Source organism: Acipenser ruthenus, chromosome 15 (assembly GCF_902713425.1).
Source record: "Acipenser ruthenus chromosome 15, fAciRut3.2 maternal haplotype, whole genome shotgun sequence".
Taxonomy (NCBI): domain Eukaryota; kingdom Metazoa; phylum Chordata; class Actinopteri; order Acipenseriformes; family Acipenseridae; genus Acipenser; species Acipenser ruthenus.
The window spans coordinates 15,782,246-15,904,141 of record NC_081203.1 but is presented as its reverse complement, the minus strand read 5'-3'; the positions used below and the strand labels follow the sequence as shown (position 1 = coordinate 15,904,141).

The window sequence follows — 121,896 nt, the reverse complement described above, 5'->3', positions numbered from 1 at the left end:
CTTTGAAAATCTACCCCCACGTGTCTTTGCAATATACCTGCACAATGTATTCCTTGCTACTGTATTCCCCTATGCAATCTGAGCAAGAATATCCTTTCTGGGCTCCAGGCACTCGCCCCTGTCTTGGCCCCGCCCATATATGATACAAAAGGCATCCAGTGTCACGTCACGACGGCTTCCGCTTCTTCTCCGTGTATTTAAAACTCAAATACGGTACAGTTACAAATTAGTTAAACAACCAAAAACGCCTATAAGCTTAAAATAGTTTGTTTACAAGTGCGATTTATTTATATTTGACGACGCTGCCCCGAGCATTTCTGCTTTGTTTTAGTGGCTTCCTGATAAAAAGAAAGACCAGTACCCCTCACAGACAAAGCCGGCAGTTTGAGAAGCTTTAGCCAATAAGAGGCGAGAGTAGGCGGGTTTGAAACGCCGCAGCCAACGAGAGGCGAGAGTAGGCGGGTTTTGCGCTGCTCTGAGCTACGCACACAGAATGGGTTGCTTGTACGGTAGTGCAGTAATGTGAGCGCTATTTGTGGATACAACTTTTATAAATGTATCAAAGGATAACTACTTTTAAAACCGACGTGAAAGAAAAACGCTACCATTTGCGACCCTGTTCTTCATCGTTAATCGAGGTAAGCAATAACACAGACGCTATCTACAATAATATTCAATTTTATTCAACACATAATGTTTGTTTACTACATTCGTCCACTTTAGCCTGTGCGATATTCCCGGCTGCCAAACATGTCTTTCTGTCATATTCAGTGATATTCTCCAGAAAGATGTGAGTATTAAGTGCATTCTTCCAGTTTAATCTTCAGCGCTCCTCTCCGTTTCACTAAAGCATACGTTGTTTGTTTAACAGTTTGTTGAAACTGGAATGTTAGTAACTTCGAATCTAATTTTATTATCACTTTTGTTACAGTACCCTAACCTTTTCATGGTGTGCCATCATTCCGCAAATACTGTATGCAATGTGTTTATGTATGTGTAGTCTGTGCTTCTTTCACTGCAACATGTTCAGGAGCTGCGGTGTGTCTGTGGCTGGCAATTTGATCTGAAGAGTGCTGGATCCAGATTTATCAATGCAGCAATAACAGGACCTGAGTTATTGCAATCAGAGTGATTTACTGGATCCAGATTTATCAATGCAGCAATAACAGGACCTGAGTTATTGCAATCAGAGTGATTTACTGGATCCAGATTTATCAATGCAGCAATAACAGGACCTGAGTGAGATCATAAAAAGGTATAGACATTGGCCTCCGTGTTACACATCAGTCAGAGTACAGTGTGGGCCAGTACTTCATATTCAATATTTCTTCAATTAAATTAGTGCTGGGACAAATATTTTATATTTTTAGACATGTATTCGGATACAGAAATCAGATGTTCGTATTCGCTACAAGTGACAAAAATACCTTGTTTATACAAATTCCATATTTTGTTTCTAATGACGTGCATATACATTGACATATCAATCACCAAAACTACTACAACCATTTTTAAGAACATAAGAAAGTTTACAAACGAGAAGAGGCCATTCGGCCCATCTTGCTTGTTTGGTTGTTAGTAGCTTATTGATCTCAGAATCTCATCAAGCAGCTTCTTGAAGGATCCCAGGGTGTCAGCTTCAACAACATTACTGGGGAGTTGGTTCCAGACCCTCACAATTCTCTGTGTAAAAAAGTGCCTCCTATTTTCTGTTCTGAATGCCCCTTTATCTAATCTCCATTTGTGACTCCTGGTCTTTGTTTCTTTTTTCAAGTCAAAAAAGTCCCCTGGGTCGACATTGTCAAACCTTTTAGAATTTTGAATGCTTGAATCAGATCACCGCGTAGTCTACTTTGTTCAAGACTGAACAGATTCAATTCTTTGAGCCTGTCTGCATACGACATGCCTTTTAAACCTGGGATAATTCTGGTTGCTCTTCTTTGCACTCTTTCTAGAGCAGCAATATCCTTTTTGTAACGAGGTGACCAGAACTGAATACAATATTCTAGGTGAGGTCTTACTAATGCATTGTAAAGTGTTAACATTACTTCCCTTGATTTAAATTCAACACTTTTCACAATATATCCGAGCATCTTGTTGGCCTTTTTTATAGCTTCCCCACATTGTCTAGATGAAGACATTTCTGAGTCAACATGAACTCCTAGGTCTTTTTCATAGATTCCATCTTCAATTTCAGTATCTCCCATATGATATTTATAATGCACATTTTTATTTATTATTATTATTATTTATTATTATATTTCTTAGCAGACGCCCTTTTCCGGGACGACTTACAGTCGTAAAGAAAAATACATTGCCTGCGTGCAGTATCTTACACTTTTCTCTATTAACACTAGAACCGCCGGGTTTATGCTACTACCTAGAACCGCCAGCGGTGGTCATTTTGACGGGTACATTTTAAACAGCTTCGATATGAAAATGAAACACAATCTATCAGATACAACTCAAAGGTTTTATTTATGAACATCATAGCTAACATTTGCATAGCAGAAACATCGTATTTAAATGAAAAAAATAAACATAAAAGGCTTTCTTTTCAAAATTAGTGCATGTACAGTGGCTCTCAAAAGTATTCACCCCCCTTGGACTTTTCCACATTTTATTGTTACAACATGGAATCAAAATGGATTGAATTAGGAGATTTTGCCACTGATCAACACAAAAAAAGTCCATAATGTCAAAGTGAAAAATAAAATCTACAGATTGTTCTAAATTAATTACAAATATAAAACAGAAAATAATTGATTGCATAAGTATTTACCCCGTTTGCTATGACACACCTAAATAAGCTCTAGTGCAACCAATTATCTTTAGAAGTCACATAATTAGTTGAATGGAATCCACCTGTGTGCAATTAAGGTGTTTCACATGATAAGATTCCAGGTTAAGTACACCTGTCTCTGGGAGGTCCCACAGTCGGTTAGTACATTTCCTAACAAAAACTACATCATGAAGACGAAGGAACATTCAAAGCAAATTCAGAATAAGGTTCTTCAAAAGCACCAATCAGGGGTAGGATATAAGAACATTTCCAAGGCATTGAATATCCCCCGGAGCACAGTAAAGTCCATTATTAAGAAATGGAGAGAATATGGCACAATCTGTCTAGAACAAGCTGTCCTCAAAAACCGGACGAGAAGGGCACTAGTCAGGGAGGCCACCAAGCGGCCTATGGCAACTCTAAAGGAGTTACAGTCTTCCACGGCTGAGCTGGGAAACACTGTGCATACGGCAACAATAGCCCGGGTGCTTCACAAAACTGGCCTTTATGGGAGAGTGGCAAAAAGAAAGCCATTGTTGAAAAAAACTCGGCTAGAGTTTGCCAGAAGGCATGTGGGAGACTCTGAGACCAAGTGGAAGAAGATTCTATGGTCTGATGAGACCAAAATAGAGCTTTTTGGTCTCAACACTAAGCGCTATGTTTGGCGCAAGCCTAACACCGCACATCATCCTGAGAACACCATCCCTACCGTGAAGCATGGTGGTGGCAGCATCATGCTATGGGGATGCTTCTCTGCGTCAGGGCCTGGAAAGCTTGTGAAGATAGAGGGCAAAATAGATGCAGCAAAGTACAGAGAAATCCTGGAGGAAAACCTGCTGAAGTCTGCAAGAGACCTGGGACTTGGGAGAAGATTCATCTTCCAGCAGGACAATGACCCCAAATATACAGCCAAAGCCAACTGGAGTGGCTTAAAAACAAAAAGGACCTCCATCCAATTGAGAATATGTAGAAAGAGTTGAAAATTGCTGTTCACCAAAGAATGGGCAAAAATTGCAGTGTCCAGATGTGCAAAGCTGGTAGAGAGTTATCCAAATAGACTCATGGCTGTAATTGCTGCCAAAGGTGCCTCTACCAAATATTGACTCAAGGGGGTGAATACTAGTCGCCCTGGATAAGGGTGTCTGCTAAGAAATAAATAATAATAATAATAATAAAAATAATAATAATAATAAAATAAACATTTCAAAAGAAAATATTGTCTAACCAGCTGTAAACTGCTTAAATGTAGGCATACATACACAATTGTAAAATCGAAATAATTATTTATAAAAAATAACATAAAGAAAATAACTCAGTTCCCATTGTGTAACAGAATGTGCATTATTATTATTTATTATTTATTTCTTAGCAGACGCCCTTATCCAGGGCCACTTACAATTGTTACAAGAGATCACATTATTTTTTACATACAATTACCCATTTATACAGTTGGGTTTTTACTGGAGCAATCTAGGTGAAGTACCTTGCTCAAGGGTACAGCAGCAGTGTCTACTACTCCACACTGCTGTGCATTCAGGGAATCATACTTCAAAGTAGCCCCCATATTAGCACAATCCACACAGATGTAACGCTTATTAACTTGTGTGCATTTACCACATACTGCTCTTTCACACTGGGCACAGATATCAGAAGTTTTATTTTTACTGCATTTAGTTACCTGGCATTGTTTTCTGTTGCGTGTGTCACTTATGGCTGAGCACTGTATCCAGGTTGAGCTACGTTTCCCTGCCGCTTTTTCTGATCGAAATGTTTCTGCCAAAGTTCCGTGGCTAGCGTCATAAGAGATATCTCCTACTGATATTTTCCCAGGTGCATTCATTGTACAAAACTAAGGAATTGATGGCTGCCATGTCCAGTACATTGTAAAATACAGCACCTGGACACCGGTGATTGCTGTCACAGAGTATTAAGTTTTGCGCAGATGGTGGAAACGCTCTTCTTTTTTGTTTACTGTTGCAACCAGGCTGTTTTTTTTTTTCTTCAATTGTTTTTCTAATTACGATAAAATAAAAAAAAAATATATTGGTAACATTCATCTCTTTTCCTAAGCACGGTTACATCAGCCTAACACATGGTCACCCAGTCTCTGACCAGCGGGACGAGTTTCATCTTTGCACAGGTAGGGGTAGGGTCCGCTGCCAGCCAAAACTTCATCCCAAATTTGACAGGTCTGCTTGTCCAGTGACACCGTGCTTTTGTCGGAAACAGCTGCTTGTTTATGTAATGTTTTATGTTTAGCTTGAAACAGGCAATGCTGTTTTCAATGAAGTCATTCCAAATTTCTGATGCCAAGGCAAATATATCTGTAGTTGCTCTCAAATCAAAATGCAAAAATAAAATGATTTCTCGAAAAATTCTTGTAATATTATAAGACGGCAGACTACATATGCTCACGTAGACAGCCAGATGGCAGTTCTCCAAGGAATTGATAGGATTACAATAGAGATTTGAATAACACACCTCTAGACGTCAAGAGCAATATTCTATTCAAATACATACTGCTGAAACTCAGTGGAGGTAGAGAAAACAAACTGGCTTGCATTCATATAAAAAATAGCGTATTGTCGGTTATACTAACAATAACACTATTGTTGTATTACTCTTATTGTATTACTTGTATTGTAACACTTAATGTATTTGCTTACGATTGTAAGTCGCCCTGGATAAGGGCGTCTGCTAAGAAATAAATAATAATAATAATAATAATAATAATAATAATAATAAAAAGCATGTATTGTAACAAGCTGTCAGAATGACTACTTTTGGCAGTTCTAGGTAGAAGTGCTCATAACTTTTATTTTTGCGATTCTGACTTTCAAACGTCGTAATACATGTATTTAGGAAAAGTCAAGAACAGACAACCACGGATCTTTAACACACACAGAGTAATTTAAATTTTAAAAGTGAAAACTGTCAAAATGACTACCGTGGCAGTTCTAGTGTTACATTTGCCATATGTCTGCCTAGTTCTGAATGCTGTCTAGATCATTTTGAATGACCTTTGCTGCTGCAAGAGTGTTTGCCACTCCTCCTATTTTTGTGTCATCTGCAAATTTAACAAGTTTGCTTACTATACCAGAATCTAAATCATTAATGTAGATTCGGAATAGCAGAGGACCTAATACTGATCCCTGTGGTACATCACAAGTGACAGTATTAACAAAGTCACATCACCTATTACAAAAAAAAACAACCTGCGACTCAATAAAAACAAGCCCAATTCCGCTTATTATAAGCAGACTTGGCAACTTTGATAGTGCGTGGCTAAGTATGTGAACTTACCTTTCGCACTGAATGCATGCCTGCCACAGGGCTCCCCTGGGTCCTAAACCCTTCCGTACAGACGGGGATTGCAGTAACCACACACCGGACATGAATTTTGCAGCCTAAAGGTATGCTGACATGAGGGGGTTTAACAGTAGTTAAAATTTTGAGCAAAATACGGGAGAAAAACTGTCCCGGGAGATGTCCAGAAGGGTCCAAAATACGAGAGACTCCCGGTGAACACGGGAGTTGACAGGTCTGCAATACCCAACTTCTTGAAAATGTTGTGTAGTGATTTTCATATAGACTGTATATGAAGCCTTGAAGTTAATGTATATTTGGTAGCATTTTGCTGCCCAAAACTCAATGAAAGCAGTATATGACCGACCCTGAGTGAACACATACATATTTACTGGTATTATTTTTTTTTAACATGTACATTATTAGTATCTTTCATAAAGCGGGGAAACCATTGCTAATAGAGCGTCACGATAGATGACTGAGGTTTGTACCGCCCCATAATGCAAATCGTATTGGACAGTGGCGTACAAATACCTACAGTACTACTGAACAACATGGATACAATTTAAAGGTAATTTAGTTTATTTTATAGACCAAAAGTAAAATTAGGTAACTCTTAAAAACATTACGATTTTATAAGATGACAATCAATGACCTAACAGGATATTAAGTTTATTCAGTGGCTATAAAATGCTAATTTAATCTGTTGTGGAGATTCTTTTGTTATGATGTTAACCCTGGTTTCACCCACGCTAAAAATGAACACATAATAGGTAGATAATAATTATTACTTTATCAATTCTGACTACAAAAAAACAAGAGCAAATAGCTAGCTATAACGTTACCATGGTCCAAGTAAAATCTTTCTTTATCAGTACAATTAAGAGAAATAGTCTTGAGGTGCATTAATTTATCTGTTTTCTATTTATAATAGATTATCACTACCTTGTTATATATAAACACACATGGCTAACTAATGCCACTGTTTAATAAAACAAACACAGCGTATTTCTTTTCCTTTTCAATTCGAAGACGACCACAAACCAATACTTTTGGGATATGCCTGCCACAGGTCAGGTATTCACTGAGCATTTTATATTAAAGCTGCCGATACCCCTCCGTGGAGTGACGTCCTCGGTCCCGTCCATCAAGGTATTAAATAGTTACTACGCAGAGAACTCATTCTCTTTTGCCTCTCACAACCATGTAAGTAAGGTGGGTATACACTAACTTCTTTCCAGTTATTCATTGTCTCTTTTTAAGAGCCCTTCACTCTGAGTTTTCTGTGAGTTCCTTGGCAATTTTATTGCTGGAAATCGGCTTGCCACTTCCCTGGACTCAGAACTCGGCAGCTGAAGCCTGATCTAAACGCTGCACAACAGCGCTCCGTTTTAAAAGAAGTATTTAACAGCCTACATTGCATAGCGACTGAAGTCTGCCTTTACTAACCTTGCAGCTTGCTGCCTTGCAGAGAGTTTTCCTTCAGCGAGTCCCAGCTCTGCTGCACTCACTGTTGAGCGGAGTACTCTGGGCCGCCTTGGCACGCACACTCGCTGTGCACGGCCTAGTCTGCCCCTAGAGGTTGTTCGATTGCTATTTATTACTGCTCACAGAAAAACCTTTACACTCCAGCTTGCTGTTGAGTGTCTGTGTGTGTTACTGCCTTGCAGTTAAAAAAATAAATAAGAAACAACAACAAACGTGTGCTCCCTCCATTAGGCCTGGTATTACCTGGTCCTACTGTTGAGTAACCCCACGCACATTCAAACCACTCACCCAAAAAAGCAGTATGTAGGTCCTTTCTTTCTCTCTGTCTCTCTTTTTCCCACGTCTGTAGGCTGTGCCTCCCTGCTGCAAGTTACGTCCTGCACGCGATCCAGACGGCACCATCTGAGGTCTGCTCTACTCTGCTGTAAGCTTCGCGCTGCACTGGCTGTGTGACTGCACGCAGACCAGACTGCAACTGTCTATAGGCTACGCTCCACACCGTTGCAAGCTACGCGCTGTTCCTGGTTGTGTGACTGCAAGCAGCCCAGACTAGACACACAGCTCAGTACCCTTGATGCTTGAAGCCCTCAGTACTTGGTGCTTCGTCGCCCCAGTGTCTCAGCCTCGACACCCTCAGTGCCTCAGAGCCTCTACACCTACTGCACCACACGGTGCCTCAGTGCTCTAGAGCCTCACAGGCGTTTGTATCTCTGCCTCGACCACCGTCACGCCTATAATGTCGGGCTTTCACCCTTGTCCCACAAGACAAACGCACTTTGTGTGTCTGGTATTTGGGCAGGCAGCACACCTGTTCTGCCTTAGCAGATAGTACATTCTGTCCCATTTGCTGGCACAGTTCACAGGTGAGACCTCCACGGTCAGCCCAGACAAACAGGCTCCAGCCCCTCGAGCTTCAGGCAAAGGACATTTCAGACCTGAAGAGCCAGATGGCTCAGGTACTGGAGTATCTGGTCAGGCAGCAAGCTATTGATCCTACACCTTTCCTCTGGCACTTGTCTTGGAACCGACCCTGCCTTCACTGGCGGTCGCCCTGGTCGTCTCAGAGAGAAACGGGGCGAAGATCGTGGAGGAACACCATGCCATATCCATCGAGGCATCCTGGGATGGAGACTTAATAGGGTGTCCAGAACCAGAGGTCCAAGAGATGACACAGGAGGTGGGCCCCACCTCTGAAGTTGCTTCAGAGACTGACATGGCCCCTCCCTCAAGCTCAGTTTAGGCGCTCATGGAGCAAGCCTCCAGCTTCCTTCAGGTTCCCTGGAAGGCAGTGCATGAACGACGCCGGTGTTCAGACCAGAGCAAGCTTCGAACCCCCAGCCTTTTCTGGTGTTCCCTGATTTTCTGGAGGAGGTCTAGGCCTCCTGGCACCACCTGACCTCGGAGCCCAGTGTATCTAAGAGCGCGGCCTCACTGGCCTCCTTGGATGGTGCAGAGGAGATGGGGCTAGCACGGTTTCTGCCGGTGGATTCCACCATAGCGGCCTTGGTGCGAGACACCCCAGTGGGAGGCCTGTCTAAAGATCCTGTATGCCCTAACGGCCAATGCAAGATCACAGAAGCCGTACGCAGCTGAAGCACAAGTAACGTGCCTGGCCAACACAGGAGGTCTCTTGACGGCCTACCTGGATGGCACGGTGCAATCTGTCCCTTCCTGAACCACTAGCTTTGGAGCTACGCCTGGTTTTGTGTATGCTATTGCAGATCTCTGACTTTCTGGGGCAAGTCCTGTGCAGAAGCCTGGCAGGCTTGGTGGTAGCATGCAGCAGCTGTGGCTGTCTCAGGCGAGGGTCCCAGATGCCTGTTACAGGGGGTCTGTGTCTACATTCAGCTCTGCAGGCCCGGGGATGCCAGCCTCGCACCGCCCAAGGATGCCAGCCTCGCACCACCCAAGGATGCCAGCCTCGCACCGCCCAGGGATGCCACGCCTGGATTGCCTGGGGCTGCCTGGTGCTCCGCATCGCCTGGGGCTGCCTGGTGCTCCGCATCGCCTGGGCCTGCCTGTTGCTCCGCATCGCCTGGAGCTGCCTGTTGCTCCGCATCGCCTGGGGCTGCCTTTTGTTCCCCACAGGATACAGGTTACGAGGGAGAAGTGGAGCTCCCGCTGCCGCCTCCATGGCCAGGGGCTCGCCTCCCGAGGGTCCGCTTCTGCTGCCGTCGCCTCCCGAGGGTCCGCTTCTGCTGCCGTCGCCTCCCGAGGGTCCGCTGCTGCTGCCGTCGCCTCCCGAGGGTCCGTTGCTGCTGCCGTCGCCTCCCGAGGGTCCGCTGCTGCTGCCGTCGCCTGGGGTCGCCAGGGATCCTGCTTCGCCTGAGGTCGCCGAGGGTCCTGCTTCGCCTGGGGTCGCCGAGGATCCTGCTTTGCCTGGGGTCGTCGAGGGTCCTGCTTCGCCTGGGGTCACCAGGGATCCTGCTTCGCCTGGGGTCACTACACTATGGCCGGAGCCCCACGGAAGGGAACTGACGGCCATGAAGAAAGGGGGAGAGGTCAGGAGACCAGCTCCCCCAGCCGCACTTATGCGGCAGGAGATTGTGTGGTCGGAGCCCCACGGAGGGGAACTGCCGGCCATGAAGAAGGGGCGGAAGGTCAGGAGACCAGCTACCCCAGCCGCACTTTCACGGCCGGAGATCATGTGGTCGGAGCCCCACGGAGGGGAACTGCCGGCCATGAAGAAGGGGGGGGAGATCAGGAAACCAGCTCCCCCTGCCGCACTTTCGTGGCAGGATAGAGTGTGGCAGGAGCCCCGGAAGAGGGAGCTGCCGGCAACGAAGAATTGGGGGGTGCCAGAGATTCCACCATGGCCACCCCCCAGGAGCAACTTGCTTCCCCCTCTTCCGGGACTTTCAGACTGAGGGGGGAGGTGGCCGTTGGGGCCAAGTGTGCATTGCACAAGGGGGGGGGGGGGGGGATATGTAACAGGGCGAGGTGCCCTGTACATTAATTTGTTTATTTTAGTTTAGAACGGAGTCCCCTCTGCCCCTGTGCAGATTATTGTTTTTGTTTATTGTGATTTAGTTGTATTTATATGACGGCGAGCGCCGTATGTTTTGTTATTGTTTGTATTTTGACGGCGTAGCTGATTTGTTCTGTAGCGTGGCTGGGTAGTCCCATCCACAGTAGTAATTAAACTCGTGCAGAAGGTGGCCATCTCCCGAATTAATTAAGTGATTTAATTTGTTGCTAATCGGGAGATGGTCACCTGAATATAAAAAGCCTGCAGCTCTCCATGTTCCGGTTGGGTGTTAGTGAGGAGCGAGAGTGGAGAGAAACGAAACTAAACGAAACGTGATTTAAAAAGATTCCAGGAACAGTGACAGCAACTGCCCAGCCTGACCTGGGATCAGTTTATTTTGTGTTCGTGATTTGTTTTTGTTAAACGTTTTGTTTTTGCTCTGCGAGCAAGTGTTTATTTTTGTTTAAATATTTTATTTATTTTTGAATTAAAACGGCGCAAGCCTTTTTGAACTGCAGTACTTCCCCGGTGTCAGTTTTATTTTCCCTTCCTGCTTCTGCCTGACGTCACCGCTCGTCATTCCTGTCACAAGACCCTATAGGTAATTCCCAAGCTCCATGTGAGTGCAGGGCTCTACATTTAGATTTTTAACTACTGGCCCCTTGGGCCACTGAGCTAGTGTTTTTACTGGCCCGGATGCAATTTTATCTGGCCCAATATATTTATATATTTTTTCATGATGGTTTTTATTTTGAGTATGTTTATGGTAACCAAAGAATGCCCACGTCTCAAAAGAAAGTGGCTAAACGAAGCCTTTCTGTATATGTCACTTCAGCCATTTAATATGCACACGTGTGTGCTTGTCAGAAAATGTAAATACTGTATTCAGGATTTGAAAATGTATGTGTGCAAGTGATACTCATTTTTTCACAAGCAAACCTGCCACCGAGCTGTTACCATGGTGACAGCAACGCTAAAACTGAATTATAATAATCCTAATTAGGGATGGGTCAGTGTAGTCGAATACACAATTACACAAAAATAAAAAAAAAATATTGAAATAGCATATTACATATTCGAGTACACAAAAAAAATCGTATACATTAGCTACTAGTAGAAGCAAACGCATCTTATTTTTTTTTAATACTGACGCTTTAAGTGTTTGTCAGTCTAAAACCCGTTGTTATTTAAGAAAAGGCAAGATGGAAAGGATATTTTTTTAAATAATAACAATCATTCTCAGAGTGTTGTCGCTTGTGTAGCCTCCCCCTAGTCGGCGCCAATCTTGCTGAGTGACACCAACGAGTCCTGTAAAGATTATTAATGGAATTTTTGACCTGAACACATCGGATCCCAAATTTAGACAGTTCGCTCACGTATCTGGTATCCATCGGGACATCTTACTGTGAGACTGGATATGATGTCAATGAAATGTTGAATTCACAACAAATAAAGCTGCTGTTTTATCTGCAAGTCTGGGAAACGGACGCCAAACAAGGCAGAACATTACACTGTCATACTGAAACCATATGAAGCCTCCACTCTAAATGTTCAGCGTCATTTTTTTCTTTTTCATAATTACTTTATTTATGATTTATTGATTCCAGCAATTTCCTTTTGGTTTATTGGTTGCTTCGTTGTAGAAAACCCGGTTTTGTAAAAGATTTGCCATGTCGTGAGAATGAGTACCACTAACACAGCACTTAGATACGTAGTCTCAGATTCTGACTGTACAACAAATATGATGTGCAGTATGTTAAGGATTAAGAAAAGTTAGGATTAGTTCGTAGTTATGTTTTAAAAAAATGGTTTGTAAATTAGTTTTCAGCTTTATGGCACACTGGCCCTGGATTCATGAAACGGAAGCTATGATTACTATATATATTATACTAGTTAAATGTAACCGGCCCAGTTGGGCCAGTGGTCAGGACCAACTGCGATCTCTACCGGCCCCGGGCCGCCGTGCCATGGTTAATGTCGAACCCTGGAGTGTTTGTCTTAACCCTTCTCTTCCCACCCTCCCATCCCTTAGGTGTTCCCTCCTCCACCCCTGTTTTCTGTGTAGGTGAGAGCATTTAGGATTTCACCAACTCCTCAGGCTCTATGAGAGCAAGTCCTTCACTCTAATGTCCCTACCCTACTCCACCCCCCCTCCCCTTCCTCTCCCCACACTGTACCCCCCATACTACGCATCCTCACTTTACCATTATACTCCTCGTCCATCTTCTCCTTACCCCTGGCACCTTGAGCCACTCTGATCACCATTCCTCCCTGGTCCCTACTCTAAACTCCTCCATGCCTCCCAGCACCTGCCTTACATTTCACATCCCCCTCCTTCCAATCTCTCCCTACTGCAAAGTAATGAACCTCTGTCGCTCCATTCCTTCCAACCTGATTTACCTCCCCTTTCAGTAAAAACCTCCCCTCCCTCGTCAGCACCTGACCTCCCCAATCTCTGAACTCATTTGCCAATCAAATTAGGCCTCTGGAACGCATGTTCTATTTGCAACAAGTCCGCAGCCACCTTAGATGCTTTCCTCTCCCTCCACCTTGACGTCCTTGCGCTCACCGAAACATGGATCATAATACAGCCACACCCGCTGCCCTCGCCTCTTCAGTCACTACTTTCTCCCATACCCCCTGCCCAGTTGGTAAAGGCAGTGGTACTGCCCTACTTACACCCTTCTCCTGGACCCCTGCCTCTCCTCCCGCAATAACTACCACCTTCCCTTCTTTTGAGTACCATCTTACCTCCTTTACCTCCCCTCATCGCACTACCTTCCTTGTCATCTATCATCCCCCCCGCCCTGCCCCCTACTCATTCTTTGACCATCTTGACTGCCTCCTCTCCTCCCTCCTCACTCTCCCCCACCCTTTCATTCTCCTAGGTGATTTCAGCCTCCACCTACATTGTTCCTCCATTGCTTCTGCCCTTCTCCACCTCACCAACTTGTTTAACCTCCTGCTTCTACCCTCCCTCCCCCTACTCGCACATCTGGTAATACCCTTGACCTCATCTTCCTCTCCAGTTGTAAGGCATCATTTTCCATTATAACTGCCCCTCAACCTCCCTCTGACCATTTTTCCTCTCCCTACCCCTCCCTCTTCCCTCCACCCCCTCACCCTCTCTCCCTATCCTCTGCCGTAATCTCTGTACCCTAGACACTGGTTCCCTGATCTCTCTCTTCTTCATTGCTTCCCCCATCCTCCTTTCACCCAGACAGCCTCTGCCACCCTATCTACTGTGCTATCCTCTTCTCTCAACTCCCTAGCACCCCCACGTCCGCATTCTCCTTCATATAGGCCTCCTCAACCATGGCTTACCCCTTCCCTTAAAACGGACCGACGTTCTTTGCGTCGGGCTGAGCGACTCTGGAAGTCCTCCCCCTCACCTTTTGAAACTCCAAGCCTACCACTTCCTTCTCTTCAGTTTCCGCTCAGCTCTGGAACTAGCCACATGCAATTACTTCCTATTATTATTATTATTATTATTATTATTATTATTATTATTATTATTATTATTATTATTATTATTTATTTCTTAGCAGACTCCCTTATCCAGGGCGACTTACAATTGTTACAAGATATCACATTATACATGATTTCACATTATACAGATATCACATTATTTTTACATACAATTACCCATTTATACAATTGGGTTTTTACTGGAGCAATCTAGGTAAAGTACCTTGCTCAAGGGTACAACAGCAGTGTCCCCTACTGGGGATTGAACCCACAACCCTCCGGTCAAGAGTCCAGAGCCCTAACCACTACTCCACACTGCTGCCCTTTTTTCCACACTGCTGCCCTTTTTTTTCCTAACCTGCTCTGGGCCCCCATCCCCGACAGCTCTTCTCAACCCTCAATAAGCTACTCTGTCCTCCTCCCTCATCCCAATCTCCATCCCTTCCAACCCTCACTGCTAGTGATCTCTCATCACCCCTCTGTTTAAAAAAAAAACCCTCTCTCGACCCTGCCTGCCCTGCTAATTACCGCCGAATCTCTTCTCCCATATTTTTCTAAGCTCCTTGAGCGTCTAGTCCACTTGCATCTATCACACTACATATCCGCCAATTCCCTCTACCATCGATTTAAATCTGCGTTCCGTCCTTCCCATTCCACTGAAACTGCCCTCCTCCTCACTGTCCAGAATCATCTGGCTAACTCCTCCCATGCTGGCCTCTCCTCAATTCTCATTCTCCTTGGTCTTTCCTCTGCCTTTGACACAGTCGATCACCCCATCCTTCTCTCCACTCTTTCTAAACCTCAGCATCTCTGGGACACCCCTTGGCTGGCTATTGTCATACCTATCTGCACGCACATCTGCTGTTGCTTTCAACAGTCTTCTGACCCTTGCTATTCTCCCTGTACATCTCACCCCTTGAAGCTCTTATTTCCTCATTTAACGTCCTCCATCATTTCTTTGCTGATAACACCCAGCTTTTCTTTTCATTCCCCTCATTTACCCCCGACCTTGCCGCTCGTATATCAGCTCGCTTGGTTGCTATCCAATCTTGGATGGCACGCCGATACCTCATCAACCCATCAAAAACTGAAATCCTTTTCTTCCCCTCCCCCTCTTTTCCCCCACCCACTCCTCTCATTTTCACCCGCCTTGACTACTGTAACCCCGTCCTCCCTGGCCTCCCCTCCTATACCTTTACACCATTACAACAAATTCAAAACGCCTCTGCCCGTATCATATTCAACCTCTCCCACGCCTTCCTTCCCTCCCCGCTCCTCCTCCAGCTACACTGGCTCCTTGTCTATTATCGTTGCCTGTTCGAATGCCTTACCCTTGTGTACAATCTCTCCATGGTCTTGCCCCACCTTATCTGGCTGCACTGATCACCTACTATGTTCCCCCTGTGATTCCAATCCCTATTGTCCCTCTCGGTCCCACCCTCGCCCTGTGCCCAATCCCGTTTCCATTCCTTTTCCCTTCTTTCTCCCCTTCATTGGAATAGACTCCCGCTTATAATAAAACAGTCACCCACAGTATGTAGTTTCCGCTCCTCCCTCAAAAAGCATCTCTTCTCCCTAGCCCAGACTACTGATACTCCTGGCCCCTGACCTCCTGTTATGAACCTGCTTGCCCGACCCTGACCTAGCCTCTGGCCCTCTGCTCTCATATAAGCAACTAATTTGTATCTCCCCACCCTAGCCCAATAAACTTAACCCCCTGCAGTCCATTTATTAAGTGCGTGTCAGGCACGTCAGGTCCAATTTTCACACTCGCAGTTAATTTTAGACGCGCTGTTTAAAAGTATTTTTTTCCACAGTCAAACGGGTTTAAAAGGCCCTGCATATCAACAAAGCACTCACTAGGCATCTCCAGCCCCGCCCCGCCCTTTCGTTCGCTATAGCTTTCACATACGCTAAGAAATAAATAATAATAATAGTCGTACATACCGATCAATCATCTCCTGATCACTCGTTTTATCACCAAACGCCTCAATAATGCGATCCAAGTCATTATTTTATTACTATAACATCTGAAAAAAGCTCTGCAAATGTCTGTGATATTCTCTGAGCGCTGATGCAGTCACAGGCAGCTTGTTTCCTTATGGCCGCCCCTATCTGATCCCAGGGGCAAGTATGACTATTCATGATTCACCCTTTTTTTTCGGCTTGTCTCGGCTCCTGTCGCTCCCACTCGGCCATTGAATGGTTTTCTCTGCTTTTTCACAAGAAAAAACGACTAAAAACCCGTTTTTTGCGTTTCTTTGATGATGTCGGACCGGATAGGAATAATTGCAGTATCTGACCAGGTCCGACATAGGACCGCAAAGGGTTAAACCATTTTGGCCATTTTGTTTTGGATTTAGATTTGTCTACTTTTGGGATGTAATTGTTTTGCGCCTCTAGTACTACATTTTTAAAAAACAGCCATCCTTTTTCTGTGGATGTTTTCTCTATTTTACTCCAATCTACTTCTTTTAGTCTCTGTTTCATACCTTCATAGTTTGCTTTTCTAAAATTGTAAACCTTAGCTTTAGTCATTACTTTTGGGGTTTTAAAAAATACTTCAAATGAGACCATGTTGTGGTCTGAGTTTGCTAATGACTCTCTGACCTCTGTTTTAGTTATTCTGTCTTCGTTATTTGAAAAGACTAAATAAAGGCATGCCTCCCCTCTAGTCGGTGCCTTGACAAATTGCGTTAGGAAGCAGTCATTTGTCATTTCCACCATTTCAATTTCGTCCGTCATGCTCCCCACCGGGTTCTCCCATTTTATACAGGGGAAGTTGAAATCCCCCATTAGTATGGCTTCTCCTTTTCTACACACATTTCTGATGTCATTGTATAACAGATTATTTTGCTCAGCTTCTGAATTTGGTGGTCTATAGCATGCTCCTATTATTATGCCCTCTGAATTTTTGTCCATTATTCTGACCCATATTGATTCGGTGTTGTTTTCTTCATCCAGATGTAACATCTGGGCTTCAAGACTATTTCTTACGTATAGTGCTACCCCTCCGCCTCTTCTGTCCTGCCTGTCTTTCCTATACAGTGTGTACCCACTAATATTATATTCGTCTCCATCACTCTCAGACAACCAAGTTTCTGTAACTTGTTAGTGCAGTAGCTTCAAGTTCTAACATTTTGTTTCTGAGACTTCTAGCATTAAGATAAAGACATTTATGGGGATGTTATGGGGATGTTTCTCATTGGCAGAGACTGGGGCACTTGTCAGGATAGAAGGGAAAATGAATGGAGCAAAGTAGAGAGAAGTCCTTGAGGAAAACCTGCTGCCCTCTGCAAGAAAGCTGAAACTGGGACAGAAGTTCACCTTTCAGCATGACAACGACCCAAAGCACACAGCCAAAGCTACACTGGAGTGGCTAAGGAACAAAAAGGCAAATGTCCTTGAGTGGCACTGTATAAGTTCATAATTTTCTATTAAATGTAATGTTATAATTATATTTAAAAGTATGATTAAACTGACCTGTTTAATTATTGTACAGTGGTTAGGCTCTCATTGATTACTTAAGTAAATATATATATATATATATATATATATATATATATATATATATATATATATATATATATTGTATATATTATATTGTATATATTGCAGAATGTTATGTAATGTTTGTGTATTGTATTTAATGGGATATTTGTTAATAAAGTATATTTAAAAAAATATTTGTTTATCTGTCTATCGTTCCATTTGCTTTTAGATGTGTATCCCAAGAAATATCTGTGGAAAGACATTTTTGTTAATCTAGTACTGTGGCAAAGTGGTTGATAGTGTGCAGGTGATCAATGAACAGACAGACAATTTATAATCCAGGTGCAAAGTTTGTTTAATGATATTTTTATGTCGAGATTCTGACGGCAAAACAAACCAAACAATAAACCAAAAATGAAGGAATAGATTACGTTGCTTCGACCCCTATTTATATCGTCACTCATGACCCCTTGGTAAACAATTGCAGCCTCTCTTCCAATCCGCGACTGCCACATAATTTCCTTTCCGGGTCGATGAGTTAGTGTACCGAAGCTCCATCTCTTTTCTACATGACGACTTCCTTTTAACACTTAGATCGAAGTGTCAAGCCAAGTAGTCCAGGGTACTCTGTTCCCGTTAGCGCCCTCACAGGTCAGGAGGGAGATTTACCACCAAGAATCATTGTCTTTCTGTCACATATCCCCTCAGAGTGAAGCCAAAGGAACACTCAGCAGAATCTATCTTTCCCATTACTCCCCCCTCCTGGCTAAAATTAATCTGCATTTTGGTGGTCTTTCCCTGCACGATGTACCATGTGATACATGAAGGGCTGCAATGCCAGATACCATCAAGTTATCTGGGCATCGCTGTCCTTCATTGTGCTTAACCACTTGAGTGGGCCGTGGTCTGTGACAAGATCAAATGAGTCTCCCAGCAGGTAGTATCGTGAAGAGTGAGTAGCCCATTTAATGGCCAAACACTCCTTTTTGACTACGGAGAAGTTGCGCTCCCGAGGGATCATCTTGTTACTAATATAAAATATTGGGTGTTAACTCCATTAACCTTTTGGAGTAAGACCACACCCAAACACACATCTGAAGCATCGGTGTGGAGGATGAATCTCTTGGTGAAATCTGGTGTGATGATAGTGGGGGCCTGGCAGAGTCTTCGCTTAACAGTATCAAACACCCCCTAACACTTTACTGACCATTTAATTAAATTTGGCGCACTCTTTTTGGTGTGGTCAACTAAAGGGTTAACCACTGTGGGCTAATCCCAGTAGCGACCTCACCTGATTCTTTGGAGATCACCGCGTCTACCAAAGCCTGGATTTTGGTGACAACGGGTTTCACCCTTCCATTTTCCATTAAAAATCCCAAATATTGAGTCTCTGTTTTGGCAAATGCACATTTTCCCGAGTTAGCTGTTCCGAGGAGGGAAGCAGCAACATTACCTTGTCTCTTGGTTGAAAGGTTCGAATTAGTGCATTTTTGTTGTAATGCTGCTGTTGTTGGTGCTGAGCCGATTTGAGGTTGTCCTGGGCCAAACGACTGACCAAATCCAGACGATCTCTTAGTAGGAACACATGCTACACTACGTTTTTGGACGAGCCTTTGTGCTCCTCCCACCCCTCTCTCAACAGATCGAAAATGTCATTTTCAGTGCCCTTGACTTTAGGGCCATCATCACAGGTGCCGTTGGTACTGTGGTCTAGATCGCCAGACAGACCTTCTCAACCAATGCCGTGTACCACTCCTCTCTCCGTCTCTCCGCAGCCTCTTATCTGCTGTCCAGCGCCTCCAGCAGCGCTGAAAGTGCTGCGTGACCCATAATCCCATGTTCTGACACCACATGTGGCAAACTGGTTGATAGTGTGCGGGTGCAGGTGATCAATGAACAGACAGACAATTCTAATCCAGGTGCAAAGTTTGTTTAATGATATTTCTATGTCCAGCGCCTCACGGCAAAACAAACAGTAAACAATAAATTATGGTAAGTAATACAGCAGCGTGTATTACTTAATTTGTAATCCCCGGGTTTGTCCCGAAATAATAGTCCAGTTTTTATTATACACCCACACAAAACACGTACACAAGTTTGTTAGTGCGTGAATTAGTGCCAGCAGTGCAAATACAATTATTTGTGATAGAAGTGCAGTGCTGTTCCAGGTTTGTGCTGGCCTTTGGCGACAGCTCCGGAACGTGTTAGCTGTCTAGTGATAACAAGCAACAAATAGACAGAACAAACAAACACTCACGATACGGATACACAAATCACTGGTCCTTCCAGGTCACTTTTCATTAACCAAAACGAAGGAAAAGATTACGTCGCTTCGTCCCCTAATTATACCGTCACTCATGACCCCACATGATTTCCCTTCCGGGTTGATGAGTTAGTGTACTGAAGCTCCGCCCCTTTTCTAAGTGACTGACTTCCTTTTAACCCTTGGAACGAAGTGTCAGGCCAAGCAGTCCAGGGAAGCACTCTCCAAGCACTCTGTTCCCGTTACTTCGCGCCCTCACAGGTCGGGAGGGAGATTTACCACCAAGAATCATTGCCTTTCTATCACAAGTACTTAGAAAAAAAAACGCTGTAGATAGCAAACACAAAACTACAATGGAGCTGGTATTACTTTGTATGTTTCTACCTCTGCTGATGAAGTCTTCATTTCTCTCAAGCTGTGCTTTTGGTGCTGCTTGTTAACAATTAAACGTAGATTCACACCGTGATTATATTTATAATGTTAATGGTATGATCTACACTGCAGTAACATACTCAAATAAAAAAAATAAATCACCTGCAACAAAGCTGGAATTGCATTGCTTCGGTTACTTGATGGAGATAGATCGCTAAGTGAAATATTTGTTAGGGTTTCAATTGACCGTCTATTAAAATGGTATCCGCTTCTCAAATCAGTCTCGTTAAAAACTTACAACGGGGTTCCTCTGTCTACAAAAACACGCCTAGGGCAATTCTCATCTGGATGATCATCAAATAAATCATATACTATCATATACTGTCACAGCAGAGACAACCCATTGCCCCCTGTGGTTCTCCCTCCTTCAATGCCCGGGTCCACTAGGCATCAACGCCCTAGCCCAGTGGCCCAGTGCACTCTTGTACGCATTCCCGCAGATACCGCTGCTCCCCGCCTTCCTCGAGAAGGTCAGGAGAGACGAGGCAACAGTTCTCCTGGTGGCCCCCAGATGGCCCAGGAGAATCTGGTTTTCAAACTTTTGCCTGCAAGCCCAGCCCCAGGTGATTCCGCTACGTATGGATCTTCTCATTCAGGTGAGAGGCACCCTCTGGCACCAGACTCCAACTGTGGGTCTGGCCTCTGAACGGAACGGTCTGTCCACCTTAGGGCTCTCAGACGCAGTTGTCAGTACACTGCAGAACACTAGGGCCTCCTCCACAAAAACTTCATATTTGAGATTTTTCTAAAGAGCAGCTCATCGGTCTCTCTTCTGTGTGAATGCAAACCATGTGAAGTGAACCTGTGTCAGTGCTTCAGTGTGAAACAGACAGCCCCGGATTGCACTCTGACTGTTATTCACGTAACTGTATCTGCAGGATGTAAAGTCTGGGGTTTTCTGGAGGTACGTTTTTTACATGCTTGAATTGGGCCAGATTTTTGTTGAAAAAAATAAATCGATAAATACAAACTTTGAGAAATGCAGGAAATTTTTATGTTTTTTTTATTTTTTATTAATTCAGTAAACATGTATAATAAAAGATATGTTTAATCCTAAAGTTTGAAATGTTTTAAAACAGAAACTAATGTGGGTTTTTTTGTTTGTTTTTTTCTAGACACACTACTAAACAAAGATGGAATTGGTGCAGATTAAAGAAGAGCAGCTCCCCCCAGTGGCACAAAGCAGCATTGCCGAGGATGTGTCAGAGCTGGGGTCCATCTGTGTGAAGGAGGAGGCTCCTGAACTACTGATCAAAGCAGAGAACAAATCTGATTCAGAAATCTGTGCAGAATGTGGGAAAAACTATCAGACTCACCCGAGGACTGGTAATTCCCGGTGTTCGGTTTGCGATCAGAATTCCAGGGGGTCTGAAATCCCCAGACGCCCCTCAGAGCCCACCCACACCTGCCCCGAGTGTGGCGCCAAATTCAGCCACTCAAACTCTCTGAAGAGACACCAGCGAGTTCACACAGGAGAGAAACCGTATCACTGCCCGGACTGCGGGGAGAGCTACGGCAGACTGGAGCACCTGAGAAACCATCAGCGAGTTCATACTGGGCAGGCTCTGTACCAGTGCTCCCAATGCAAAAAGAGCTTCAGCCAACTGGGCAACCTGAAGCTCCATCTGAGGATCCATACTGGGGAGAAAGCCTACCACTGTGCTGAGTGCGGGCAACTGTTTGTACAGCTGGGGGACCTGAAGCAGCACAAGCTGATTCACGCTGGGGGCGACACTGCGTACCAGTGTTCCCAGTGTGCGGCAGGCTTCTCCCAGTTCCAGGAGCTGAAAGAGCACCAGAGGGTCCACGCTAAAGGGGGTGCGGGTTTCGTTGAGCCCCCCGAGAGCTTGTTTATCTGCGAGCAGTGTGGGGACAGCTTCACCCAGTCGGGGCATTATAAAACTCACCAACGCATTCACACAGGAGAGAAACCCTATCACTGTCAGCAATGTGGGCAGAGCTTCACTTATTCCAATCAGGTTAATACTCATCAGTGTGCTTAGTGGAAACTACCATCACTACTCTCTCCAACTAAAGAACTACAGCTCTCATCATCCCTCCTTGTTACTGGCAGTGCAAAGGCATGATTGGAGCTGTACTTTCTGTTCTGATTCTGCTTGCTGGATGTTGTCCTTATCATTTTAGTGTGAGTTCTTCAGCTGTCTGTATATAGAACTATTGCAGAGCAGTTGGAGCCAGTCCAGGTTTTACAATCCTAGTGATTAATTGCTGGGACAAACATGGGTTTTTCATGCTAAGATATTCTGCGATAATGTAAAACTTGCTGTAATAGGGGGTGTTTTCCACTCACGGTAGACAGGAGAGACACAACGTTGTCTTTGCCATGCCACTCAGACGTGCAGATTTATTTACAAGATTTCATGCAACTCTGGTTGCAGTTGCTGGTGGCAAGTGGACTGAAAAAAATAATAATTTTTGACCATTTTATTTTTTCATAATTTCAATGCCCCGAACTTTGAGAAAGCTTACAGGTTCAGACATGTCAAGAAAACACAATTTTTGATCTTCAAAACTACCCAAATTTAGACACCCCCTTTTCTGTAAATGTGGACTGGAACGGACCTGTCAAAAATATTATTTAGGCATTTTTATTTTTTCATAATTTCGATCTACTATATTTTTGAAAAAGCTTATACGTTCGGATATATCAAAAAACACATTTTTTTGATTTTCAAAACAACCCAGTCCACATTTACAGAAAAGGGGGTGTCTAAATTTGGGTAGTTTTGAAGATCAAAAAATTGTGTTTTCTTGACATGTCCGAACTGATAAGCTTTTTCAAAAATATAGTAGATCGAAATTATGAAAAAATAAAATGGTCAAGAATTATTATTTTTTTCAACAGGTCCGGACCAGTCCACTTTTACAGAAAAGGGGGTGTCTAAATTTGGGTTGTTTTGAAGATCAAAAAATGGTGTTTTCTTGACATGTCTGAACCTGTAAGCTTTCTCAAAATTTCGGGGCATTGAAATTATGAAAAAATAAAATGGTCCAAAATTATTATTTTTTTCAACAGGTCTGGAACTCCACTTTTACAGAAAAGGGGGTGTCTAAATTTGGGTAGTTTTGAAGATCAAAAAATTGTGTTTTCTTGACATGTCCGAACCTATAAGCTTTTTAAAAAATATAGTAGATTGAAATTATGAAAAAATAAAATGGCCAAAATAATATTTTTGACACGTCCGTTCCAGTCCACTTTTTCAGAAAATGGGGTGTCTAAATTTGGGTAGTTTTGAAGATCAATAAATTGTGTTTTCTTCACAGGTCCGAACCTCTAAGCTTACTCAAAAGTTCAGGGCATTGAAATTATGAAAAAATAAAATGGTCCAAAATTATTATTTTTTTCAACAGGTCCGGACCACTCCACTTTTACAGAAAAGGGGGTGTCTAAATTTGGGTAGTTTTGAAGATCAAAAAATTGTGTTTTCTTGACATGTCCGAACCTATAAGCTTTTTAAAAAATATAGTAGATTGAAATTATGAAAAAATAAAATGGCCAAAATAATATTTTTGACACGTCCGTTCCAGTCCACTTTTACAGAAAAGGGGGTGTCTAAATTTGGGTTGTTTTGAAGATCAAAAAATGGTGTTTTCTTGACATGTCTGAACCTGTAAGCTTTCTCAAAATTTCGGGGCATTGAAATTATGAAAAAATAAAATGGTCCAAAATTATTATTTTTTTCAACAGGTCTGGAACTCCACTTTTACAGAAAAGGGGGTGTCTAAATTTGGGTAGTTTTGAAGATCAAAAAATTGTGTTTTCTTGACATGTCCGAACCTATAAGCTTTTTAAAAAATATAGTAGATTGAAATTATGAAAAAATAAAATGGCCAAAATAATATTTTTGACACGTCCGTTCCAGTCCACTTTTTCAGAAAATGGGGTGTCTAAATTTGGGTAGTTTTGAAGATCAATAAATTGTGTTTTCTTCACAGGTCCGAACCTCTAAGCTTACTCAAAAGTTCAGGGCATTGAAATTATGAAAAAATAAAATGGTCCAAAATTATTATTTTTTTCAACAGGTCCGGACCACTCCACTTTTACAGAAAAGGGGGTGTCTAAATTTGGGTAGTTTTGAAGATCAAAAAATTGTGTTTTCTTGACATGTCCGAACCTATAAGCTTTTTAAAAAATATAGTAGATTGAAATTATGAAAAAATAAAATGGCCAAAATAATATTTTTGACACGTCCGTTCCAGTCCACTTTTTCAGAAAATGGGGTGTCTAAATTTGGGTAGTTTTGAAGATCAAAAAATTGTGTTTTCTTCACAGGTCCGAACCTCTAAGCTTACTCAAAAGTTCAGGGCATTGAAATTATGAAAAAATAAAATGGTCAAAAATTATTATTTTTTTCAACAGGTCCGGACCACTCCACTTTTACAGAAAAGGGGGTGTCTAAATTTGGGTAGTTTTGAAGATCAAAAAATTGTGTTTTCTTGACATGTCCGAACTGATAAGCTTTTTCAAAAATATAGTAGATCGAAATTATGAAAAAATAAAATGGTCAAGAATTATTATTTTTTTCAACAGGTCCGGACCAGTCCACTTTTCAGAAAAGGGGGTGTCTAAATTTGGGTAGTTTTGAAGATCAAAAAATTGTGTTTTCTTCACAGGTCCGAACCTCTAAGCTTACTCAAAAGTTCAGGGCATTGAAATTATGAAAAAATAAAATGGCCAAAATAATATATTTGACAGGTCCGTTCCAGTCCACTTTTTCAGAAAAGGGGGTGTCTATATTTTGGTAGTTTTGAAGATAAAAAAATTGTGTTTTCTTGACAGGTCCGAACCTATAAGCTTTCTCAAAAGAACAGTACATTAAAATTGGCCAAAATTTAATTTTTTCGACAGGTCCGGACCAGTCCACTTTTACAGAAAAGGGGGTGTCTAAATTTGGGTAGTTCTGAAGATCAAAAAATTGTGTTTTCTTCACAGGTCCGAACCTATAAGCTTTTTCAAAAATATAGTAGATCGAAATTATGAAAAAATAAAATGGTCCAAAATTATTATTTTTTTCAACAGGTCCGGACCAGTCCACTTTTCAGAAAAGGGGGTGTCTAAATTTTGGTAGTTTTGAAGATCAAAAAATTGTGTTTTCTTCACAGGTCCGAACCTGTAAGCTTTCTCAAAAGTTCGGGGCATTGAAATTATGAAAAAATAAAATGGTCAAAAATTATTATTTTTTCAACAGGTCCGGACCACCACTTTTACAGAAAAGGGGGTTTCTAAATTTGGGTAGTTTTGAAGATCATAAAATTGTGTTTTCTTGACATGTCCGAACCTATAAGCTTTTTCAAAAATATAGTAGATCAAAATTATGAAAAAATAAAATGGCCAAAATAATATTTTTGACAGGTCCGTTCCAGTCCACTTTTCAGAAAAGGGGGTGTCTAAATTTGGGTAGTTTTGAAGATCAAAAAATTGTGTTTTCTTCACAGGTACCTGTAAGCTCTCTCAAAAGTTCGGGGCATTGAAATTATGAAGAAATAAAATGGCCAAAATAATATATTTGACAGGTCCGTTCCAGTCCACTTTTACAGAAAAGGGGGTGTTTAAATTTGGGTAGTTTTAAAGATCAAAAAATTGTGTTTTCTTGACAGGTCCGAACCTATAAGTTTTCTCAAAAGAACAGTACATTAAAATTGGCCAAAATTTAATTTTTTCCACAGGTCGACCAGTCGACTTTTTTAGAAAAGGGGGTTTCTAAATTTGGGTTCTTTTAAAGATCAAAAAATTGTGTTTTTTTGACATATCCGAACCTATAAGCTTTTTCAAAAATATAGTACATCGAAATTATGAAAAAATAAAAATGCCTAAATAATATTTTTGACAGGTCAGTTCCAGTCCACTTTTACAGAAAAGGGGGTGTCTAATTTGGGTAGTTTTGAAGATCAAAAAATTGTGTTTTCTTGACATGTCTGAACCTGTAAGCTTTCTCAAAGTTTCGTGGCATTGAAGTTATGAAAAAATAAAATGGTCCAAAATTATTATTTTTTTCAACAGGTCTGGAACTCCACTTTTACAGAAAAGGGGGTGTCTAAATTTGGGTAGTTTTGAAGATCAAAAAATTGTGTTTTCTTGACCGGTCCGAACCTATAAGCTTTTTCAAAAATATAGTAGATCGAAATTATGAAAAAGTAAAATGGCCAAAATAATATTTTTGACACGTCCGTTCCAGTCCACTTTTTCAGAAAATGGGGTGTCTAAATTTGGGTAGTTTTGAAGATCAAAAAATTGTGTTTTCTTGACATGTCCGAACCTGTAAGCTTTCTCAACGTTTCGGGGCATTGAAATAATGAAAAAATAAAATGGTCAAGAATTATTATTTTTTTCAACAGGTCCGGACCAGGTCACTTTTTCAGAAAAGAGGATGTCTAAATTTGGTTTGTTATGAAGATCAAAAAATTGTGTTTTCTTGACAGGTCCGAACCTATAAGCTTTCTCAAAAGAACAGTACATTAAAATTGGCCAAAATTTAATTTTTTCGACAGGTCCGGACCAGTCGACTTTTTTTAGAAAAGGGGGTGTCTTAATTTTGGTAGTTCTGAAGATAAAAAAAATTGTGTTTTCTTCACAGGTCTGAACCTGTAAGCTTACTCAAAAGTTCGGGGCATTGAAATTATGAAAAAATAAAATGGTCCAAAATTATTATTTTTTTCAACAGGTCCGGACCAGTCCACTTTTACAGAAAAGGGGGTGTCTAACTGGGTAGTTTTGAAGATCAAAAAATTGTGTTTTCTTGACATGTCTGAACTTGTAAGCTTTCTCAATGTTTCGGGGCATTGAAATTATGAGAAAATAAAATGGTCAAAATTATTATTTTTTTCAACAGGTCCGGACCAGTCCACTTTTTCAGAAAAGAGGATGTCTAAATTTGGTTTGTTATGAAGATCAAAAAATTGTGTTTTCTTGACAGGTCCGAACCTATAAGCTTTCTCAAAAGAACAGTACATTAAAATTGGCCAAAATTAAATTTTTTCGACAGCTCCGGACCAGTCGACTTTTTTTAGAAAAGGGGGTGTCTAAATTTGGGTAGTTCTGAAGATCAAAAAATGGTGTTTTCTTCACAGGTCCGAACCTGTAAGCTTTCTCAAAATTTCGGGGCATTGAAGTTATGAAAAAATAAAATGGTCCAAAATTATTATTTTTTTCAACAGGTCTGGAACTCCACTTTTACAGAAAAGGGGGTGTCTAAATTTGGGTAGTTTTGAAGATCAAAAAATTGTGTTTTCTTGACCGGTCCGAACCTATAAGCTTTTTTAAAAATATAGTAGAGCAAAATTATGAAAAAATAAAATGGCCAAAATAATATTTTTGACACGTCCGTTCCAGTCCACTTTTTCAGAAAATGGGGTGTCTAAATTTGGGTAGTTTTGAAGATCAAAAAATTGTGTTTTCTTGACATGTCTGAACCTATAAGCTTTTTCAAAAATATAGTAGATCGAAATTATGAAAAAATAAAATGGCCAAAATAATATTTTTGACACGTCCGTTCCAGTCCACTTTTTCAGAAAATGGGGTGTCTAAATTTGGGTAGTTTTGAATATCAAAAAATTGTGTTTTCTTCACAGGTCCGAACCTCTAAGCTTACTCAAAAGTTCAGGGCATTGAAATTATGAAAAAATAAAATGGTCCAAAATTATTATTTTTTTCAACAGGTCCGGACCACTCCACTTTTACAGAAAAGGGGGTGTCTAAATTTGGGTAGTTTTGAAGATCAAAAAATTGTGTTTTCTTTACAGGTACCTGTAAGCTCTCTCAAAAGTTCAGGGCATTGAAATTATGAAGAAATAAAATGGCCAAAATAATATATTTGACAGGTCCGTTCCAGTCCACTTTTTCAGAAAAGGGGGTGTCTATATTTTGGTAGTTTTGAAGATCAAAAAATTGTGTTTTCTTGACAGGTCCGAACATATAAGCTTTCTCAAAAGAACAGTACATTAAAATTGGCCAAAATTAAATTTTTTCGACAGGTCCGGACCAGTCCACTTTTACAGAAAAGGGGGTGTCTAAATTTGGGTAGTTCTGAAGATCAAAAAATTGTGTTTTCTTCACAGGTCCGAACCTATAAGCTTTTTCAAAAATATAGTAGATCGAAATTATGAAAAAATAAAATGGTCCAAAATTATTATTTTTTTCAACAGCGCCGGTCCACTCCACTTTTACAGAAAAGGGGGTGTCTAAATTTGGGTAGTTTTGAATATCAAAAAATTGTGTTTTCTTGACATGTCCGAACCTATAAGCTTTTTCAAAAATATAGTACATCGAAATTATGAAAAAATAAAATGGTCCAAAATTATTATTTTTTTCAACAGCTCCGGACCACTCCACTTTTACAGAAAAGGGAGTGTCTAAATTTGGGTAGTTTTTAAGATCAAAAAATTGTGTTTTCTTGACAGGTCCGAACCTATAAGCTTTCTCAAAAGAACAGTACATTGAAATTGGCCAAAATTTAAATTTTTCGACAGGTCCGGACCAGTCCACTTTTACAGAAAAGGGTGTGTCTAAATTTTGGTAGTTTTGAAGATCAAAAAATTGTGTTTTCTTCACAGGTCCGAACCTGTAAGCTTTCTCAAAAGTTCGAGGCATTGAAATTATGAAAAAATAAAATGGTCAAAAATTATTATTTTTTCAACAGGTCCGGACCAGCACTTTTACAGAAAAGGGGGTTTCTAAATTTGGGTAGTTTTGAAGATCATAAAATTGTGTTTTCTTGACATGTCCGAACCTATAAGCTTTTTCAAAAATATAGTAGATCAAAATTATGAAAAAATAAAATGGCCAAAATAATATTTTTGACAGGTCCGTTCCAGTCCACTTTTCAGAAAAGGGGGTGTCTAAATTTGGGTAGTTTTGAAGATCAAAAAATTGTTTTTTCTTCACAGGTACCTGTAAGCTCTCTCAAAAGTTCGGGGCATTGAAATTATGAAGAAATAAAATGGCCAAAATAATATATTTGACAGGTCCGTTCCAGTCCACTTTTACAGAAAAGGGGGTGTTTAAATTTGGGTAGTTTTAAAGATCAAAAAATTGTGTTTTCTTGACAGGTCCGAACCTATAAGCTTTCTCAAAAGAACAGTACATTAAAATTGGCCAAACTTTAATTTTTTCGACAGGTCCGGACCAGTCGACTTTTTTTAGAAAAGGGGGTTTCTAAATTTGGGTTGTTTTAAAGATCAAAAAATTGTGTTTTTTTGACATATCCGAACCTATAAGCTTTTTCAAAAATATATTACATCGAAATTATGAAAAAATAAAAATGCCTAAATAATATTTTTGACAGGTCAGTTCCAGTCCACTTTTACAGAAAAGGGGGTGTCTAATTTGGGTAGTTTTGAAGATCAAAAAATTGTGTTTTCTTGACATGTCTGAACCTGTAAGCTTTCTCAAAGTTTCGGGGCATTGAAGTTATGAAAAAATAAAATGGTCCAAAATTATTATTTTTTTCAACAGGTCTGGAACTCCACTTTTTCAGAAAATGGGGTGTCTAAATTTGGGTAGTTTTGAAGATCAAAAAATTGTGTTTTCTTGACATGTCCGAACCTGTAAGCTTTCTCAACGTTTCGGGGCATTGAAATTATGAAAAAATAAAATGGTCAAGAATTATTATTTTTTTCAACAGGTCCGGACCAGGTCACTTTTTCAGAAAAGAGGATGTCTAAATTTGGTTTTTTATGAAGATCAAAAAATTGTGTTTTCTTGACAGGTCCGAACCTATAAGCTTTCTCAAAAGAACAGTACATTAAAATTGGCCAAAATTTAATTTTTTCGACAGGTCCGGACCAGTCGACTTTTTTTAGAAAAGGGGGTGTCTTAATTTTGGTAGTTCTGAAGATAAAAAAATTGTGTTTTCTTCACAGGTCTGAACCTGTAAGCTTACTCAAAAGTTCGGGGCATTGAAATTATGAAAAAATAAAATGGTCCAAAATTATTATTTTTTTCAACAGGTCCTGACCTGTCCACTTTTACAGAAAAGGGGGTGTCTAAATTTGGGTAGTTTTGAAGATCAAAAAATTGTGTTTTCTTCACAGGTACCTATAAGCTTTCTCAAAAGAACAGTACATTAAAATTGGCCAAACTTTAATTTTTTCGACAGGTCCGGACCAGTCGACTTTTTTTAGAAAAGGGGGTTTCTAAATTTGGGTTGTTTTAAAGATCAAAAAATTGTGTTTTTTTGACATATCCGAACCTATAAGCTTTTTCAAAAATATATTACATCGAAATTATGAAAAAATAAAAATGCCTAAATAATATTTTTGACAGGTCAGTTCCAGTCCACTTTTACAGAAAAGGGGGTGTCTAATTTGGGTAGTTTTGAAGATCAAAAAATTGTGTTTTCTTGACATGTCTGAACCTGTAAGCTTTCTCAAAGTTTCGGGGCATTGAAGTTATGAAAAAATAAAATGGTCCAAAATTATTATTTTTTTCAACAGGTCTGGAACTCCACTTTTACAGAAAAGGGGGTGTCTAAATTTGGGTAGTTTTGAAGATCAAAAAATTGTGTTTTCTTGACATGTCCGAACCTATAAGCTTTTTCAAAAATATAGTAGATCGAAATTATGAAAAAGTAAAATGGCCAAAATAATATTTTTGACACGTCCGTTCCAGTCCACTTTTTCAGAAAATGGGGTGTCTAAATTTGGGTAGTTTTGAAGATCAAAAAATTGTGTTTTCTTGACATGTCCGAACCTGTAAGCTTTCTCAACGTTTCGGGGCATTGAAATTATGAAAAAATAAAATGGTCAAGAATTATTATTTTTTTCAACAGGTCCGGACCAGGTCACTTTTTCAGAAAAGAGGATGTCTAAATTTGGTTTTTTATGAAGATCAAAAAATTGTGTTTTCTTGACAGGTCCGAACCTATAAGCTTTCTCAAAAGAACAGTACATTAAAATTGGCCAAAATTTAATTTTTTCGACAGGTCCGGACCAGTCGACTTTTTTTAGAAAAGGGGGTGTCTTAATTTTGGTAGTTCTGAAGATAAAAAAATTGTGTTTTCTTCACAGGTCTGAACCTGTAAGCTTACTCAAAAGTTCGGGGCATTGAAATTATGAAAAAATAAAATGGTCCAAAATTATTATTTTTTTCAACAGGTCCTGACCTGTCCACTTTTACAGAAAAGGGGGTGTCTAAATTTGGGTAGTTTTGAAGATCAAAAAATTGTGTTTTCTTCACAGGTACCTATAAGCTTTCTCAAAAGAACAGTACATTAAAATTGGCCAAACTTTAATTTTTTCGACAGGTCCGGACCAGTCGACTTTTTTTAGAAAAGGGGGTTTCTAAATTTGGGTTGTTTTAAAGATCAAAAAATTGTGTTTTTTTGACATATCCGAACCTATAAGCTTTTTCAAAAATATATTACATCGAAATTATGAAAAAATAAAAATGCCTAAATAATATTTTTGACAGGTCAGTTCCAGTCCACTTTTACAGAAAAGGGGGTGTCTAATTTGGGTAGTTTTGAAGATCAAAAAATTGTGTTTTCTTGACATGTCTGAACCTGTAAGCTTTCTCAAAGTTTCGGGGCATTGAAGTTATGAAAAAATAAAATGGTCCAAAATTATTATTTTTTTCAACAGGTCTGGAACTCCACTTTTACAGAAAAGGGGGTGTCTAAATTTGGGTAGTTTTGAAGATCAAAAAATTGTGTTTTCTTGACATGTCCGAACCTATAAGCTTTTTCAAAAATATAGTAGATCGAAATTATGAAAAAGTAAAATGGCCAAAATAATATTTTTGACACGTCCGTTCCAGTCCACTTTTTCAGAAAATGGGGTGTCTAAATTTGGGTAGTTTTGAAGATCAAAAAATTGTGTTTTCTTGACATGTCCGAACCTGTAAGCTTTCTCAACGTTTCGGGGCATTGAAATTATGAAAAAATAAAATGGTCAAGAATTATTATTTTTTTCAACAGGTCCGGACCAGGTCACTTTTTCAGAAAAGAGGATGTCTAAATTTGGTTTTTTATGAAGATCAAAAAATTGTGTTTTCTTGACAGGTCCGAACCTATAAGCTTTCTCAAAAGAACAGTACATTAAAATTGGCCAAAATTAAATTTTTTCGACAGGTCCGGACCAGTCGACTTTTTTTAGAAAAGGGGGTGTCTTAATTTTGGTAGTTCTGAAGATAAAAAAAGTGTGTTTTCTTCACAGGTCTGAACCTGTAAGCTTACTCAAAAGTTTGGGGCATTGAAATTATGAAAAAATAAAATGGTCCAAAATTATTATTTTTTTCAACAGGTCCGGACCAGTCCACTTTTTCAGAAAAGGGGGTGTCTAACTGGGTAGTTTTGAAGATCAAAAAATTGTGTTTTCTTGACAGGTCCGAACCTATAAGCTTTCTCAAAAGAACAGTACATTAAAATTATGAAAAGATAAAATTGGCCAAAATTTAATTTTTTCGACAGGTCCGGACCAGTCGACTTTTTTAGAAAAGGGGGTGTCTAAATTTGGGTAGTTCTGAAGATCAAAAAATTGTGTTTTCTTCACAGGTCCGAACCTGTAAGCTTTCTCAAAAATATAGTAGATCGAAATTATGAAAAAATAAAATGGCCAAAATAATATTTTTGACTCGTCCGTTCCAGTCCACTTTTTCAGAAAATGGGGTGTCTAAATTTGGGTAGTTTTGAAGATCAAAAAATTGTGTTTTCTTCACAGGTCCGAACCTGTAAGCTTTCTCAACGTTTCGGGGCTTTGAAATTATGAAAAAATAAAATGGTCAAGAAATATTATTTTTTTCAACAGGTCCGGACCACTCCACTTTTACAGAAAAGGGCGTGTCTAAATTTTGGTAGTTTTGAAGATCAAAAAATTGTGTTTTCTTGACAGGTCCGAACCTATAAGCTTTCTCAAAAGAACAGTACATTAAAATTGGCCAAAATTTAATTTTTTCGACAGGTCCGGACAAGTCCACTTTTACAGAAAAGGGGGTGTCTAAATTTGGGTTGTTTAAAGATCAAAAAATTGTGTTTTTTTGACATATCCGAACCTATAAGCTTTTTCAAAAATATCGTACATCGAAATTATGAAAAAATAAAAATGCCTAAATAATATTTTTGACAGGTCAGTTCCAGTCCACTTTTACAGAAAAGGGGGTGTCTAAATTTGGGTACTTTTGAAGATCAAAAAATTGTGTTTTCTTGACATGTCTGAACCTGTAAGCTTTCTCAAAATTTCGGGGCTTTGAAATTATGAAAAAATAAAATGGTCCAAAATAATTATTTTTTTCAACAGGTCTGGAACTCCACTTTTACAGAAAAGGGGGTGTCTAAATTTGGGTAGTATTGAATATCAAAAAATTGTGTTTTCTTGACATGTCCGACCTATAAGCTTTTTCAAAAATATAGTAGATCGAAATTATGAAAAAATAAAATGGCCAAAATAATATTTTTGACAGGTCCGTTCCAGTCCACTTTTTCAGAAAAGGGGGTGTCTAAATTTGGGTACTTTTGAAGATCAAAAAATTGTGTTTTCTTGACATGTCTGAACCTGTAAGCTTACTCAAAAGTTCGGGGCATTGAAATTATGAAAAAATAAAATGGTCAAGAATTATTATTTTTTTCAACAGGTCCGGACCAGTCCACTTTTACAGAAAAGGGGGTGTCTAAATTTGGGTAGTTTTGAAGATCAAAAAATTGTGTTTTCTTGACAGGTCCGAACCTATAGCTTTCTCAAAAGAATAGTACATTAAAATTATGAAAAAATAAAATTGGCCAAAATTTAATTTTTTCAACAGGTCCGGACCAGTCGACTTTTTTAGAAAAGGGGGTGTCTAAATTTGGGTAGTTCTGAAGATAAAAAAAATTGTGTTTTCTTCAAAGGTCTGAACCTGTAAGCTTACTCAAAAGTTCGGGGCATTGAAATTATGAAAAAATAAAATGGTCCAAAATTATTATTTTTTTCAACAGGTCCGGACCAGTCCACTTTTACAGAAAAGGGGGTGTCTAACTGGGTAGTTTTGAAGATCAAAAAATTGTGTTTTCTTGACATGTCTGAACTTGTAAGCTTTCTCAATGTTTCGGGGCATTGAAATTATGAGAAAATAAAATGGTCAAAATTTTTTTTTTTTTCAACAGGTCCGGACCAGTCCACTTTTTCAGAAAAGAGGATGTCTAAATTTGGGTTGATAAAGATCAAAAAATTGTGTTTTCTTGACGTGTCCGAACCTATAAGCTTTCTCAAAAGAATAGTACATTAAAATTATGAAAAAATAAAATTGGCCAAAATTTAATTTTTTCAACAGGTCCGGACCAGTCCACTTTTACAGAAAAGGTTATCTCTAAATTTGGGTAGTTTTGAAGATCAAAAAATTCTGTTTTCTTGACAGGTCCGAACCTATAAGCTTTCTCAAAAGAATAGTACATTAAAATTATGAAAAAATAAAATTGGCCAAAATGTAATTTTTTCAACAGGTCGACCAGTCGACTTTTTTAGAAAAGGGAGTGTCTAAATTTGGGTAGTTTTGAAGATCAAAAAATTGTGTTTTCTTCACAGGTTCGAACCTGTAAGCTTACTCAAAAGTTCAGGGCATTGAAATTATGAAAAAATAAAATGGTCAAAAATTATTATTTGTTTCAACAGGTCCGGACAAGTCCACTTTTACAGAAAAGGGGGTGTCTATATTTGGGTAGTTTTAAAGATCAAAAAAATTTGTTTTTTCGACATATCCGAACCTATAAGCTTTTTCAAAAATATAGTAGATCGAAATTATGAAAAAATAAAAATGCCTAAATAATATTTTTGACAGGTCAGTTCCAGTCCACTTTTACAGAAAAGGGGGTGTCTAAATTTGGGTAGTATTGAATATCAAAAAATTGTGTTTTCTTGACATGTCCGAACCTATAAGCTTTTTCAAAAATATAGTAGATCGAAATTATGAAAAAATAAAATGGCCAAAATAATATTTTTGACAGGTCCGTTCCAGTCCACTTTTTTAGAAAAGGGGGTGTCTAAATTTGTGTACTTTTGAAGATCAAAAAATTGTGTTTTCTTGACATGTCTGAACCTGTAAGCTTACTCAAAAGTTTGGGGCATTGAAATTATGAAAAAATAAAATGGTCAAGAATTATTATTTTTTTCAACAGGTCTGGAACTCCACTTTTACAGAAAAGGGGGTGTCTAAATTTGGGTAGTATTGAATATCAAAAAATTGTGTTTTCTTGACATGTCCGAACCTATAAGCTTTTTCAAAAATATAGTAGATCGAAATTATGAAAAAATAAAAATGCCTAAATAATATTTTTGACAGGTCAGTTCCAGTCCACTTTTACAGAAAAGGGGGTGTCTAAATTTGGGTAGTTTTGAAGATCAAAAAATTCTGTTTTCTTGACAGGTCCGAACCTATAAGCTTTCTCAAAAGAACAGTACATTAAAATTATGAAAAGATAAAATTGGCCAAAATTTAATTTTTTCGACAGCTCCGGACCAGTCGACTTTTTTTAGAAAAGGGGGAGTCTTAATTTTGGTAGTTCTGAAGATTAAAAAATTGTGTTTTCTTCACAGGTCTGAACCTGTAAGCTTACTCAAAAGTTCGGGGCATTGAAATTATGAAAAAATAAAATGGTCAAGAATTATTATTTTTTTCAACACGTCCGGACCAGTCCACTTTTTCAGAAAAGGGGGTGTCTAAATTTGGGTAGTTTTGAAGATCAAAAAATTGTGTTTTCTTGACATATCTGAACCTGTAAGCTTTCTCAAAATTTCGGGGCTTTGAAATTATGAAAAAATAAAATGGTCCAAAATAATTATTTTTTTCAACAGGTCTGGAACTCCACTTTTACAGAAAAGGGGGTGTCTAAATTTGGGTAGTATTGAATATCAAAAAATTGTGTTTTCTTGACATGTCCGAACCTATAAGCTTTTTCAAAAATATAGTAGATCGAAATTATGAAAAAATAAAATGGCCAAAATAATATTTTTGACAGGTCCGTTCCAGTCCACTTTTTCAGAAAAGGGGGTGTCTAAATTTGGGTACTTTTGAAGATCAAAAAATTGTGTTTTCTTGACATGTCTGAACCTGTAAGCTTACTCAAAAGTTTGGGGCATTGAAATTATGAAAAAATAAAATGGTCAAGAATTATTATTTTTTTCAACAGGTCTGGAACTCCACTTTTACAGAAAAGGGGGTGTCTAAATTTGGGTAGTATTGAATATCAAAAAATTGTGTTTTCTTGACATGTCCGAACCTATAAGCTTTTTCAAAAATATAGTAGATCGAAATTATGAAAAAATAAAAATGCCTAAATAATATTTTTGACAGGTCAGTTCCAGTCCACTTTTACAGAAAAGGGGGTGTCTAAATTTGGGTAGTTTTGAAGATCAAAAAATTCTGTTTTCTTGACAGGTCCGAACCTATAAGCTTTCTCAAAAGAACAGTACATTAAAATTATGAAAAGATAAAATTGGCCAAAATTTAATTTTTTCGACCAGTCGACTTTTTTTAGAAAAGGGGGAGTCTTAATTTTGGTAGTTCTGAAGATTAAAAAATTGTGTTTTCTTCACAGGTCTGAACCTGTAAGCTTACTCAAAAGTTCGGGGCATTGAAATTATGAAAAAATAAAATGGTCAAGAATTATTATTTTTTTCAACACGTCCGGACCAGTCCACTTTTTCAGAAAAGGGGGTGTCTAAATTTGGGTAGTTTTGAAGATCAAAAAATTGTGTTTTCTTGACATATCTGAACCTGTAAGCTTTCTCAAAATTTCGGGGCTTTGAAATTATGAAAAAATAAAATGGTCCAAAATAATTATTTTTTTCAACAGGTCTGGAACTCCACTTTTACAGAAAAGGGGGTGTCTAAATTTGGGTAGTTTTGAAGATCAAAAAATTGTGTTTTCTTGACATGTCCGAACCTATAAGCTTTTTCAAAAATATAGTAGATCGAAATTATGAAAAAATAAAAATGCCTAAATAATATTTTTGACAGGTCAGTTCCAGTCCACTTTTACAGAAAAGGGGGTGTCTAAATTTGGGTAGTTTTGAAGATCAAAAAATTCTGTTTTCTTGACAGGTCCGAACCTATAAGCTTTCTCAAAAGAACAGTACATTAAAATTATGAAAAGATAAAATTGGCCAAAATTTAATTTTTTCGACAGCTCCGGACCAGTCGACTTTTTTTAGAAAAGGGGGAGTCTTAATTTTGGTAGTTCTGAAGATTAAAAAATTGTGTTTTCTTCACAGGTCTGAACCTGTAAGCTTACTCAAAAGTTCGGGGCATTGAAATTATGAAAAAATAAAATGGTCAAGAATTATTATTTTTTTCAACACGTCCGGACCAGTCCACTTTTTCAGAAAAGGGGGTGTCTAAATTTGGGTAGTTTTGAAGATCAAAAAATTGTGTTTTCTTGACATATCTGAACCTGTAAGCTTTCTCAAAATTTCGGGGCTTTGAAATTATGAAAAAATAAAATGGTCCAAAATAATTATTTTTTTCAACAGGTCTGGAACTCCACTTTTACAGAAAAGGGGGTGTCTAAATTTGGGTAGTATTGAATATCAAAAAATTGTGTTTTCTTGACATATCCGAACCTATAAGCTTTTTCAAAAATATAGTAGATCGAAATTATGAAAAAATAAAATGGCCAAAATAATATTTTTGACAGGTCCGTTCCAGTCCACTTTTTCAGAAAAGGGGGTGTCTAAATTTGGGTACTTTTGAAGATCAAAAAATTGTGTTTTCTTGACATGTCTGAACCTGTAAGCTTACTCAAAAGTTTGGGGCATTGAAATTATGAAAAAATAAAATGGTCAAGAATTATTATTTTTTTCAACAGGTCTGGAACTCCACTTTTACAGAAAAGGGGGTGTCTAAATTTGGGTAGTATTGAATATCAAAAAATTGTGTTTTCTTGACATATCTGAACCTGTAAGCTTTCTCAAAATTTCGGGGCTTTGAAATTATGAAAAAATAAAATGGTCCAAAATAATTATTTTTTTCAACAGATCTGGAACTCCACTTTTACAGAAAAGGGGGTGTCTAAATTTGGGTAGTATTGAATATCAAAAAATTGTGTTTTCTTGACATGTCCGAACCTATAAGCTTTTTCAAAAATATAGTAGATCGAAATTATGAAAAAATATAATGGCCAAAATAATAAGCTTTTTCAAAAATATAGTAGATCGAAATTATGAAAAAATAAAAATGCCTAAATAATATTTTTGACAGGTCAGTTCCAGTCCACTTTTACAGAAAAGGGGGTGTCTAAATTTGGGTAGTTTTGAAGATCAAAAAATTCTGTTTTCTTGACAGGTCCGAACCTATAAGCTTTCTCAAAAGAACAGTACATTAAAATTATGAAAAGATAAAATTGGCCAAAATTTAATTTTTTCGACCAGTCGACTTTTTTTAGAAAAGGGGGAGTCTTAATTTTGGTAGTTCTGAAGATTAAAAAATTGTGTTTTCTTCACAGGTCTGAACCTGTAAGCTTACTCAAAAGTTCGGGGCATTGAAATTATGAAAAAATAAAATGGTCAAGAATTATTATTTTTTTCAACACGTCCGGACCAGTCCACTTTTTCAGAAAAGGGGGTGTCTAAATTTGGGTAGTTTTGAAGATCAAAAAATTGTGTTTTCTTGACATATCTGAACCTGTAAGCTTTCTCAAAATTTCGGGGCTTTGAAATTATGAAAAAATAAAATGGTCCAAAATAATTATTTTTTTCAACAGGTCTGGAACTCCACTTTTACAGAAAAGGGGGTGTCTAAATTTGGGTAGTATTGAATATCAAAAAATTGTGTTTTCTTGACATGTCCGAACATATAAGCTTTTTCAAAAATATAGTAGATCGAAATTATGAAAAAATAAAATGGCCAAAATAATATTTTTGACTGGTCCGTTCCAGTCCACTTTTTCAGAAAAGGGGGAGTCTTAATTTTGGTAGTTCTGAAGATTAAAAAATTGTGTTTTCTTCACAGGTCTGAACCTGTAAGCTTACTCAAAAGTTCGGGGCATTGAAATTATGAAAAAATAAAATGGTCAAGAATTATTATTTTTTTCAACACGTCCGGACCAGTCCACTTTTTCAGAAAAGGGGGTGTCTAAATTTGGGTAGTTTTGAAGATCAAAAAATTCTGTTTTCTTGACAGGTCCGAACCTATAAGCTTTCTCAAAAGAACAGTACATTAAAATTATGAAAAGATAAAATTGGCCAAAATTTAATTTTTTCGACCAGTCGACTTTTTTTAGAAAAGGGGGAGTCTTAATTTTGGTAGTTCTGAAGATTAAAAAATTGTGTTTTCTTCACAGGTCTGAACCTGTAAGCTTACTCAAAAGTTCGGGGCATTGAAATTATGAAAAAATAAAATGGTCAAGAATTATTATTTTTTTCAACACGTCCGGACCAGTCCACTTTTTCAGAAAAGGGGGTGTCTAAATTTGGGTAGTTTTGAAGATCAAAAAATTGTGTTTTCTTGACATATCTGAACCTGTAAGCTTTCTCAAAATTTCGGGGCTTTGAAATTATGAAAAAATAAAATGGTCCAAAATAATTATTTTTTTCAACAGGTCTGGAACTCCACTTTTACAGAAAAGGGGGTGTCTAAATTTGGGTAGTATTGAATATCAAAAAATTGTGTTTTCTTGACATGTCCGAACATATAAGCTTTTTCAAAAATATAGTAGATCGAAATTATGAAAAAATAAAATGGCCAAAATAATATTTTTGACTGGTCCGTTCCAGTCCACTTTTTCAGAAAAGGGGGAGTCTTAATTTTGGTAGTTCTGAAGATTAAAAAATTGTGTTTTCTTCACAGGTCTGAACCTGTAAGCTTACTCAAAAGTTCGGGGCATTGAAATTATGAAAAAATAAAATGGTCAAGAATTATTATTTTTTTCAACAGGTCTGGAACTCCACTTTTACAGAAAAGGGGGTGTCTAAATTTGGGTAGTATTGAATATCAAAAAATTGTGTTTTCTTGACATATCTGAACCTGTAAGCTTTCTCAAAATTTCGGGGCTTTGAAATTATGAAAAAATAAAATGGTCCAAAATAATTATTTTTTTCAACAGGTCTGGAACTCCACTTTTACAGAAAAGGGGGTGTCTAAATTTGGGTAGTATTGAATATCAAAAAATTGTGTTTTCTTGACATGTCCGAACATATAAGCTTTTTCAAAAATATAGTAGATCGAAATTATGAAAAAATAAAAATGCCTAAATAATATTTTTGACAGGTCAGTTCCAGTCCACTTTTACAGAAAAGGGGGTGTCTAAATTTGGGTAGTTTTGAAGATCAAAAAATTCTGTTTTCTTGACAGGTCCGAACCTATAAGCTTTCTCAAAAGAACAGTACATTAAAATTATGAAAAGATAAAATTGGCCAAAATTTAATTTTTTCGACCAGTCGACTTTTTTTAGAAAAGGGGGAGTCTTAATTTTGGTAGTTCTGAAGATTAAAAAATTGTGTTTTCTTCACAGGTCTGAACCTGTAAGCTTACTCAAAAGTTCGGGGCATTGAAATTATGAAAAAATAAAATGGTCAAGAATTATTATTTTTTTCAACACGTCCGGACCAGTCCACTTTTTCAGAAAAGGGGGTGTCTAAATTTGGGTAGTTTTGAAGATCAAAAAATTGTGTTTTCTTGACATATCTGAACCTGTAAGCTTTCTCAAAATTTCGGGGCTTTGAAATTATGAAAAAATAAAATGGTCCAAAATAATTATTTTTTTCAACAGGTCTGGAACTCCACTTTTACAGAAAAGGGGGTGTCTAAATTTGGGTAGTATTGAATATCAAAAAATTGTGTTTTCTTGACATATCCGAACCTATAAGCTTTTTCAAAAATATAGTAGATCGAAATTATGAAAAAATAAAAATGCCTAAATAATATTTTTGACAGGTCAGTTCCAGTCCACTTTTACAGAAAAGGGGGTGTCTAAATTTGGGTAGTTTTGAAGATCAAAAAATTCTGTTTTCTTGACAGGTCCGAACCTATAAGCTTTCTCAAAAGAACAGTACATTAAAATTATGAAAAGATAAAATTGGCCAAAATTTAATTTTTTCGACCAGTCGACTTTTTTTAGAAAAGGGGGAGTCTTAATTTTGGTAGTTCTGAAGATTAAAAAATTGTGTTTTCTTCACAGGTCTGAACCTGTAAGCTTACTCAAAAGTTCGGGGCATTGAAATTATGAAAAAATAAAATGGTCAAGAATTATTATTTTTTTCAACACGTCCGGACCAGTCCACTTTTTCAGAAAAGGGGGTGTCTAAATTTGGGTAGTTTTGAAGATCAAAAAATTGTGTTTTCTTGACATATCTGAACCTGTAAGCTTTCTCAAAATTTCGGGGCTTTGAAATTATGAAAAAATAAAATGGTCCAAAATAATTATTTTTTTCAACAGGTCTGGAACTCCACTTTTACAGAAAAGGGGGTGTCTAAATTTGGGTAGTTTTGAAGATCAAAAAATTGTGTTTTCTTGACATGTCCGAACCTATAAGCTTTTTCAAAAATATAGTAGATCGAAATTATGAAAAAATAAAAATGCCTAAATAATATTTTTGACAGGTCAGTTCCAGTCCACTTTTACAGAAAAGGGGGTGTCTAAATTTGGGTAGTTTTGAAGATCAAAAAATTCTGTTTTCTTGACAGGTCCGAACCTATAAGCTTTCTCAAAAGAACAGTACATTAAAATTATGAAAAGATAAAATTGGCCAAAATTTAATTTTTTCGACAGCTCCGGACCAGTCGACTTTTTTTAGAAAAGGGGGAGTCTTAATTTTGGTAGTTCTGAAGATTAAAAAATTGTGTTTTCTTCACAGGTCTGAACCTGTAAGCTTACTCAAAAGTTCGGGGCATTGAAATTATGAAAAAATAAAATGGTCAAGAATTATTATTTTTTTCAACACGTCCGGACCAGTCCACTTTTTCAGAAAAGGGGGTGTCTAAATTTGGGTAGTTTTGAAGATCAAAAAATTGTGTTTTCTTGACATATCTGAACCTGTAAGCTTTCTCAAAATTTCGGGGCTTTGAAATTATGAAAAAATAAAATGGTCCAAAATAATTATTTTTTTCAACAGGTCTGGAACTCCACTTTTACAGAAAAGGGGGTGTCTAAATTTGGGTAGTTTTGAAGATCAAAAAATTGTGTTTTCTTGACATGTCCGAACCTATAAGCTTTTTCAAAAATATAGTAGATCGAAATTATGAAAAAATAAAAATGCCTAAATAATATTTTTGACAGGTCAGTTCCAGTCCACTTTTACAGAAAAGGGGGTGTCTAAATTTGGGTAGTTTTGAAGATCAAAAAATTCTGTTTTCTTGACAGGTCCGAACCTATAAGCTTTCTCAAAAGAACAGTACATTAAAATTATGAAAAGATAAAATTGGCCAAAATTTAATTTTTTCGACAGCTCCGGACCAGTCGACTTTTTTTAGAAAAGGGGGAGTCTTAATTTTGGTAGTTCTGAAGATTAAAAAATTGTGTTTTCTTCACAGGTCTGAACCTGTAAGCTTACTCAAAAGTTCGGGGCATTGAAATTATGAAAAAATAAAATGGTCAAGAATTATTATTTTTTTCAACACGTCCGGACCAGTCCACTTTTTCAGAAAAGGGGGTGTCTAAATTTGGGTAGTTTTGAAGATCAAAAAATTGTGTTTTCTTGACATATCTGAACCTGTAAGCTTTCTCAAAATTTCGGGGCTTTGAAATTATGAAAAAATAAAATGGTCCAAAATAATTATTTTTTTCAACAGGTCTGGAACTCCACTTTTACAGAAAAGGGGGTGTCTAAATTTGGGTAGTATTGAATATCAAAAAATTGTGTTTTCTTGACATATCCGAACCTATAAGCTTTTTCAAAAATATAGTAGATCGAAATTATGAAAAAATAAAATGGCCAAAATAATATTTTTGACAGGTCCGTTCCAGTCCACTTTTTCAGAAAAGGGGGTGTCTAAATTTGGGTACTTTTGAAGATCAAAAAATTGTGTTTTCTTGACATGTCTGAACCTGTAAGCTTACTCAAAAGTTTGGGGCATTGAAATTATGAAAAAATAAAATGGTCAAGAATTATTATTTTTTTCAACAGGTCTGGAACTCCACTTTTACAGAAAAGGGGGTGTCTAAATTTGGGTAGTATTGAATATCAAAAAATTGTGTTTTCTTGACATATCTGAACCTGTAAGCTTTCTCAAAATTTCGGGGCTTTGAAATTATGAAAAAATAAAATGGTCCAAAATAATTATTTTTTTCAACAGGTCTGGAACTCCACTTTTACAGAAAAGGGGGTGTCTAAATTTGGGTAGTATTGAATATCAAAAAATTGTGTTTTCTTGACATGTCCGAACATATAAGCTTTTTCAAAAATATAGTAGATCGAAATTATGAAAAAATAAAAATGCCTAAATAATATTTTTGACAGGTCAGTTCCAGTCCACTTTTACAGAAAAGGGGGTGTCTAAATTTGGGTAGTTTTGAAGATCAAAAAATTCTGTTTTCTTGACAGGTCCGAACCTATAAGCTTTCTCAAAAGAACAGTACATTAAAATTATGAAAAGATAAAATTGGCCAAAATTTAATTTTTTCGACAGCTCCGGACCAGTCGACTTTTTTTAGAAAAGGGGGAGTCTTAATTTTGGTAGTTCTGAAGATTAAAAAATTGTGTTTTCTTCACAGGTCTGAACCTGTAAGCTTACTCAAAAGTTCGGGGCATTGAAATTATGAAAAAATAAAATGGTCAAGAATTATTATTTTTTTCAACACGTCCGGACCAGTCCACTTTTTCAGAAAAGGGGGTGTCTAAATTTGGGTAGTTTTGAAGATCAAAAAATTGTGTTTTCTTGACATATCTGAACCTGTAAGCTTTCTCAAAATTTCGGGGCTTTGAAATTATGAAAAAATAAAATGGTCCAAAATAATTATTTTTTTCAACAGGTCTGGAACTCCACTTTTACAGAAAAGGGGGTGTCTAAATTTGGGTAGTATTGAATATCAAAAAATTGTGTTTTCTTGACATATCCGAACCTATAAGCTTTTTCAAAAATATAGTAGATCGAAATTATGAAAAAATAAAATGGCCAAAATAATATTTTTGACAGGTCCGTTCCAGTCCACTTTTTCAGAAAAGGGGGTGTCTAAATTTGGGTACTTTTGAAGATCAAAAAATTGTGTTTTCTTGACATGTCTGAACCTGTAAGCTTACTCAAAAGTTTGGGGCATTGAAATTATGAAAAAATAAAATGGTCAAGAATTATTATTTTTTTCAACAGGTCTGGAACTCCACTTTTACAGAAAAGGGGGTGTCTAAATTTGGGTAGTATTGAATATCAAAAAATTGTGTTTTCTTGACATATCTGAACCTGTAAGCTTTCTCAAAATTTCGGGGCTTTGAAATTATGAAAAAATAAAATGGTCCAAAATAATTATTTTTTTCAACAGGTCTGGAACTCCACTTTTACAGAAAAGGGGGTGTCTAAATTTGGGTAGTATTGAATATCAAAAAATTGTGTTTTCTTGACATGTCCGAACATATAAGCTTTTTCAAAAATATAGTAGATCGAAATTATGAAAAAATATAATGGCCAAAATAATAAGCTTTTTCAAAAATATAGTAGATCGAAATTATGAAAAAATAAAAATGCCTAAATAATATTTTTGACAGGTCAGTTCCAGTCCACTTTTACAGAAAAGGGGGTGTCTAAATTTGGGTAGTTTTGAAGATCAAAAAATTCTGTTTTCTTGACAGGTCCGAACCTATAAGCTTTCTCAAAAGAACAGTACATTAAAATTATGAAAAGATAAAATTGGCCAAAATTTAATTTTTTCGACCAGTCGACTTTTTTTAGAAAAGGGGGAGTCTTAATTTTGGTAGTTCTGAAGATTAAAAAATTGTGTTTTCTTCACAGGTCTGAACCTGTAAGCTTACTCAAAAGTTCGGGGCATTGAAATTATGAAAAAATAAAATGGTCAAGAATTATTATTTTTTTCAACACGTCCGGACCAGTCCACTTTTTCAGAAAAGGGGGTGTCTAAATTTGGGTAGTTTTGAAGATCAAAAAATTGTGTTTTCTTGACATATCTGAACCTGTAAGCTTTCTCAAAATTTCGGGGCTTTGAAATTATGAAAAAATAAAATGGTCCAAAATAATTATTTTTTTCAACAGGTCTGGAACTCCACTTTTACAGAAAAGGGGGTGTCTAAATTTGGGTAGTATTGAATATCAAAAAATTGTGTTTTCTTGACATGTCCGAACATATAAGCTTTTTCAAAAATATAGTAGATCGAAATTATGAAAAAATAAAATGGCCAAAATAATATTTTTGACTGGTCCGTTCCAGTCCACTTTTTCAGAAAAGGGGGTGTCTAAATTTGGGTACTTTTGAAGATCAAAAAATTGTGTTTTCTTGACATGTCTGAACCTGTAAGCTTACTCAAAAGTTCAGGGCATTGAAATTATGAAAAAATAAAATGGTCAAAAATTATTATTTGTTTCAACAGGTCCGGACAAGTCCACTTTTACAGAAAAGGGGGTGTCTATATTTGGGTTGTTTTAAAGATCAAAAAATTGTTTTTTTGACATATCCGAACCTATAAGCTTTTTCAAAAATATAGTAGATCGAAATTATGAAAAAATAAAAATGCCTAAATAATATTTTTGACTGGTCCGTTCCAGTCCACTTTTACAGAAAAGGGGGTGTCTAAATTTGGGTAGTTTTGAAGATCAAAAAATTCTGTTTTCTTGACAGGTCCGAACCTATAAGCTTTCTCAAAAGAACAGTACATTAAAATTATGAAAAGATAAAATTGGCCAAAATTTAATTTTTTCGACAGCTCCGGACCAGTCGACTTTTTTTAGAAAAGGGGGTGTCTTAATTTTGGTAGTTCTGAAGATTAAAAAATTGTGTTTTCTTCACAGGTCTGAACCTGTAAGCTTACTCAAAAGTTCGGGGCATTGAAATTATGAAAAAATAAAATGGTCAAGAATTATTATTTTTTTCAACACGTCCGGACCAGTCCACTTTTTCAGAAAAGGGGGTGTCTAAATTTGGGTAGTTTTGAAGATCAAAAAATTGTGTTTTCTTGACATATCTGAACCTGTAAGCTTTCTCAAAATTTCGGGGCTTTGAAATTATGAAAAAATAAAATGGTCCAAAATAATTATTTTTTTCAACAGGTCTGGAACTCCACTTTTACAGAAAAGGGGGTGTCTAAATTTGGGTAGTATTGAATATCAAAAAATTGTGTTTTCTTGACATGTCCGAACATATAAGCTTTTTCAAAAATATAGTAGATCGAAATTATGAAAAAATAAAATGGCCAAAATAATATTTTTGACTGGTCCGTTCCAGTCCACTTTTTCAGAAAAGGGGGTGTCTAAATTTGGGTACTTTTGAAGATCAAAAAATTGTGTTTTCTTGACATGTCTGAACCTGTAAGCTTACTCAAAAGTTCAGGGCATTGAAATTATGAAAAAATAAAATGGTCAAAAATTATTATTTGTTTCAACAGGTCCGGACAAGTCCACTTTTACAGAAAAGGGGGTGTCTATATTTGGGTTGTTTTAAAGATCAAAAAATTGTTTTTTTGACATATCCGAACCTATAAGCTTTTTCAAAAATATAGTAGATCGAAATTATGAAAAAATAAAAATGCCTAAATAATATTTTTGACTGGTCCGTTCCAGTCCACTTTTACAGAAAAGGGGGTGTCTAAATTTGGGTAGTTTTGAAGATCAAAAAATTCTGTTTTCTTGACAGGTCCGAACCTATAAGCTTTCTCAAAAGAACAGTACATTAAAATTATGAAAAGATAAAATTGGCCAAAATTTAATTTTTTCGACAGCTCCGGACCAGTCGACTTTTTTTAGAAAAGGGGGTGTCTTAATTTTGGTAGTTCTGAAGATAAAAAAATTGTGTTTTCTTCACAGGTCTGAACCTGTAAGCTTACTCAAAAGTTCGGGGCATTGAAATTATGAAAAAATAAAATGGTCAAAAATTATTATTTTTTTCAACAGGTCCGGACCAGTCCACTTTTACAGAAAAGGGGGTGTCTAAATTTGGGTAGTTTTGAAGATCAAAAAATTGTGTTTTCTTGACATGTCCGAAACTATAAGCTTTCTCAAAAGAATAGTACATTAAAATTATGAAAAGATAAAATTGGCCAAAATTAAATTTTTTCCACAGGTCGACCAGTCGACTTTTTTAGAAAAGGGGGTGTCTAAATTTGGGTAGTTTTGAAGATCAACAAATTGTGTTTTCTTCACAGGTCCGAACCTGTAAGCTTTCTCAAAGTTTCGGGGCATTGAAATTATGAAAAAATAAAATGGTAAAGAATTATTATTTTTTTCAACACGTCCGGACCAGTCCACCTTTTCAGAAAAGGGGGTGTCTAAATTTGGGTAGTTTTGAAGATCAAAAAATTGTGTTTTCTTGACATATCTGAACCTGTAAGCTTTCTCAAAATTTCGGGGCTTTGAAATTATGAAAAAATAAAATGGTCCAAAATAATTATTTTTTTCAACAGGTCTGGAACTCCACTTTTACAGTAAAGGGGGTGTCTAAATTTGGGTAGTATTGAATATCAAAAAATTGTGTTTTCTTGACATGTCCGAACCTATAAGCTTTTTAAAAAATATAGTAGATCGAAATTATGAAAAAATAAAATGGCCAAAATAATATTTTTGACAGGTCCGTTCCAGTCCACTTTTTCAGAAAAGGGGGTGTCTAAATTTGGGTACTTTTGAAGATCAAAAAATTGTGTTTTCTTGACATGTCTGAACCTGTAAGCTTACTCAAAAGTTCAGGGCATTGAAATTATGAAAAAATAAAATGGTCAAGAATTATTATTTTTTTCAACACGTCCGGACCAGTCCACTTTTTCAGAAAAGGGGGTGTCTAAATTTGGGTAGTTTTGAAGATCAAAAAATTGTGTTTTCTTGACATGTCTGAACCTGTAAGCTTTCTCAAAGTTTCGGGGCATTGAAATTATGAAAAAATAAAATGGTCAAGAATTATTATTTTTTTCAACACGTCCGGACCAGTCCACTTTTACAGAAAAGGGGGTGTCTAAATTTGGGTAGTTTTGAAGATCAAAAAATTGTGTTTTCTTGACATGTCTGAACCTGTAAGCTTTCTCAAAGTTTCGGGGCATTGAAATTATGAAAAAATAAAATGGTCCAAAATTATAATTTTTTTTTAACAGGTCCGGACCATTCCACTTTTACAGAAAAGGGGGTGTCTAAATTTTGGTAGTTTTGAAGATCAAAAAATTGTGTTTTCTTCACAGGTCAGAACCTATAAGCTTTCTCAAAAGAAAAGTACATTAAAATTATGAAAAGATAAAATTGGCCAAAATTTAATTTTTTCGACAGCTCCGGACCAGTCTACTTTTTTTAGAAAAGGGGGTGTCTTAATTTTGGTAGTTCTGAAGATAAAAAAATTGTGTTTTCTTCACAGGTCTGAACCTGTAAGCTTACTCAAAAGTTCGGGGCATTGAAATTATGAAAAAATAAAATGGTCAAAAATTATTATTTTTTTCAACAGGTCCGGACCAGTCCACTTTTACAGAAAAGGTTATCTCTAAATTTTGGTAGTTTTGAAGATCAAAAAATTCTGTTTTCTTGACAGGTCCGAACCTATAAGCTTTCTCAAAAGAACAGTACATTAAAATTATGAAAAGATAAAATTGGCCAAAATTTAATTTTTTCCACAGGTCCGGACCAGTCGACTTTTTTAGAAAAGGGGGTGTCTAAATTTGGGTAGTTTTGAAGATCAACAAATTGTGTTTTCTTCACAGGTCCGAACCTGTAAGCTTTCTCAAAGTTTCGGGGCATTGAAATTATGAAAAAATAAAATGGTCAAGAATTATTATTTTTTTCAACACGTCCGGACCAGTCCACTTTTTCAGAAAATGGGGTGTCTAAATTTGGGTAGTTTTGAAGATCAAAAAATTGTGTTTTCTTGACATATCTGAACCTGTAAGCTTTCTCAAAATTTCGGGGCTTTGAAATTATGAAAAAATAGAATGGTCCAAAATAATTATTTTTTTCAACAGGTCTGGAACTCCACTTTTACAGAAAAGGGGGTGTCTAAATTTGGGTAGTATTGAATATCAAAAAATTGTGTTTTCTTGACATGTCCGAACCTATAAACTTTTTCAAAAATATAGTAGATCGAAATTATGAAAAAATAAAATGGCCAAAATAATATTTTTGACAGGTTCGTTCCAGTCCACTTTTTCAGAAAAGGGGGTGTCTAAATTTGGGTACTTTTGAAGATCAAAAAATTGTGTTTTCTTGACATGTCTGAACCTGTAAGCTTACTCAAAAGTTCGGGGCATTGAAATTATGAAAAAATAAAATGGTCAAGAATTATTATTTTTTTCAACAGGTCCGGACCAGTCCACTTTTACAGAAAAGGGGGTGTCTAAATTTGGGTAGTTTTGAAGATCAAAAAATTGTGTTTTCTTCACAGGTCCGAACCTGTGAGCTTACTCAAAAGTTCAGGGCATTGAAATTATGAAAAAATAAAATGGTCCAAAATTATTATTTTTTTCAACAGGTCTGGAACTCCACTTTTACAGAAAAGGGGGTGTCTATATTTGGGTAGTATTGAAGATCAAAAAATTGTGTTTTCTTGACATGTCCGAACCTATAAGATTTTTCAAAAATATAGTAGATCGAAATTATGAAAAAATAAAATGGCCAAAATAATATTTTTGACACGTCCGTTCAAGTCCACTTTTTCAGAAAATGGGGTGTCTAAATTTGGGTAGTTTTGAAGATCAAAAAATTGTGTTTTCTTGACATGTCCGAACCTGTAAGCTTACTCAAAAGTTCGGGGCATTGAAATTATGAAAAAATAAAATGGTCAAGAAATATTATTTTTTTCGACAGGTCCGGACCAGTCCACTTTTACAGAAAAGGGGGTGTCTAAATTTGGGTAGTTTTGAAGATCAAAAAATTGTGTTTTCTTCACAGGTCCGAACCTATAAGCTTTCTCAAAAGAAAAGTACATTAAAATTATGAAAAAATAAAATGGCCAAAATAATATTTGACAGGTCTGTACCAGTCCACTTTTCAGAAAAGGGGGTGTCTAAATTCTGGTTGTTTTGAAGATCAAAAAATTGTGTTTTCTTGACATGTCTGAACCTATAAGCTTTCTCAAAAGAACAGTACATTAAAATTGGCCAAAATTTAATTTTTTCGACTGGTCCGGACCAGTCCACTTTTACAGAAAAGGGGGTGTCTAAATTTGGGTTGTTTTGAAGATCAATAAATTGTATTTTTTGACATGTCCGAACCTATAGCTTTTTCAAAAATATAGTAGATCGAAATTATGAAAAAATAAAAATGCCTAAATAATATTTTTGACTGGTCCGTTCCAGTCCACATTTACAGAAAAGGTGGTGTCTAAATTTGGGTAGTTTTGAAGATCAAAAAATTGTGTTTTCTTGACATGTCCGAACCTGTAAGCTTACTCAAAAGTTCAGGGCATTGAAATTATGAAAAAATAAAATGGTCAAGAATTATTATTTTTTTCAACAGGTCCGGACCAGTCCACTTTTTCAGAAAAGTGGATGTCTAAATTTGGGTAGTTTTGAAGATCAAAAAATTGTGTTTTCTTGACAGGTCCGAACCTATAAGCTTTCTCAAAAGAATAGTACATTAAAATTAAGAAAAGATAAAATTGGCCAAAATTTAATTTTTTCAACAAGTCCGGACCAGTCCACTTTTACAGAAAAGGTTTTCTCTAAATTTGGGTAGTATTGAAGATCAAAAAATTGTGTTTTCTTGACAGGTCCGAACCTATAAGCTTTCTCAAAAGAATAGTACATTAAAATTATGAAGAAATAAAATTAGCCAACCTCCCTGGGCGCGACCACAAGAGGAAAATCGACCCCAGATTGAACAGAAGGATAGTGCGAATGGTAGAATAAGAACCAAGGATAACTGCCAAAGAGATACAAGCTGAACTCCAAGGTGAAGGTACGTCAGTTTCTGATCGCACCATCTGTCACTTTTTGAGCGAAAGTGGGCTCCATGGGAGGAGACTCTACTTTTGAAAGAAAAACATAAAGCCAGACTGGAATTTGCTAAAATGCATATTGACAAGCCACAATCCTTCTGGGAGAATGTCCTTTGGACAGATGAGTCAAAACTGGAGCTTTTTGGCAAGTCACATCAGCTCTATGTTCACAGATGAAAAAATAAAGCTTTCAAAGAACACCATACCTACAGTGAAACATGGAGGAGGCTCGGTTATGTTTTGGGGCTGCTTTGCTGCGCCTGGCACAGGGTGCCTTGAATCTATCTAGGCATTCTGGAGCAAAACGTACTGCCCAGTGTCAGAAAGCTCTGTCTCAGTCGCAGGTCATGGGTCCTCCAACAGGATAATGACCCAAAACACACAGCTAAAAGCACCCAAGAATGGATAAGAACAAAACATTGGACTATTCTGAAGTGGCCTTCTATGAGTCCTGATCTGAATCCTATCGAACATCTATGGAAAGAGCTGAAACTTGCAGTCTGGAGAAGGCACCCATCAAACCTGAGACAGCTGGAGCAGTTTGCTCAGGAAGAGTGGGCCAAACTACCTGTTAACAGGTGCAGAAGTCTCATTGAGAGCTACAGAAAACGTTTGATTGCAGTGATTGCCTCTAAAGGTTGTGCAACAAAATATTAGGCTAGCGGTCCCATCATTTTTGTCCATACCATTTTCATTTGTTTTATTATTTACAATATTATGTTGAATAAAAAATCAAAAGCAAAGTCTGATTTATATTAAATATGGAATAAACAATGGTGGATGCCAATTACTTTTGTCAGTTTCAAGTTATTTCAGAGAAAATTGTGCATTCTTTGTTTTTTGTGGAGGGGTACCAACAAATTTGAGCACGTCTGTATATATATATATATACTGTTTACTGTAAGCAAGGAATAGAGTGTCCATCCCATACCTTCAGTTTCCTCTGCTGTATTTAATCTTTTTAGTTGATTGACAAATTGATATAGAGCATTACACTTTGTCTTACCTATTGCCGGTACATAAGATGGACAGGTTAACCATTTTGGATTTTTCTTTTGAAGGTCCCCTTTTCCACTAGGTTTAAGTCCACCATCAGGCCATCTTACCTCATAAACATTTTTGGTTTCAATTACATTATTTTTGTAACTACGTTCATCAAATTCTACAATCCACTCTTTCTTGCCAATTTCTATCTCATTCTCTTAAAAAAAAATCAAACAATGCAAATGACATTTTCTCCATCTCTTTACTGCTCCATGAAGTCAAACATAAACGGTCACTTTGCTGGTCTCGTGCAGGTACATTTGAAAAGTAGGGCGCACACCATGCAGGCAGGCAGCAGCACTTCTCTTTTTTGCTGACAGTTTTCTCTCCGATAAGGTGACATTTATTGAAATGTATAAACGTTTCTTACATCATGAAGCAGAAGAAGATATGCCTCGTATGACAAAAGTAAGGAGAGGGATAGAAATAAATTAATGTACTTATAGCCAGCCTGGCTGCTCAACGGAAAATGAGGAGGAACCAACTGAGACTTCCCTTAACACTGTCCTAACACCTGATCAAGTTTTCTTCCTCGGTGATGAAACAGGACTTCTTGTAAACCACGAGGAGAACTGTCCTGCCGAAAAATATAGGTTTTGGATATAATGTTACCGAGGGATAATTCTACTCTTATATTCGTTATTTGAAAGGAAGTGTAAAGGCAATTGGATATCCCATACATTGAGTTAAATTATAGGACACTTAAAAAAATGTGCTTCAGATGTTTACTTTATTTATGTATGGGTGAATCGGCTTTACAGAAGAGTGTAATTCAGTTTCCCTGGATCTCGCTCAGCTATTTCATAGCTCCAATACAAATTTACAAGAGAATGCCATTTAACCCCATGAGAGTATTAATTCTAAGGAGTAAATTAAAGCATGTCTTAATGATCCAGTTTTATAGATAAAAACTGTACATTTCAAATGGTTTTCGTGGTAGAAATATGTTTTAATATAACTCCCCCTGCGGCCTCAAACACCATTTGCATGAGGATTCCCCTGAGATCAATGTGGCTATAAGCAATTATACTACTTTGAACTTGAAGTAGGCTGCTACATTGTAGACCTCTAACCAAAATAAACAATGTTACAACTGTGTTGATATGAGGGAAGGGTATACGTTTGACTGTAGTTTGAACCACCCAAAAAATAAAGATTGCAAAAATGAGAATTCTGAATTTAAATAAATGTAAAATCTACTTTATTATACACTAAATTATTACTGTTTTACAGCTGTCCGATGAAGAGGTTTCCAATACAGGTGAAGATGAAACAGAGTTTAATAGGGCTTCCTGCCACTCCACCCAGTGTGAATTTGAAGTGGACTGTCAAAATGTAAGTAAAATTATATTAAGAAAAATACCAATATAATCTTTTAAATGTTATATAATCTTACCGTATATACTGTATGCTTAACATCCAATCCCATAACATGTAATGGCAATTATATGCACAACTGCATTACATTTACTTAATTTACATTTATTTAGAACTAACGACTGTATATAGTTTGCTTTGACCAATTTCACAACCAATTTGCTAACAGCCTAGGCTTACAGCTCTGTCTATCCCTTGACACATTACATTGTTAAATTATTTTGCATAAATGAATGCGAGTACTTTATGTAAGCAATTTAAAATAGTTCATGAGCACAATAACACACTGTCACAAGGCTGGCTGAGTGGTGACACGTCAGACCCGGAAGAAACAGACAGACACAGTGAGGTTGGTGAAGCTGAGCACTTGGTTGTGCTCAGCATTTAATAAACAAAATAAGCGAACACAAAAAACAGGACACGGCACTTCACGCCAAAATAAAAGGACAAACAAAACGTACTAACACACAAAACAAGTGGACAAACGTTTAAACAAGTACCGTGCTGGCACTTCCAGCACGCTGTAGCAATTGTTATTTCTAACCTCTTAATTCTTTCTCCTTTCTCTCTCCCGTTCTCCACTCACGAACACCCAAAACCGAGTGAATGAAACGTGCATCTATTTATACTGTTGTGCTGGGATTCAATTACTAATTAATTATTCACTTGAATCCCAGCACGTGAATTAATTCTGTGCAACCATGTGCTCACATACTATACTTTAAATGCACGTGCAGTGATGTGCAATCCCGTGCCTAAATACAAATATACAATTTAAATACCACGTGAAACACAGACCCGTTTATATCCCGTGTACCAATCTCTATACACCAACATTAACACACGCAACATACAACACAGAAATGCACACAAGGGCGGAGCACATTGCCACACACACATACAGAGACCACCGATGCCTTGGGTACATTATTTTAAAATGAACATGCAAGACTTAAGATGGCATTGCTTGTAGTATTCAAGTATAATATTGTAGCGTTGAGCATGCTATGGGCAATGTTCTGCGGCAGTGACAGTGGAAAATAAAAGATCAGACCAGACGGTGAGGTTAAAATGGAATAGCTCTTAACTTGAACCACACTAAATAGGGATACGTCTCCAATTCCCCATAACAGTCGTACTTGGAGTTTGAAGATTATTAATTATTTACAGTTTACTGCAGCGGCATACGATCGATTTGTGTTCGATCAATCCCAAAACCCCACGTGAAGCTGCAACTTATCTAGCGGTCTTGAAGTGCATCATATGGTGGTTTCTTAAGAGCGTAGGCAGTTTTGAAACACATGAATTATTTAGCAAAATCAAGTGTGCAGATATATTTTTTGTTTGGTGAACTATTATGTTTTTGGTTTCTATGGTGTCACAATGCATTACCCAAACATTTCACGATTCCCTCAGACCACTCGTGAACTCAAGTAGAAGTTCAGGAGCTAGTAGTTTCAATGATAGTCGGGAAACACTGACCTAAACGATGGTCTTACTACGTTGGTTTGGTAAAGTAGCTATTGAGAAAAGCGAACCCGACTCAGAACACAGAACAGAACAGAACACAAACAGCGCACTCACGTCAACACTTGCAGACTGCACAGAAACACCAGGCAAGATAACAGCGGGGAGAGAGAGACACACACAAAATACAATACAACCCTGGTGCCCACAACACTTAACACAGTACACACTGGACAAAAATTGTTTTCAAATTCCCCTGTCTAAATACACCCCCACAGTCCATCCATTCGCACCACCGCTACAGTATCTTACACTTTTGCAAATTCAGAATTAAACCATTTTTACGAATTGTATGAATTGTGATATATCCTGTTGTGTTTGTTTAAAGTTATGGATTCCAGATAATGTTTTTGATCAATGATAATACCATTTAAGACTTCCTGTAGGTTCTACTCTTCCTAACTGTATTTCCTCTCTTCTGTAGGATGAGTTTGACAATCACCCACTATATCCAGGAGCACCGCTCAGTAAAAATGAAAGTGACCTTTGCATTGAAACATCGACTGACAGATTCTGCTTTGGATAATCTTCTTGAACTTATGTCATGTCATGTTAAAGACTTTCCTAAAACAACCAAATACCATCTGTACAAAAAGTTCAATTGTGCAGACTTGTCATCTATGGTGCTGCATTTTTTTTGTAAAATATGCCAATCACATATCTGCCCTGAGAATGATAATGTAGATTCCTGTCCAGAATGTGGTGAGGGGTTTAATAAAGAATTAAACAAAAAGGCTGGTCACTTTTTCATCCAGCTCCCATTGAAAAAGCAGGGACTGCTTGAAAAAGAAGCCATTTTAGATTACATCCAGAAAAATGTCCACACTAGAAGCAGAGAGATAGGTGATGTCACATCTGGAAAACTGTACCAAAAAGTAAGGAATTCCACACAGTTTCGTCAGAATGGCATTTCTCTTCAGTAGAACAGTGATGGTGTTTCAGTATTTAAATCATCCAGAAGCAGTTTCTGGCTTATTCAGGTAATGGTGAATGAACTCCCATACAAGTTAAGAATCAACAATGTTCTGTTGTCATGTCTGTGGTTTGGCCCAGGAAAGCCCAGGATGGACAGCAACTTGAGTGTTTTTGTTAAAGAGTTAAATGATTTGCATGAAACAGGTGTACAGTAACAATTCCAGGAGAAGGTCAGAAGGTTGTTAAAATACATACTTTAATTTGTTCAGCAGATTCAGTGGCTAGACCAGCCCTTCGTAACACAACCCTGTTTAATGGCAAGTATGGTTGTGACTTTTGTCTCCATCCTGGTCAGCATGTTCACAAGGGAAGAGGATTCACTAGAGTACACCCCATTAAAGAAAAAGATCCACCTATAAGAACTTTGTTTGGTGAACTATTATGTTTTTGGTTTCTATGGTGTCACAATGCATTACCCAAACATTTCACGATTCCCTCAGACCACTCGTGAACTCAAGTAGAAGTTCAGGAGCTAGTAGTTTCAATGATAGTCCCCAAAAAGGGCGACAAAACCGAACCAGGTAACTACAGACCAATAAGCCTGACTTCTATTATATGTAAACTTATGGAAACTATAATAAGATCCAAAATGGAAAATTACCTATATGGTAACAATATCCTGGGAGACAGCCAGCATGGTTTTAGGAAAGGGAGATCATGTCTAACTAACCTACTTGACTTTTTTGAGGATGCAACATTGAAAATGGATAACTGCAAAGCATACGACATGGTTTATTTAGATTTCCAGAAAGCTTTTGACAAAGTCCCGCATAAAAGATTAATTCTGAAACTGAACGCAGTAGGGATTCAAGGAAATGCATGCACATGGATTAGGGAGTGGTTAACAGGTAGAAAACAGAAAGTACTGATTAGGAGGAGAAACCTCGAAATGGAGTGAGGTAACCAGTGGTGTACCACAGGGATCAGTATTAGGTCCTCTGCTATTCCTAATCTACATTAATGATTTAGACTCTGATATAGTAAGCAAACTCGTTAAATTTGCAGACGACACAAAAATAGGAGGAGTAGCAGACACTGTTGAAGCAGCAAAGATCATTCAAAATGATCTAGACAGCATTCAAAATTGGGCAGACACATGGCAAATGAAATTTAATAGAGAAAAGTGTAAAGTATTGCATGCGGGCAATAAAAATGTGCATTATAAATATCATATGGGAGATAGTGAAATTGAAGAAGGGAACTATGAAAAAGACCTAGGAGTTTATGTTGACTCAGAAATGTCTTCATTTAGACAATGTGGGGAAGCTATAAAAAAGGCTAACAAGATGCTTGGATATATTGTGAGAAGTGTTGAATTTAAATCAAGGGAAGTAATGTTAAAACTCTACAATGAATTAGTAAGACCTCACCTAGAATATTGTGTTCAGTTCTGGTCACCTCGTTACAAAAAGGATATTGCTGCTCTAGAAAGAGTGCAAAGAAGAGCGACCAGAATTATCCCGGGTTTAAAAGGCATGTCGTATGCAGACAGGCTAAAAGAATTGAATCTATTCAGTCTTGAAAAAAGAAGACTATGCGACGATCTGATTCAAACATTCAAAATCCTAAAAGGTATAGACAATGTCAACCCAGGGGACTTCTTTGACTTGAAAAAAGAAAAAAGGACCAGGGGTCATAAATGGAGATTAGATAAAGGGGCATTCAGAACAGAAAATAGGAGGCACTTTTTTACACAGAGAATTGTGAGGGTCTGGAACCAACTCCCCAGTAATGTTGTTGAAGCTGACACCCTGGGATCCTTCAAGAAGCTGCTTGATGAGATTCTGGGATCAATAAGCTACTAACAACCAAACGAGCAAGATGGGCTGAATGGCCTCCTCTCGTTTGTAAACTTTCTTATGTTCTTATGTTCTTAACTCATGAACAGCACAAAGCAGATGCAATTGCTGCTTCTGAAAGTGGAAACCCAGTGAATGGTATTAAAGGCTCTTCCCCGTTGTTGTTTTTACCTGTTTTGAATATGTCACGGTCTTTTGTATCTGAATACATGCACTGTGTTCTTCTTGGTGTACTAAGGGTGTTTGTGTCTTTGTGGCTAGATAGTACATATGCTTGTTCTCCTTGGTATGCAGGTAGAAAAATAAATGATAGACAGAAAGCTTTTGCAAATTGCTCCCCCAAAAGAAATAACTAGAATACCACAATCTTTAAATGACAGGAAGTATTTGAAAGTCAGTGAGTGACGCTCATTAATCTTATTTTATTCACTGCCATGCTTAACTGGGATTTTACCTTTGACATACATTCAACATTGGTTTTACTTGGTCTATTCAGTGAATAATCTTTTGACAGACTCAATGTGGCAAAGTGCCCCGCCCCTGTGTGCATTTGTGTGTTCTGTGTATGTATGTTGCGTGCGTGTGTAAATGTTGGTGTATAGATTGGTACACGGGATATAAACGGGTCTGTGTTTCACGTGTGTTTAAAGTGTATAATTATATTTAGGCACGAGGATGGCACATCACTTCACGTGCAGATAAAATGTGTATAATGTGTGGCACGGGGTTGCACGTAATGAATTCACGTGCTGGGATTCAAGTGAGTAATTAATTAGTAATTGAATCCCAGCACAACAGTATATATAGATGCACGTTTTAGTCACTGGTGGTTGGTGTTCGGTGAGTGGAGAACGGGAGAGAGAGGAGAAACTAAAAAGTGAAAGAAAGAAAGAACGTAAATATTGCTTTACTCACCGTGTTTGTTCGTCCCTGTTTGTTAGTGTGTGTTCATTTTTGTTTGTCTCTTTATTTTGGCGCAAGTGCCGTGTCCAGTGTTTTTTGTCTGTTCCAACCTTTTATTTTCTGTTCTGTTTATTAAATGCTGAACGCGATCACGCGTTCAGCCTCACCAAAACCCCATCTCTCTGTCGTTTGTGTTCCTGTTTCTGGTCTGACGCCACCCACTCCGGCCGTCTTTGTGACACGTGGTGTCAGAAGTGGGATAACAGCGCCTCCAAGTGTCAGACCAGGAGAGGGGGTTTTGTGTTAAAAAAAAAAAAAAAAAAAAAAAAAAAAAAACACCACAGGACTAGTTTCAAAAAAAAAAAAAAGTGAAAATGGAAGGCTGGAGAGACGGCTGCCGGGACCTGGAGGACCTCCTCGGGGGCCTCGAGGACCAAGGCTGGTGCATGGCCTGTGGAGTCTACGGACACACGGTGGCGATCTGCCCCTTCCAAGGTGAGGAGGAGGAGGAACCGGCCCAGGAGAGGAAGGTGGGGAGGAGGAGTGAGAAGAGAAGGGGGAAAGGAAAGCTGCAACAGCAACCACAACACCAGCCGGAGGAACAGCAGCCCGGGTGTTACTGCTGTGCTGAGCCTGGGCATTCCAGCGCCAACTGCCCCTGGTACCCCCTCGGACAGCTACCCCAACGATGCCCCATCTGCAGAGGTGAGCACTTCGTGGCCCACTGCCCTGTCCATCAGGAGAGGGAGGAGCAGGGGTCGCCTCAGTCTCCATGACCAGCAGGGGGGGGGTAGACTGCTGCTCCCACCGCCCCAACCACAACTGCAACAGCGGCCAGAGGAGCCAGAGAACCTGTTCCCCTGGTGCACCTGGTGCGGAGAGGTGGATCACCGCTGGAGGGACTGCTCCGAGGTGCCACCGAGCTGGTGCGGGCGATGTGAGGAAGGGGGACATGACTGGTCAGGATGCCCCTATGCCAGCTCGCCAGTGCCCAAGCGGAAGGAGCCTGAACGTCCTACGCCTGAGTGGGAGGAGCCCGAACGTCCTACGCCTGAGTGGGAGGAGCCCGAACGTCCTACGCCTGAGTGGGAGGAGCCCGAACGTCCTACGCCTGAGTGGGAGGAGCCCGAACGTCCTACGCCTGAGTGGGGGGAGCCCGAACGTCCACAGCCCAAGAGGGGGGAGTCGGTGCGTCCACAGCCCAAAAGGGAGGAGTCGGTGCGTCCACAGCCCAAAAGGGAGGAGTCAGTGCGTCCACAGCCCAAAAGGGAGGAGTCGGTGCGTCCACAGCCCAAAGGGAGGCAAGTCGGGGCTTCCACAGCTCTGGGACCCAAGCCACCAGCAGAGGGAAAATGCCTGCTGGTTCAGCCCCAAGAGCCGGAAGGGGAGGAGTTACAGGCCCAACCCCCTGGAAATTTTTGGGGGGGAGAGGGGCAGGAGGCTGGTGTCCCCCAGCAGCCTCTATTCATGCTGCTGAAGGCAGCACGGCACGCACCAGCCCAGCCGCCACAGCGGAGGGAGCCAGCGCCGCCAGGAGCAGAGGAGCTGCCTCTGCCTCCGCCACCTCCACCGCTTCCTCCACTAGGAGCAGAGGAGCAGGAGCTGCCTCTGCCTCCACCACCACCAGGAGCAGAGGAGCAGGAGCTGCCTCTGCCTCCGCCACCTCCACCGCTTCCTCCACTAGGAGCAGAGGAGCAGGAGCTGCCTCTGCCTCCACCACCACCAGGAGCAGAGGAGCAGGAGCTGCCTCCGCCACCTCCACCGCTTCCTCCACTAGGAGCAGAGGACCAGGAGCTGCCTCTGCCTCCACCACCACCAGGAGCAGAGGAGCAGGAGCTGCCTCTGCCTCCGCCACCTCCACCGCTTCCTCCACTAGGAGCAGAGGAGCAGGAGCTGCCTCTGCCTCCACCACTTCCAGGAGCAGAGGAGCAGGAGCTGCCTCTGCCTCCACCACTTCCAGGAGCAGAGGAGCAGGAGCTGCCTCTGCCTCCACCACCTCCAGGAGCAGAGGAGAAGGAGCTGCCTCTGCCTCCACCACCTCCAGGAGCAGAGGAGCAGGAGCTGCCTCTGCCTCCACCACCGCCAGGAGCAGAGGAGCTGGAGCTGCCTCTGCCTCCACCACCGCCAGGAGCAGAGGAGCTGGAGCTGCCTCTGCCTCCGCCACCGCCCGGAGCAGAGGAGCAGGAGCTGCCTCTGCTGCCCGTACCTCCGCAGGGAGTACGGTGGCCGGAGCCCCAGAAAGGGGAGCTGCCGGCCACGAAGAAGGGGGACGAGGTCTGGAGACCACTTTCCCCAGCAGTAGTTTCGCTGCAGGAGTTCTTGTGGCCGGAGCCCCACAGGAGGGAGCTGCCGGCTACGAAGAAGGGGGAGGTCGGGGGACCACCTGCCCCCTCAGCTTTTTCGCTGCAGGACGGGACCAGCATGCTGTCAGCCGTGCCACTACCGGCAGGGGAGCGGATAGCATTTCCAGACATGGGCCCACTGAAGCCTCCCTTCCCAGCCCGAGACTTTGGCCTGGACTGCTGGGTATTTAAGGGGGGAGGTGGCCGTTGAGGCCATGTGTGCTGCGCACAAGGGGGGGTATATGTGGCAAAGTGCCCCGCCCCTGTGTGCATTTGTGTGTTCTGTGTATGTATGTTGCGTGCGTGTGTAAATGTTGGTGTATAGATTGGTACACGGGATATAAACGGGTCTGTGTTTCACGTGTGTTTAAAGTGTATAATTATATTTAGGCACGAGGATGGCACATCACTTCACGTGCAGATAAAATGTGTATAATGTGTGGCACGGGGTTGCACGTAATGAATTCACGTGCTGGGATTCAAGTGAGTAATTAATTAGTAATTGAATCCCAGCACAACAGTATATATAGATGCACGTTTTAGTCACTGGTGGTTGGTGTTCGGTGAGTGGAGAACGGGAGAGAGAGGAGAAACTAAAAAGTGAAAGAAAGAAAGAACGTAAATATTGCTTTACTCACCGTGTTTGTTCGTCCCTGTTTGTTAGTGTGTGTTCGTTTTTGTTTGTCTCTTTATTTTGGCGCAAGTGCCGTGTCCAGTGTTTTTTGTCTGTTCCAACCTTTTATTTTCTGTTCTGTTTATTAAATGCTGAACGCGATCACGCGTTCAGCCTCACCAAAACCCCATCTCTCTGTCGTTTGTGTTCCTGTTTCTGGTCTGACGCCACCCACTCCGGCCGTCTTTGTGACACTCAATTACTAGAGAAACTCTTAGAAAAGTAAGTGTGGTTCTTAAGGAGTTTGTAAACCAAACTGAGACTCTGTACGGTAAAAGTCACTTGACCTTTAATGTCCATCTACTTCTGCATTTACCTAGAGGTGTTAGTGACTGGGGAGCTCTTTGGGCAACCGCTGCTTTCCCTTATGAAGGGTACAACAGGGTATTAAAAAGCCTTTTCTAGGGTACACAGAGCGTATCAAAACAAGTGTGTGAAATGTATACTGTGATAAAAAAAGGCAAAAAAGGTAAAAAAAAATGCTACAAGCATACAAAGTGCCAGTGAACCTGTACATATTTTCTTAAAAAAACTTATTGGATCAACAAGAATTTCTCAGGGAAGTAAATACAGTGATTGCGTCACTACTCTTGGCCTTCCACTTTGTAGAGTGCTTCAAGTTATTGAAAAAATTGCAGTGGAAAGGCTACTTGGTCATCAAGTTAAAAAATAAGTACTTGTGTATGACAGGTTTATTTACAATCATGTATTGTATCGCACTAAAAACTATAACCATGTAATGAAAATGTCTAACTTTACAGCTGAATTGCAAAATAGTCATTGTTGAACTAACCTCTTTTCTGCTAGTAAAGTGCAGAGATGGGCCATGCTCTGTTCATGGGAGAGAGATAGCTATATTGACTGTGAAGAAACTGGAAAAAATTGCAGATTTTATATACAGTAGAGAGTTTAGCATATCCTCAAACTTTCTCATTGAAATTCACAAGAATGATAAAACAGAGGCTGTGTTTTTGGACCATTTGGAAAGGAAATGTGTTAGGATGTCAATTGATAAGAGTTATATGAATTTCATGCCAAATGAAGTTGAATGGGATCAGGTGTTTCATACTTTAAAATGAGAGTTTCAACAATTCTTCACAAATTAATCAATGTTAACCATGTTTTCATCAGAATGTACAAAACAATTTTCATACTAAATTATTATTACTAAATTATTAAAGAGTAAATAGATTCAAATGCCATTTTAATGTTGTTTTTTGTTTTACTTTTTCCTAATCTTGTTATGAGGTTGGCAATCATTCATTCTTTGCTGCAATATTAAGTTTTATCATTTTTCTCCTATAGTTTTCTCCAAGTAGCTTAAAACCCTTTTAGTCATATAGAGAGTCCTATAGTACTACTATAGGGCAGCAGTGTGGAGTAGTGGTTAGGGCTCTGGACTCTTGACCGGAGGGTTGTGGGTTCAATCCCCAGTGGGGGACACTGCTGTTGTACTCTTGAGCAAGGTACTTTACCTAGATTGCTCCAGTAAAAACCCAACTGTATAAATGGGTAATTGTATGTAAAAATAATGTGATATCTGTATAATATGAAATCTTGTAACAATTGTAAGTCGCCCTGGATAAAGGCGTATGCTAAGAAATAAATAATAATAATAATAATAGGATCTAGATGGGAAGCATGCCTTGATTTAGTCTTTTCAAATAACGAAGACAGAATAACTAAAACAGAGGTCAGAGAGCCATTGGCAAACTCAGACCACAACATGGTTTCATTTGAAGTGATTTTCAAAACCCAAAAAGTAATGACAAAAGCTAAGGTTTACAATTTTTGAAAAGCAAACTATGAAGGTATGAAACAGAGACTAACAGAAGTAGATTGGAGTAAAATAGAGAAAACATCCACAGAAAAAGGGTGGCTGTGTGGCAGGATGACAGAGGTTTGAGGCTCAGAGACAGTGGAAGGGGCAAAATAATGATCTTTATTAAACAAAAAATAATCAAATAAATAGGCACAAGGGCCAACAAAAAGGTTAAAACAAAATACAGAAATGTAGGCTGGGCATTCGCCTTCACTACAGTTTCTTTTTTCAGCACAGCACAGCACAGCACAGCACAGCACAGCACAGCACAGCACAGCACAGCACAGCACAGCACAGCACAGCACAGCACAGCACAGCACAGCACAGCACAAACTCACCCCAAAAATCTTCTCCCTAACAAAGGGTTTCAGCTGTCTTTTATAGTCTGTGGCTGGAGCCCAATTAACTAATAATTAACAATAAAACACTTAAGGCTCCAGCCACATTCTCACATGCATTTTACAGGGAGGAATTTAACCCCCTCCCTGCCAATCCAAAACAAACCAAGAATCACAAAAACATAATGAAAACAGTAAAAATAACAACAATAACAAAACACAAATTTATAGGGGCGAGCTGGCACCCCATCACAGGCTGTTATTTTAAAAATGCAGTACTAGAGGCGCAAAACAATTACATCCCAAAAGTAGACAAATCTAAATCTAAAACAAAATGGCCAAAATGGTTTAATAGATCAATTTAAAAAAAAATATTCAGCTGAAAAAAGGCACTTTACAGAGTGGAGTTTAAAAGGGACCAAAAACAAAGTACACATAAAGAGTACTTGGAACTGCAAATGCAAGTCAAAAAGGAAGTTCGAAAGGCCAAGAGAGAGAGAGAGAGAGAAATGAACATTGCTAAGGGGGCTAAAACCAATTCCAAAATGTTTTTCCAATATATTAAAAGCAAGAGAACATTGAAAAGAGGAGGTTAAATGTCTAAGAGACACAAATGGCAAAATCATAGACAAAAAAATATCAAATATATTAAATGATTACTTTTCACAAGTTTTTACAAAGGAGGATACGGACAACATGCCCCACATGTTGACCTGTTCCGATCCAGTTTTAAATAACTATAGCATAACAGAGGCAGAAGTGTTAAAGGGACTAGGAGCTCTTAAAATAAACAAATCCCCTGGGCCGGATGAGATCCTCCCAATAGTACTCAAAGAAATGAAAGAAGTTATTTACAAACCGCTAACCAAGATCATGCAACAGTCTCTTGACACAGGGGTTGTACCGACAGACTGGAAAATTGCAAACGTAACACCGTTCCACAAAAAGGGAGACAAAACTGAACCAGGTAACTACAGGCCAATAAGCCTGACTTTATTATATGTAAACTTATGGAAACTATAATAAGATCCAAAACGGAAAATGACCTATATGGTAACAATATCCTGGGAGACAGTCAGCATGGTTTTAGGAAAGGGAGATTGTGTCTAACTAACCTGCTTGATTTTTTGAGGATGCAACATCGACAATGGATAATTGCAAAGCATACGACATGGTTTATTTAGATTTCCAGAAAGCTTTATAAATAAAGCAAGCATTGCTATTATAAAAAGATACCCTTTCTACTTCAACAGACGCATACTGCAGCAAAAACAAAAACGGAAGTACTTTGGAAACACACTGATGACGTCTCCCTACACGTCTCTTCTTACAGAAAGAGGTGGCAGGGCAGCTTTGTGATTAAAGGAAGAAAAAGAAAGCATTACCTCACACAAAAATACCGGAGTAAGGAGCCACTTTGCTGTAATTACACCACCATACTTTAGAAAGGGACTCAGCTGTGTAGGGTTTCATTCTGTAGTTTAGTTTTGGACTTTGTTGTGATCTGTATTTCATTTACTTGCACTTATCTGCTCCCTATTGCACTTAACCTAATCTGAAGTATTTTGTATTTCACATGCGCTCGTAGCTAACCCGGATGTAACTATCAACACTGTTCTCCGCTCTGGAGCTGCCCCGATATCAAAACTTACTGGGTTTTGTAATCGCTCTTATTAGGACTGAAATCATTGTATTTTGTATCTTTGCTCTTAATTGTACTGTAATTCTGGATATGCATTTTTTTGTATACAACTGTAAGGTCGTCCTGGGTAAGGGCGTGTGATAATAAATAAATAAATACATACATACATAAATAAATAAATAAATAAATAATAATTTAACCTTTGTTTTTATATGCGTGCGTCTCATGTGCTTCACAAAATTATAACTATATAAAATAAAATGTATTATTATTATTGTTAGTAAAAAAAAATTAAATGTTAACTCCCCTTTTTTTTGGTTAATAACTTCTGTACATTGCTCGGTGCTCTGTATTTTGAAACGGCTTGCAGAAGCAGACAGTAGCATATACAGGTGTTTAGGTGTGTTATGGTTCCTGGGCTTTTCAGTTACTGTGCCCCGCATCCAAGGAATTCTCTTGCTCGGAATATTCGGGAAGCAGATGCAATAACTTCTAGTTTAAGACTATATTTAAAACCTGACTTTCAGTCAATAGCTTTGATTAGATTATCCAATCTTTGTGTTGTTAAGCACTCAGGCGCTATGGACGTGTAAAATTGTACTGCATAGAAACACTGGCAGCTATAGCTCTGGTTACAGTAATACTTACAGGGAACTCCTACCTGTACCGACGTATCACTATCAGTATCACTTCAACTTACAGAGCCACAGAAAACACTGACGTTACACTGTACACCCAAGAACGTGTGACGCGTTTAATATCTGAACGGCACGTGTGTATACATGTATAATAGAAACGTTCTATTCCTAACAGCAGAGTTTATACGTCATCAGGTGTTGACGTTTAGTCATTTGGAACTCTGAATAACGCTCAACGTTATGTGTTTTTAATCTGTGCTTTTTTTTGGATAAGTTTAATGTTTAGATTTTAAACACCAGCCCTGTTATAAACCTGTACGAACGTTTAAAAAATGTTTTACAAATCATAAACGCGTCCATGAGTTTAAAAAACAAACTAAATCCTAAACACATTTAGAATTATAAACACAGTGATGTGTTTGAAAAGCGTGACAAATACGTGTTTTAAAGTTAAACACTCGGTCTTACTGCGTACGATATTCGACTGCAACATTATTTTTGTTTGTTTAGGCTCGATAGATATTTAAAAAATTAGGTTAACATGTATATTTACAAAATTAATAATGAATGTAAAATGGGGCTCCCGAGTGGCGCATCCAGTAAAGGCGCTCCACATAGAGTGCAGGATGCGCTCTATAGTTTGGACGTCGCGAGTTCAAGTCCAGGTTATTCCTTTGCCGACGGAGGACAGGAGCTTCCAGGGGGCAGCGCTCAATTGGCCGCGCGCCGCCCGAGGGGAGGGAGGGCTAGGTCGGCCAGGGTGTCCTCGGCTCACCGCGCACCAGCGACCCCTGTAGTCTGGCCGGGCACCTGCGGGCTTGCCTGTAAGCTGCTCGAGAGCTGCATTGTCCACCAACGTTGTAGCTCTTGGGTGGCTACGTGGTGAGTCCGCAGTGTGAAAAAAAGCGGTCGGCTGACGACACACGCTTCGGAGGACAGTGTGTGTTCGTCTTCGCCCTCCCGAGTCAGCGCAGGGGTGGTAGCGGTGAGCTGAGCCTAAAAATAATTGGCCATTTCCAAACACAGCACTGGGTACAGGCAATGCGGCAGCCAGATCCATCACAATACCTGTGCAAAGTAGCTGTGTACAAGCATTTGTGACTATCCCTCCAACACAAGGGAAGCAGAGACCGTAAAAAGGTACAGGGTCTGCTATGAAAATTAAAACAAAAGAGAAGTGTGCAGTGGTTGCGAAGGCAATCCCGGGTTCTGTTGTATTGAACATTTCAATAAATGGCACAGAGCAAGTCAATACTGGCACATGTTTTGATGTTGTTTTTATTTGATAATTACTGTTTACTGATTATTATTGTTATTAGCAGCTTTTTTGTTTTCATTGTTAAAAAAATAAATAAACGTTTTCATCTCTATATTGAATATGGGTATGTAGTACACAGCAGCATAAAGGGTTAATGAAAAACACAGTTTAAGTCATTTAGTTGTGTTTTATTCATCATATGTTAACATTTTATAGCAACTACAGGTTTGAAAACATTATTATTATTATTATTATTATTATTATTATTATTATTATTATTATTATTATTATTATTTTCAAAATCTGGTACCTGGGAAGGGGTTTAATTTTTACATCTGGAGTTGAAGTGGTTAATAATAAATGAAAATACTTACTGTTAAAAGGCTAGCAAGTTGGTTAAACTCTCCTGGTAGCATTAAGCTTGCTGTGCAGTATTGCTTGAATAGTGTACGAGTGTTTGCCTTCAATTGTTTGTATAAAATTATTGGCCTAAGTTTTATTGACAAAACCCAGAAGTGTGTGTGGGGAGGCACAGTTGTTGACATTCGTGTGAGCTGTTTTTAATAAAACTGTCAGATTGTAATCTGTCTGCATCCATCCGTTGTTGATATTAAGAGTTATTTCTTCACCACTTCCAAACCCAAATATTACACTACGAATTGTGTTTTGTTTGCTGTCACTGAAAGCAGATCAGCAGTCAGCCTTTGCTGGGAACACGTGACGTGGGTGTAAAAAAAGTCACGTGATAGAGGGATACTACAGTATAGTTTTATGTCGTAGAGATTGGCTATCCAATGTGTCACTCATTCTGGAGCTGTGTAAAGCAATTGCAAAATGATGTGGCAGGGGCGGGGCTTTATTTCAAACAGATATCGCGTGGTTTGACTGTGGTGCTGAACTGGAAGATCGCAATGTACATATTTCTATTTTTTAGTTTGTATTTTTTTTTTTAATTGTTACTCACACCTACCGTCCACTCCAATGTCTATCCCACCAAGCCCAGGCAGAGGGCGCACATCCCAGGTGGACAGTATCCGTTCTCTTATTTGTTTTTATTTATTTATTTGTTGTTTTTTTGTTGTTGTTTTTATTTATTTATGTATTTATCTTTCTCTGAAATAGATCAATATAGCAGCTATTTACATTATACAACAAAAGCAGAAATAACATCTACCGCAACTGGACACAGGACACAGAAAACAAATAAAACATCTTAACAGCCTAAAACAAAATACAGCCAAACCTGCTGTTTGAATCCGTAATATTTACAATGCGGAGTGCATCAGCATCATAACAAACGTCATCTTGCGACAAACTGTAGTGGTGTTGATTTCTCTCGCACTTGATTCATTGTCGAATCCTTGAGATGTTTCGTTTCATCTGCAATTCGTGATCGACTTGGCTCCCTGTTTTAATTTGATTAGGCTGTCTTGTAGGCGGTCCTACAGGGAGCATCTAGTTAAATTTATGCACGAAACAGGTGGAAAATCCAACAGAAAAGATGTTCCGAATGTCGGTGTTTCGAAATGACAGTTTGATGAATCACTCGCTATTTAAGAAAAAAAATGTATACACGAAATTCTCTGTAAACATTTCTAAAAAAAAATCTAAACACTGACACTGATGAACAGCGGCCTCTGCTTCCAGTTATTTTTAGTTTTTATATGCCCAGCGAAAAAAGGAAAACAACTGACTTTCTCATAAATGTGTTGTTTTTTTCAGTAAAATCAAACTGCGAACATTAAAACCAGGAAATTACATATATGTTATTTATTGATACAGCATGTTTAAAACGGAGACTATAACGTATCAAAATGTAATTTTAAATGTATTGAAAATTGTCTTTGAGAAATATATAGATTATTTTTATAATTAATGTAGGCTTTTTTTTTTGGTATGTGTGTAAATCTGTAACTTTATTATTATGTGTTTATTTAGCAGACGCCTTTATCCAAGGCGACTTACAGAGACTAGGGTGTGTGAACTCTACATCAGCTGCAGTCACTTACAGCAACGAGACTGAGCACAAGGAGGTCAAGCGACTGGGGGGGGATATGAATCGGGAACCTCCTAGTTACAGCTCTTTAACCACTGGGCCACACAGCCTCCTTTTAGAGCAGGGGTGTCAAACTCGTTTCGTTTGATCTGATACCCTGGCACTTGGCGCGGGCCGAGTGACAGTTATAAAAATACAAAGATGAACCCAAAACCTCAAAGTTATTGTGTTTAACAAAAATGATCACACATAGCATATTTACATTCCCCTAAATAGCACTGTGACAGAAATACAATGAGTTCTGGTGATAAATCTTCCTCCCGACCTGTGAGGGCGCTAAAGAACGGGAGGAGAAGTATCTGGAAGGGCTGGCCTGACAGTTCGTTTCCGGGACCGGAAAGTGGGTCAGCCTGGAAGGAAGCGAGACTCTGTTGTAAGACCGTATTGATTTGACAGGTAAACAAGGGGCAGCTGCAAGTAATAAGGCAGCTGCAACCGTTTACCTAGATATCATGCGGGATTACATATAGGGGCCAGGGTAACGCTGTTCTTTTCCTTCGTTTGGGTTAAGCCAAGGACCGAGAAGGACGGTATTGTGAAGTGCTGTATTACTCTGTAAAGAGTTGAGTGTGTGTGTGTTTTTGTTTGTTTATTGCTGTACAATAACTGTCTGTGTTTTGAAACCACCAGACAGCTAAAGCACATCCGGAGCTGTCGCCGTGGGCCAGCACAAACCGGATCACCACCTCACAACTGTCACCGAATAAAAAGTGTATTCATTCACCACCAGCACGACTGCACGCACCCGGGACGGGTGAACATGTTTTTGTTTTGTTATTCAGGACTGTAACCTGTCGTTTCATCCCCGCGCTCTACACATCGTTGTGTATTGCCGGGGCTTATTATTTACGGTCGCTAGACCAGGATTTAAAATAAATAAAAACATTTGTCACTGGATTACCGTTGTCTGCCTGTCACTCCTGCACCGCATCACCGCTACACCTGTTCCCCTTACTAACCACTTTGCCACAAGCACATATTGATTATTTTACTCACCATCACCTCTTAGAACACGTGTGCAAACATGCCTTCACATGAGCAACACAGATTTTCATGTTGCTGCGATTGCTGTCAATCGGCGATCACGTGGGTGAGACAGCTGTGCGTCAGCTGGTTTGAGTAGACGACACCAGTGATACCAGAACAAGGTTCTGTAGTGACAAGTGTCATCGTGTCTTTATCTGTGAAGAGAAAGGTGGAACAAGCGTGCCGTGTGTTTCAAGAGAAATGGGGAATTTCATATTTCTTTGAGGGCATGAATGGAAAGCCAATGTGATCAATTTGTAAGCAACATGTGTCTGTTGTGAAATAATACAACATTAAAAGACACTGTGAAGCAAACCATGGCAAGAGACATGATAAATATACAGGAATGGTACGTGAAGATAAATACTCTGAATTAGTCATTAAAAAGTAGCAATTGATGTCTACTAATGCGTGTAGCATAAGTGATGCTGCTGTTAAGGCAAGCCATGTTCACAAAATAGCTGTTTCTTCAAAACCATTTTCTGATGGAGTTTTGAAGAAATGCTGCTAAAAGCTGCTGAAATAGTGTGTCCTGAGAAGCTGCAATCTTTCTCCGTCATGAACATCAACAAATCAAAATGTTATTCTCAACTTAACTCAATACTCAAGATATCCTCAGTCCAGTCATTTGCTCCAGATGTTGATGGGATGGTTCAAGCAAAGGTTCCCGGTATCAGGAGCAGCAGCAGCAGTCACTAATGTTCTTTGCCTTTATCTTTGTGAGTGCTAAATAAAAAAAAAACTGATGAGTACTCTGCAATTTTTTTTTGTGCTGGTACGAACATAGAATGTTGATGTTTTGAATATTCATTCAAGGATGTAGATATTTGTTCAGATATTCGTTTAAAAAAAAAAAAGTTATCAAAGCCGTTATGTAACACTGTATTAAAATATCCCAGAAGTAATAAGGGCCTTACTTTACCCTTGTGGCTACAAAACAAAGAAAGCAATACAGTAGTTAAATCTTGTAAATATTTCAAGTAAAAACAAAGTAGACAACACTTAAAAAAAAAAAAATAATAATCACTGCCCTTGTTGTGTGTTCACAGTAAACAACGTGGTCATAAACAGGTTTTCATAAAGTAAAGTAATAACATTGGTTTTTAACCTGAACAAACACTTCAAATAAAATAAACGTTAAAAAGAGGGCATTGTACAATTAAAAAAAAATACTCACTGTGTTATTATTATTATTATTATTTGTTTGTTTTTTTTGCATTCCACTTAACAAAATGTAGGATTGTATCATGAAAGAAAATTAAAACGTTGATTAATATACGAGTTTTGCAAGTATGACCTGTATCATAATATTGCAGACAGAAACTGACCCCGATTGTAGCGGCAGTAAGAATCCAAGAGTACAACTTTTATCTTCCAAAATAGAAAGCTATTTTATTTATCAAATCGAGTGAACAGCAACACTTTTGCTGCTCTTAGCTGACAGTCAGTGCGCCCCAGGAGAACGCCCCCCACTGCCCCGTGCCTGACAACGGGGTACCAGCAGGACACCCCCGTCCCTCCCCCGCGTCTCCAGCAGAGGAAATCTCGCTGCCGGGGCCTCCGCGACAATGGAGATCAAATCTCACACAGAGAGCAAATCATTTGCTAGAAGGGAACACGCGGATATCACGTGACTAATACGCTGTCACCGCCCATCTTTCATTCGAGGTGTCACGCGAAATGCTTTAAGACACGTGATCAGCCCTCTCTCATTGGTTAATGCCCGTCGCTGTCACTATTTCCACAGCGTGATTTGTACCATAGTTGAGAAAACCGTTTTTTTCCCAATATTTTTTTGTTAAATATGTTATTGCAAAGTAAAATTTGAAAAACACCAAACCCGGTAGCCGATTCCAGAAAAAAAGACCACGTTTTTCATAACACTAAAAGGTAAGTGCTGAGTTATTTATTACACAAAGTGAAATGTATGTATTTGTTAATCTCCATCGATATGCATGAACATTCGTGTGTGTGTGTGTGTGTCAACAAACCCGTGAACGGGGTAGCATCTGGTGAAATACTTTTTGAGATACAGCGTGGCGATGAAAACAGCTTTTTTTGTGACGTCAGTGCCTGGTAGCGTTGCTTTCGACCGTTCATTTCACTGAATAAATAGGGAGGCATTGAATAGCTTATAGTTCAGCACACACTGGTCAGATCTGTGTTTCTGTCCGGATAAAACTGGTAATCAGTGATAATAATTAGTGTTTGTGCCTTCAGTACTGGAGAAACTAATAATAATTTGTTCATTTAGGAAATACGTTTGCTTCCCCTAACAATCGTTTTTTTGGCAGCCTAATAGAAGAATAAGTCAGCTGACTGGCCAAGCTTTATTTCTGATGAGCTCTCATTTTGGCATGCGTCACAAATCTCCCCCCATTTACGTAGTTTTAGTGCCTCATTTGTTGAGCAATGAAAGAAGGCTTTGTGCAATATGAAAACAGCGGTAGTAATATTATTTTCTTCAGTGCGGTGAAACTATCTGAATATTCTTACAAACATTGCTGCACATTAATTCGAAGCCAAAAATCGACGTCTGTGTCAAATGGCAAGTGATGTGTGAGATTAACATAAAAACCACCAACAACAAAGCGTTTATTTAAGTTACATTTGACAGTTTTCACTTGCATGCACAGCTTAAAAAAGAAAAAGTAAACCCCAGTAATGCTGTTACTTCATGAAAATGTGTCATTTGCCACTTTGTTTATTGCAAAGAAACTACAATGGCAGGGATAAAAAAGAAAGAAAAAAGCGATATCTACTTATGTACTGTTTCTGCCTGAAATACACACGTGGAAAGTGTATAATTTTATAGTTAATCCAGTGGAGCAAAGTAAAGCCTTCACAACCTATTCTGGAATAGTACAGTTTTACAGTATTTTAGGGTAAATAGTATTGTGCTGCAAGCTTTCAAGTTATCTAACGAGCTTTCGTTAGTTAACTTGAATGCTTGCAGCACAGTAATTGTCAGAACATTTTCTAGTTTTAATAAAATTAAAATGAACAACATGCTGTTTTAATAGCATTACAGTGAGATTTGTATAATTGTTTGTTTGCAAGGTGTCATTTGAATACTGGTCAGGAAATGGTATTTGCTTAATATTTTTATTATTAATGGTGCTCAAACATTTTTAACTTGTTAAGTAGTTATTTCTGATTTGTATTAGTTGATTGGTGCAAGTGCAGTGCTGCTATGTTTTGTTACTGTATGTAAAGTCTGATTGGATAGTCAGATTTTCATGACCATTTAAACAGCCCCCCACCACTACGCACATCTTGAGTGCCCTGTGGCCCCCCAAGGTTTGGAAATGTCCTTATCTGGCCCACCAGAGAATGTAATTGAGTACCACTGCTGTACATGGTTATGATCTTGTATAGCGTAGGTTCTAAAAAAAAGGGAGAAGATAATGTTTTGCCAAATAGAATAAAATACAAATGCATACTATTATATGTATGTGTGTTATATATTCCATATTTAAGCACATACATTAAACACTTTCTGCTATTTGTTTACTGTATATCGCTGCCAAAGGAAGTTTGAGATTTTTTAAATTAACAGCACGTGCTGGTCCACAAAGTTGTTCCTCAACTGCTACAGAATGTTTATCTTGAAGAGACCTTCTTCACAACACGAAGTAATTTACTGACACTATCGAGAATCTCTTATATAAAATCATTAATCATGGTAGCTATCGTCACTTGCAGAGACTTACGCAGGTAGGCCTATATATTAATTTAGCTGTAAGACATTTTCCATCGCTGAAAAAAATAGACTTCATGATTAATCTAACTTCAGGTAATTCAGTGAAATATTTTACTTACCGATATATATTTGGGGACGGCCCACCCCTCCAGACTAGGACACATTTTAATGCCTTCTATGTAATGAATAAAAAATGTGCACAATATTCTAGTTCACAATTTAAAATGGAGAAAATGTAATCCCACTATTTTGCTATCTTTTGCTAGTCAATTATGTTGATGATTTAAACTATTGACAACATGTTTAAGAACATATGAAGTGGGAAGCGTTTAAAATCTTTAAAAAAAAATGTATGTACAGTACTGTGCTTAATACGAGTTAGAACTAATGTATGTACTCTACTGTACTTAATACGTTGTTAAAAAAAATCTTTCTGATTTTACATTTCTGGATTGCAATGAGATATAAAATACATCTTACAGTATGTCTTTAAAAAATGTAGAGTTTTGACATAGGCTAGATTTAGGTTTATGTTAAGTTGTGTGCTAAACTGTTTGTGTTTATTTTAAGTTTTTTGACTGTAGTAGTAAACAAAAAAAAATCACGTTTCAAAGGCATGTGGAAATGCGGGTGCATGAAAGTTTTACCATTTTTATACAAATGGTAATTTGGAGCTTCAAGGAATTTTCCTGTGCTAAGTTTAAACCTAGAAAAATGACTTCGTTCAGATAATTTTGTACAGTGTACATATATATGTATGGCATATAATATCATACGTTTGCTTCTGGCCAGTGCCAGTTTGGCGGGTAAATACTTTTGTCTCTGTTCCATTTGGTGGGGGTGGGGGGGAACCCTCGGATTCACGTGCAGTTACAGATTTTTTTTTCTCTCTCCAAATGTTAAGCCACACAAAACAAGCAAAGTTGGGTTGCAAATGCATCGTTTTGATTGGGTTGTCAGCCAAGCAGGAAAAACATTTAATTGGATTATTACAATTTGTACTGTGCTTGCTGTTGCCTGATGCTAGAGCTTCTTATTTATGATGGTAACTTCAGGTATTTCAGTAGAAATGTTCTACTTTAGTTCAGTAGGATTTCTGATGTCATAACAGAAGTAACACTTTTTTTATTCCGTTTGATACTAGACATATTCAAAGCCACTCTGCAGTCGTTATCAGTAGAGTATGTACATAACACTGACTGCATATATTAAACTTTTGCTATACAATATTTAAGAACTGGTAGACCATAGATTGATGCATGAAAAATACACAGCCAAATTTGATGTAGAGTCAACTCCACTTATTTGCATATTGAATAATTGCATAATAATTGCTTAACTGCATAGCATGCAGCTGGTCCCGTTTTTAAGCGCATAATTTTCTATGATTGTATGGTACCAAATGCACATTTCGCGGTCCCGAAGTCCATTGTACATTGCATTTTAATTTAGATAATTGCATAATGCGAGCAATGTTCAAAAAATATATATGTTTGCATTTGAGTTTCATAAATAGCAGTGACGTAAGCGCATAGCAACTGTATGACAGCGGGAAAAGCAGGCACGAAAGACAGTTTTTTACAGTTGTTTATCAGCTCAATCGGCCGACTACTATGCATACTTCCATAAAGTATTTTTTTGCTACGTTGTAGTCAGAAGATCTATAGTAAGGTACTGTGCACCCCTGTTTAACTTTTATTTTTTACTGTACTGTATTACAATATATGAGTTTAGGCCGGCTGTAATATACGGTACATTAGTTTACATGATTTTACTTTTCATATCATAAGTTGCCAGAGAATAGTGTTTTGTATTGAGCGTATAACATTTCAAGTTGGTTTATTTTTGTGAACTTGTTCAATATTTTAAGTTACTCGTAATGAAATATAAAAAATAAATAAAGTTATGAATCTGATCAAAACAAATCATATACATGTACGCCCATTGTATTCCCTCACTCGGCGGTCCGAGCCCATGCAATTATGCTGTCTCCTGTAACTTATATCCTCTTTTACTTGTTTCACTATCTATCATGAATCATGGAAATACTGTACAGGTGAAAATGCCATATTGATGAGCTTGATAATCGTATATAATCATTATTTTGGATTTGGCCATGACACTGGGATTAACATACCTGCTCTTACGAAGAGTGCCATGGGATCTTTAACATCCACACAATGTGGACAGGACCTCGGTTTAAAGATTGAAGTACTACTGAGCCAATTATATTTAAGTCAAAGAATTACAAACAAAAACCCCCAAAACTACAATAAAAATCTAGAAAAACACAATGTAGAATTGTCCCCTGCTAAATGAATAACAAACTCTGTATTGTGAATTATTCAATCAGGAGTGGTCGGAGATTTGGTGGATAAATATAACGCCACTCTGGCAAATACTATTGCACCTTATACAATAAAGAAACTATCTACAAAAATATTTTCTCCTTGGTTTAATGATACAACACATATGCATAAACGTATGTGTCGCAAATTAGAATGCAGATGGAGATCGACTGGACTTCAGATATATTATCAAAGGTGAATAAGTTGACTGATATAAACAATTATACAAATATTCTTGGTCCGTCTGAACCCAAACAAATCTTACAGCACTTTTGCTTGACATGTGAACAAGAGCTGGATGCCATAATTAAAAAGACTAAACCCACAACATGTGCATTAGATCCCATTCTACTACACTTTTGAGAAAAGTATAAAAAAATAAATAACACAGTTTTAAATATTATTAACAGCTCACTCTCATCAAGTACTGTTCCAAATTCTTTGAAGACTGCGTAGTAAAACCCCTGCTCAAGAAGCCTACCCTTGATCCCAATGTGCTTAATAATTACAGGCCTATTTCTAATCTCCCTTTTTTTGTCCAAAGTGTTAGAAAGAGTAGTGGCTGAACAATTAAATAGATTTCTTGCTGCACAGAATATTTCTGAGAAATTTCAGTCAGGTTTCAGGCCTTATCATAGCACCGAGACGGCACTGATTCGAGTGGTAAATGATATGTTGATGACTTCTGACATGGGCTCGCCTTCAGTACTTGTTCTACTGGATCTAAGTGCTGCTTTCAACACCATTGATCATTCTGTCTTAATTAATCGCCTTGAACATTTAGTGGGATTGTCAGGTACTGTCTTGTCCTGGTTCAGATCCTATCTCTCTAATAGGTTTCAGTTTGTTAAAGTTGAGGAAGAGACCTATTTTATGTCAAATGTTACATGTGGGGTTCCTCAGGGTTCAATTCTTGGCCCAATTCTGTTCTCTCTATATATGTTACCTTTGGGAAATATCATTCATAGACACAGAGTTCATTTTCATTGCTATGCTGATGACACTCAGCTTTACCCGTCTCTCAAACAGGGTGATGTATCTGCTGCTAATATTTTGAATACCTGCCTTGCTGACATTAAACATTGGATGTTTAAAAGCTTTTTAATGTTAAACTCAGACAAAACAGAATTGATGATAATGAGATCTCAGAAGCAATACAAGAACATAGATTCATCTGATTTTCTACTCGACGGTCTCTGTACAGATTCTAGAGCAGAGATAAAAAAACCTAGGTGTCATTTTTGATTCAGACCTCTCCTTTGAATCACACATTAAACATTTTACAAAAATTTCCTTTTTTCATTTAAGAAACATAGCTAGACTGAGAGGTATGCTTTCCAAGCAGAATGCAGAGAGATTGGTGCATGCTTTTATATCTTCAAGGATTGATTATTGTAACAGCCTTTTTGCTGGTATTAGTAACAATGTTATATCTCGGCTGCAACTTGTACAAAATGCTGCTGCAAGAGTTTTAACTGGGAGTAAGAAACAAGATCATATCACCCCTGTGCTAGCGTCCTTGCATTGGCTCCCTGTTCGATTTAGGATCGATTTTAAGGTGCTATTATTAACCCACAAGGCTCTAAATTGCTTAGCTCCACCCTATTTAAAGGATCTTTTAAAACCATACGTTCCTAATCGTCCACTTCGATCACAGGATGCCAGGCTACTTTCCATACCAAGTATTCAGAAACAAAACTCAGGTGGTAGATGCTTCAGTTACATTGCACCGAAATTATGGAACGACTTCCCAGTACTATAAAAGAAGCTCCTTCTGCCAATGCTTTTAAATCTCATTTAAAAACACACTTGTATATGCTTAGCTTATGCAAGTTTTTAAAGTGATATTCTCTCGCTTCTGTATATGTACATAACATATAATTATGTGTGTTTTATTTTATGTGTTTTATTTGCTGATTATATATTTCTATGTGTGTCCTATTTTCTGATTATATATATATATATATATATATATATATATAATTTGTATGTGTTTTTTATCATGTAAAGCGCTATACAAAAATAAAGATTGATTGATTGATTGATTGATTGATTGATATGGAGGCAGTTTGCAGTCGTCTGCTATCACACACAGCATACAGTTATGTGCTGCTTCCCATTTCCAGTCGTCATAATTACTCACACCTGTTTTTCTCCCAATTTGTGAACTGTGGTATTGCTTGGCATGTCGAAAAATATGGGAGTCTGATCAGAAACATTTGTTAGAAACACTGAAGTAGTAAAAACTTATCTTTTTAAATTCCTCAGGAAGCTAATGATGCTTCTTTGAAAATGGCTGCCTGTATGTCATGGATGATTCGAGATCGGGCAGGGACGTCTGTGTTCGCCTTTTCTCATCAGTCAGTCACTTTGCTGTTTATGTACTCGGGTAGTCGCGTCTTTTGTTGGTGATTTTTAATACACACATCACTACTGTACTCTAATTTAAGACGCAGGATATTTTTGAGAAGCAAAATAATGGTTAAAGTGCATCTTAAAATGAAGGAATATGGTAGATAACTGTCAAAACTGTAACTTTTGTTTACATGCATATGTCCATATAAAAATGTAAATGTTATCCGCAAACCACAAATCCATGTTAGTGCACAGGCAGTGTAGTGGTCAATTATTATTATTATTATTATTATTATTATTATTATTATTATTATTATTATTATCATCATTATTATTTATTTTTTTCTTAAGATACATGCCACATTACTCATGGTTGAAGGACTCAAGATGGCAGAGAACCAAGAGATGGCTGAGAAAATTGATGGGCAGAAACCCTTGGATCCTTCCCCACTCTTGGAATATGGTAATTAAATCAGGAAGTACTTCACTATACTGCTGAATATCACATTATGGGGACTCTCTCTACCTTTGGGAGACATATAACATGTCCCTACAAAGTGATTTCATGTGTTTCATGTCTACTGTTACCGTGCATGTGATTCTCCTCTTTCAGAAACTTCGAAACAAGAGTCTTATTCAGACAGGGGTCAGCTAGGTGGGAGACTTCAAGGGGTGGCTGAGATAGAGAATCCCCTCAATGGGATCGGGACTAAAGTAACAAGAGATATGTTCACAACTGAAGGAGGACAGGAAGGGCTTCACATTGAGGGACAACCAGAAGACATTCAGAACAAGGGACAGCTGGATTGGCTTGAAAGTTCCTGCCTAAACAACCCAGGTAGATACAGTTTGAGGCATTTACTTGTGTGTTCATCCCCCAATGCAGACAAAAGCCACCAAATGTACATTGCTGTACAAAAGTCTTAGACACATTCTCGAGTTACAATATCTCAAAATAAACTATACTTGAGCAGCTAATATGAAGTGTTGTAGTAGCTAACCCATCACATTTATCCAGTGGTTCTCAACGGGGGGGATGTATTTTTATTTGATATAAAATGTATACATGACATGGTAGTATTAAATCAGGTTGATTCTATGGTAGTATAACCCCCCTCCAAAAAAAATAAATAAAATTGTGCAAAATGTCTAAGACTTTTTCACACCAGTGTATATCTCCACAAGTCACTCCATTAATTATCAGTCTCGGAGCCTGTCGCTACTGGAGAGAAATATTGATTTTGATAAGTCTCTACCTCTAAGTTTGATAAGTCTCTATTTCATGTTAAATCAGAAAGGGCGCTACAATATACTGTTGAATGTCACATTATGGGGACTGTCTCACAAAGGTATATGTCCACATGTCAGCCACTTAATATTTTCAGTGTTGGGTGGCATCTTGATAAGACATTTAAATGGCTTTTCTTTAAGCATCCACGTGAGGGAAGCTTGTATGTTTTTTGTAAATCTGCAGACATTACCGGCCTCATCACACCTATAACTGCTTTGATCTTCTGAACTGATCGCAATGTTGAATTTATATTCTTTGTATTGTGGAAACTCCTCTAGAAAAATCTAACTACTGTTCACGTTGATCTGTGACCTAAGATGGCTGCCAAATTGCGGTCATGCGACGTTCGTTTCTGGAAAATAAAGACCAAACGCTTTGAGATATTGGCTTCATATATGCTACGCAACTTCTATTTTTTATGTGTGCTTTATTTTGTTTCTTAATAAATAATTCAGTACTTTGCCAAGACATGAGTTGCATCACAGGCTCATAAGTTATAAAAGTAGTGATATTTGAATTTAGCCCTTTTAGGACAAAGCATTTTTTAGTGGGATGGTCCCCCAAGACTAAGGTTTTTTTTGGCTGTTCTTTATTCTCTTCCTATAAAAAAAATCACTTTTTTTACAGTGAGAATTCATTTCTTTTGATTTGCATTTTAGATCCTTGTGATCTAAAATGCAATGTCAAGCACAGCATCCCATGTCAAGCACAGAATCCTTCATTTTTCCAATGCTTAATGATAAGGTAAGGTTTCTTATTTGTTCATTAGAAATTAAGAACCATTACCAATGATAGTTGACACATGCTTTGCGATATCTTCAAATTTGGTACACTACTGTATTACAACATTCTGTTGGACAAGGGTCATTATCTGTGTCATTATTATTATTTCTTAGCAGACGCCCTTATCCAGGGCGACTTACAGTCGTAAACAAAAATACATTTCTAGAATCACAGTACAAGTATTAATACAATTAAGAGCAAGATAAAATACAATTACTTTGGAACCTTTACTAACATCTCAGAATCCAAAGAAGCGGCAACTATCTACAGTCAGTTTTCTTCAATGTGCACAATTTATTTACAAGCTGTTTGCCAGGAATACAAGCCTGTTGTCCTGCTCTGGATTCAAGGCAGCGCGCTTTTTTTTTGTTTTTGTTTGTTTATACAATGAATACACAGAGGGGCGTACTTACAAAGCATTTTCAAAACTGAAAACTGGTTAACACGAGCAGGAAAAGAAGAGCATGTCCACTGCTTGTCTGTGGCAGAAATACTGTAAATAGCAAGGCAGGGCGTTCGGTGCAGTTTCATGATAAACTTAAATAATGTTATTAACTGTGCGTGTTACAAAAAAACGTAATTATTGAATCGATTTTCTAGTATTTATATCGATGTATACAATGAGGAATGGAATCGATTGAAAAAAAATCAATTTTCAATTTAATTCTAGCAGCCCTACAATTGATACCTGTTAATTCATTTGTGTATCTCAATCACAACTGAGAAACGCGTTCATAGTAAAATTAATTTAATTTACAGGTTTCTTTCTATTAAACAACTAAATGGGCTTTTAAATGGCAAGTCTTACTTTTTCATTTAAATGCAGTTACTCGTCATGAGGATTGTAATAGTGTGTCCAGCAAAACGCTTTATTTTTCATTATAGCTTTAATAAAGATTAGTCACTGTGGCAATGTGCCCCGCCCCTGTGTGCATTTGTGTGTTATGTGTTGTATGTTGCGTGAGTTAATGTTGGTGTATAGAGATTGGTCTACCAGTCTACAGGGAACCAGGGAGAGAGGCAGATAGATAAGTTCCTGCTTTTTGTAATTGTAACTACTACATTTGGTGACATTGTAAGGTGGTGTTTGAATTGGCTGAGTTTGTGTGTGATTAGTACCAGGTGAGTGGCTAAATTGATTAGCAGTTGATTTTGCTATTTGATTGGTTTCCACACAGTTTAGTTGGTTCTTTTGCCAAGCAGGGGTAACAACATTTATTCAAGCAGCTTATTTTAGCGCCAGCACGAAGCGCCAGCCAACAGAAGAGCCTCAACAAAAGAGCCAGGAGTCTAGCTGTGGGAGTCTACAGGTAACCAGGTAACCAGGTAACCAGCATCTGAAGCAAGATAGGTATTTGATCCTGCTCCTAGTAATTTTTCCATTAACTATATAGTATCATTATCTGGTGTTTCTAATTGGGGAGGAGTGTGTGATTTTATCCCAGGCAGTGTGCTTATTTTGAGTACTTAATTTGTAATTTGTAAATTTGAATCAGGGTGGGTTAACTTGATTAGAGCAGTTTGCATTTGAATTGGTCTCCACACAGCTCCTGCAGTTGTGTGATCCCATCAAAGTGTGTGAAACTATTGTCTCCAGAGCAGTTAGCAGCTAGTTCCCTTGCTAAGTGAAGGGAGTTATTTAAGAGTGGGCATCTGGTAATTAGTTCAGTCTACAGGGAACCAGGGAGAGAGGCAGATAGATAAGTTCCTGCTTTTTGTAATTGTAACTACTACATTTGGTGACATTGTAAGGTGGTGTTTGAATTGGCTGAGTTTGTGTGTGATTAGTACCAGGTGAGTGGCTAAATTGATTAGCAGTTGATTTTGCTATTTGATTGGTTTCCACACAGTTTAGTTGGTTCTTTTGCCAAGCAGGGGTAACAACATTTATTCAAGCAGCTTATTTTAGCGCCAGCACGAAGCGCCAGCCAACAGAAGAGCCTCAACAAAAGAGCCAGGAGTCTAGCTGTGGGAGTCTACAGGTAACCAGGTAACCAGGTAACCAGCATCTGAAGCAAGATAGGTATTTGATCCTGCTCCTAGTAATTTTTCCATTAACTATATAGTATCATTACCTGGTGTTTCTAATTGGGGAGGAGTGTGTGATTTTATCCCAGGCAGTGTGCTTATTTTGAGTACTTAATTTGTAAATTTGAATCAGGGTGGGTTAACTTGATTAGAGCAGTTTGCATTTGAATTGGTCTCCACACAGCTCCTGCAGTTGTGTGATCCCATCAAAGTGTGTGAAACTATTGTCTCCAGAGCAGTTAGCAGCTAGTTCCCTTGCTAAGTGAAGGGAGTTATTTAAGAGTGGGCATCTGGTAATTAGTTCAGTCTACAGGGAACCAGGGAGAGAGGCAGATAGATAAGTTCCTGCTTTTTGTAATTGTAACTACTACATTTGGTGACATTGTAAGGTGGTGTTTGAATTGGCTGAGTTTGTGTGTGATTAGTACCAGGTGAGTGGCTAAATTGATTAGCAGTTGATTTTGCTATTTGATTGGTTTCCACACAGTTTAGTTGGTTCTTTTGCCAAGCAGGGGTAACAACATTTATTCAAGCAGCTTATTTTAGCGCCAGCACGAAGCACCAGCCAACAGAAGAGCCTCAACAAAAGAGCCAGGAGTCTAGCTGTGGGAGTCCAGCGAGGGGAGGCCTGCGCTGAGACGCTGTTCGACTAGATCCGAACCTAACAGCGCTCTGGAAGAAGCCATCTACTAGTCAGGTCTGTATCCTCCACCCCACTGCTCCTACTGTGCCTTTTGTCTTGCTTGTCCTGCTATGACTGTCTGTCACATCCCTGTTCTGTCCTCCCGTCCTCGTCCTCTGCCCTCCCTCCGCTGTTGCTCCTCCAACCCCTCTAACCTCATTTCTCTGCCTCTCCCCCCCTCCCGCACACTCTCTGGTGCACTCTGGAACTGTCACTCTTCTGCTCGATTTCCTTGCTCTCACTGAAACCTGGCTGTCCCCTGATAACACTGTTACTCCTGCTGCCCTGTCCTCTCTCTACGTCCTGTCCCATACCCCGCGTCTCACCGGACGGGGAGGTGGGACGGGTCTTCTCCTCTCTCCCTTACTCTTTTCTGTCCCCTCTGATCTCACCTCCCTCTCTGTCACTACCTTTGAATTTCATGCAGTCCAACTAACCTCTCCCTGTCAACTCCTGCTCATTGTTTTGTACCGCCCCCCTGGGCCTCTCACTCACTTTCTGGATGAACTCGACTATCTACTCTCCTCCCTCCCCTCTCTGTCTACCCCGACTGTCCTGTTGGGTGACTTCAACATCCATCTCTCCAACCCCAGCCACTCTGCTGGATTCCTCCCTCTCCTTCACTCCTTCGACTTCTGTCTCTCTCCGTCCCCTCCTACCCACAAAGCTGGCCGTCAACTGGACCTCACCTTCTCCAGGGCCTGCTGCCCCTCCAACCTCTCTGTCACCCCCCTGGACCTCTCTGATCACTATTTCATCTCTTTTTCTCTGTCTCTCCCCCCTCTCCCTGCTCCTCCTACCCCCACTGTCACCTCTCGCCGTAACCTCCGCTCTCTCTCCCCCTCTGTCCTTGCCTCCACTGCTCTCTCTCACCTCCCTCCTATCGACTCCTTTTCACAACTCTCCGTAGACTCTGCTACCTCCACCCTCTTCTCCTCACTCACCTCCTCCCTCGACTCCCTCTGTCCCCTCACCTCCCGACCTGCTCGCCCCTCCCCTCCCCATCCCTGGCTCTCCTCTGTGCTCCGCTCGGCAAGAATCACACTGCGATCTGCTGAAAAGAAATGGAAGAGAACCAAACTCCCTGCTGCCCTAGACCTTTACCGCACTCTTCTCTCCTCTACTCTCTCCTCTGCTAAATGTGCTTATTTCCAATCTGTAATCCAAGCCTCCACTAACAACCCACGTAAACTATTCTCTACCTTCTCCTCCCTCCTAAACCCTCCCCCCCCTCCTCCTCCCTCCTCTATCTCCCCTGACGACTTTGCCTCCTTCTTCTCTTCTAAAATCTCAGATATCCGCAAACTCTTTAACACCTCTCCCTCCCCCGCACCCCCTCCTGCTCCAACCCCTACACCCACTACATCCCCTACTAACTCGCCCTCCCTCTCCACCTTCTTGCCCCTCTCAGACTCTGACCTCTCCTCCCTGCTCCAGGGTCACAAACCCACCACGTGTGCCTTGGACCCCCTCCCCACTCACCTCTTTCAAGCTGCTGCTCCTGCTCTACTCCCCTTCATCTCCTCCCTCCAACACCTCTCTACTTTCTGGCATCTTCCCCTCTGCCTTCAAAAAAGCCTCTATCACTCCCCTCCTCAAAAAACCTACCCTCGACCCCACCTCCCTCCAGAGCTACCGTCCTGTCTCCCTCCTACCCTTCCTCTCCAAAACCCTCGAGCGGACTGTACACCGCCAGCTCTCTGCTTTCCTGTCCAACCACTCTCTGCTTGACCCTCTCCAATCTGGCTTCCGCTCTGCTCACTCCACTGAAACCGCCCTTCTGTCTGTCACCAACTCACTTAAGTGTGCCCGAGCTGCCTCTCTCTCCTCTGCCCTAATTCTCCTCGACCTCTCTGCTGCCTTTGACACTGTTGATCACTCTATTCTACTATCATCTCTTGCTGACCTGGGGATCTCTGGCACTGCTCTGGCCTGGTTCTCCTCCTACCTCTCCAACCGCACTTACCAGGTAACCTGGCGTGGAGCAACCTCCACACCTCACCCTCTTTTAACTGGAGTCCCCCAAGGGTCAGTCTTGGGTCCTCTCCTGTTCTCTCTCTACACCCGCTCCCTGGGCCCCCTCATCGCATCCTATGGTTTCTCATACCATTTCTATGCTGATGATGCTCAGATTTTCCTCTCCTTCCCCACCTCTGACTCCACCATCTCCTCCCGTATCTCTACCTGTCTGTCTGCTATTTCCTCCTGGATGCACTCGCATCACCTCAAACTCAACCTCTCTAAATCTGACCTCCTTTTCTTTCCCTCCTCCTCCCCCTCCTCTGATCTCTCTATCTCTGTTCCTCTGGAATCTACCACACTCTCTCCCTCTTCCTCAGCTAAGAACCTTGGAGTCACCCTGGACCCCTGCCTCTCTTATTCCCAGCACATCTCCACTCTGGCACGCACTTGCAGATTCTTCCTGAGCAACATCCGAAGAATCCGACCCTTCCTCACCAACTATGCTACCCAGCTCCTAGTCCAGGCCCTGGTACTCTCCCGCCTAGACTACTGCAACTCCCTCCTGGCTGGCCTCCCTGCGTCCGCCACCCGTCCGCTCCAGCTCATCCAGAACTCTGCTGCTCGCCTGGTGTTCTCTCTACCTCGCTTCGCCCACGCTACTCCACTACTCCGCTCGCTCCACTGGCTCCCGATCACCGCTCGCATCCAGTTCAAGACTCTTGTACTAGCCTACAGATGCCTTGATCAGACTGCACCCAGCTACCTCCAGACCCTCATCTCTCCCTACACCCCCACTCGACCTCTCCGCTCCGCCTGCACTAGAAGACTGGCTCTACCTCCGCTACGCTCCCCTGCCTCCCGAGCCCGCTCCTTCTCCACCCTTGCTCCGCAGTGGTGGAACGACCTTCCTACAGATGTCAGGACTGCCCAGTCCCTGACCACATTCCGGCGCCTCCTTAAGACTCACCTCTTCAAACAGCACCTGTAGAACTCCTCTGTTGTATCCTGGGACACTATCACCCTTCATTTAAATATGCTTTATTTTGCTCTTATCTGCCCCCTATTTTACTGCATTTAATCCTGTACCTCAGAATATTGTAATCTGCCAAGTGTTTAATCTGTAGTATTTTGTACTTTATCATATCCTGATGTAACTATCACTACTTAATCATATCCTGATGTAACTTTCACTATTATCTGCTGTATTATTGAATTGTGGTTTGTCACACTTGAGAATTATTGTATTCTTGTTCTTATTGTATGACTTATATTGTAACACTTGAATGTATTTGTATGTGCTTGCGATTGTAAGTCGCCCTGGATAAGGGCGTCTGCTAAGAAATAAATAATAATAATAATAATAATAATAATAATTGGTACACGGGATATAAACGGGTCTGTGTTTCATGTGTGATTTAAATTGTATATTTGTATTTAGGCACGGGATTGCACATCACTGCACGTGCATTTAAAGTATAGTATGTGAGCACATGGTTGCACAGAATTAATTCACGTGCTGGGATTCAAGTGAATAATTAATTAGTAATTGAATCCCAGCACAACAGTATATATAGATGCACGTTTGACTCACTCGGGGTTGGGTGTTCGTGAGTGGAGAACGGGTGAGAGAGAGGAGAAATAAAGTGAAAGATAAAGGAATAACAATTGCTACAGCGTGCTGGAAGTGCCAGCACGGTACTTGTTTAAACGTTCGTCCACTTGTTTTGTGTGTTAGTACGTTTTGTTTGTCTTTTTATTTTGGCGTGAAGTGCCGTGTCCTGTTTTTGTGTGCTCTTCTTATTTTGTTTATTAAATGCTGAGCACAACCAAGTCCTCAGCTTCACCAACCTCACTGTCTCTGTCTGTTCTGTGTTACTTCCTGTTTCTGGTCTGACGCCACCCACTCCGGCCGTCTTTGTGACAGTCACTTATTAACATGTTGCGATCTTGTATGTGTGAAAAATGAAGGCTTGGCTTATTTAAAAACCCATTACGTTTTTTGACAGAAAAAAATAACAATTAAATCAAATAAATTACTAAATTAAGCCCTATATATAAATAAATGTATAAAAACAGTGAAGCAATATGAAAAAATAATAGCATCGGTGGTATGATAATGGTCTGTTATGATTAGAGGGCGAGCATTAATTGCATTGTTACAGAAATGTTATGCAGTCTAATTATTCAAACGGTACTAAAATCCAAATCGCTAATTTATTCTACTTACTGTGTTATATAAGAGACAGATTTACACCCCTAATCATTACAGTGGGCTATTTAGTCTAAAGAGCAAGCTTGTCTTAATTCTGCTGATGAAAACAGATACTCCGCATAGTTCACCAGACAAGGTTTATTTCAGTGATAAAGATCTAATCAATCAATCCAGATATAGAATCACCATTATCCAAAATTCAAGAAATGTTTTGCTAATAACATAGAGCTAAATAGTTATTTTATTCCTTTATCATGATGCTGCAGTCCTCTTTTGCAATAAGATACATTGTGTAAGAAAGTGTTATTAGACATCTCTAGACATCATAAAAGTATGCTGAGACACAAATGGACCATGACCTCCGTGATGAGATTCTTGCAAAGTTTCAGGACGATGATATTGGACACCTATGTCGCACAGACCCAGTCACTTTAACAGTAGGGAAAAGACAAGCCGAAGAGGAAGGCAGAAAAGAAATCTGCAGTCCGTATGTCCGTCATGACAGACATGAGGCGTTTGTCATCGCTGTATTTTGTATTTAGAAAACAAGGTCTGTCTGAAAACTCAAGTAGCATACATGTGGAGGGAACGGCTGCAAACATGCTAAAAAGAAAATACTTCTCTATTCTTGAATCAGCTATTCAAGCTTACACAGCAAGAGATAAAGATGTAATCAAACCTGGACTTAAGCTTTCTCTAGATTATCTACTGAAAACAGCATGCAAAATCATGAAGGCCACTTACCTAATGGATGAAAAGGTAGCAGAGTTTGATAGGTTTCTGACAGTTCTTGAAATTAACCACAATTATTTGTTTGGAGATGCCACATATGCCATAAACAAAGGAAGACAGACAAAGCTTTGAAAACCAGAATAGGTACCTTTGGATGATGATGTGAAGAAAGTGAGGGACTACACAGTGGACAACATGGTGACTATGTTGGAGGCTTACGATGCACACACATTTAAAACACTGCGGGACACTGCAGTCTGTAGACTAACACTGTTTAATGCAAGAAGAGGAGGTGCGCCGAGCCGAATGCTACTAACAGAATGGGAAGATGCAGAAAAAGACTGATAAGAATCAAGTGAAATGCTTGGATGACCCATTTGAAAAAGCTCTTATAAACAGACTTAAAGGGACATACCAAACAGGCAAGGGGAACAACCACCTTGTTCCAGTCCGGATACCATTAGATACTATAGATGCAATGAAGAGGCTAGCTGACAAAGAAATTAGGGAGCTTGCTGGAGTTGCAAAGGACAAACCATATTTTTTTTTGCCAACACCAGCAAATCTGATAACCATGTTAGTGGCTGGCACGTATTGCATGGTGTGGCTTTAAAGGCTGATGTTCAGCATGTTGAGAGACTCACTGCAACAAAAATGAGACACAAAATCAGCACATTGTATGCTGCACTAGAAGTGCCAGAATCTGAAAGTAACATTTTTACAAACATATGGGTCACTCAGAGGACATCAATAAAAATATCTACCAGAGTCCACTGGCACTACTTGAGGTGACAAACGTTGGTAGACACCTACAGAACTTTGATTCAGGTAAAATCTAATTAAAAACATTTTTCATTTACAGTAATAATGTGATGAACAACACATTCAAATGGTGATAGGCAATATGAAAGCAACAACTTGATTCCTAGTTTATAAATGAGCTTGAGTAGAGGAAACACTTTCATTATAAGTATAAACTGCATTTAAGTTTTGTCCTTTTAATTGATGTGGTAAATCACATTATAAATTATTATTCCTGTGTAAGTGCTGCTTGTTTTCTGTCACGTGGAGTTATGTCTTTGCCTTGAAGTTCGTACTAATTTCAACAGGTGTTGGCATCGCATCGGTTGCCCATCGCGGTGCAGATCAGACTTCTCGTCATGCTGGACCACATGTCCCTGTTCAAGTGGAACAAGATCTCTGTACGACATTTTCATCTTTAGCAACTAGTGGGAAATATATTCATATTATTTAACTCACAAGTTGTAGTCTAAGCTTTGATAGTAGTAATAGTACTATAGCTTATGTCAAAAGTCTAATTTATGACCCTTTTGACCTTTTTTTGACCTTATAGGTATGAATTTATGAATATATAATGAGGGGCGGGGATTTTATATAAACATTTGGAATATGGGTAATGATATATATATATATATATATATATATATATATATATATATGTATATATATATATATATATATATATATATATATAAATCAGCCCTTTGTATTTAATAAGTGCTTATAAACATTAAATATTTATAAATTTTTTTTTTTTTTTTTTTTTTTTTAAAGGGGCATGTCTGGGCATGTTTTTCAGACCTTATAAAAAGGAGGAAAATATTTTGCCAACTTATTAGAGTGTTACACAAGATGTCTCATACCGTTGTTAGTTGCTGCTCAGAGAAAGTGGATCTTGAGGATTGGGAAATGTCTGAACTTATAAAAGCTTTTAAAAAAATGCACATTAGCCCCTCCACAGATACAAAAGAAACTACGGCTTGTAAAAAAGTTTCAAGAGAGAGTCCAAGCATGGGGCCTTCAAGCATTCTTCCCAAGGATCGTCTGTGTACTGTACAATCTCCTCTGTGGACTGAACTGAAAACAAACATCAATGAGAGAGAGGGGCGGATGTAATAGGGTAACTCTGAAAACGCCCACAGGGGCGGCGCCTCAAGGACCACCCATTCAAGGATCTCTGATAGGTCATCTCAAAGGATCCCCCGCGGTGCCTGAGGCGTCAACACCCTCATAGGCCGAAAACTAATCTTGGGGAGCATACTAAAGGGGCTCCCCACATGTCCTTTTGATTGAAGGAGTCTGACACCATGGCTTCTGCAAACTTTAGATACTTCTCTGAAAATGCCGTTCTTGAACCTTGCGATCTTGAGATGGATTGGACCAGTGAAGAAATGACACAGCTTATAAAAGACTTTGAAAATGTCCCGCTCCTCAATCCTGCAGAGTCTGACGACGTTGACGGGGGCCTAGGCATCTCTTTTGAAAAAGTATTAAAGATCTCTATGGGTCTCGTGGCTTCTCTATTGGAAGTGATCATTGACCGTGATATGGTGAAAAATTGCCGGGGTTGTGAAATTGACCACCCGAGCCAACTGAGACACAGCTGCCTTTTTGAAGCGGCCCCCAATTATTTTGATCAACATTTTGAAGAAATACTAGAAAAAATACACATCCCGTGGCTGAAGCTTCTGATAGCTAAAGCTCTAGCGTGTTTCAATTTTCATCCGTCTTTAACAAAACTTCAGAAACTGGTGGAAGATATTTTAACAGAGCTAAGACCAGAACACAGCATTAGACGTAAACTGATTCATCTACAAGAAACCCTGGATGACAAGACCCGAGACATTGTTAACAAAATTACCAAAGCTTTCTACCATCGCAGTTTTACTAACCCGCGCGCTCCATTACCATATTACGGGGCCTGTGACTTTGAAAATGGGGAACGTCCAGACTCCAGCAAAACTGAGGAAAACCATGGAGGGGCTGTTGTTTGAGTTATTAGCTGAGAAAGTGGCTTGCAAGAGACTCTTTCAAAACCTGATCCCCGTAAATGTAAAAATGTTTAGCAATTTAAAAAGTGTAACTGATTTAATCCGTAAAGATATTGATACTAAAGAATGGTCAGAGTTGGTAATTACCCATGTAAAACACTGTAAACCCTTAAATGCATTTTTAATGAATATATTACCTATAATGTTTGATGAAATAGAAGATTGCAAATGTACACATATCCTTGTTTTGTATGCTTATGTGACTGATGTATGTTTTTATAACATGGCCAGGTTTTTAAGAGATGAAGATATATCAATAGTTGTGCAAAATATCGTGGATTATTTAGTGACTAATCATGAATGTTTGTGTAAAAACTTTATAGCTCTTCTAAAATGTCCTAATCTTCTTGATAAACTGTGAATACAACTTTTGAACGTCCCACATGTCTCTGAAGTGTTATGATAACCTTTGAATAAAAACTTTTTGAAAGTCATATTGTTCTCAGTTGTGTTATTTTGGTTAAAGATGACACACCAGCGTATGAAAAAAATATACTACGATCCCTCAAATCCTGGAGGTTTAGGGGGTTTACAGACTCTTCAAAGAGCTCTGAGGTCTGATGGACCTAAAGTCTCTGAGAGGGTCGTAACTGACTTTTTATCAGAGCAAGACTCATATACGTTGCATAAGCCCTCTAAAATAACCTTTAAAAGAAACACTGTATTTGTATCTAATATCGACACACAGTGGCAAGCTGATTTAGTGGATATGTCTAGCTTGTCAAAAGAAAATGGAGGTTATAAGTACATGTTAACATGTATAGATATCTTATCCAAATATGCATGGGTCTTACCATTGAAAAATAAGTCATCTAAGATGGTGACAGAGGCGTTCAAGAGGATCATAGGCGCTGGTAGGAAACCTAAAAAACTACAAACTGATAAAGGGGCCGAATTTCTAAACAAAGCATTTCAGAACATGCTAAAAAAACATAATATTCTACACTTTACCACGGGGAATGAACTAAAAGCATCTATTGTTGAGAGATACAACAGGACTCTTAAAACAAGAATGTGGAAATATTTCACCGCTTTTAACACGCATAAGTATATGGATAAACTACAAGAAATGGTACATGCATATAACAACTCCTTCCACCGTAGTATTCAAATGAAACCTTCAGAAGTTAATGAAGATAATTCATTTAAAGTGTTTAAAACTTTATACTCTAAGAAGAAAAGCCCTAAACATATAAAGTTTAAGTTTGCCGTCGGTGACAGCGTAAGAATTTCAAAGTTAAGAGCTCCCTTTATAAAAGGCTATGAACAGACGTTTACATCAGAGATTTTTACTATAACAGAATGTATACCAAGATTTCCACCGGTGTATAAACTATGTGATTATGATGGAGAGCCTATAATGGGCACATTTTATGAACCAGAATTACAGAAAATAAATGTTAAGACTGATAGGCTGTTTAGGATAGAGAAGATAGTTGCCGAGAAAAAGGAAAATGGTAAAAAGTCTTATCTCATAAAATGGGCCGGTTGGCCTGAAAAATTTAACAGTTGGGTCGCAGAGCAGCAGGTGGTGGATCTAAAGAGTTAACAAGTACAGAGTGTATTTAATTACACTTAAAACATTATTCAAGATGTCTCAAGACTCTTTTTATGTAACTCTGCCTAGTAATGCTTCACAGGAGGTTTTCCCTAAAAATGCAATATCAAATTTTACTATCAAATTGGTTAAAACATTGAATCTACCGGGAAAATGGGAAGTTTGCTTAGCAGAGATTCAATATCCCCATACCTGGGATAATATTAGCCTTAAAGACAGCACTTTTATTACCAATGATATAGAAAATGCGATAAAACGTGAATATACTATACCAGAAGGATATTATGAGACCCTTCAGGATGTAATAACGACCATGAACGATGTCCTGCTCGGAAAAGGACTAGATCAGAAAGGTGACAAGACTCCCGATGAACAAAATAATAATGATTTGAAATTATTCTAATAAACCTATAGAAAGACGAATTTATATAAAAAGTACTAAACCGTATATGCTTTTTACCAAAGAACACCTCGGACAAATGTTGGGATTTCGTGAGACTATAAAGGGTGAAACTATTAGCCTATTAGGTCCTATTGAGGCTAAAGTGTATTCTGCTTATTTGAGGACCAACTACCCAGCTGACATCAGAGCGGGATTTTATACCCTGTATGTCTATACTGATATCATTACACATCAAGCCGTTGGAGATAGTTACGTGCCTCTTCTAAGATGTGTTCCTATTAAAGGCAAAAACAACGATATAATCACGGTAACTTACGACAGACCTCATTATGTGCCACTCAGCAAGACCACCTTTGACACATTAACTATACAAATTAAGACGGACCAAAACAAGTTAGTGCCATTCCGTTTTGGGAAGGTTGTAGTGAAGTTGCATTTCCGACCTGTAAAGCCTCTTTTTTACACATAATTGAAAATGGGCCCTAATGGATATGTCAATCCTTATATTAATTATTACAAAAATCAGGCTGGTAATGGATTGCCAGGATTTTCTGGAGCTCCAGTAATGTATGGGGCGGGTATAGGGGGTATTTTTAGAAGTCTTTTCAGAAAAGCTTTACCGTTACTTAGAAGGGGTTTTGAAATAGTTAAACCTCATTTTAAATCAGCAGCTAAAAATATTGTTAGTGACGTGGTGTCAAATGTCCTAACAAGTCATAACCCTCATAGCCATAACAAGAGCCAGTCAGGTGAGGGCTTGATGGTGATGTCCCGAGGATACAAGAGAAAACGTAGCAAACCCCCAGGATCTCGCTATCATCCACACAAAAAGGCTAAACCAGCTACATTGAGGTCATTTAGTAACGGTAACCGGAGAAGGAGTAAGAAACCAAAGACTCCCAGAACAGCGAAAAAGAGAAACATCTTTTAAATCATGACGCTGGTACATCATATGTCTCAAGAATGTGTGAAATCAGAATTGGATCTGTTTACTATACCTTATACCCAGACAAGTATTGAAAAAAACCTTTATGTGGAAATTCCCCCCCTGTCGGCCTTGTCTGACACGGGCCCCATCGAATTTTACATAGCGGGAAATGGGGAAGATTATCTTGATTTGAATAATACTCTTTTAAGACTTTCATGCAAAATTACTAGGGCTGATGGCTCCGATTTAGTTGGAGGTAGTATAGTCGGTATTATCAATTACCCTGTAGCTACCATGTTTTCACAAGTGGATGTAACTTTAGGAAATCGCTTAATCAGTCAAAGCAGTAATACTTATCCTTACAGAAGCATTATAGAAGCAATGCTAAACTTTAGTAAGGACACTCTAGAATCACAGTTCACTGCCGGCTTGTTTTACAAAGATACCCCAGGACATATGGATGAGACTGATCCTGCAGGGGCTAATGAAGGTTTAGTTAAACGGCATGCGTTTACCAGAATGAGTCATACTGTTGAACTTTTAGGACCTCTGCATGCGGATATATTTTTTCAAGAGAAACTCATGCTGAATGGGATTGACCTGAAAATTAAAATGGTGAGGGCCAATGACACTTTCTGTTTAATGTCTGATGCTGCAGAAGAGTTCAAACTTAAAATTTTAGAAGCATCTCTATATTAAAAAAGTAAAAGTGTCCCCTGAGGTCAGAATTGCCCAAGCTCAGGCCTTGATGACCTCTAATGCCCGATATCCTATTGATAGAGTGTCTATGAAAGTTTTTAGTATTCCTAGAGGGAGTAGGGTCTGTAATCAGGAGAATTTGTTTCTGGGGCAGTTACCAAAGTTTGTGGTTATTGGTTTAACAGATAATGATGCATTTAGTGGTTCCTACGCTAAAAACCCATTTAACTTTAAACACTTTGCTGGGAACTTTATAGCTATGTACGTCGATGGTGAACAAGTCCCCTCAAAACCTTTACAACCCCACTATACAGCAAGACACAACCCAGTCAGGGAATATTACAGTCTAATACAGGCCACAGGTAGACATCTCAAAGACAAACCGCTGATAATTGATAGGTCAGACTTTATTAGAGGCTATACGCTCTATGCATTTGATTTGACCCCTGATCAAGAATGTGGAGATCATTTTTCCTTAGTGAAAAATGGTAATATGCGCCTTGAAATGCGTTTTGCCAATGCTCTGCCAGAGACGGTGAATATGATTGTATATGCTGTTTTTGAGAACGTGATTGAGGTTTCCCACCAAAGAGCTGTTCTCTTTGATTACTGAAAAGTTTGATACAACATTGATCCTTTTAAAATGAATACCACTCAGCTTACAGCGCTGCTAACCAGCAACCCATTGACTGCAAAGTATTTTTATGGGGTTCTAGCTAGTGATCAACTACCTAAAGGAAAAATAAAAAAATTGCCTGCAATACTCATTGTCAACACGGACCCCCAGAATTATCCGGGAGAACACTGGCTAGGGATTTATCTAAAAGAAGAGGGAAAGGGAGAGTTTTTTGATTCTTACGGTAACCCCCCAGATTTTATTTATTTTCCTAAGACTAACTCAAACTTTTTAGACAACAACGTCAAACAAACAGTGTACAATAATCAGCCTCTACAAGGTCTTATGACCACGACATGCGGCCATCACTGTGTTTTCTTTGTACATCATCGATCCAAAGGACTTACTTACCCTGAGGTTATGGGTCTCTACAGCTCTGATTTAAACAAAAATGATCTGATGGTGTCCCAATTTATACATTGTATGTCTAACCCTAAAAAACAGAATTGTATAAATATATTTTCATGTGTGCAGTGTGTCAAGACTCATCATGATTTTAAAAAATGTTATGAATGTTAATCTTCAAAAAAAAAAAAAAAAAAAAACTTATGACATTGTAAATGGTGAATAAATATTTTTATTGCTGTAAATATATCAGACATTGTTTATATAACATATGCATGAATATACAACAAAATGTATCAGACAATATTTACACAACATATGCATGAATATACAACAAAATGTACAAATATGTAAACTCAATAAAAACAGTAACATCTTAATAACTTTCCCATAACTGCTGTCTTTTTTTCTGCTTCTTTTGCATGGGAGTCTCTAAGGGTCGTTTTTTATAAGCTTCTATGAGTTGTCGTGTTTGAGAATTAGGTACTGTAGAATAGGGGACATTTATTACAGACAAACCTTTGATGAATTCGGACCATCCTACAGGCAACCTATGTTCAGGGATATGGGTATGCCCCGTTGCAGCCCTGATTAAATCAACCATATGCGATCCTCTAATGTTCTTGCCCCTAAGAAGGAATTCCCCTTGATCATTCCATGAGGTAACCAAAGCATTCTGAGACATAGCGTTTAAAATAAAATTAGCATTTTTCTTAGATCTGGAGGGCACACTACTCATAACAGCAGTCACTATCTTAGATTCAGATTCTGCTGCCGGTTGGTCCGTTTCCTCAGAGGGGGGTGTAATTAATGTAAGGGTATTAAACTCTTTTTCACTCTGTTTAAGCAGGGTTAGATATCTCTGTAAGGAGTTAGTGTATAGCTTAACTTTCTCATGGTCACTGATGTCGCTTCTAAGTAGAATGCTTTTCATTTCAGAGTCAAGTCGGCTTTCAACGGCTTTTTTAATAGGCTCGGGGTTTTGGGGCTCAGGCTGCCGAAGTCTATCAAGTTGATGCTGGGGTATCAGAAACATTTTCTGGGAGTGAGTCATTATTACAAATTAACTTTGATGCGATAAGAGTCCTGATAAAAAAGGCAATGCAATCCTTATTAAAGCTCCGATAAAACCACCACTCTGATTCACAGTTTTTTTCTTCTTTTTAATTGAATGCTTCTTATTGCATAGGCTCTTTATAACACGTCGCTGCTTTTTGAGAGTGTTTAACTGACTCGAAGTTAAGGGGATGTGACCCTTTAAGGCATTTAAGGCTATTTCCCCAATCGATTTGATAAAATCGTCTGAGGCGTTTCGTAAAATTGCTCTTCTCTGATGAGCAGAGCTATGAACTATGCTCTTTAAGAGATGGAGGTTACGTTTTATTCTAGCCGACATGCTGCGCTGTTGCATAGCCTAGATAAATAAAAGTTTTAGAGCAATAACCGGCCGTTTATAGGTGTTTTGATTTGGTATTTCTCAGGATGTACGCAACAGGCCAATCAGGAGTAAATAAACCAGTTCTTAGACGAAAGGCTTCAGGGGTTTGGGCCTTTAAGTCTATTAAAAGATAACCATAGGGTTTTTTTGTCGCATCTTCAAACGCTTCTAAGAAAAACTTGGAGTTCCCGGGGTACATCTGACGGGCTAGTGTGTTGATTTGAAGTTTATCTCGAGGGTTTTTAAACAGAATAAGGTAATTGGCATTCAAGTTTATTGTGCGGCTCATTTTTCCTTGAAAAAAAAAATTTTGAACCAAATACAGTACGCATAAATTCCTATGATGAACGTATTTTGTAAAAGCTTTCTGTATTTCATCATTTTCGCTAGCTGCTTCCATCAAGTCATCTATAATGAGTAAATTGATTTTGTTAGGAGGCATTAAATTATCATCGGTTAATGAATCTGGTATGCCTTCAATAAATTTGATATTTTTAAATTTAAGTGACAATTCATTGTATATTCCCTGCCAGCAACTATAACTCCAAATGATATTCTCAGGGGGTTTGGAAAAGATCTGTTGAGAGTTTTCTAAAAGCTGCTTCACAAAGTAACTTTTGCCTGAATTGGAGGGTCCCGATATTATAGCTGCAAAAGGCACGGCTAGTCTAATATCAAAACCTTCTTCAGAATCCATAAGGAAGCGATGTGAAATCAGAACGCAAGACTCGCTTATTGTATACTATTTGAAAGGTTTTCTGGAGTGGTTTGTTTTCCAATTGAAATTCTTTTTTATTACGGTGAATCTGGGAGCCGCGAATCATGATATGCTCAGTGGGGGTGTTTCTATCATGATTCACAAAGTTTTGTACAAGGTCTTTTAACGAAGCGAGGTTAATTAATTTGGAATTCTCATAGTTTAGGGTAATCCCCTTTACTTTGAGACATGTTTTTCCGCTGTTTGTAACGTAACCATATGTTTTAGGGCCCCCTGACACAAACTCGGTAATGTATTCCCCCGGCTTTAACTCGCTAGTTAAGTCACCAAGATAATCGCCTAGTTCGGGACGCCAAGCCTGGGGCCTGCTGACAAAGATTACAGAGTCCGTATCATGATACAGACATCGATCCTGCAGCCGATCCAAGAGGTTATAAAGCTCTAGCCTGGCGTACGCCGTTGTAAATGCCGCTATAAATACGTTTACATTACCTGTGGGAGTATAGGTATCAGAAGCGTAACGCCATTGAACCTGAGCCACAGTATCACTTACAAAACAAAAATGCGAAACCTGATATCTTTTTGAAAAGAGATAATGGAAAAACTGGTCAGGATCCTTAACCAAACTTGTAGAGAGTTGGTTAGTTCTCTGGGCAAACTTCCCCCATAAACTGTTGAGGGATAGTTTGGAGATTTGTCTTTTAGCAGGATTAACATTGATGTTTTGAGGATCTAATTGAACCCCCTCTTTCTGAAAATATTCAGCAATATAACGCTCTTTACGCTCCTCATCGGTACAATGAGCCGGGTAACCTGAACTTTCCTGTTTCCCCTTGAGATGACTGTTAATGTAACCTGTAAAGAGAGTGTCAGATTTCTGAGGAAAGTGCCAAACTTCGTGTATTTTAGACACTTTGTAACCTTTCTCAAGAGCTTTGACTACCTCTACACTGCACCATGTCCCTGTCAAGGCTCTTTCTCCAGAGGTATGATTACATACCCCAGTCTGGTTTAGTGTTTCCGCGCATGAACGGCATAGGGTAAACATTAATTTACCACTGATGCGGGCAGGCAGTACAGGGAAATAAAGACCCCTAGGAGGCAATACAGTTAATTTGAACAATCCAAAGTATTGGCTCAAGTCTTGAAAATTATAGTAAATTATGGTAGGATGGTCTACTGGGTACAATTTTGTCTTGTTAACAAAAGGATACAAGCTAGTGAAATCAAAGTATTCCACCCTTTCATTTTCCTGGGCCACATAATGTAATGTAATGGCATTTGTACGGCCCCCAAACAGAGCCTCGCGAGGACTGATGCGTTCTGGAAAATCAGAACGAACCAGAAAATCGTGCACTTTAGGCTGTTTTTTCAGTGTGTTCCATTCATGTTCCCAAATAACTCTGACTTCCAACCCGTAAACCTTTTGCAATGTTTCAATCTTTTCATCAAAGTGATGCCGCATCGTACCACACGATACTTTGCTTAAGGGGTTTACATCGGCCGAATCATAGCACAAGGGACATCCATGAAAAAAACACCCTGCAAATTCAAAAGCCGTACGCTTACCATTAATCACAGCATAACCGTCCAAGAAAAAGGGGCCTATTTTAAGCTCTCCGTAGTTTAAAGCATGTTGAATGAAAACATTTTCAGTTTCTGCGACATACATTAACCATTGTATCGAGGCATTTGAAAAGCTTTTTTGCTGGGCACTGTAATTGTCGGGAGGAATGACAGCTATTGTGTCTTTAGGCAGGAATTTACTTCTATACATAGCCATGCACAGTGAAGCAATGGTTGTACATTGGAAGGGGTCTATCTGCCCTATTGCATAAACCTCGGTACGAAATTTGATACATGCCTCTCTCAAAATTTCAACATCATTTTTGCAGTAGAACGCCATTTCGTCTCTGAAATTAAAAACACCATTCTTAATCGAATCATACCATTTGTAAAAGTCCTCACGATCTTTAGACATCATTTGCTGAACACCATAGTAGCGTGGTTCTGGATATATCCCCACATAATTCTGGTTTTCAGCAGTATTGAAAAAATGAGGAAAATATCCTTTTCTGGCTTCAAACCCCATAGCTGCAGGCAGGGCACTTAACTTCATAGGCAAAAAGTTAAAGGAATCAATGTAACGCATCTTAAAAGCCTCGTCTGTAAAACACATCAACTTGCTACCCTGAGCTATGATATTTGGGTTAATTCCATTGGTTACTAAATAACTCATCAGTAAATAACTGTCATAAGACTTTGCATTGTGTGCCAAGAAAGTATAGCCTGCATAACAAGGTCTACGATACCGCTCAAAATTTTTTTTCACACATTCCTCGCCCTCCCAAAACCATGATTCACCACCCATATGCATGCAGTACAAATAATTAGGAATGTGCACACCAGCTTCCTGCCGACATTCAAAATCATAAAACACATATTTGTCTGTGGGTTCCTTAGGTTTAAGCGTTTGAATGAAACATTTATGATCACTGTGAGGTAACAACACGGCTTTACATAGCTTACAGTATGGAGTAAGACATTTATGAGTCTGGGGCTTTGTCGGGTCACATTTATAGAGAGAATAGCACCTTGTACAAAGTTTTAAAATGTCACACATAGAAACCTGTTTTTCACTGTTGGCTTTATCTCGGAGAATCTTATGCTCATCATAACAGAGCTGCGATCGACAATAACGATTGCAATCGTTACATTTTACCTTTACAGAGGACTCGCTGTTACAGGCTGGTGAAAAACACACATTACAGTGTCCTTCACAGCGATGTCCAGATCGGTTACTGTAGGCTGTGTAACAGTAATTACATAGATAGGCAACACCCAGAAAACCTTTCAAGTTAACAATACCATAGAAATGATTCTCATGAAGAAACAGAAATACAGTTTTGTTTTTTGCTCGAGTATCTGTTTGATGTTTCAGGAACACATCCTTTTGAGGACATCTGTACCACACCACAGTTTTAACATCTAGGACCTGTTCAAATTTATCTATGTCTACAAACGAAACCATTTGATGTTCACTTAATCCCACACTCTGTTGAAGTTTTAAAGCCTCAGCCATACACGTATCATTGGCCTCCCTAAATTCTGGAAATAACAAGCTCAGAACGCTGTAGGCAAAACATAATTGATTGTCTCTGTTGTAACATATAATCAGATGCTTGGCTTTTTTTCTAATAAGCTCACTTTTCATTAAGGTCTGCAAACCTCTCCTAACACCACCTCCTTCTGGACACCTAACAACCTGGACAATCAACATCAAAGAGTCATCAGCTAAAATTTCACTATGACTTTGAAGGAGAGCTTCAATCTGACTGAGAAAATCGTCTAGACTTAAATTGTCTCCAGTCATTTTTACATACACTGGTATATCTAAGGATCCTGCTCGTAATTCAAGCGGAACTACGTCTGCAGGTCTTAGCGTTCTAGAAACCTCACTCAACATATTCTCTAACGTTTCATGCAGCACAGTAAAAACTTCAGCGTAGGAATCCAGATCATACAGATGTGTAAAGTTAAGAGATTGCTTCAATTCGAAATTGTTAAACATATGTCTATGTCTACGCTGTACACCTGCCCCCCCAATTCTACCACCGTCACTATCACTAGGGTCCTGTAAACCAGAAGGACCCGCCACTTGATCATCATGTATTACTCCACCCCCCGGGACTTTTATGCTAAAAGAATCATCAAGGCAACCCCCTTCGTTTAAGCCTCCCCCTATTTGTTTTTCCATAGCACCTACACTCTCTAGAGTATCATGATTCTCTCTATACATTTCATGCAAAAGCATATCCAAAGAGTCAAAATTGATCTGAGTCAATTTAGCATCATTAACAAACCCTGGGCCCTGGGAATTATTGGTGTCGGTATTAGTGGAGTTGTCATTTATAGGGGGAGAAACTGTAGAAATTTCATCAATCAGAGCCCTGATTGACGGTAAAATATCTGCATTATAATTTAAATCATTTAGTAGTTTGTCTAGATAGTCAAAATTCTCAAAACCGTTTAAATTTTGGGGGTGAACAGTGTGTGGTATGCAACAGGGGTCTGGAGACATACTATGTGTATGGGAACCTATTGAGGGAACAGAATTTAAGGTATTTCGGGGGACGCTTCTAGAATTAAACACAGAATTTGACACAGTTTGACTCGGATCAATTGAACCCTTTTTATTTTTTCGAACACCATTCACAGCCTCATCATTGTCAGAATCATCAACAGTAATTTCAATGTGTTTCCTTTTACATGTTTTTTTGCGATGTGGTTCCATTGTAGCTCTACAAATACACTGTTACTGTTTTAAGAAACCCAGCGTTTTCAATAGGGTAATTAATGTAAGTATATTCTGAGACACTTCAGGGTCAGAAACGAGGGCCCTTATAGCGGGGTGTCTGTAAATGATCTGCTCTATAGTCAGATGTACATGTTTCAATAGCTCAGAGCTGTGATACCTAACAGTAGTTGAAGTTGAGGGGCGCGTCGGTTTTAGCCTTTGTGATACTTTGGAGACGGTGGGGGTGCCTCTTGATTGTAGCGAAGTATGAAACCTTTCGGAAAATTTACGCGGCCTTTTAGACTTTGGGTCTCTGCTGAAGGAGGTGTCGTCCTCAGAAGATTCGCTTTCCACAAGAAGTGTACGTCTAGTGGGCCGTTCTAAATGAAAATATGCCAAAATATACAATCAGCCCAAAATGCCTTAACAGATGTTTGAAATATTTAACACACTTTAAAAAAAAAAAAAAAAAAAAAAAAAAAAACTTCATTTTAAATACACTTACTTTTGAGAGGTCTTTTTGCAGATTTTTGAGGTTTATTGTGAGGCTCCAAGGGGGTATACGCCTGTATAACCTGTCCCTCCTCCGAAGTACAGGCCACGTCGTTCCTTTCGGCTTTTTCAAGATCTAAAATAATAAACGGTTGAATATGAATGTTTTAACCTACAAATAATTAATATTATGAAAAACGCTCAAACATATTTTATTAATCTATAAAAACAATACGGTTCATACTTTTAGACAATTCAGAGTCTGACGCTAGGTCGCTGAATGATGTCTTGAAGTACTGTTCCAAAAGCTCAGAATCTTCAATATATTCAGCTTCTAAAAACAGAATGAATCAGTTATGTTTTTAAAAGGAAATCATAATAAGATAAAAAATAATGTCTAACATGTAATATCATTCATGCACTATATATATATATATATATCATAAGTACATTTATGTATTTGTTATTAATAAAACAAACAGACAAATATGTCTACTATTTTACTCACTTTCACGCGTTTCTGGTATCACTGAGAAATTATTTAAAAAGTCCTCAGGCACGATTAGATCGCATGGTAGCTCAAGGGAAATGCTATGACCCGGGATTGTATCTGCAATTTAAATGGAGGTATTTATAGTTTGACCAGAAAAAAAAAAAATAAATAAATAAATAAATAAATAAATAAATAAATAAATAAATTAAAAAAACATCGCAATATTTTGGTTTAGCAAATGAAAAAACTCACCATTCTGACTCTCCAAAAAACATGTTGGGGACAATGGAATGATTATAGGTGAGAGGGGAATGAGCATAGGAGGCTGCTCAATTACTTCCTCCTGATGTGAAATTAAATGTTCTTCAATAAATTCCTGGATATCTGTAAAAATGAAAATATATAATTTTAAATATTAATGACCACATAAAATAAAATACATGCCTAAAATTCACCGTGTTAAAATGTGTATTTATAGTGATCATATATCTGAGTTACATGCCTCATCTTAACTCTTAAAATAAAACCAGCATCACATCCATACCGCACATAGGGCCTCATTCCTAAACAGTAATAACAGAAACAAACAGCGTTTCAAACATTTTACAGTACATAGACCCTTAACCGCCATTTTTAAAAACAGACCGTACAACAAAAAAAGACCACCGATTACCTTACATCACAGACACGCCGCACAGTGTTCGCTCAAACAGAAATAAACAGCGTTTCAAACATTTTACAGTACATAGACCCTTAACCGCCATTTTTAAAAACAGACCGTACAACAAAAAAAGAACACCGATTACCTTACATCACAGACACACCGCACAGTGTTCGCTCAAACAGAAATAAACCGCGTTTCTAACATTTTACAGTACATAGACCCTTAACCGCCATTTTTAAAAACAGACCGTACAACAAAAAAAGACCACCGATTACCTTACATCACAGACACGCCGCACAGTGTTCGCTCAAACAGAAATAAACAGCGTTTCAAACATTTTACAGTACATAGACCCTTAACCGCCATTTTTAAAAACAGACCGTACAACAAAAAAAGACCACCGATTACCTTACATCACAGACACGCCGCACAGTGTTCGCTCAAACAGAAATAAACAGCGTTTCAAACATTTTACAGTACATAGACCCTTAACCGCCATTTTTAAAAACAGACCGTTCAACAACAAAAAAAAAAAAAGACCACCGATTACCTTACATCACAGACACGCCGCACAGTGTTCGCTCAAACAGAAATAAACAGCGTTTCAAACATTAAACATAGGCCTTACCGTTTAGATCCTCATTGTTGTGGCTTGATTCTCCGTCCATTTAGCTGAAGTGGTTCTTACGGGATAAGGTTTCTTGAGAGGAAGCGTGCTTTCCAGAAGTGTAATACATAGCTCTGTATGTGAACGATTTATACTCTCAAAGATCGCGGTAAATGCTTTTGTAACGACAGGGGGCCGGATCAGGAAAAACTATCCTATGGGAGATAAACACGACACCTGAGCGCTACCTATACAACGCGGCGCCTCAACCCCCCCCCCCCCCCCCCCCCTCCCTCCCCTCTCAAGTCACGGCATCCATGTCCTCATATGTAATGCCGTTTTCCAAAACTAACCGTCATATTCTGAATATTATGCCTAAATTATGTTTTATTGTGCTTAAATTACGTTTTTATTGGTATGCCGTTAATAAACATGAATTGGTGAAGCATTTACATATACATGTATGTTTTGTTTTATAGTTAAAACGTTGGCTTAGTTAATTTTCTTTACTCATTATTACATGCAGAAAATATTCTCGTTCGTTTTGTAAACGACTTTATACAATGTGTTTTATAACACGATTCATTTTAGATACACGTAAAGGAGCATTACAACAGGTTCGGGTTAACAATCGCCGTTTTTTAAAAAGATAACATAACGTTGTACTATGCACACATATAGTTTTAAATCTAAAACAGTAAATTCGTGTTAATGATTGGAACGATCGTCAGAATAGTTTGCCCGTGTATGAGAAGTTATTGGAGATTATCCTGAAGGTATGCTATTCAAAAATGGGCATTGATAAAGCACTTAAATAGGTTCTCTTATTTTATTTGCAATATAACACAGAATTTTCTCTTATTTTATTTTCTAATCGTCATGCCCCAAAATATATCCAGTTTGAAATACCAGGAGTCTTATTGCCCCTAGCAGACTACATGACGCCGCTGTGATCAGCGACCCATGTTTCTCAGCGGGGTGTCTTCCTCTAACATGTGCTATCTGTACTTTTAATACACCAGGGGCTCCAATCTGCTCCTAACGTGTAAAATTGAATAAAAAATATTTATCCCCTATATATATATATATATATATATATATATGTTCACATTGAGATAACATCGTGCTTTCCAACATCAGCAGCCATACAGCCAACCTAAGTCTGATATGTTAAAGAATTAGACTAAATGGGGCCACGATTCTCACCTCACAAATGATTTTCGGTTTTTTTCAGACACGCAAAATACCCTACAAAAACCGTAACCCTTGTTCCTTAAGACATGTTTAACTCTGTTTTATTCATTTACATAAGTGTTTAATTTTCACTCATTTGTTTCCTATAGATTCATTATTTTTTGTTTTATTCAGTTATATGCAATTCCTGAAGTTTTATTGGTATGGAGCGAATAATCAAGCATATACTCATACCTGTTTGTTTGTTTATAGGTGAACGTATGCTTAGTTAAATATACTTTCTTTACGCGGTATTACAGGCGTAAAATGTTCATGCAATATATTGTAGCGTTTTCGCGCAGTGCGCAGGATAGACAAACACCACACGCCGTTTTCAAGTTCAATGCTTTATTTATGAACTTGTTTAAGCGCCCACTGCTCCAGCCACTTGCTCAGCACCGACCACAATGAGCGTGCAACGACCCGTTTTATAGCTAAGCCCCGCCCCTTTATGTTAATCGGGTGCCAGAGCGAACAGCTATCCCATTGGTCCCCAGCCGCACACCAGGACCAATGGGCACACACAACAAACAGCCTATGACAGGGGCAGCTCGCACAGCCAGAGACAGAGCGAACCCGCAGCTACAGGTAATACAGACGGGGGGGGAGAGGAACACAATACAGCGGCATTAACAGACAATAGAAACAAGAGGGAATACAGTACACAAACACAATACACGGATCGTTACAATATTTTTAATACGTCTTTCATTTGAGCATTTTTAATTTTACTAGCGTCAGGATAAAAAGGCTCTCATTTATCTTTTTTAAAAAAAGCATACAAACAACCAAACACGCATAAACAGTTTTTATTTATAGAATTGATTCCAGGTTTTAATCTTAACAGAAGTATGCACTTTTAATCTTAACAGAAGTATAAAGACGGTATATTCATTTGAAATAGTCCTAGATGTGTCTACCATGCTGAGACCAAACCTTAAGGCATTACAAATCACACGTTTCACAAGCCGCCTCTGCAGGGGACCTTCCTCTAACAAATAGGTATCGGTGCTTTTTATTACATCGAGACGCTTGTCTGTTCATAGCGGGTGGTTAAGGGTCTGTGAGTGTCTGTGTCTGTGGGGGCTGGGGGAGGACCCCTTGCCTGTGGTCATGTGCGCGTGCATGTAAGTGTACCTATAGGACGGTGTGCGCATGTTCTAAGCCAAAGGATCCGCCCCCTATTTAAGTCACAGAGCGAGTTTGCAGTCATTCTTCTGCTAAAGTTTGATGAGTGCGGTTGGTTGCGGTTGTCTGCGAGGGAGAGAATTCACACTGTACTTAAGCGTTTGTCCTGGGGAGTTTTTATTGAAAACGGTAAGAGACAGAGAGAGAGAGAGAAAGAGCTTTTTTTCAGAACTTGTCCTCGGGTAGATTTTGTTTTGTTTTTTGTTCTTTTTTATAAATATTTAATTTAATATCTAATTTATTTTGTTTTAGCGATACACTTTCAAAACGACTAATGCTCAGTTATTCCGTGATTTATATGTGTAATGTTTAAACGCATTTTAAATATAAATTGTTTTTCTTTATGCTTTTAATACCCTCTTTTTAAACGTTCTCTTTTCATAAACTGTCTATATATAAATATATTGTATTTCTGTGACCCCTTTTTTAAAACGCCAAAACACTCCAAGTTTTACTGTGTTTAATGTTTGATTACATGCTTTTAAAGGGGGAATAATGTGTCAACTTTAACGTTGTCTGCACAAAGCATAAGTTAACATAAGCATTTATAAAAACATGGGTATCCCACTATTCCGATTACATAAATAAACATATTAAACATGAATTTTTTTGTCCATATCTTATAAAAAGATGTGCCATAAGTTTATAGGTATATATATATATATATATATATATATATATATAAACCTATATTCAATAAGCATATCTGTCTTGTAACAACCATAAAATCCCCGCCCCTCATTATATATTCATAAATTCATAAATCCATGCCCCTCATTATATATTCATAAATTCATACCTATAAGGTCAAAAAAAAAAAAAGTCAAAAGGGTCATAAATTAGACTTTTGACATAAGCTATAGTACTATTACTACTTTTGATCTCTTGTGATACCAGGCATTTTGCTGCAGGGTCTGGGAAACATTAATACCTCAGTAATGTTGCGTTTTACTTTTATTGCAGATTGTTTTGGAGAAATACTTTCATTAGTATGTGCAACGGGGCAGTAAATTTAAATACACAAGTAAGTCATTTGTACTGTAAAAATCTAAATATACATTCTATATATTTTCTAGGAGGTTGAGACATTTTGTTCTGGTGTGCTAAGTCAGGTTTATGTGATAGAATGCTTTTGATTAACTTGTGAATCTTCAGTGTTTTATGTAGGATTATACTAGGGTCTGACTGGATGGGGTCCTTTTTAAAGCACACTTCCAAAAAAGAAATGAAACATGCAACAGCAACAACGAGACAGTAAATGTTAGAGATCAAGGTAGTGTTACATTAGCACCAATGAAACTGACCTATCTTAAGAATTACTCAAATAAATCTGCAGTAAAAATGGCATCGAAGTTTTAATTTAAAGTTTCCGGCAAACTAAGGGAAATGGCTCCTGGCAACTAGCAGGCTTGGGCTGGAAATTTCAAAATAGCACAAAGCTCCTTACTCAGGTGATATGAAAATATGAGTGATTGCAAGTAGTAATATTACTATAGCTTATGTCAAAAGTCTGATTTATGATTCTTTTGACCTTTTTTTGACCTTATATGTATGAATTTATGAATATATAATGAGGGGGCGTGTATTTATGAATTTATGAATATATAATGAGGGGGCAGGGATTTTATGGTTGTTACAAGACAGATATGCTTATTGAATATAGGCTTATATATGCCTATAAACTTATTGCACGTCTTTTATAAGATATGTACAAAAATCCGTGTTTAATATGTTATGTATGTAATCAGGGGATAGTGGGTACCCAAGTTTTATAAATGCTTATGTTAACTTATGCTTGGTGCAGACAACATTAATGCTTATGTTAACTTATGCTTGGTGTAGACAACATTAAAGTCTTACTATTGCTTGGTGCAGACAACATTAAAGTCTTAGTACTTTTTACATAAGACACTTAATGAAAAAAGGAGAAAACAAGCAAATGTCCACCTGAAAGGGGTACGATGTACTGAGTTGGTCCCTTAAAGTAATTTTTATATAATATTTCACTATTCATCAAATGTATGTGACTTTAACTGATGAGCAACAAATAGGGTTACACTGTAAACATCTAGGATTAGGGAGTTGAACTATAATTTGGCTTCTTCTTAGTGACTTATGCAGTAGTCAATCAAAGCAAGGACAGCGTCTCATTTTCTGATGTTACACAGGTCAAGTTGCTGTACACATACCATATTCTGATTATATACCACTTACTGGTCCTATGCCAGAGCCACAAAAATAAAGAGGGAAACAAGGAGAAGAGTTATGTGTATATTTGAATAATAATAGTATATTGTAGTCTACTGTCTGTTTAAACTTCCCAAAGTGTTACAAATGGTACTTTGTGATGTATTATTATGAAAGAAAAGGTTTCTTTGACACCAGTCGGTACCAAAGAATCTTATGTAACGTTGGGGACGTGGTTATTTTTATTTGATGCATATCAAACATGTACAGTATAGAACTACAGGAGGTTTCTCTTTTACTATTTGCTTATGTTTTACTGTTAAAAATAAGGTATAGATTTATCTTGTTCAGATATCTGCTGTCTTTATACATTATGCATATTGTTTCATATTGTTTATTTCTGTTCATATTCAAATAAAAGCCTAAACCTTAATGTATCAATCCAACATTACAAATACTATAGTCTACCTATTTAAATATCTTAAGAGTTATCTGAGACACATAATAATATAAGACACATAATAAACACATAATAAGCAATAATGAATAAATAGATTGGGTGTTTTGGGGTGTTGAACTGGGAGATACAATTGTATTTGCTTTTATTTAGTATGAAAACAGCTCCTTGGATAAAGGCAGCCGGTAAATAATAATAATAATAATAATAATAATAATAATAATAATAATAATAATAATAATAATCATAATATTAATCATAGGTCATCAAGTTATCGATTGTAGTATGCAATGAGAGTAATAATATGCAACTAAATTAAGGAATACTAACTTATTGTTGAATAGCTTCAGTATAAAAAGATAATAAATTAATTACAAAGGATAATTTCTGAAAGACAATATTTAAACTGTTGATTATATGGAGTTGTTAACTACAAGTAGCCTACTAGGCTAGTACATGTCTAGCACATGAACATGTCTCGTCTTAAAAAATGTTATCGTGGTAAGGTCATCAGGCAAGTTAGTACCACAGCGTCTTCATTAACACATCCCTTTTTTAAACTGCTTTAATAATACATAGACAGGTATATAACGTCTAAATGGCAATAGATTGTCTATTTTTCTAACCTGCCTTTTATACATTTAACATGTTTTTGGTCACATGACAATAGAAAGACATACAACAATAAAGTGTTATGATCGATAGTAAAAACATCTCACATGCTGTCCCTAAATGAAAATGTTTAATTGCTTTATTCACCATATGCTTTTACTAATAATTATTGTAAGACAAACCATATTAGAACTATTACTTGTAGGGAAAAAGACAGGGGGGCCAGCTGAGAGGAGATATTTTCCCTTGACCTATTTAGAGGTCTGGTTGAATGTGTTAAATTGTTTATATTTCAGGTTAATAGAATGATTGTATTGGGAAGTGAAACTGTTGATGGAATATGTTTTCAGTGCAAAATCTAAATGCAGAGATTACAGTTTTCTCAATTGCTAAAGTTAAATAAGCAGGCATGTGGCAGAAGCAGTAAAACTAAACCCACAGGTAGCTGTGTGGTTAGGGTTCAGGCTCCCATCATCCTCCTGAAACATCTCATTGGGTTTTACATTTCACCACAACCCACTGGTCCATAGCAACACTCTTTCTATTCAATTTATTATTATTATTATTATTATTATTATTTTTTTTTTTTTTTTTTAACACAAGGGTACATTTTGATCAAAACCTAAAGTTAATGAGACAATATGGTGTGTGGCAAGGCTGCAAATCTAAACACCATCATGCAGATAATTCTTTCTATTTTATTTATTTATTTATTTGGGTTGTATTATTTGTCATCCTTAAAAATCCTTTGGTATATTGATAATTTACCCCTAATCCATGCACTGTGTCTAAAAATAGTTTTTGCTGCTGTGCTTAAGACCAAACATTCAACTTTCAAGTGGTTCTAAGAATTCCAACTGCTTGCTAAATTCGGTGCAAATGGATCTCAATAAAGAGGGTGAATAAAGGAGACTCAATAACAGGCTGTTCCGAACACGGTCACACCTCCCTCCCCGGAAGTTAAAAGAATCATTCTGTAAGCATTCATTCTTTGAATTGTTTACCTCCATGTTAAGAAAGCTATGCATCTTAACAGATGATATATGGTAAGACAACCACTTTTAAACCCCAAAGTTATCCCTATTGTATATGTTACTCTATTAACATGTTATTCTTAAGTAAAGAGGCATACACTCTGACTGCTGGAACCATGTTTTTACTTCAGAACATAGCGCGCCACAAACACACTCCTACATTTAGTATCATTACACTATCGAACCTCTGACCGGAACTATGGTAAACTTACACCAGAAAAGTAGTGCTCTTAATCAATTGCACAGATCACATACATAACAATTCCTCCCCACTTAGTTCTAAAATTGCCTTAAATGAATTGCTTATAGTGCAATACAGCTACAGCATATGGGATATTTTTATAACTATAAACAAACACTAATTGTTTCACAAAATGTGAACTACAAATCAAGCCTTTGTGGTGGATTCCTGGTTCTCTCTGGGTAACGTCTGGGTGCAACGGAACTGGCAGTCTCAGGAATTTCAGTTGGGATAGTTACATTTCCACCAGGTGGTTCAGCACTGTCCACAGCCCACTGAGACTCATCCATGGCGGTTATTCCTGGCCCGGGAACACAGCCGACTAATTTTTACTGTATAGCTGAGTGGTCCCAATCTTGTAGCAATTTCTCCTGGCACCCATTTTTGATTACGATAATCCCTTGTTAGCACCTCCTGTCCCACTGCAAAGGTTTGTAAGGGCCCCTTGCTCGTGCGCTGGTCGCACTGTTTCTTCTGTACCTCTCTGCGAAGATCAGGCTTTAACAAGTCTAGTCGCGGTCTTAGATTTCGGCCCATAAACAACATAGCTGGTGTCTGACTTGTTGTGGCATGTACCGAGTTTCGATAAGCCAAAAGAAAGTTGGCTAGCTTTTGCTGTACTTACAGTGGTTCTCTCCCCATTGCTCGCATTGACTGCTTGAACGTCTGGATAAATCTTTCTGCCAGACCATTGGTGGCTGGGTGATAAGGGGCAGATGTTATGTGTTTGATGCCATTTCTCGTCACAAATGTTTGAAATTCTTCTGAAGTGAATTGGGTTCCATTATCACTCACAATCTGCTCAGGCAGCCCAGTCCGTGCAAAGAGTGTTCGCAGACTCTCAACTGTTTTAGCGGACGTAGCAGATTTTACACAGAAAACTTCCGGCCACTTTGAATGTGCGTCCACTGCTACAAGAAACATTCTGTCCAGGAAGGGTCCGGCATAATCAATGTGTACTCGCTGCCATGGGGTGGAGGGCCACTCCCATGTGTGCAGTGGTGCTAGCTTAGGCATGTGTTGTATTTGTTGGCATCCTGGACACCCTTTTGCTAAGTCTTCAATCTGTTGGTCTATGCCAGGCCACCAGACGTAGCTGCGGGCCAGTGCCTTCATCTTAACCACTCCCAAGTGGCCATCATGCAAAGCCTCAAGCACTCTTGATCGCAGTTTAGAGGGTATGACAACTCTGGTGCCACACATAACACATCCATGATACACTGACAGCTGCTATCGCCGTGCACAGAAAGCAGACAGCTGGGGGTCTCCATGTGTTGGCCAACCTTTTACGGTTATATCATATACTTTAGCCAGGACAGGGTCATTCTTAGTCTCCTTTTGTATCAGAGCATTCGTTACTGGTAACACGTCCATCTGTGCTACGTACAACATGTCAACAGGATCTGGCTCAGTCTCTTGGTTAAGTGTCTCCAGCGGCAGTCGTGAGAGGCCATCTGCATTACAGTGGTGCTTTGTGCCCTTGAATTCAATGTCATAGGAGTGTGCACCTAAGAACAAAGCCCAATGCTGTAGCCGTGCAACTGCCATGATTCTTTTTACTTGAAAGTTGAATGTTTGGTCTTAAGCACAGCAGCAAAAACTATTTTTAGACACAGTGCATGGATTAGGGGTAAATTATCAATATACCAAAGGATTTTTAAGGATGACAAATAATACAACCCAAATAAATAAATAAATAAAATAGAAAGAATTATCTGCATGATGGTGTTTAGATTTGCAGCCTTGCCACACACCATATTGTCTCATTAACTTTAGGTTTTGATCAAAATGTACCCTTGTGTTAAAAAAAATAAAAAATAATAATAATAATAATAATAATAATAATAATAAATTGAATAGAAAGAGTGTTGCTATGGACCAGTGGGTTGTGGTGAAATGTAAAACCCAATGAGATGTTTCAGGAGGATGATGGGAGCCTGAACCCTAACCACACAGCTACCTGTGGGTTTAGTTTTACTGCTTCTGCCACATGCCTGCTTATTTAACTTTAGCAATTGAGAAAACTGTAATCTCTGCATTTAGATTTTGCACTGAAAACATATTCCATCAACAGTTTCACTTCCCAATACAATCATTCTATTAACCTGAAATATAAACAATTTAACACATTCAACCAGACCTCTAAATAGGTCAAGGGAAAATATCTCCTCTCAGCTGGCCCCCCTGTCTTTTTCCCTACAAGTAATAGTTCTAATATGGTTTGTCTTACAATAATTATTAGTAAAAGCATATGGTGAATAAAGCAATTAAACATTTTCATTTAGGGACAGCATGTGAGATGTTTTTACTACCGATCATAACACTTTATTGTTGTATGTCTTTCTATTGTCATGTGACCAAAAACATGTTAAATGTATAAAAGGCAGGTTAGAAAAATAGACAATCTATTGCCATTTAGACGTTATATACCTGTCTATGTATTATTAAAGCAGTTTAAAAAAGGGATGTGTTAATGAAGACGCTGTGGTACTAACTTGCCTGATGACCTTACCACGATAACATTTTTTAAGACGAGACATGTTCATGTGCTAGACATGTACTAGCCTAGTAGGCTACTTGTAGTTAACAACTCCATATAATCAACAGTTTAAATATTGTCTTTCAGAAATTATCCTTTGTAATTAATTTATTATCTTTTTATACTGAAGCTATTCAACAATAAGTTAGTATTCCTTAATTTAGTTGCATATTATTACTCTCATTGCATACTACAATCGATAACTTGATGACCTATGATTAATATTATGATTATTATTATTATTATTATTATTATTATTATTATTATTATTTACCGGCTGCCTTTATCCAAGGAGCTGTTTTCATACTAAATAAAAGCAAATACAATTGTATCTCCCAGTTCAACACCCCAAAACACCCAATCTATTTATTCATTATTGCTTATTATGTGTTTATTATGTGTCTTATATTATTATGTGTCTCAGATAACTCTTAAGATATTTAAATAGGTAGACTATAGTATTTGTAATGTTGGATTGATACATTAAGGTTTAGGCTTTTATTTGAATATGAACAGAAATAAACAATATGAAACAATATGCATAATGTATAAAGACAGCAGATATCTGAACAAGATAAATCTATACCTTATTTTTAACAGTAAAACATAAGCAAATAGTAAAAGAGAAACCTCCTGTAGTTCTATACTGTACATGTTTGATATGCATCAAATAAAAATAACCACGTCCCCAACGTTACATAAGATTCTTTGGTACCGACTGGTGTCAAAGAAACCTTTTCTTTCATAATAATACATCACAAAGTACCATTTGTAACACTTTGGGATGTTTAAACAGACAGTAGACTACAATATACTATTATTATTCAAATATACACATAACTCTTCTCCTTGTTTCCCTCTTTATTTTTGTGGCTCTGGCATAGGACCAGTAAGTGGTATATAATCAGAATATGGTATGTGTACCACAACTTGACCTGTGTAACATCAGAAAATGGGACGCTGTCCTTGCTTTGATTGACTACTGCATAAGTCACTAAGAACAAGCCAAATTATAGTTCAACTCCCAAATCCTAGATGTTTACAATATAACCCTATTTGTTGCTCATCAGTTAAAGTCTCTACATTTGATGAATAGTGAAATATTATATAAAAATTACTTTAAGGGACCAACTCAGTACATCATACCCCTTTCAGGTGGACATTTGCTTGTTTTCTGAGCTAAAATCATTTACACATACCCAGGTCATGCGCAGTACAAGGTGGACCATTTTTAAACACCTACCCCCAAAATAACACCAACCCGGTGTTACAAACCTACCAACATAACAATTTGGGGGGAATATGAAGTTAAACAAATCCACGCATCAATCCATTATTAAAAAATTAAAGTATGTATAACTTAAAGTATGGATATTTTTAACACAAACTTTGGGAGCGACCTGTCATATTCTGACATTCACAATACCGGGGAGCATTTAATTATTTTGTATATAAATAAATTCAATTTAATGAGAGCTCAACAATAAAGAGTGTTTACAATAATTTAAAGAAATAAGGCATTCTGGGCGTATAGATATCTGCGTTTATCATGTAAATAAGGATGTATTTATTTATGTAATTATTGACACCTAAGGTTCAAACCTGTATATCCAGAATATGAACAGAAAGAAACAATATGAAACAATATGCATAATGTATAAAGACAGCAGATATCTGAACCTGCTTCTGAACAAGATAAATCTATACCTGATTTTTAACAGTAAAACATAAGCAAATAGTAAAAGAGAAACCTCCTGTAGTTCTATACTGTACATGTTTGATATTATTTTTTTTTATTATTATTTATTTCTTAGCAGACGCCCTTATCCAGGGCGACTTACAATTGTTACATTATAGGGAACTCCCTAATCCTAGATGTTTACAGTGTAACCCTATTTGTTGCTCATCAGTTAAAGTCACATACATTTGATGAATAGTGAAATATTATATAAAAATTACTTTAAGGGACCAACTCAGTACATCGTACCCCTTTCAGGTGGACATTTGCTTGTTTTCTCCTTTTTTCATTAAGTGTCTTATGTAAAAAGTACTAAGACTTTAATGTTGTCTGCACCAAGCAATAGTAAGACTTTAATGTTGTCTACACCAAGCATAAGTTAACATAAGCATTAATGTTGTCTGCACCAAGCATAAGTTAACATAAGCATTTATAAAACTTGGGTACCCACTATCCCCTGATTACATACATAACATATTAAACATGGATTTTTGTACATATCTTATAAAAGACGTGCAATAAGTTTATAGGCATATATAAGCCTATATTCAATAAGCATATCTGTCTTGTAACAACCATAAAATCCCTGCCCCCTCATTATATATTCATAAATTCATAAATCCACGCCCCCTCATTATATATTCATAAATTCATACATATAAGGTCAAAATGATCATAAATCAGACTTTTGACATAAGCTATAGTAATATTAATACTATTGCATACATCATAAACAATTAAGGGGACAGTGGAAAAGAAAATCCAAAAGGTGTTGTTGGCGGACGATTGTTACAGTACAGGGATGGTGGTGGTGAAAAACTGAAATTTACAGTCAGTATGAAAGAGATACTGTTGTGCATATGCATTCATAAGGCATTTCGGGCACTTAAGATGCAATGCGACAAGCGAAACTGCAGTGATGAGTCAAAATGAATAGAACCTATACTTTTGATAAGTATCTTTCACACGACAAGCGTCGCAGGAGCGGCACCAGGGCAGCACAGGACTGACGCGAAATAAATAGGATTGAATCCGATTTTTTGCGATTTGACGCACGTCAACTAGGGCATTGAGCAATCGGAGAACAGCTTCAATGCACGTGGTCCAGCAGGGTGAAGCAGTTTCCAAAATGACAGGAAAAATACTTGTCGTTGAAAAACTACCCAGAGCTTTATGACAAAGGCCATCACAATTATAAAGATACAGATTTGAAAGGTAATATATGGGAGTCCCATTTCGAAAGAACTGGATAAGCCTGGTATGTGTGATTTATTGCCATATATGTTGAAATACCGTCAGAGAAGACACTCATAATTTCCACATCATGTTGATAAGTAGTACCAGTCTTGATCATAGTTCTGTCAATAGCAATTTTGAACAGTTGTATAGATCTGGCAATTTTCAAACCTATCGCTGCTGGTTTGTGTGGTCATGTCGCTGCGAAAGGTCTCGTCGGGAGTTGTTGCCAATTAAAAAATCACTTTGTGTCTGGTGTGTGGAGACCTTTACTCATCCACTTTTTAATATGTCTTATGTAGACATTTATTTAATTTATATGTCAATTATAAAACCATGGCAGCCACTAAGCCAAGTCAGTTTTCCCCATTTACTATTTTTTTATTTTTTTATTAAACAATAAAACAAACTGGTGATTTTATTGTTTTAAATGAATCCCAACTTTGGTGTTTGTGAAATAGACACAGATTCCAGGTGCAGGGAAAATGGTAGAAATAATATAATATCCCCTGTCAGATGTTGTTTTAAAACAACCCCCAATACATGTACTTGAACCCAATTTATTTTTCATACATTTATACATAAAAAATATTAACTTCATAAATTAATTTAATGTATAGTTATATGATGAAAATGCAGATTAAAGTATTGCTTTTTCTATATGGTCTCATTGTTCCGGGGATTGCTAAATAAAGTTATATAGCCCACTATTGTGTGCAAGTGGATCTTTCAAACTGGAGGACACAGAGATTGCTACATCTTGCTACAGTCCGCCACTGATGAAGTAACTTCATAATTGTATTTGTTATCTTGTGCAGGATGAAAGTATACAAGATGGGTCAAAGTAGATGAAGACCAAGTGCTTATCTATTTCAAGCCTTATATACAAGGTGAAAGCAGAAAACAAATGCCAGGTAAGATAGCCAACCTCTTGATTTTACAGGGATGATTGTAATGGTGCCATACATATATTAAATATTTAGTTTTCTTATACATTCTGTCTGAGTCCGTTCAAAGTAAACACTCCCCGCCCCCAATAGCATAATCCTTTGGCATTTTACTATATTTTTAGTTTCTTTATTGGGTGTGGGGTGTTTTGGTATCCATATGAATTTTCCTGACAATTGGATAAGTTTGACGTAGGTGTGACATAGGGTCAGATGTAAAGGTGGGATGCTAAGAAATTCTCATGGTATGATAACTATCAGAAAAAATACCACGATTATCATATAATTATATTGCAGTGTAATTTTTAATATAAAATATTCAACTGGTTTTCAAATATGCAGATTAACACAAATCTACACACCTGTACTTTATTGGGTACCAGTATATTTGCCTTCAGTCAGATTTATCAAGGTATTTGCATCAAAATGGGATTTACATCCTTTTTTTGTGAAGAAAACAATGTGTTACTATTGCTAGTAACAAACAATAATTTAGGCATACAGTACTTTTAAAAGCCCTTTCACAAATGGTCGTTTGGTGCATGCTGAAGTAAGGTTCAGTTCATTTGCAGGCATAAATGAAACATCTAAAACAAATTGATTCACCCCACAATTTGCACCAAACCAATTGGCCTGAGACTACTTGTAAATACACAGATATACTGTATATGGTGCAAACTGCATTTGTGTAAAGACCATCATAAATATGCCCCATTTTTTACATGCAGCTATTTTTTTTATGTAAAGCAAACACCTTTATAATTTTGTTTATTTAGCAGACGCCTTTATCCAAGGCGACTTACAGAGACTAGGGTGTGTAAACTATGCGTCAGCTGCAGAGTCACTTACAATTACGTCCCACCCGAAAGACGGAGCACAAGGAGGTTAAGTGACTTGCTCAGGGTCACACAATGAGTCAATGGCTGAGGTGGGATTTGAACCAGGGATCTCCTAGTTACAAGCCCGTTTCTTTAACCACTGGACCACACAGCCTCCAGTGGAACAGTCCAGGGATTATGGCTAGTCTGTAAATGTTATTGTGTTTTGTTTTTTTTGTTTGTTTGTTTTTTTTAATATAAAATGTTAATTATTGTATCATTTAACAAATAGAATAATGGCTGGTTCAGTGTGTATTATCAGGGAATAATACCATAGAGAGGTTTTGGGGAGAGAGTTTTGGGGACAGGAACCATTCAGATGGTATTACCCCTGGTAATACACACTAAACCAGCTATTATTTATTGTAATATATGGATTTGAGTCTGAACAATATGTGTCTTCCCTTTCAGGTCTGCGTGGCGGGTAGACTGAAATGCCAGCTCTGCACAAGCCAAACTTTGAGCTCAAGCTCTGATGTGTTGAAGTGATAATACCATCGTTCAGAGCCCAATGAAAATATTACCATTTGGGTATTACAAGATTTTTTTTCTATGACGCACAGTAGTATTCTTTAGGTCTATCCATATATTTCAATAGATTAACCTATATTAATATAAGAACATAAGAAAGTTTACAAACGAGAGGAGGCCATTCAGCCCATCTTGCTCGTTTGGTTGTTAGTAGCTTATTGATCCCAGAATCTCATCAAGCAGCTTCTTGAAGGATCCCAGGGTGTCAGCTTCAACAACATTACTGGGGAGTTGGTTCCATACCCTCACAATTCTCTGTGTAAAAAAAGTGCCTCCTATTTTCTGTTCTGAATGCCCCTTTATCTAATCTCCACTTGTGACCTCTGGTCCTTGTTTCTTTTTTCAGGTCAAAAAAGTCCCCTGGGTCGACATTGTCTATACCTTTTAGGATTTTGAATGTTTGAATCAGATTGCCGCGTAGGCTTCTTTGTTCAAGACTGAATAGATTCAATTCTTTTAGCCTGTCTGCATACGACATGCCTTTTAAACCCAGGATAATTCTGGTTGCTATTCTTTGTACTCTTTCTAGAGCAGCAATATCCTTTTTGTAACGAGGTGACCAGAACTGAACACAATATTCTAGGTGAGGTCTTACTAATGCATTGTAAAGTTTTAACATTACTTCCCTTGATTTAAATTCAACACTTTTCACAATATATCCGAGCATCTTGTTGGACTTTTTTATAGCTTCCCCACAATGTCTAAATGAAGACATTTCTGAGTCAACATAAACTCCTAGGTCTTTTTCATAGTTCACTTCTTCAATTTCAGTATCTCCCATATGATATTTATAATGCACATTTTTATTGCCTGCATGCAAAACTTTACACTTTTCTCTATTAAATGTCATTTGCCATGTGTCTGCCCAGTTCTGACAAAATGTCTATATCATTTTGAATGACCTTTGCCACTCCTCCTATTTTTGTGTCGTCTGCAAATTTAACATGTTTGCTTACTATACCAGAATCTAAATCATTAATGTAGATTAGGAATAGCAGAGGACCTAATACTGATCCCTGTGGTACACCACTGGTTACCTCGCTCCATTTTGTATTATAGGTAAAAAAGAGATAGAGGAGTTTTTGTTCCAGCACTCAAATATAAGGCATGATTGGACAACTGTCAACGAGAAGAGCAAGATACAAAAGCTTTCACAGAGATGTCTGGCCAACCTCCAGGAGTGACACTGGGAATATTATTATTATTATTATTATTTATTTCTTAGCAGACGCCCTTATCCAGGGCGACTTACAATCGTGAGCAAAAACATTTCAAGCGTTACAATACAAGTAATACAATAAGAGCAAGAAATACAATAACTTTTGTTCAAGTAAAGTACAAGTTTGACAAACCACAATTCAATAATACAGCAGGTAATAGTGATAGTTACATCAGGATATGATTAAATAGTGATAGTTACATCCGGATGTGATTAAATACAAAGTACTACAGGTTAAAAACTTGGCAGATTACAGTATTCTGAAGTACAGGATTAAATGCAGTAAAATAGGGGCTGATAAGAGCAAAATAAAGCACATTTACATGAAGGGTGATAGTGTCCCAGGATACAAACAGAGGAGTTCTACAGGTGCTCTTTGAAGAGGTGAGTCTTAAGGAGGCGCCGGAATGTGGTCAGGGACTGGGCAGTCCTGACATCTGTAGGAAGGTCATTCCACCACTGCGGAGCAAGGGTGGAGAAGGAGCGGGCTTTGGAGGCAGGGGAGCGTAGCGGTGGTAGAGCTAGTCTTCTAGTGCAGGCGGAGCGGAGAGGTCGAGTGGGGGTGTAGGGAGAGATGAGGGTCTGGAGGTAGCTGGGTGCAGACTGGTCAAGGCATCTGTAGGCTAGTACAAGAGTCTTGAACTGGATGCGAGCGGTGATCGGGAGCCAGTGGAGCGAGCGGAGTAGTGGAGTAGCGTGGGCGAAGCGAGGCAGAGAGAACACTAGGCGGGCAGTACTGTATACTGTTTGGTCAGTGGGTACACATCACAAATCGTAAATTGACAAGTATTTTACAACATATATTGACCTCTTGTGAGATTGTCTGTCTGTTGTTTTTTGTGCTAGCGCTGTGGTCAGAATAGAGCACAAGATAGCATGATAACATGTTTTTGTATGAAGTCAATGTCATTTTAACTGAAAATGTGGTTATTTTATTGACATTAGATGTGTTTTTTTGTTTTTGTTTTTTAAATTTAGTCTGCCAATTATT

The 121,896-nt window shown here is 38.3% G+C and overlaps 1 protein-coding gene across 1 annotated transcript; it reads left to right on the top strand.

Moving 5' to 3' along the window:
* Nucleotides 1–217: 217 nt before the first annotated feature.
* Nucleotides 218–57,561, top strand: LOC117422092 (zinc finger protein 239-like). The gene is made up of 4 exons (XM_058987199.1): nucleotides 218–638; nucleotides 21,315–22,178; nucleotides 53,457–53,558; nucleotides 55,552–57,561. Exons 2-4 carry the CDS (start codon nucleotides 21,333–21,335, stop codon nucleotides 55,651–55,653), a joined length of 1,050 nt encoding a protein of 349 aa, XP_058843182.1. The 5' UTR covers nucleotides 218–638; nucleotides 21,315–21,332; the 3' UTR covers nucleotides 55,654–57,561.
* Nucleotides 57,562–121,896: the final 64,335 nt, after the last annotated feature.

Coding starts and splice junctions, on each gene's coding strand:
- LOC117422092 (XM_058987199.1), top strand. CDS start 21,333: ATGGAATTGGTGCAGATTAAAGAAGAGCAGCTCCCCCCAGTGGCACAA. Junction 22,179..53,456: donor GCTTCACTTATTCCAATCAG/GTTAATACTCAT, acceptor ACTGTTTTACAG/CTGTCCGATGAAGAGGTTTC. Junction 53,559..55,551: donor TTGAAGTGGACTGTCAAAAT/GTAAGTAAAATT, acceptor TCTCTTCTGTAG/GATGAGTTTGACAATCACCC.